The sequence below is a fragment of the Phyllopteryx taeniolatus genome, chromosome 23 (assembly GCF_024500385.1).
Source record: "Phyllopteryx taeniolatus isolate TA_2022b chromosome 23, UOR_Ptae_1.2, whole genome shotgun sequence".
Lineage (NCBI taxonomy): Eukaryota > Metazoa > Chordata > Actinopteri > Syngnathiformes > Syngnathidae > Phyllopteryx > Phyllopteryx taeniolatus.
The window spans coordinates 8,342,675-8,486,853 of record NC_084524.1 but is presented as its reverse complement, the minus strand read 5'-3'; the positions used below and the strand labels follow the sequence as shown (position 1 = coordinate 8,486,853).

The 144,179-nt window shown below is 44.1% G+C and overlaps 6 protein-coding genes across 20 annotated transcripts in view; 2 read left to right on the top strand and 4 right to left on the bottom strand.

The window, feature by feature from the left end:
• Positions 1-48,025: 48,025 nt before the first annotated feature.
• Positions 48,026-77,602, bottom strand: LOC133472546 (gastrula zinc finger protein XlCGF57.1-like). 6 transcript variants are annotated; one of them, XR_009786750.1, is made up of 4 exons: positions 58,753-59,235; positions 52,362-54,754; positions 51,041-51,153; positions 48,026-49,974 (listed from the first exon to the last, which is right to left on the bottom strand). XR_009786750.1 is itself a non-coding variant. In XM_061763539.1 (2 exons), exon 2 carries the CDS (start codon positions 54,636-54,638, stop codon positions 52,929-52,931), a length of 1,710 nt encoding a protein of 569 aa, XP_061619523.1. In that variant the 5' UTR covers positions 54,639-54,754; positions 76,625-77,602; the 3' UTR covers positions 51,170-52,928. The 6 variants fall into 6 exon arrangements, 3 of the variants coding, with proteins under 3 accessions (XP_061619523.1, XP_061619520.1, XP_061619522.1); XR_009786751.1 differs by having other exon boundaries at positions 48,026-49,696; XR_009786749.1 differs by having other exon boundaries at positions 48,026-51,153.
• LOC133472548 (gastrula zinc finger protein XlCGF57.1-like) lies at positions 73,723-98,248 on the top strand. 4 transcript variants are annotated; one of them, XM_061763545.1, is made up of 4 exons: positions 73,725-73,937; positions 74,489-74,633; positions 82,628-83,221; positions 96,628-98,248. In XM_061763545.1, exons 2-4 carry the CDS (start codon positions 74,519-74,521, stop codon positions 97,770-97,772), a joined length of 1,854 nt encoding a protein of 617 aa, XP_061619529.1. In that variant the 5' UTR covers positions 73,725-73,937; positions 74,489-74,518; the 3' UTR covers positions 97,773-98,248. The 4 variants fall into 4 exon arrangements, with proteins under 4 accessions (XP_061619531.1, XP_061619529.1, XP_061619526.1 ...); XM_061763542.1 differs by having other exon boundaries at positions 73,725-74,097; XM_061763547.1 differs by lacking the exon at positions 82,628-83,221 and having other exon boundaries at positions 73,723-74,097.
• LOC133472584 (uncharacterized) lies at positions 87,924-104,429 on the bottom strand. Of its 5 annotated transcripts, none has more exons than XR_009786761.1 (3): positions 103,915-104,429; positions 90,804-90,911; positions 87,924-90,150 (listed from the first exon to the last, which is right to left on the bottom strand). XR_009786761.1 is itself a non-coding variant. In XM_061763651.1 (2 exons), the coding sequence occupies exons 1-2, from the start codon at positions 95,452-95,454 to the stop codon at positions 90,859-90,861; spliced, it is 1,047 nt and encodes a 348-aa protein (XP_061619635.1). In that variant the 5' UTR covers positions 95,455-96,636; the 3' UTR covers positions 87,924-90,858. The 5 variants fall into 5 exon arrangements, 1 of the variants encoding a protein (XP_061619635.1); XR_009786760.1 differs by lacking the exon at positions 103,915-104,429 and adding an exon at positions 94,461-96,636; XR_009786762.1 differs by lacking the exon at positions 103,915-104,429 and adding an exon at positions 93,730-94,450.
• A 1,265-nt stretch (positions 104,430-105,694) lies between these two features.
• Positions 105,695-115,477, bottom strand: LOC133472549 (gastrula zinc finger protein XlCGF57.1-like). The gene is made up of 3 exons (XM_061763548.1): positions 115,070-115,477; positions 114,418-114,563; positions 105,695-108,073 (listed from the first exon to the last, which is right to left on the bottom strand). Exons 2-3 carry the CDS (start codon positions 114,542-114,544, stop codon positions 106,350-106,352), a joined length of 1,851 nt encoding a protein of 616 aa, XP_061619532.1. The 5' UTR covers positions 114,545-114,563; positions 115,070-115,477; the 3' UTR covers positions 105,695-106,349.
• Positions 115,478-117,018: 1,541 nt separating this feature from the next.
• On the top strand, positions 117,019-133,790 carry LOC133473015 (zinc finger and SCAN domain-containing protein 21-like). The gene is made up of 6 exons (XM_061764722.1): positions 117,019-117,099; positions 117,886-117,998; positions 120,185-120,234; positions 120,819-122,780; positions 123,858-124,014; positions 131,827-133,790. Exons 1-4 carry the CDS (start codon positions 117,019-117,021, stop codon positions 121,358-121,360), a joined length of 786 nt encoding a protein of 261 aa, XP_061620706.1. The 3' UTR covers positions 121,361-122,780; positions 123,858-124,014; positions 131,827-133,790.
• A 5,864-nt stretch (positions 133,791-139,654) lies between these two features.
• LOC133472533 (oocyte zinc finger protein XlCOF6-like) overlaps positions 139,655-144,179 on the bottom strand; it is a 19,139-nt gene continuing 14,614 nt past the window's right edge. For 2 of the 3 annotated variants that reach the window (XM_061763483.1, XM_061763482.1), the window contains exon 4: positions 139,655-144,179. This exon is cut by the window's right edge and continues 2,582 nt beyond it. The gene's annotated coding sequence lies outside the window, so the exon portion shown is untranslated. The other variant, XR_009786746.1, reaches the window with a different exon arrangement.

Sequence of the window (144,179 nt, the reverse complement as noted above, 5' to 3'; positions counted from 1 at the left end):
TTCGAAAATGGACTATCTCAAACTGAGGGTCCTAACCCTAAAATTGATCTACGCCAGTTAAATTACTGGGGGATGGCCGTGGGGATCCGGGAGGAAGGTGACCGGGCTCAAGGCCCATCGGGGTCCCTCTCATGCTCACATGCTCGGCCCATAGCCCTCTAGCCCCAACCGCTGCCCCTGAACGCTTTTTCGCTACATATTATCGCAAGCTAAGACCTAGACCTCAGTGGAAGAGTCAAAGACGGGCACTTGCAGGGAGTCGGTGCTGGTAGACCGAAGGCCATCCAAGCGGGATGTAGTTGCCGGACCAGACCGTGAAATTTAATTGGATATTAGATCAGGCGAACAGGACCAGTATGGAGGGTGTTGTTGGTTGTGGGTTGGGTCAAGGAAGAAGGGGGTAGAGGGGGTTTCCCGCTGGCTCCTTTGTGGTCCGGACACCTCACCCTTCCCAGGACCTAACCATAACCACTCGCCCCGGGAACTTATGCAGTCGTAGAATCGGTGCATCACCTCCAAAATAGGGTACCGTAGAGCCCAAAATGAGGACTAAAATAAGGGATGGACAACTTATCCAGCATGGTCAAACCAGCGTTTCCAAGAGGAGAAACGCTGGGTCGGATAAACTTAACCAATTTGAAAATGGACTATCTCAAACCGAGGGTCCTAATCCTAAAATTGATATTTGGAATACTTACCTGTTTGGATTTAAAAACAAGAGCTGACGTCATCGCAAAAGGATGGTGAAGGACCGCCTCCCCAAAAAACTAAGATCAGCCATTGGATCATTGACCCGGAAGCGTAGTCACGTGGTCTAAAAATAAAAGTAGGCGGAGACTCGGCCGCCCCCACCATTTTGCCCAGCTGCTCGACGAGAGAGAAAAACATCTCCTTAGCCGCTGAAGCCAACATAAACAGTAAGACGGTTAATTAACCACTTCACTAATAATAATTATTCGCTTATTTACTTATTTTTCATGGTGCCCAAGCCTGAGGAAGACCCTAGAAGGTCGAAACGTCGCGACGGGCACTTTATAGCGCTTCCTTTTTTTTCCTTTTTTTCTCCGTTTGGAAATGACCTCATTTGGTTACTTCTCGCCACTAGAGGGCAATACAGCCCCGTACATTACACAGGACACACATAGGCCAAGAAGGGCACTCACACAAAAAGACAACACGTCGTTCTTTCTCTCTCTCTTTTTTCTTTCTTTAATCAAAAACCAAGACTAAGAAAAGTGGACAACAGTAATAAAAATAAGAATACATCTATAGAAAAGAAAAACACAAAACAGCCTAAACAAAGGAGGTGACTCAAAAAAAGCAAAAACGTGCGGAATAAATAAATAAACAACAAACCAAAAACAGCGTAAACAAAGGAGGTGACTCAAAAAAAAGCAAAAACGTGCCGAATAAACAAATAAGTCAATAAACAACAAACCAAGCTTGGGAATGATGAAAGGACAAGTGGTTCGCTGTGGGCGAAGACACGCCCGGACTGACCCTAAAGCCAAGAGGTGCAGATTCGGGGACCAACCGCCTCGGCACCGGGAGGGACGAGAACACTGGGGGATGGACTGTGCATTACCTCCTCCCAACATAACGGGAGGAGAGATCTTATCGCTCGCCCTAACCAGCCCGTGCCTCTCCTGGTGTCCACGTTCTCGTTCTGACCGGTCCGGGGCCCGGTTTGGTCCCCCACTCCGCTCTGATTCGTCGGTAGTCCAAACTGGACGCCCTAAAAATAACAAAAACACATGGTGGAGAATTCAACCTCCTAGACAATTTATATCACCGAGTCCGAATGCGCAGAACTTATGCAGTCGTAGAATCGGTGCATCACCTCCAAAATAGGGTACCGTAGAGCCCAAAATGAGGACTAAAATAAAGGATGGACAACTTATCTAGCATGGTCAAACCAGCGTTTCCAAGAGGAGAAACGCTGGGTCGGATCATGGACAATGCCAAAGGTTGGGGAACCGGGACGGAAGCCCAGCAGACCGACAGGAGGCTGAGTCGGCGATCGCAACACCCGCATCGGAATCGACCGCGAGGGACGAGGAGAACACAAATACAGTGACCTCGCTGCCAGTCTCAAAACCAGCTTCAGCTGCACAGCAGCAGGACATCGCGACGGCTGCGCCGACATCGGAGGCCTCTCCCTCCACTGCCGCGAGGGGGGATGGGAGTCCCCGATCCGGTGCAACCCAGGACAACCCGACCACCGCCACAGTGGACTTTGACCCGCAATCGACGGGGGATGACAGCTACGGAAAAGACTGAGACAATTGGAATTGCCAGGTGAGAGCCCTCACGCAAAAAAACATTGACTCCTACCTTTTTCGTTCCTTAAAGGGATGCTACCCGAGCCAAGCCACGACAACCAATCCTCAAAAAAAGTCCAAAGACATTTGAGAAAGAAACAGTCTAACAACTAATCCTAAACCTCTTCCTAAACTTAACCAATCTCGAGTATGAGCCCTAACCATAATTTTGGTCCCAGCGCCGATTTTAGGCCTTTGTCGAAGCTTAATCAGCAAATAACAACTTACTCTAACCTCTTCCTAAACTTAACCAATTCGAAAATGGACTATCTCAAACTGAGGGTCCTAACCCTAAAATTGATCTACGCCAGTTAAATTACTGGGGGATGGCCGTGGGGATCCGGGAGGAAGGTGACCGGGCTCAAGGCCCATCGGGGTCCCTCTCATGCTCACATGCTCGGCCCATAGCCCTCTAGCCCCAACCGCTGCCCCTGAACGCTTTTTCGCTACATATTATCGCAAGCTAAGACCTAGACCTCAGTGGAAGAGTCAAAGACGGGCACTTGCAGGGAGTCGGTGCTGGTAGACCGAAGGCCATCCAAGCGGGATGTAGTTGCCGGACCAGACCGTGAAATTTAATTGGATATTAGATCAGGCGAACAGGACCAGTATGGAGGGTGTTGTTGGTTGTGGGTTGGGTCAAGGAAGAAGGGGGTAGAGGGGGTTTCCCGCTGGCTCCTTTGTGGTCCGGACACCTCACCCTTCCCAGGACCTAACCATAACCACTCGCCCCGGGAACTTATGCAGTCGTAGAATCGGTGCATCACCTCCAAAATAGGGTACCGTAGAGCCCAAAATGAGGACTAAAATAAGGGATGGACAACTTATCCAGCATGGTCAAACCAGCGTTTCCAAGAGGAGAAACGCTGGGTCGGATAAACTTAACCAATTTGAAAATGGACTATCTCAAACCGAGGGTCCTAATCCTAAAATTGATATTTGGAATACTTACCTGTTTGGATTTAAAAACAAGAGCTGACGTCATCGCAAAAGGATGGTGAAGGACCGCCTCCCCAAAAAACTAAGATCAGCCATTGGATCATTGACCCGGAAGCGTAGTCACGTGGTCTAAAAATAAAAGTAGGCGGAGACTCGGCCGCCCCCACCATTTTGCCCAGCTGCTCGACGAGAGAGAAAAACATCTCCTTAGCCGCTGAAGCCAACATAAACAGTAAGACGGTTAATTAACCACTTCACTAATAATAATTATTCGCTTATTTACTTATTTTTCATGGTGCCCAAGCCTGAGGAAGACCCTAGAAGGTCGAAACGTCGCGACGGGCACTTTATAGCGCTTCCTTTTTTTTCCTTTTTTTCTCCGTTTGGAAATGACCTCATTTGGTTACTTCTCGCCACTAGAGGGCAATACAGCCCCGTACATTACACAGGACACACATAGGCCAAGAAGGGCACTCACACAAAAAGACAACACGTCGTTCTTTCTCTCTCTCTTTTTTCTTTCTTTAATCAAAAACCAAGACTAAGAAAAGTGGACAACAGTAATAAAAATAAGAATACATCTATAGAAAAGAAAAACACAAAACAGCCTAAACAAAGGAGGTGACTCAAAAAAAGCAAAAACGTGCGGAATAAATAAATAAACAACAAACCAAAAACAGCGTAAACAAAGGAGGTGACTCAAAAAAAAGCAAAAACGTGCCGAATAAACAAATAAGTCAATAAACAACAAACCAAGCTTGGGAATGATGAAAGGACAAGTGGTTCGCTGTGGGCGAAGACACGCCCGGACTGACCCTAAAGCCAAGAGGTGCAGATTCGGGGACCAACCGCCTCGGCACCGGGAGGGACGAGAACACTGGGGGATGGACTGTGCATTACCTCCTCCCAACATAACGGGAGGAGAGATCTTATCGCTCGCCCTAACCAGCCCGTGCCTCTCCTGGTGTCCACGTTCTCGTTCTGACCGGTCCGGGGCCCGGTTTGGTCCCCCACTCCGCTCTGATTCGTCGGTAGTCCAAACTGGACGCCCTAAAAATAACAAAAACACATGGTGGAGAATTCAACCTCCTAGACAATTTATATCACCGAGTCCGAATGCGCAGAACTTATGCAGTCGTAGAATCGGTGCATCACCTCCAAAATAGGGTACCGTAGAGCCCAAAATGAGGACTAAAATAAAGGATGGACAACTTATCTAGCATGGTCAAACCAGCGTTTCCAAGAGGAGAAACGCTGGGTCGGATCATGGACAATGCCAAAGGTTGGGGAACCGGGACGGAAGCCCAGCAGACCGACAGGAGGCTGAGTCGGCGATCGCAACACCCGCATCGGAATCGACCGCGAGGGACGAGGAGAACACAAATACAGTGACCTCGCTGCCAGTCTCAAAACCAGCTTCAGCTGCACAGCAGCAGGACATCGCGACGGCTGCGCCGACATCGGAGGCCTCTCCCTCCACTGCCGCGAGGGGGGATGGGAGTCCCCGATCCGGTGCAACCCAGGACAACCCGACCACCGCCACAGTGGACTTTGACCCGCAATCGACGGGGGATGACAGCTACGGAAAAGACTGAGACAATTGGAATTGCCAGGTGAGAGCCCTCACGCAAAAAAACATTGACTCCTACCTTTTTCGTTCCTTAAAGGGATGCTACCCGAGCCAAGCCACGACAACCAATCCTCAAAAAAAGTCCAAAGACATTTGAGAAAGAAACAGTCTAACAACTAATCCTAAACCTCTTCCTAAACTTAACCAATCTCGAGTATGAGCCCTAACCATAATTTTGGTCCCAGCGCCGATTTTAGGCCTTTGTCGAAGCTTAATCAGCAAATAACAACTTACTCTAACCTCTTCCTAAACTTAACCAATTCGAAAATGGACTATCTCAAACTGAGGGTCCTAACCCTAAAATTGATCTACGGCAGTTAAATTACTGGGGGATGGCCGTGGGGATCCGGGAGGAAGGTGACCGGGCTCAAGGCCCATCGGGGTCCCTCTCATGCTCACATGCTCGGCCCATAGCCCTCTAGCCCCAACCGCTGCCCCTGAACGCTTTTTCGCTACATATTATCGCAAGCTAAGACCTAGACCTCAGTGGAAGAGTCAAAGACGGGCACTTGCAGGGAGTCGGTGCTGGTAGACCGAAGGCCATCCAAGCGGGATGTAGTTGCCGGACCAGACCGTGAAATTTAATTGGATATTAGATCAGGCGAACAGGACCAGTATGGAGGGTGTTGTTGGTTGTGGGTTGGGTCAAGGAAGAAGGGGGTAGAGGGGGTTTCCCGCTGGCTCCTTTGTGGTCCGGACACCTCACCCTTCCCAGGACCTAACCATAACCACTCGCCCCGGGAACTTATGCAGTCGTAGAATCGGTGCATCACCTCCAAAATAGGGTACCGTAGAGCCCAAAATGAGGACTAAAATAAGGGATGGACAACTTATCCAGCATGGTCAAACCAGCGTTTCCAAGAGGAGAAACGCTGGGTCGGATAAACTTAACCAATTTGAAAATGGACTATCTCAAACCGAGGGTCCTAATCCTAAAATTGATATTTGGAATACTTACCTGTTTGGATTTAAAAACAAGAGCTGACGTCATCGCAAAAGGATGGTGAAGGACCGCCTCCCCAAAAAACTAAGATCAGCCATTGGATCATTGACCCGGAAGCGTAGTCACGTGGTCTAAAAATAAAAGTAGGCGGAGACTCGGCCGCCCCCACCATTTTGCCCAGCTGCTCGACGAGAGAGAAAAACATCTCCTTAGCCGCTGAAGCCAACATAAACAGTAAGACGGTTAATTAACCACTTCACTAATAATAATTATTCGCTTATTTACTTATTTTTCATGGTGCCCAAGCCTGAGGAAGACCCTAGAAGGTCGAAACGTCGCGACGGGCACTTTATAGCGCTTCCTTTTTTTTCCTTTTTTTCTCCGTTTGGAAATGACCTCATTTGGTTACTTCTCGCCACTAGAGGGCAATACAGCCCCGTACATTACACAGGACACACATAGGCCAAGAAGGGCACTCACACAAAAAGACAACACGTCGTTCTTTCTCTCTCTCTTTTTTCTTTCTTTAATCAAAAACCAAGACTAAGAAAAGTGGACAACAGTAATAAAAATAAGAATACATCTATAGAAAAGAAAAACACAAAACAGCCTAAACAAAGGAGGTGACTCAAAAAAAGCAAAAACGTGCGGAATAAATAAATAAACAACAAACCAAAAACAGCGTAAACAAAGGAGGTGACTCAAAAAAAAAAAAAAAAAAGCAAAAACGTGCCGAATAAACAAATAAGTCAATAAACAACAAACCAAGCTTGGGAATGATGAAAGGACAAGTGGTTCGCTGTGGGCGAAGACACGCCCGGACTGACCCTAAAGCCAAGAGGTGCAGATTCGGGGACCAACCGCCTCGGCACCGGGAGGGACGAGAACACTGGGGGATGGACTGTGCATTACCTCCTCCCAACATAACGGGAGGAGAGATCTTATCGCTCGCCCTAACCAGCCCGTGCCTCTCCTGGTGTCCACGTTCTCGTTCTGACCGGTCCGGGGCCCGGTTTGGTCCCCCACTCCGCTCTGATTCGTCGGTAGTCCAAACTGGACGCCCTAAAAATAACAAAAACACATGGTGGAGAATTCAACCTCCTAGACAATTTATATCACCGAGTCCGAATGCGCAGAACTTATGCAGTCGTAGAATCGGTGCATCACCTCCAAAATAGGGTACCGTAGAGCCCAAAATGAGGACTAAAATAAAGGATGGACAACTTATCTAGCATGGTCAAACCAGCGTTTCCAAGAGGAGAAACGCTGGGTCGGATCATGGACAATGCCAAAGGTTGGGGAACCGGGACGGAAGCCCAGCAGACCGACAGGAGGCTGAGTCGGCGATCGCAACACCCGCATCGGAATCGACCGCGAGGGACGAGGAGAACACAAATACAGTGACCTCGCTGCCAGTCTCAAAACCAGCTTCAGCTGCACAGCAGCAGGACATCGCGACGGCTGCGCCGACATCGGAGGCCTCTCCCTCCACTGCCGCGAGGGGGGATGGGAGTCCCCGATCCGGTGCAACCCAGGACAACCCGACCACCGCCACAGTGGACTTTGACCCGCAATCGACGGGGGATGACAGCTACGGAAAAGACTGAGACAATTGGAATTGCCAGGTGAGAGCCCTCACGCAAAAAAACATTGACTCCTACCTTTTTCGTTCCTTAAAGGGATGCTACCCGAGCCAAGCCACGACAACCAATCCTCAAAAAAAGTCCAAAGACATTTGAGAAAGAAACAGTCTAACAACTAATCCTAAACCTCTTCCTAAACTTAACCAATCTCGAGTATGAGCCCTAACCATAATTTTGGTCCCAGCGCCGATTTTAGGCCTTTGTCGAAGCTTAATCAGCAAATAACAACTTACTCTAACCTCTTCCTAAACTTAACCAATTCGAAAATGGACTATCTCAAACTGAGGGTCCTAACCCTAAAATTGATCTACGGCAGTTAAATTACTGGGGGATGGCCGTGGGGATCCGGGAGGAAGGTGACCGGGCTCAAGGCCCATCGGGGTCCCTCTCATGCTCACATGCTCGGCCCATAGCCCTCTAGCCCCAACCGCTGCCCCTGAACGCTTTTTCGCTACATATTATCGCAAGCTAAGACCTAGACCTCAGTGGAAGAGTCAAAGACGGGCACTTGCAGGGAGTCGGTGCTGGTAGACCGAAGGCCATCCAAGCGGGATGTAGTTGCCGGACCAGACCGTGAAATTTAATTGGATATTAGATCAGGCGAACAGGACCAGTATGGAGGGTGTTGTTGGTTGTGGGTTGGGTCAAGGAAGAAGGGGGTAGAGGGGGTTTCCCGCTGGCTCCTTTGTGGTCCGGACACCTCACCCTTCCCAGGACCTAACCATAACCACTCGCCCCGGGAACTTATGCAGTCGTAGAATCGGTGCATCACCTCCAAAATAGGGTACCGTAGAGCCCAAAATGAGGACTAAAATAAGGGATGGACAACTTATCCAGCATGGTCAAACCAGCGTTTCCAAGAGGAGAAACGCTGGGTCGGATAAACTTAACCAATTTGAAAATGGACTATCTCAAACCGAGGGTCCTAATCCTAAAATTGATATTTGGAATACTTACCTGTTTGGATTTAAAAACAAGAGCTGACGTCATCGCAAAAGGATGGTGAAGGACCGCCTCCCCAAAAAACTAAGATCAGCCATTGGATCATTGACCCGGAAGCGTAGTCACGTGGTCTAAAAATAAAAGTAGGCGGAGACTCGGCCGCCCCCACCATTTTGCCCAGCTGCTCGACGAGAGAGAAAAACATCTCCTTAGCCGCTGAAGCCAACATAAACAGTAAGACGGTTAATTAACCACTTCACTAATAATAATTATTCGCTTATTTACTTATTTTTCATGGTGCCCAAGCCTGAGGAAGACCCTAGAAGGTCGAAACGTCGCGACGGGCACTTTATAGCGCTTCCTTTTTTTTCCTTTTTTTCTCCGTTTGGAAATGACCTCATTTGGTTACTTCTCGCCACTAGAGGGCAATACAGCCCCGTACATTACACAGGACACACATAGGCCAAGAAGGGCACTCACACAAAAAGACAACACGTCGTTCTTTCTCTCTCTCTTTTTTCTTTCTTTAATCAAAAACCAAGACTAAGAAAAGTGGACAACAGTAATAAAAATAAGAATACATCTATAGAAAAGAAAAACACAAAACAGCCTAAACAAAGGAGGTGACTCAAAAAAAGCAAAAACGTGCGGAATAAATAAATAAACAACAAACCAAAAACAGCGTAAACAAAGGAGGTGACTCAAAAAAAAAAAAGCAAAAACGTGCCGAATAAACAAATAAGTCAATAAACAACAAACCAAGCTTGGGAATGATGAAAGGACAAGTGGTTCGCTGTGGGCGAAGACACGCCCGGACTGACCCTAAAGCCAAGAGGTGCAGATTCGGGGACCAACCGCCTCGGCACCGGGAGGGACGAGAACACTGGGGGATGGACTGTGCATTACCTCCTCCCAACATAACGGGAGGAGAGATCTTATCGCTCGCCCTAACCAGCCCGTGCCTCTCCTGGTGTCCACGTTCTCGTTCTGACCGGTCCGGGGCCCGGTTTGGTCCCCCACTCCGCTCTGATTCGTCGGTAGTCCAAACTGGACGCCCTAAAAATAACAAAAACACATGGTGGAGAATTCAACCTCCTAGACAATTTATATCACCGAGTCCGAATGCGCAGAACTTATGCAGTCGTAGAATCGGTGCATCACCTCCAAAATAGGGTACCGTAGAGCCCAAAATGAGGACTAAAATAAAGGATGGACAACTTATCTAGCATGGTCAAACCAGCGTTTCCAAGAGGAGAAACGCTGGGTCGGATCATGGACAATGCCAAAGGTTGGGGAACCGGGACGGAAGCCCAGCAGACCGACAGGAGGCTGAGTCGGCGATCGCAACACCCGCATCGGAATCGACCGCGAGGGACGAGGAGAACACAAATACAGTGACCTCGCTGCCAGTCTCAAAACCAGCTTCAGCTGCACAGCAGCAGGACATCGCGACGGCTGCGCCGACATCGGAGGCCTCTCCCTCCACTGCCGCGAGGGGGGATGGGAGTCCCCGATCCGGTGCAACCCAGGACAACCCGACCACCGCCACAGTGGACTTTGACCCGCAATCGACGGGGGATGACAGCTACGGAAAAGACTGAGACAATTGGAATTGCCAGGTGAGAGCCCTCACGCAAAAAAACATTGACTCCTACCTTTTTCGTTCCTTAAAGGGATGCTACCCGAGCCAAGCCACGACAACCAATCCTCAAAAAAAGTCCAAAGACATTTGAGAAAGAAACAGTCTAACAACTAATCCTAAACCTCTTCCTAAACTTAACCAATCTCGAGTATGAGCCCTAACCATAATTTTGGTCCCAGCGCCGATTTTAGGCCTTTGTCGAAGCTTAATCAGCAAATAACAACTTACTCTAACCTCTTCCTAAACTTAACCAATTCGAAAATGGACTATCTCAAACTGAGGGTCCTAACCCTAAAATTGATCTACGGCAGTTAAATTACTGGGGGATGGCCGTGGGGATCCGGGAGGAAGGTGACCGGGCTCAAGGCCCATCGGGGTCCCTCTCATGCTCACATGCTCGGCCCATAGCCCTCTAGCCCCAACCGCTGCCCCTGAACGCTTTTTCGCTACATATTATCGCAAGCTAAGACCTAGACCTCAGTGGAAGAGTCAAAGACGGGCACTTGCAGGGAGTCGGTGCTGGTAGACCGAAGGCCATCCAAGCGGGATGTAGTTGCCGGACCAGACCGTGAAATTTAATTGGATATTAGATCAGGCGAACAGGACCAGTATGGAGGGTGTTGTTGGTTGTGGGTTGGGTCAAGGAAGAAGGGGGTAGAGGGGGTTTCCCGCTGGCTCCTTTGTGGTCCGGACACCTCACCCTTCCCAGGACCTAACCATAACCACTCGCCCCGGGAACTTATGCAGTCGTAGAATCGGTGCATCACCTCCAAAATAGGGTACCGTAGAGCCCAAAATGAGGACTAAAATAAGGGATGGACAACTTATCCAGCATGGTCAAACCAGCGTTTCCAAGAGGAGAAACGCTGGGTCGGATAAACTTAACCAATTTGAAAATGGACTATCTCAAACCGAGGGTCCTAATCCTAAAATTGATATTTGGAATACTTACCTGTTTGGATTTAAAAACAAGAGCTGACGTCATCGCAAAAGGATGGTGAAGGACCGCCTCCCCAAAAAACTAAGATCAGCCATTGGATCATTGACCCGGAAGCGTAGTCACGTGGTCTAAAAATAAAAGTAGGCGGAGACTCGGCCGCCCCCACCATTTTGCCCAGCTGCTCGACGAGAGAGAAAAACATCTCCTTAGCCGCTGAAGCCAACATAAACAGTAAGACGGTTAATTAACCACTTCACTAATAATAATTATTCGCTTATTTACTTATTTTTCATGGTGCCCAAGCCTGAGGAAGACCCTAGAAGGTCGAAACGTCGCGACGGGCACTTTATAGCGCTTCCTTTTTTTTCCTTTTTTTCTCCGTTTGGAAATGACCTCATTTGGTTACTTCTCGCCACTAGAGGGCAATACAGCCCCATACATTACACAGGACACACATAGGCCAAGAAGGGCACTCACACAAAAAGACAACACGTCGTTCTTTCTCTCTCTCTTTTTTCTTTCTTTAATCAAAAACCAAGACTAAGAAAAGTGGACAACAGTAATAAAAATAAGAATACATCTATAGAAAAGAAAAACACAAAACAGCCTAAACAAAGGAGGTGACTCAAAAAAAGCAAAAACGTGCGGAATAAATAAATAAACAACAAACCAAAAACAGCGTAAACAAAGGAGGTGACTCAAAAAAAAAAAAAAAAAAAAAAAAAAAAAGCAAAAACGTGCCGAATAAACAAATAAGTCAATAAACAACAAACCAAGCTTGGGAATGATGAAAGGACAAGTGGTTCGCTGTGGGCGAAGACACGCCCGGACTGACCCTAAAGCCAAGAGGTGCAGATTCGGGGACCAACCGCCTCGGCACCGGGAGGGACGAGAACACTGGGGGATGGACTGTGCATTACCTCCTCCCAACATAACGGGAGGAGAGATCTTATCGCTCGCCCTAACCAGCCCGTGCCTCTCCTGGTGTCCACGTTCTCGTTCTGACCGGTCCGGGGCCCGGTTTGGTCCCCCACTCCGCTCTGATTCGTCGGTAGTCCAAACTGGACGCCCTAAAAATAACAAAAACACATGGTGGAGAATTCAACCTCCTAGACAATTTATATCACCGAGTCCGAATGCGCAGAACTTATGCAGTCGTAGAATCGGTGCATCACCTCCAAAATAGGGTACCGTAGAGCCCAAAATGAGGACTAAAATAAAGGATGGACAACTTATCTAGCATGGTCAAACCAGCGTTTCCAAGAGGAGAAACGCTGGGTCGGATCATGGACAATGCCAAAGGTTGGGGAACCGGGACGGAAGCCCAGCAGACCGACAGGAGGCTGAGTCGGCGATCGCAACACCCGCATCGGAATCGACCGCGAGGGACGAGGAGAACACAAATACAGTGACCTCGCTGCCAGTCTCAAAACCAGCTTCAGCTGCACAGCAGCAGGACATCGCGACGGCTGCGCCGACATCGGAGGCCTCTCCCTCCACTGCCGCGAGGGGGGATGGGAGTCCCCGATCCGGTGCAACCCAGGACAACCCGACCACCGCCACAGTGGACTTTGACCCGCAATCGACGGGGGATGACAGCTACGGAAAAGACTGAGACAATTGGAATTGCCAGGTGAGAGCCCTCACGCAAAAAAACATTGACTCCTACCTTTTTCGTTCCTTAAAGGGATGCTACCCGAGCCAAGCCACGACAACCAATCCTCAAAAAAAGTCCAAAGACATTTGAGAAAGAAACAGTCTAACAACTAATCCTAAACCTCTTCCTAAACTTAACCAATCTCGAGTATGAGCCCTAACCATAATTTTGGTCCCAGCGCCGATTTTAGGCCTTTGTCGAAGCTTAATCAGCAAATAACAACTTACTCTAACCTCTTCCTAAACTTAACCAATTCGAAAATGGACTATCTCAAACTGAGGGTCCTAACCCTAAAATTGATCTACGGCAGTTAAATTACTGGGGGATGGCCGTGGGGATCCGGGAGGAAGGTGACCGGGCTCAAGGCCCATCGGGGTCCCTCTCATGCTCACATGCTCGGCCCATAGCCCTCTAGCCCCAACCGCTGCCCCTGAACGCTTTTTCGCTACATATTATCGCAAGCTAAGACCTAGACCTCAGTGGAAGAGTCAAAGACGGGCACTTGCAGGGAGTCGGTGCTGGTAGACCGAAGGCCATCCAAGCGGGATGTAGTTGCCGGACCAGACCGTGAAATTTAATTGGATATTAGATCAGGCGAACAGGACCAGTATGGAGGGTGTTGTTGGTTGTGGGTTGGGTCAAGGAAGAAGGGGGTAGAGGGGGTTTCCCGCTGGCTCCTTTGTGGTCCGGACACCTCACCCTTCCCAGGACCTAACCATAACCACTCGCCCCGGGAACTTATGCAGTCGTAGAATCGGTGCATCACCTCCAAAATAGGGTACCGTAGAGCCCAAAATGAGGACTAAAATAAGGGATGGACAACTTATCCAGCATGGTCAAACCAGCGTTTCCAAGAGGAGAAACGCTGGGTCGGATAAACTTAACCAATTTGAAAATGGACTATCTCAAACCGAGGGTCCTAATCCTAAAATTGATATTTGGAATACTTACCTGTTTGGATTTAAAAACAAGAGCTGACGTCATCGCAAAAGGATGGTGAAGGACCGCCTCCCCAAAAAACTAAGATCAGCCATTGGATCATTGACCCGGAAGCGTAGTCACGTGGTCTAAAAATAAAAGTAGGCGGAGACTCGGCCGCCCCCACCATTTTGCCCAGCTGCTCGACGAGAGAGAAAAACATCTCCTTAGCCGCTGAAGCCAACATAAACAGTAAGACGGTTAATTAACCACTTCACTAATAATAATTATTCGCTTATTTACTTATTTTTCATGGTGCCCAAGCCTGAGGAAGACCCTAGAAGGTCGAAACGTCGCGACGGGCACTTTATAGCGCTTCCTTTTTTTTCCTTTTTTTCTCCGTTTGGAAATGACCTCATTTGGTTACTTCTCGCCACTAGAGGGCAATACAGCCCCGTACATTACACAGGACACACATAGGCCAAGAAGGGCACTCACACAAAAAGACAACACGTCGTTCTTTCTCTCTCTCTTTTTTCTTTCTTTAATCAAAAACCAAGACTAAGAAAAGTGGACAACAGTAATAAAAATAAGAATACATCTATAGAAAAGAAAAACACAAAACAGCCTAAACAAAGGAGGTGACTCAAAAAAAGCAAAAACGTGCGGAATAAATAAATAAACAACAAACCAAAAACAGCGTAAACAAAGGAGGTGACTCAAAAAAAAAAGCAAAAACGTGCCGAATAAACAAATAAGTCAATAAACAACAAACCAAGCTTGGGAATGATGAAAGGACAAGTGGTTCGCTGTGGGCGAAGACACGCCCGGACTGACCCTAAAGCCAAGAGGTGCAGATTCGGGGACCAACCGCCTCGGCACCGGGAGGGACGAGAACACTGGGGGATGGACTGTGCATTACCTCCTCCCAACATAACGGGAGGAGAGATCTTATCGCTCGCCCTAACCAGCCCGTGCCTCTCCTGGTGTCCACGTTCTCGTTCTGACCGGTCCGGGGCCCGGTTTGGTCCCCCACTCCGCTCTGATTCGTCGGTAGTCCAAACTGGACGCCCTAAAAATAACAAAAACACATGGTGGAGAATTCAACCTCCTAGACAATTTATATCACCGAGTCCGAATGCGCAGAACTTATGCAGTCGTAGAATCGGTGCATCACCTCCAAAATAGGGTACCGTAGAGCCCAAAATGAGGACTAAAATAAAGGATGGACAACTTATCTAGCATGGTCAAACCAGCGTTTCCAAGAGGAGAAACGCTGGGTCGGATCATGGACAATGCCAAAGGTTGGGGAACCGGGACGGAAGCCCAGCAGACCGACAGGAGGCTGAGTCGGCGATCGCAACACCCGCATCGGAATCGACCGCGAGGGACGAGGAGAACACAAATACAGTGACCTCGCTGCCAGTCTCAAAACCAGCTTCAGCTGCACAGCAGCAGGACATCGCGACGGCTGCGCCGACATCGGAGGCCTCTCCCTCCACTGCCGCGAGGGGGGATGGGAGTCCCCGATCCGGTGCAACCCAGGACAACCCGACCACCGCCACAGTGGACTTTGACCCGCAATCGACGGGGGATGACAGCTACGGAAAAGACTGAGACAATTGGAATTGCCAGGTGAGAGCCCTCACGCAAAAAAACATTGACTCCTACCTTTTTCGTTCCTTAAAGGGATGCTACCCGAGCCAAGCCACGACAACCAATCCTCAAAAAAAGTCCAAAGACATTTGAGAAAGAAACAGTCTAACAACTAATCCTAAACCTCTTCCTAAACTTAACCAATCTCGAGTATGAGCCCTAACCATAATTTTGGTCCCAGCGCCGATTTTAGGCCTTTGTCGAAGCTTAATCAGCAAATAACAACTTACTCTAACCTCTTCCTAAACTTAACCAATTCGAAAATGGACTATCTCAAACTGAGGGTCCTAACCCTAAAATTGATCTACGCAGTTAAATTACTGGGGGATGGCCGTGGGGATCCGGGAGGAAGGTGACCGGGCTCAAGGCCCATCGGGGTCCCTCTCATGCTCACATGCTCGGCCCATAGCCCTCTAGCCCCAACCGCTGCCCCTGAACGCTTTTTCGCTACATATTATCGCAAGCTAAGACCTAGACCTCAGTGGAAGAGTCAAAGACGGGCACTTGCAGGGAGTCGGTGCTGGTAGACCGAAGGCCATCCAAGCGGGATGTAGTTGCCGGACCAGACCGTGAAATTTAATTGGATATTAGATCAGGCGAACAGGACCAGTATGGAGGGTGTTGTTGGTTGTGGGTTGGGTCAAGGAAGAAGGGGGTAGAGGGGGTTTCCCGCTGGCTCCTTTGTGGTCCGGACACCTCACCCTTCCCAGGACCTAACCATAACCACTCGCCCCGGGAACTTATGCAGTCGTAGAATCGGTGCATCACCTCCAAAATAGGGTACCGTAGAGCCCAAAATGAGGACTAAAATAAGGGATGGACAACTTATCCAGCATGGTCAAACCAGCGTTTCCAAGAGGAGAAACGCTGGGTCGGATAAACTTAACCAATTTGAAAATGGACTATCTCAAACCGAGGGTCCTAATCCTAAAATTGATATTTGGAATACTTACCTGTTTGGATTTAAAAACAAGAGCTGACGTCATCGCAAAAGGATGGTGAAGGACCGCCTCCCCAAAAAACTAAGATCAGCCATTGGATCATTGACCCGGAAGCGTAGTCACGTGGTCTAAAAATAAAAGTAGGCGGAGACTCGGCCGCCCCCACCATTTTGCCCAGCTGCTCGACGAGAGAGAAAAACATCTCCTTAGCCGCTGAAGCCAACATAAACAGTAAGACGGTTAATTAACCACTTCACTAATAATAATTATTCGCTTATTTACTTATTTTTCATGGTGCCCAAGCCTGAGGAAGACCCTAGAAGGTCGAAACGTCGCGACGGGCACTTTATAGCGCTTCCTTTTTTTTCCTTTTTTTCTCCGTTTGGAAATGACCTCATTTGGTTACTTCTCGCCACTAGAGGGCAATACAGCCCCATACATTACACAGGACACACATAGGCCAAGAAGGGCACTCACACAAAAAGACAACACGTCGTTCTTTCTCTCTCTCTTTTTTCTTTCTTTAATCAAAAACCAAGACTAAGAAAAGTGGACAACAGTAATAAAAATAAGAATACATCTATAGAAAAGAAAAACACAAAACAGCCTAAACAAAGGAGGTGACTCAAAAAAAGCAAAAACGTGCGGAATAAATAAATAAACAACAAACCAAAAACAGCGTAAACAAAGGAGGTGACTCAAAAAAAAAAAAAAAAAAAAAAAAAAAAGCAAAAACGTGCCGAATAAACAAATAAGTCAATAAACAACAAACCAAGCTTGGGAATGATGAAAGGACAAGTGGTTCGCTGTGGGCGAAGACACGCCCGGACTGACCCTAAAGCCAAGAGGTGCAGATTCGGGGACCAACCGCCTCGGCACCGGGAGGGACGAGAACACTGGGGGATGGACTGTGCATTACCTCCTCCCAACATAACGGGAGGAGAGATCTTATCGCTCGCCCTAACCAGCCCGTGCCTCTCCTGGTGTCCACGTTCTCGTTCTGACCGGTCCGGGGCCCGGTTTGGTCCCCCACTCCGCTCTGATTCGTCGGTAGTCCAAACTGGACGCCCTAAAAATAACAAAAACACATGGTGGAGAATTCAACCTCCTAGACAATTTATATCACCGAGTCCGAATGCGCAGAACTTATGCAGTCGTAGAATCGGTGCATCACCTCCAAAATAGGGTACCGTAGAGCCCAAAATGAGGACTAAAATAAAGGATGGACAACTTATCTAGCATGGTCAAACCAGCGTTTCCAAGAGGAGAAACGCTGGGTCGGATCATGGACAATGCCAAAGGTTGGGGAACCGGGACGGAAGCCCAGCAGACCGACAGGAGGCTGAGTCGGCGATCGCAACACCCGCATCGGAATCGACCGCGAGGGACGAGGAGAACACAAATACAGTGACCTCGCTGCCAGTCTCAAAACCAGCTTCAGCTGCACAGCAGCAGGACATCGCGACGGCTGCGCCGACATCGGAGGCCTCTCCCTCCACTGCCGCGAGGGGGGATGGGAGTCCCCGATCCGGTGCAACCCAGGACAACCCGACCACCGCCACAGTGGACTTTGACCCGCAATCGACGGGGGATGACAGCTACGGAAAAGACTGAGACAATTGGAATTGCCAGGTGAGAGCCCTCACGCAAAAAAACATTGACTCCTACCTTTTTCGTTCCTTAAAGGGATGCTACCCGAGCCAAGCCACGACAACCAATCCTCAAAAAAAGTCCAAAGACATTTGAGAAAGAAACAGTCTAACAACTAATCCTAAACCTCTTCCTAAACTTAACCAATCTCGAGTATGAGCCCTAACCATAATTTTGGTCCCAGCGCCGATTTTAGGCCTTTGTCGAAGCTTAATCAGCAAATAACAACTTACTCTAACCTCTTCCTAAACTTAACCAATTCGAAAATGGACTATCTCAAACTGAGGGTCCTAACCCTAAAATTGATCTACGCAGTTAAATTACTGGGGGATGGCCGTGGGGATCCGGGAGGAAGGTGACCGGGCTCAAGGCCCATCGGGGTCCCTCTCATGCTCACATGCTCGGCCCATAGCCCTCTAGCCCCAACCGCTGCCCCTGAACGCTTTTTCGCTACATATTATCGCAAGCTAAGACCTAGACCTCAGTGGAAGAGTCAAAGACGGGCACTTGCAGGGAGTCGGTGCTGGTAGACCGAAGGCCATCCAAGCGGGATGTAGTTGCCGGACCAGACCGTGAAATTTAATTGGATATTAGATCAGGCGAACAGGACCAGTATGGAGGGTGTTGTTGGTTGTGGGTTGGGTCAAGGAAGAAGGGGGTAGAGGGGGTTTCCCGCTGGCTCCTTTGTGGTCCGGACACCTCACCCTTCCCAGGACCTAACCATAACCACTCGCCCCGGGAACTTATGCAGTCGTAGAATCGGTGCATCACCTCCAAAATAGGGTACCGTAGAGCCCAAAATGAGGACTAAAATAAGGGATGGACAACTTATCCAGCATGGTCAAACCAGCGTTTCCAAGAGGAGAAACGCTGGGTCGGATAAACTTAACCAATTTGAAAATGGACTATCTCAAACCGAGGGTCCTAATCCTAAAATTGATATTTGGAATACTTACCTGTTTGGATTTAAAAACAAGAGCTGACGTCATCGCAAAAGGATGGTGAAGGACCGCCTCCCCAAAAAACTAAGATCAGCCATTGGATCATTGACCCGGAAGCGTAGTCACGTGGTCTAAAAATAAAAGTAGGCGGAGACTCGGCCGCCCCCACCATTTTGCCCAGCTGCTCGACGAGAGAGAAAAACATCTCCTTAGCCGCTGAAGCCAACATAAACAGTAAGACGGTTAATTAACCACTTCACTAATAATAATTATTCGCTTATTTACTTATTTTTCATGGTGCCCAAGCCTGAGGAAGACCCTAGAAGGTCGAAACGTCGCGACGGGCACTTTATAGCGCTTCCTTTTTTTTCCTTTTTTTCTCCGTTTGGAAATGACCTCATTTGGTTACTTCTCGCCACTAGAGGGCAATACAGCCCCGTACATTACACAGGACACACATAGGCCAAGAAGGGCACTCACACAAAAAGACAACACGTCGTTCTTTCTCTCTCTCTTTTTTCTTTCTTTAATCAAAAACCAAGACTAAGAAAAGTGGACAACAGTAATAAAAATAAGAATACATCTATAGAAAAGAAAAACACAAAACAGCCTAAACAAAGGAGGTGACTCAAAAAAAGCAAAAACGTGCGGAATAAATAAATAAACAACAAACCAAAAACAGCGTAAACAAAGGAGGTGACTCAAAAAAAAGCAAAAACGTGCCGAATAAACAAATAGTCAATAAACAACAAACCAAGCTTGGGAATGATGAAAGGACAAGTGGTTCGCTGTGGGCGAAGACACGCCCGGACTGACCCTAAAGCCAAGAGGTGCAGATTCGGGGACCAACCGCCTCGGCACCGGGAGGGACGAGAACACTGGGGGATGGACTGTGCATTACCTCCTCCCAACATAACGGGAGGAGAGATCTTATCGCTCGCCCTAACCAGCCCGTGCCTCTCCTGGTGTCCACGTTCTCGTTCTGACCGGTCCGGGGCCCGGTTTGGTCCCCCACTCCGCTCTGATTCGTCGGTAGTCCAAACTGGACGCCCTAAAAATAACAAAAACACATGGTGGAGAATTCAACCTCCTAGACAATTTATATCACCGAGTCCGAATGCGCAGAACTTATGCAGTCGTAGAATCGGTGCATCACCTCCAAAATAGGGTACCGTAGAGCCCAAAATGAGGACTAAAATAAAGGATGGACAACTTATCTAGCATGGTCAAACCAGCGTTTCCAAGAGGAGAAACGCTGGGTCGGATCATGGACAATGCCAAAGGTTGGGGAACCGGGACGGAAGCCCAGCAGACCGACAGGAGGCTGAGTCGGCGATCGCAACACCCGCATCGGAATCGACCGCGAGGGACGAGGAGAACACAAATACAGTGACCTCGCTGCCAGTCTCAAAACCAGCTTCAGCTGCACAGCAGCAGGACATCGCGACGGCTGCGCCGACATCGGAGGCCTCTCCCTCCACTGCCGCGAGGGGGGATGGGAGTCCCCGATCCGGTGCAACCCAGGACAACCCGACCACCGCCACAGTGGACTTTGACCCGCAATCGACGGGGGATGACAGCTACGGAAAAGACTGAGACAATTGGAATTGCCAGGTGAGAGCCCTCACGCAAAAAAACATTGACTCCTACCTTTTTCGTTCCTTAAAGGGATGCTACCCGAGCCAAGCCACGACAACCAATCCTCAAAAAAAGTCCAAAGACATTTGAGAAAGAAACAGTCTAACAACTAATCCTAAACCTCTTCCTAAACTTAACCAATCTCGAGTATGAGCCCTAACCATAATTTTGGTCCCAGCGCCGATTTTAGGCCTTTGTCGAAGCTTAATCAGCAAATAACAACTTACTCTAACCTCTTCCTAAACTTAACCAATTCGAAAATGGACTATCTCAAACTGAGGGTCCTAACCCTAAAATTGATCTACGCCAGTTAAATTACTGGGGGATGGCCGTGGGGATCCGGGAGGAAGGTGACCGGGCTCAAGGCCCATCGGGGTCCCTCTCATGCTCACATGCTCGGCCCATAGCCCTCTAGCCCCAACCGCTGCCCCTGAACGCTTTTTCGCTACATATTATCGCAAGCTAAGACCTAGACCTCAGTGGAAGAGTCAAAGACGGGCACTTGCAGGGAGTCGGTGCTGGTAGACCGAAGGCCATCCAAGCGGGATGTAGTTGCCGGACCAGACCGTGAAATTTAATTGGATATTAGATCAGGCGAACAGGACCAGTATGGAGGGTGTTGTTGGTTGTGGGTTGGGTCAAGGAAGAAGGGGGTAGAGGGGGTTTCCCGCTGGCTCCTTTGTGGTCCGGACACCTCACCCTTCCCAGGACCTAACCATAACCACTCGCCCCGGGAACTTATGCAGTCGTAGAATCGGTGCATCACCTCCAAAATAGGGTACCGTAGAGCCCAAAATGAGGACTAAAATAAGGGATGGACAACTTATCCAGCATGGTCAAACCAGCGTTTCCAAGAGGAGAAACGCTGGGTCGGATAAACTTAACCAATTTGAAAATGGACTATCTCAAACCGAGGGTCCTAATCCTAAAATTGATATTTGGAATACTTACCTGTTTGGATTTAAAAACAAGAGCTGACGTCATCGCAAAAGGATGGTGAAGGACCGCCTCCCCAAAAAACTAAGATCAGCCATTGGATCATTGACCCGGAAGCGTAGTCACGTGGTCTAAAAATAAAAGTAGGCGGAGACTCGGCCGCCCCCACCATTTTGCCCAGCTGCTCGACGAGAGAGAAAAACATCTCCTTAGCCGCTGAAGCCAACATAAACAGTAAGACGGTTAATTAACCACTTCACTAATAATAATTATTCGCTTATTTACTTATTTTTCATGGTGCCCAAGCCTGAGGAAGACCCTAGAAGGTCGAAACGTCGCGACGGGCACTTTATAGCGCTTCCTTTTTTTTCCTTTTTTTCTCCGTTTGGAAATGACCTCATTTGGTTACTTCTCGCCACTAGAGGGCAATACAGCCCCGTACATTACACAGGACACACATAGGCCAAGAAGGGCACTCACACAAAAAGACAACACGTCGTTCTTTCTCTCTCTCTTTTTTCTTTCTTTAATCAAAAACCAAGACTAAGAAAAGTGGACAACAGTAATAAAAATAAGAATACATCTATAGAAAAGAAAAACACAAAACAGCCTAAACAAAGGAGGTGACTCAAAAAAAGCAAAAACGTGCGGAATAAATAAATAAACAACAAACCAAAAACAGCGTAAACAAAGGAGGTGACTCAAAAAAAAAGCAAAAACGTGCCGAATAAACAAATAAGTCAATAAACAACAAACCAAGCTTGGGAATGATGAAAGGACAAGTGGTTCGCTGTGGGCGAAGACACGCCCGGACTGACCCTAAAGCCAAGAGGTGCAGATTCGGGGACCAACCGCCTCGGCACCGGGAGGGACGAGAACACTGGGGGATGGACTGTGCATTACCTCCTCCCAACATAACGGGAGGAGAGATCTTATCGCTCGCCCTAACCCTAACCCTAAACCCTAACCCTAACCTAACCCTAACCTAACCCTAACCCTAACCCTAACCCTAACCCTAACCCTAACCCTAACCCTAACCCTAACCTTAACCCTAACCTTAACCCTAACCCTAACCCTAACCCTAACCCTTAACCCTAACCCTAACCCTAACCCTAACCTAACCCTAACCCTAACTAACCCTAACCCTAACTAACCCTAACCCTAACCCTAACCCTTAACCTAACCTAACCCTAACCCTAACCCTCTAACCCTAACCCTAACCCTAACCCTAACCCTAACCCTAAACACTAACCTCTAACCCTAACCCTAACCCTAACCCTACTAACCCTAACCCTAACCCTAACCCTAAACTAACCCTAACCCTAACCCTAACCTAACCTAACCCTACTAACCTAACCCTAACTAACCCTAACCCTAACCCTAACCCTAACCCTAACCCTAACCCTAACCCTAACCCTAACTAACCCTAACCCTAACCCTAACCCTAACCCTAACCTAACCCTAACCCTAACCCTAACCCTAACTAACCCTAACCCTAACCCTAACCCTAACCACTAACCCTAACCCTAACCCTAAACCCTAACCCTAACCCTAACCCTAACCCTAACCCACACTAACCCTAACCCTAACCCTAAACCCTAACCCTAACCTAACCCTAACCCTACACTAACCCTAACCCTAACCCTAACCCTAACCCTAACCTAACCCTAACCCTAACCCTAACCCTAACTAACCCTAACCCTAACCCTAACCCTAACCCTAACCCTAACCTAACCTAACCCTAACCCTAACCCTACTAACCCTAACCCTAACCCTAACCCTAACCCTAAACCCTAACCCTAACCCTAACCCTAACCCTAACCCTAAAAAAACAAAAAAGAGTTCATAAAAATAAAAATTACGTAAATCTACAACAAAATGATGGATGAGGGATGGACAGTGGCCCGGTATGGTCGCCGAGGCCAGAATGGATATCAGACGGGAGTTGGGAATCAAGGTGGAGGGAGATTCCAGGGGTGGAAGGCCAGTGCACCTCCCTTTCGCTCCGGCGGTCGGCCGGTGGCTTTTGACCATCGGGGTGGAAGGGTTCAGCCTCAATTTCCTAAACCCTAACCCTAACCCTAACACTAACCCTAACCCTAACCCTAACCCTAACCCTAACCCTAGGACTGAATCAGAAATAGCTAACCGAACCTAGCTATAACCCTACCTTGGGGAATTCTATCACTAACCCTATTCTATTCCTAACCTTAACCAAATGGTGACGGTAGCCCTAATCACAACTCTTCTGACCCTATCTTTTTCTAACCCTAGCTGTATGTGGTAACCCTAACCCTAGTTATTTCTGCTAACCCTAGGCGTGAACTCTAAATCTAGATATAATCCTATCACTAACCCTATTCTATTCCTAATCTTAACCAAATGGTGACTGTAGCCCTAATCTTAACTCGTCTAACCCTACCTTTTCCTAACCCTAGCTGTAGGACGTAACCCTAACCCTAGCTAGAAAGAAAAAGAAAAACTACATCTAGATATAATACTATCACTAACCCTAACCCTATTCCTAATCTTAACCAAATTGGGACTGGGGCCCTAACCCTAAATTAACTCAAGCAACCTCAATCTAACCCTAGCCCTAGATGTATGTAACCCTAAGTGTGTGTAACCCTAATTGTGTGTAACTACCTCTTCTAACCCTATCTGTAACCCTAATAGTATGTAACCCTAGCTGTATGTAACCCTATCTTCAACCCTAAGCTTCTCATTCTAACCCTAGCTGTAACCCTAATCTAACCCTAGCTGTAACCCTAATCTAACCCGAGCAGTATGTAACCCTAACAGGATGGAGGATTAAAGGAAAAAACGCCATAAAACATTACAGACAACAATAAAAGCTTATTAATAAGGATTAAAAATGGTTAATAGGGTTATTAAATAGTTATTAAACAGTTATTACATAGCTATCCAAAAGTTATTGGGGGATTGTTAAACAGGATTAAAAATGGTTAAAAGGGTCATTAAATAGTTATTTAAGTTATTAAAAAGTTAAAAAGTTATTAAAAAGTTAAAAAGTTATTAAAAAGTATTAAAAAGGATTAATGAGCGTCAAAGGAGTTAAGAACAGTTAAACCATAGTTCATAGGGGTTAAAAGGCATTAAAAGCAAAAAAACTGAAAAACTACAAAAAAACTAAAAAACAAATAAAAAAATAGATAAAAACAATATAAATACTATTAAACATAATTAATAATTAAGTGTTATAATAATAAAAACAATGTTATATCAAATTGGGACATCATTGGGTGGGATATACAGGGATTTATAGGGACATTACAAAACATTTGGCTAGTATGGGGTTAATTTCTAAATTGAAACACAAAATGGTAGTGTGTTAAAAAGAAAAGCAAATACAAGGACAGCAGAGGTTATATAGGGAGGTGCACTTACTTGGGCTCAGTTCGAGTTGGTTCACCGGAGTGCGAACATCACAAACCTGCTGTGCTGTGACTGTGTGCCAGTAGACCTGAAGAAGGCTCAAGGAGCCGAAACGTTGTCTGAGAGCACACACAATTGGACCGAAAGTCGCAGCTTATTTCAGATTTGGCCATTTTTTTTGTTTTTTTGGGATTGTGTAAAAAATTGGTTTTTGGGTTTTTTTTGGCAATTATATAAAAATACATTATCAATACAGATCTAACCTAATAAATAGCATAATTGAAAACAACCATTATTATTTATATAGCAAAGGCGAATCCACCACAATAAATAAATAAATAAATAAATACATATTACTGGATAAAAGATAAATAGACACACAAATTAAAAACACAAAAATGTGGAAAGGACAGTGGACCCAAGTCCACTATGGACGACGACGCCAACAGGCGCGTCACCAGGAACGGGAACGGGAGGACGGAGGGGAGCGTTGGGGGAAGGACCGTGCACCCCCCTCCCGATCCTGGAAAGGGGACTACGTCCCTGTGTCCGGGAGAGGGAGGGCTCGGTTCCCCTCGCCTATCCAGCCAGTGCCTCCCCCACGCCGCCCCCCCCGTCAAAACAACCCCGCCCACCGCACTTACGCAGCTGTGGTACGTCAAGGTCGAACAAACCGAGTCCAACGGAAACAGTCGCCAGGGGTTTACGGACCGGAAGTGAGGCGAGAACCCGCGGACCCCCGGATGGGAGAATTGGTTCGGAAGCTGCATGCGGTTATCAAGGTGGTGCATCACTTGCACAATGTGGATCCGGGTGAAAATAGACCCGAACCCAGAACGATAGCACGGATGGTCGGGATCTTATCCAAAATGATAAAACCGGCCATCCCCAAGAGTTGCACCCAGGAGTTGATTGTGGGAAACGCCAAGAATTGGGGGTACACCACATGCCAGATTCTGGCTGAACACTACCAAATGGTGCTACCGGACCTGCTGGAGGAATTGGCGGAAATTCTCACCTCCGATTGGAAGGAGGCCTTTGAAGTGGCGGTCCGCTGGGCAAAAAGAAATACGCCGCGGATTACGCAGGATGAGATCGACCATGCCGAGGCATTGGTAGTAGAAGAATGGGACGATACGAGAGCTCAACGGACTGGGCACAAGCCGGTGCGGGAAAATCGGAGGGTCCCAACAATTCACTGGGAGAAGCAGAGGCTTCCGGCAGTGACCAGGGACCCAAGTCCGGTCGACATTGAGGCTCCTCGAGAGCAGAGGGAGCTCAGACGAGCAGAAATGAGACCAAGGGTGACCCGAGAGAGAGGGGTGACCTCGATACGCTTCCCTCAAAATGAGGAACGGGTCGAGGCCCCCACGCGCTTGAGACGCACCCATGGAATCATTCTGACTGAGGAAAATGCGGAGGAGGAATTGGAGAGGCCTCAACCCGAGGACCCCGATGCGATTGTGGCTTTGGAACCCCCAGCCCGAGCATCCTCCCACAGTGAAAACGAGGAGCTCCTCCAAGAGTCAAGGTCGGAAGAGACGGAGGGGACCAAGATCGTCCTTGGCCCAAACCAGGTCCAGATACATCGGACGTCCGAAGAAGAGGGGGAGGTCTTTCAGGACTCCAACAACCACGTCAGCGACCAGGAAGATGAGGAGGAGGAGGAGGCGGAGAGGTTCCAAGACTCCCCGGACCGATTTATAGGCCCCGCACCAAGACAATACGGGGTCACGAGACACCAAAACACACAGAGGAAATTGACAGACTGGAATTTGGAAGTCAAGAAGAAGTGGTTGATTATTGGTGATTCCAATGTTGGTAGCATTCCAGGACACTTTAACAACAACCTGCAAATTGACAGTTACCCTGGGAGCCACTTCCGCCACGGGCAATCCCTGATGGAAAGGACGGTGGCCCCGGATGACCTGGTGGTCGAAAAAATCCTCTTATCCTTCGGCATCAATAGTCGGGTAAACAAATCAAAGGAAACAACCATAAAGAATTTGCAAGGGGCCATAAGGGCTACCAAGAGGAAGTTCCCGTATGCCGAAATATGGGTCCCTCTAATCAACTTCTCAGAAAGACTCCCGGAGGAGGAAAAAGAGAACTTGACAATCATCAACGACCATATTCAGCGAAACTTGGGGTACATCCCACTGTTACCGGAAAGCCAGTTTCAGGTCGAATCAGATGATGTACATTGGACACGAGATACAGCGGCAGCAATGCTAGCCCACTGGTCTCAAAATTTAAACTGAAGCGCCCTCTGAGCCAGTATAGTGAGGGGGTCAAGAGGCCTGAATCCCTGGTGGCTCATGATGTTGTGCTTTTGGCGAAGAATTTCAGACTCACAAAACCACAACACAAACTTCTGAGCAAGGGACTATCATTTGTGCCAGCTCTACGGACAGACCAAAATCAAAAAATGCAATTCGTGTATGATGCGCAAAATTACCATCGAAAAATTAAACTGGCAGCATACTTTGGGGGTTCGGAAAGAGGGAAACGGCTTCCATTTGTCGGTCCCTCGGATTGGACACCCCCAATATGGGATGTACCGTCTGAAATTCAACAATTGATTAATGAAGATTCGGACTGGATTAAAAAACACTACATACCAATAAGGGAAAAACCAAATTTGACAAGGGAAGAAGTCACGGCGTTGCGGGATTTGATGCACGCGAAACATATCGTGATTAAGCCGGCAGACAAGGGCTCGGCAGTGGTCATAATGAGTAGAGAGCAATATAAGATGGAAGCACAAAGACAATTGGATGATATAAATTATTATAAAAAATTGGATAAATTGATAGTTGGGGAGACCAGACCAAAAGTAGTGCAAATTGTTAAAAATCTGAGGAAGAAAAAGTTCATCAATGAAAAACAGCAAAACTATTTAATTGGCGACTCGGAACCACGAGAACGCCGATTCTACATCCTTCCTAAAATCCATAAGGATCCAAAAAAGTGGACAATACCGTGGGAGATTCCCCCCGGGAGACCGATTGTGTCAGACTGTGGAAGTGATACCTATGCCACGGCGGAATTCATAGATTTTTACTTGAATCCGTTGTCGGTTGGGCATCCTTCCTACATTCGTGACACATATCATTTCATAGAGCTGGTTAAAAATTTAAAAATTACGACAAATTTCACCTTTTTTTCCATGGATGTAGAAAGTTTATACACAAATATTCCAATTGCAGCTGGGATGGAATGTGTTAAAAAAATATTTGAAAAGTATCCTGATCCTACACGTCCAGATATGGAGTTATTACAATTATTGGAAATTAATTTGACCAAAAATGATTTTGTGTTTGATGAAAACTATTATTTACAGATCAAAGGCACTGCGATGGGCAAAAAATTTGCACCTGCATATGCAAACATATACATGGCAAATTGGGAAAGCCAAGTATTACAGAAATGTCAACAAAAACCAATATGTTATTTTAGATATCTGGATGATATATTTGGGCTATGGACGGGTACGGAAATAGAATTCCAGAAATTTGTGGACACACTAAATGCACATGATTCCTCAATCCAATTAAAAGCAGAAGTAAATCAACAATCGATCGATTTCTTGGACACCACGGTGTACAAAATACCAAATGGTAAACAGGATGTCAAATTGGGAATAAAAGTACATTTTAAAATAACGGACACACATGCGCTAGTACACAAAACGAGTTTCCATCCGGCTCATACCTTTCGAGGAATCGTCAAATCGCAAATATTACGGTTCCATCGAATCTGTACCAAAAAGGATCACTTCTACCAAGCAGTGAAGACACTGTTTGGAGCCTTAAGAAAGAGAGGTTACAGCAGGTCATTTTTACGTCACTGCTTGAGGAACTTTCTCACCAAAAAAAAGGTGAAAACGGATGAGTTCATTCCACTCATCACAACATATTGTTCGGTGGGAAAAGTACTAAACAATAAACTGAAACAAAATTTTGAACGAATTTTGGGAAAAACCAATCGGATGGCGAAATACAGGATCATTTCAGCGTATAAGAGAAACAAAAATTTGGCGGATTTGTTGGTTCGGGCAAAATTGCCGTCATTGATGGTGGCCAAACCACGACTGCTAACCAAACACTTTACAAAATTAAAATTTATTAAAAAGTTTTCGGACAATTCATTAATTAAAATTCAACAAGGGTTTTCCCCTGATTCAACTAATTGTGTATACATCATTTTTTGTCAGAAATGTGGAATACAATATGTGGGACAAACCAAAAATTCTTTGATGCTGCGGATCACGCAACATCGATACAATATTACCAATCAGAAGGAGACGGAGACACCATTGGTGGAACACTTTATTAGACATGGAGTACAAGCGATGCGGATCGCGGGACTGCAGAGGAACGGTAATTGGACTGAGGAGGAAAGAAAAACAAAGGAAACACGCTGGATATATAGATTGGGTACTAAGACACCGGGAGGACTGAATCAGAAATAGCTAACCGAACCTAGCTATAACCCTACCTTGGGGAATTCTATCACTAACCCTATTCTATTCCTAACCTTAACCAAATGGTGACGGTAGCCCTAATCACAACTCTTCTGACCCTATCTTTTTCTAACCCTAGCTGTATGTGGTAACCCTAACCCTAGTTATTTCTGCTAACCCTAGGCGTGAACTCTAAATCTAGATATAATCCTATCACTAACCCTATTCTATTCCTAATCTTAACCAAATGGTGACTGTAGCCCTAATCTTAACTCGTCTAACCCTACCTTTTCCTAACCCTAGCTGTAGGACGTAACCCTAACCCTAGCTAGAAAGAAAAAGAAAAACTACATCTAGATATAATACTATCACTAACCCTAACCCTATTCCTAATCTTAACCAAATTGGGACTGGGGCCCTAACCCTAAATTAACTCAAGCAACCTCAATCTAACCCTAGCCCTAGATGTATGTAACCCTAAGTGTGTGTAACCCTAATTGTGTGTAACTACCTCTTCTAACCCTATCTGTAACCCTAATAGTATGTAACCCTAGCTGTATGTAACCCTATCTTCAACCCTAAGCTTCTCATTCTAACCCTAGCTGTAACCCTAATCTAACCCTAGCTGTAACCCTAATCTAACCCGAGCAGTATGTAACCCTAACAGGATGGAGGATTAAAGGAAAAAACGCCATAAAACATTACAGACAACAATAAAAGCTTATTAATAAGGATTAAAAATGGTTAATAGGGTTATTAAATAGTTATTAAACAGTTATTACATAGCTATCCAAAAGTTATTGGGGGATTGTTAAACAGGATTAAAAATGGTTAAAAGGGTCATTAAATAGTTATTTAAGTTATTAAAAAGTTAAAAAGTTATTAAAAAGTTAAAAAGTTATTAAAAAGTATTAAAAAGGATTAATGAGCGTCAAAGGAGTTAAGAACAGTTAAACCATAGTTCATAGGGGTTAAAAGGCATTAAAAGCAAAAAAACTGAAAAACTACAAAAAAACTAAAAAACAAATAAAAAAATAGATAAAAACAATATAAATACTATTAAACATAATTAATAATTAAGTGTTATAATAATAAAAACAATGTTATATCAAATTGGGACATCATTGGGTGGGATATACAGGGATTTATAGGGACATTACAAAACATTTGGCTAGTATGGGGTTAATTTCTAAATTGAAACACAAAATGGTAGTGTGTTAAAAAGAAAAGCAAATACAAGGACAGCAGAGGTTATATAGGGAGGTGCACTTACTTGGGCTCAGTTCGAGTTGGTTCACCGGAGTGCGAACATCACAAACCTGCTGTGCTGTGACTGTGTGCCAGTAGACCTGAAGAAGGCTCAAGGAGCCGAAACGTTGTCTGAGAGCACACACAATTGGACCGAAAGTCGCAGCTTATTTCAGATTTGGCCATTTTTTTTGTTTTTTTGGGATTGTGTAAAAAATTGGTTTTTGGGTTTTTTTTGGCAATTATATAAAAATACATTATCAATACAGATCTAACCTAATAAATAGCATAATTGAAAACAACCATTATTATTTATATAGCAAAGGCGAATCCACCACAATAAATAAATAAATAAATAAATACATATTACTGGATAAAAGATAAATAGACACACAAATTAAAAACACAAAAATGTGGAAAGGACAGTGGACCCAAGTCCACTATGGACGACGACGCCAACAGGCGCGTCACCAGGAACGGGAACGGGAGGACGGAGGGGAGCGTTGGGGGAAGGACCGTGCACCCCCCTCCCGATCCTGGAAAGGGGACTACGTCCCTGTGTCCGGGAGAGGGAGGGCTCGGTTCCCCTCGCCTAACCCTAACCCTAACCCTAACCGCGTCTCAGAGTTGTGGCCGGGCGGATGCATAGTGTGGAGCTTGGGGGATGGACAGTGCATTTTCTTCCTCTCGGGGGCGCTCTTCCCCCGAGGGGGAGGCTCGGTTTCACTCCACTAACCCTAACCCTAACCCTAAACCCTAACCCTAACCCTAACTAACCCTAACCCTAACCCTTTTTTTTTTTTTTTTTTTTTTTAAGTGTGACAGATATAGTGACTTGGTTTTTTATCCATTTCTTTATTTACTTGTTTGTACATAACTTCCTATTGTTTTTTTTTTTTTCTGACCAGCCTGGGACCAACTGGTTATGCAATAGTTAAAGTGACTAAGAATCATTGAATGCATGTAAATTTTTGCCGCTTTAGTTGACATTCATTTCAAATTGGACTAAAAAATTGCCAGGTTTAACTTTTACACAATTTGTCAATATGGACTTTAAAGGAAAGCTGTGAATCTATTCAGATCAAAACAGTGGCCAAATCGTTGATATAAAGACTAAATAAAAGGGGTCCTAATATTGATCCCTGAGGGACTCCAGAGGTAAGCCTAACAGATACAGATTGTGTTCAGGCAGATATGATTCAATCCAGATCACAGCTTTGCGAGAGAAGTTAAATTTTGAGACCTTGGTAAGAACAATGATTTACTGTATCGAAAAGCTTTCCTGAGGTCCAAGAACACCTCCCCTACAACTCCACCCTTGTCGAGACAAGATTTTATTTTCTCAATAAAGACGCATGTAGCCATTCCATGGAATGCTTAGATCTGAAACCAAACTGCATAGCCTGGAGAGAGGGGGAGCTGCTTTTTCAATAATCGACAATCTAAGTTACAGCAACATTTGGCATTTCAGCCTTTAATTTTTAAATTTAATCAAATTTGAGAAACAGGAGTCATTAACATCTTGGTTGAAACGACCTCAAAACAAAGAAGTAGCAACACTTATAACCATTGAAAAATAAGGAAGTTACGGCAACATTTTGTATTCGTCTCCTTTTTTTATTTCATTAAATTTGGAGAGCAGGAGTCATTTACAGCTTGGTTTCAACAACCTCAACACGAACAAGTAGCAACGGTGATAATCCAGGTTAATGACTCCTGTTCCCCAAATTTGATTACATTTCTAAATAAAAGGCCAAAATGCAAAATGTTGCCGTAACTGCCTTATTTGTCAACGATAACTTGCTACTTCTGCCTGTTGAGGTTGTTTAAAACAATCTGTAAGTGACTCCTGTTCCCCAAATTTCGAAATGAAAGGCCATAATGTTGCCGGAACTGCCTTATTTTATAACTGTTGCGACTTCTGCGTGTTGAAGTCGTTTAAACCAAGCTGTAAATGACTCCTGTTCCCCAAATTTTATAAAATTTGCATTAAAAAAACCTGAAATGCCAAAATGTGGCTATGACTTCCTTATTTTTCAACAGGTAACTGTTGCTACTTCTGCATGTTTAAGTCGTTTTAACCAAGCTGTGCCGTAACTGCATTTCGGCCTTTTATTTTGAAATGTAATCAAATTTGGGGAAAAGGAGTCATTAACAGCTTGGTTAAAACAACCTCAACACACAGAAGTAGCAACAGTTATCCGTGTTAATCACTCCTGTTCCCCAAATTTGATTAAATTTCAAAAGGCCGAAATGCTAAATGTTGCCATAACTGCCTCATTTGTCAACGATAACTGTTGCTACTTCTGCGTGTTGAGGTAGTTTAAACCAAGCAGTTAACTCCTGTTCCCCCAAATTTTATAAAATTTCTAAATAAAAGGCCGAAATGCAGTTACAGCACAGCTTGGTTAAAACGACCAACACGCAGAAGTAGCAACAGTTTGCATTTCGGCCATTTTTTGGTTAAATTTTATTAAATTTGGAGAACAGGAGTCATTTACACCTTGGTTTAAACGACCTCAACACGCAGAAGTACCAACAGTTATCATTAACAAATAAGGCAATTAAAGCAACATTTTGCCCTTTTTGGAAATTTGGGGAACAAGAGTCATTTACAGCTTGATTTAAATGACCAACACTCAGAAGTAGCAACAGTTATAATCGTTGACAAATAAGGCAGTTAAAGCAACTTTTTCCATTTCGGCCTTTTATTTTGAAATTTTATCAAATTTGGGTAACAGGAGTCATTAACAGCTTGGTTAAAACGACCTCAACACGCAGAAGAAGCAACAGTTATAATCGTTGAAAAATAAGGATGTTACGGCAACATTTTGCACTTCGGCTTTATTTTTTTTTTTTTTTTTTTTTTTTAAATGTAATCAAATTTGAGGAACAGGAGTCATGAACACGGATTAGAACTGTTGCTACTTCTGCGTGTTGAGGTTGTTGAAACCAAGCTGTAAATGACTCCTGCTCTCCAAATTTAATTAAAAAACAAAAAAAAAATAAAGGCCGAAATACAAAATGTTGCCGTAACTTGCTTATTTTTCAACAATTATAACTGTTGCTACTTCTGCGTGTTGAGGTCATTTAAACCAAGATGTTAATGACTCCTGTTCCCCAAATTTGATGAAATTTCTAAATAAAAGGCCAACACACAGCTACGTCACAGCTTGGTAAAAACGACCAACACGCAGAAGTAGCAACAGTTATCCATTCAAAAATAAGGAAGTTACAGCAACATTATTGCATTTAAGCCTTTTTTTATTTAAATTTTATTAAATTTGGAGAGCAGCAGTCATTTACAGCTTGGTTTAAACAACCTCAACACGCAGAAGTAGCAACAGTTATCGTTGAAAAATAAGGAAGTTACAGCAACATTTTGCATCTCGGCCTTTTATTTTGAAATTTAATCAAATTTGGGCAAAAGGAGTCATTAACAGCTTGGTTAACACGACCTCAACACGCAGAAGTAGCAACGATTATAATCCGTTAATGACTCCTGTTCCCCAAATTTGATGAAATTTCTAAATAAAAGGCCAAAACACAGCTACGTCACAGCTTGGTAAAAACGACCAACACGCAGAAGTAGCAACAGTTATCCATTCAAAAATAAGGAAGTTACAGCAACATTATTGCATTTAAGCCTTTTTTTATTTACATTTTATTAAATTTGGAGAGCAGCAGTCATTTACAGCTTGGTTTAAACAACCTCAACACGCAGAAGTAGCAACAGTTATCGTTGAAAAATAAGGAAGTTACAGCAACATTTTGCATCTCGGCCTTTTATTTTGAAATTTAATCAAATTTGGGCAAAAGGAGTCATTAACAGCTTGGTTAACACGACCTCAACACGCAGAAGTAGCAACGATTATAATCCGTTAATGACTCCTGTTCCCCAAATTTGATTAAATTTAGAAATAAAAGGCCGAAATGCTAAATGTTGCCATAACTGCCTTATTTGTCAACGATTATAACTTGCTACTTCTGAGTGTTGAGGTAGTTTTAAACCAAGCTGTTAATGACTCCTGTTCCCCAAATTTGATTACATTTCAAAATAAAAGGCCGTAATGCAAAATGTTGCCGTAACTTCCTTATTTTTCAACGATTATAACTTGCTACTTCTGAGTGTTGAGGTAGTTTTAAACCAAGCTGTTAATGACTCCTGTTCCCCAAATTTGATGAAATTTCAAAATAAAAGGCCGAAATGCAGTTACAGCACAGCTTGTTTTAAACGACTTCAACACGCAGAAGTAGCAAGTTATCGTTCACAAATAAGGCAGTTACAGCAACATTTTTGCATTTCAGCCTTTATTTTTTTTTTATTATTAAATTTGGAGAGCAGGAGTCATTTACAGCTTGGTTTCAACGACCTCAACACGCACAAGTATCAACAGTTATAATCCGTGTTAATGACTCCTGTTCCCCAAATTTGATTAAATTTAAAAATAAAAAACCAAAATGCAAAATGTTGCCGTAACTTCTTTTTCAACGGATAACTGTTGCTACTTCTGCGTGTTCATGTCGTTTAAACCAAGCTGTCAATGACTCCTGCTCTCCAAATTTAATAAAATTTTAATTAAAAAAAAAAAGCCTTACATGCAAAAATTTCGCTGTAACTTCCTTATTTTTCAACGGATAACTGTTGCTACTTCTGCGTGTCAAGGTCGTTTTAACCAAGCAGTGCCGTAACTGCATTTCATTTGGAAATTTTATCTAATTTGGGGAACAGGAGTCATTAACAGCTTGGTTTCAATGACCTCAACACACAGAAGTAGCAACAGTTATAATCGTTGAAAAATAACGAAGTTACAGCAACATTTTGAATTTCAGCCTTATTATTATTATTATTTTTTTTTTATTTCATTAAATTTGGAGAGCAGGAGTCATTTACAGCTTGGTTTAAAGGACGTCAACACGCAAAAGTAGCAACAGTTATAATCCGTGTTAATGACTCCTGTTCCCCAAATTTACTTAAATTTACAAATAAAAAGCCAAAATGCTAAATGTTGCCGTTACTTATTTTTAAACATAACTGTTGCTACTTCTGCGTGTTGACGTCGTCTAAACCAAGCTGTTAATGACTCCTGCTCTCCAAATTTTATAAAATTTAAATTAAAAAAAAAACCCTTAAATGCTAAAATTTCACTGTAACTTCCTTATTTTTCAACAGATAACTGTTGCTACTTCTGCGTGTCGAGGTATTTTTAACCAAGCAGTGCCGTAACTGCATTTCATTTTGAAATTTAATCCAATTTGGGGAACAGGAGTCATTTACAGCTTGGTTTAAACGACCTCAACACGCACAAGTAGCAACAGTTAGAATCCGTGTTAATGACTCCTGTTCCCCAAATTTGATTAAATTTAAAAATAAAAAGCCGAAATGCAAAATGTTGCCGTTACTTATTTTTCAACGGATAACTGTTGCTACTTCTGCGTGTTGAGGTCGTTTAAACCAAGCTGTTAATGACTCCAGCTCTCCAAATTTAATAACATTTAAATAAATTAAAAAAACCCTTAAATGCTAAAATGTCGCTGTAACTTCCTTATTTTTCAACAGATAACTGTTGCTACTTCTGCGTGTCAAGGTCGTTTTAACCAAGCAGTGCCGTAACTGCATTTCATTTTGAAATTTTATCAAATTTGGGGAACAGGAGTCATTAACAGCTTGGTTTAAACAACCTCAACACGCAGAAGTAGCAACAGTTATAATCGTTGAAAAATAAGGAAGTTACGGCAACATTTTGCATTTGCACCTTTTTTTTTTTTTTTAGAAAATTTCAAGCACAGGAGTCATTTACAGCTTGGTTTAAACGACCTCAACACACAGAAGTAGCAACACTTATAATCCGTGTTAATGACTCCTGTTCCCCAAATTTGATTAAATTGCTAAAAAGGCCGAAATGACAAATATTGCCGTAACTTCCTTATTTTTCAACAGATAACTGTTGCTACTTCTGCGTGTTGAGGTCGTTTAAACCAAGCTGTTAATGACTCCTGCTCTCCAAACTTAAATTAAAAAAAAATACCTTAAATGCAAAAATGTCGCTGTAACTTCCTTATTTTTTCTACGGATAACTGTTGCTACTTCTGCGTGTCGAGGTCGTTTTAATCAAGCAGTGCCTTAACTGCATTTCATTTTGAAATGTAATCAAATTTGGGGAACAGGAGTCATTAACAGCTTTGTTTCAACAACCTCAACACACAAAATAGCAACAGTTATAATCGTTGAAAAATAAGGAAGTTACGGCAACATTTTGCATTTGCGCTTTTTTTTTTTTTTTTATAAAATTTCGAGCGCAGGAGTCATTTACAGCTTGGTTTAAACGACCTCAACACGCACAAGTAGCAAGAGTTATAATCCGTGTTAATGACTCCTGTTCCCCTAATTTGATTACATTTCTAAATAAAAGGCCGAAATGTTGCCGTAACTGCCTCATTTGTCAACAGATTACTGTTGCTACTTCTGCGTGTTATTCATTTTAACCAAGCTGTACCGTAACTGCATTTCGGCCTTTTATTTTGAAATATCTAATTTGGGGAACAGGAGTCATTAACAGCTTGGTTTAAACAACCTCAACACGCAGAAGTAGCAACAGTTATAATCATTGAAAAATAAGGAAGTTACAGCAACATTGTGCATTTCAGCCTTTTTTTTTTTATTTTACTAAATTTGGTGAACAGGAGTCATTAACAGCTTGTTTCAAAGACCCCAACACGCAGAAGTAGCAACAGTTATAATCCATTGAAAAATAAGGAAATTACGGCAACATTGTGCATTTCAGCCTTTTTTTTTTTATTTTACTAAATTTGGTGAACAGGAGTCATTAACAGCTTGGTTTAAACAACAACACGCAGAAGGAGAAACACTTATAATCCGTGTTAATGACTCCTCTTCCCCAAATTTGATTAAATTTCTAAATAAAAAGGGCCGTAATGCAAAATGTTGCCGTAACTTCCTTATTTTTCAACTGATAACTGTTGCTACTTCTGCATGTTTAAGTCGTTTTAACCAAGCTGTGCCGTAACTGCATTTCGGCCTTTTATTTTGAAATTTAAATCAAATTTGGGGAACAGGAGTCATTAACAGCTTGGTTAAACCAACCTCAACACACAGAAGTAGCAACAGTTAATCGGTTGAAAAATGAAGTTACGGCAACATTTTGCATTTCAACCTTTTATTTGTAAATTTCATCAAATTTGGGGAACAGGAGTCATTAACAGCTTGGTTTAAACAACCTCAACACGCAGAAGGAGCAACAGTTATAATCCGTGTTAATGACTCCTGTTCCCCAAATTTCATTACATTTCTAAATAAAGGGCCATTATGCAAAATGTTGCCATAACTTCCTTATTTTTCAACTGATAACTGTTGCTACTTCTGCGTGTTTAAATCGTTTTAACCAAGCTGTGCCGTAACTGCATTTCGGCCTTTTATTTTGAAATTTAATCACATTTGGGAAACAGGAGTCATTAACAGCTTGGTTTAAACGACCTCAACACGCAGAAGTAGCAACAGTTCATCGGTTGAAAAATGAAGTTACGGCAACATTTTGCATTTCAACCTTTTATTTGTAAATTTCATCAAATTTGGGGAACAGGAGTCATTAACAGCTTGGTTTAAACAACCTCAACACGCAGAAGGAGCAACAGTTATAATCCGTGTTAATGACTCCTGTTCCCCAAATTTCATTACATTTCTAAATAAAGGGCCATTATGCAAAATGTTGCCATAACTTCCTTATTTTTCAACTGATAACTGTTGCTACTTCTGCGTGTTTAAATCGTTTTAACCAAGCTGTGCCGTAACTGCATTTCGGCCTTTTATTTTGAAATTTAATCACATTTGGGAAACAGGAGTCATTAACAGCTTGGTTAAAACGACCTCAACACGCAGAAGTAGCAACAGTTAATCGGTTGAAAAATGAAGTTACGGCAACATTTTGCATTTCAACCTTTTATTTGTAAATTTCATCAAATTTGGGGAACAGGAGTCATTAACAGCTTGGTTTAAACAACCTCAACACGCAGAAGGAGCAACAGTTATAATCCGTGTTAATGACTCCTGTTCCCCAAATTTCATTACATTTCTAAATAAAGGGCCATTATGCAAAATGTTGCCATAACTTCCTTATTTTTCAACTGATAACTGTTGCTACTTCTGCGTGTTTAAATCGTTTTAACCAAGCTGTGCCGTAACTGCATTTCGGCCTTTTATTTTGAAATTTAATCACATTTGGGAAACAGGAGTCATTAACAGCTTGGTTAAAACGACCTCAACACGCAGAAGTAGCAACAGTTAATCGGTTGAAAAATGAAGTTACGGCAACATTTTGCATTTCAACCTTTTATTTGTAAATTTCATCAAATTTGGGGAACAGGAGTCATTAACAGCTTGGTTTAAACAACCTCAACACGCAGAAGGAGCAACAGTTATAATCCGTGTTAATGACTCCTGTTCCCCAAATTTCATTACATTTCTAAATAAAGGGCCGTAATGCTAAATGTTGCCATAACTTCCTTATTTTTCAACTGATAGCTGTTGCTACTTCTGCATGTTTAAGTCGTTTTAACCAAGCTGTGCCGTAACTGCATTTCGGCATTTTATTTTGAAATTTAATCAAATTTGGGGAACAGGAGTCATTAACAGCTTGGTTAAAACCACCACAACACACAGAAGTAGCAACATTTATAATCTGTTGAAAAATAAGGAAGTTACAGCGACATTTTGCATTCTGACCTTTTATTTTGAAATTTTATAAAATTTGGGGAACAGGAGTCATTAACAGCTTGGTTTAAACGACCTCAACACGCACAAGTAGCAACAGTTATAATCCGTTAAGTGTGGTTTTTTTTTTTTAATTTATTTTTATTTTTTTTTTTAATCAGGGTTAGGGTTAGTTTATTCAGTTTATTTGAAAGGGGACAATGCAATTTCATAAAGCACATGGTTAAAAATAAAACAGAAGGCTCGTTTTCATCTGTACTCCCCTGGCCATGGTGGAAAAAAAGCAGTAAAATACATCAACACAATATAATCCAGGATACATAAAAGACTTATACTATTGAGAATAAAACTACAAATCATTTGATCAGAAAAAAATATAAATAAACAAATTAAAACACACTTTTCTTTTACTGTTGGCAGCTATAGGTGTTAACTAGCCACATTTTCAGTTTTTTTGTGAAGGCCTTGTATGTTGTAAGCTGTTTAACCTCCTCAGGTACAGAGTTCCACTCACCAGCGCTCCTCACTGACCAGGGTGACTTACTGAAAGTGCTCCTGCTGCGGAATAAGACAGTCACCTCTGACAGACCCTCGAGTGACACGGTCAGAGCTGTTTCTTTGGCTGATGAACTCAGCCAGAGCAACTGACGCCAAATCCTGCAGTACTTTATAAATCGAACTTAAATCTGCAAATATGTGAAGACGTTCCCAGTTTAAAATACTGTATTTTTTTTTTTTTTTTAATTGCACAGTGATAGTGCCTTGGTTTTTATCCATCACTTTAATTACTTGTTTGTACAAAACTTCCAATGGTTTTTTTTCCATTCTCACCAGCCTGGGACCAACTGGTTATGCAATAGTTAAAGTGACTAAGAATCATTGAATGCAACTACATTTTTGCCGCTTCAGTTCACATTTCATTTCGAATTGCATGAAATTTTGCCAGGTTTTATTTGATATTTTTACACAATTTGTCAATATGGGCTTTAAAGGAAAGCTGTGACTGTATTATTAACCTAAGGTATTTGTATTGGCTGACAATTTGCATTTTTTTCTCCATTAACAAGTATGTTGGGGTCAGGTGATACTCTTTTTTTTTTTTTTTTTTTTTTAAATACATGCCTACAGTTTTAGAAACGTTTAGCTGTAGACAGCACTCCTGCAACCAAGTTGTGACACAGGACATTGTATTAGTGACTTTAGCAGCAACAGTATCTTTGGACCGACCATGAACAAAGAAAACTGTCGTCTGCATACATTACACACACAGTTTCAGAACAAACAGTGGGAAAATCGTTGATATAAAGACTAAATAAAAGGGGGCCTAATATAGATCCCTTAGGGACTCCAGAGGTTAGCCAAAGAGACTCTGATCTGCAGTTAACTGATACAGATTGTGTTCGGCCATGCAGATATGATTCAATCCAGCTCACAGCTTTGCGAGAGAAGTTACATTTTGAGAGCTTGGTAAGAAGAACAGTTTTTTACTGTATCGAAAGCTTTCCTGAGGTCCAAGAACACCGCCCCTACATCTCCACCCTTGTCGAGAGAAGATTTTATTTTCTCAATGAAGAGGCATGTAGCCATTTCAGTGGAATGCTTGGATCTGAAACCAAACTGCATGGCTTGGAGAGAGGGGGAGCTGCTGTTTAAATAATGGACAATCTAAGTCAACATTTTGCATTCCGGCCTTATATTTTCAAATTTAAATCAAATTTGGGGAAAAGGAGTCTTTAACAGCTTGGTTTAAACAACCTCAACACGCAGAAGTAGCAACACTTATAATCGTTGACAAATAAGGCAGTTAAAGCAACATTCTGCCCTTTTTTTAAATTTGGGGAACAGGAGTCATTTACAGCTTGATTTAAACGACCTCAACACTCAGAAGTAGCAACAGTTATAATCGTTGACAAATAAGGCAGTTACGGCAACATTTTGCATTTTGCCCATTTATTTTTCAATTTAATCAAATTTGGGGAACAGGAGTCATTAACACGGATTATAACTGTTGCTACTTCTGCGTGTTGAGGTCGTTTAAACCAAGCTGTAAATGATTCCTGTTCCCCAAATTTGATTAAATAAAAAAAAAATAAAACGCCGAAATGCAAAATGTTGCCGTAACTTCCTTATTTTTCAACGGATAACTGTTGCTACTTCTGCGTGTTGTCGTTTAAACCAAGCTGTTAATGACTCCTGTTCCCCAAATTTTATTCAATTTCTAAATAAAAGGGCCGAAATGCACAATGTTGCCGTAACTTCCTTATTTTTCAACGGATAACTGTTGCTACTTCTGCGTGTTGAGGTCCTTTAAACAAAGCTATTAATGACTCCTGTTCCCCAAATTGGATTAAATTTCAAAATAAAGGGCCGAAATGCTAAATGTTGCCATAACTTCCTTATTTGTCAACGGATAACTGTTGCTACTTCTGCGTGTTGAGGTTGTTTTAAACAAGCTGTTAATGACTCCTTTTCCCCAAATTTTATAACATTTCAAAATAAAAGGCCCAAATGCAGTTATGGCACAGCTTGGTTAAAACTACCTCAACATGCAGAAGTAGCAACAGTTATAATCGTTGACAAATAAGGCAGTTAAATCAACATTTTGCCCTTTTTGGAAATTTGGGGAACAGGAGTCATTTACAGCTTGATTTAAACGACCTCAACACTCAGAAGTAGCAACAGTTATAATCGTTGACAAATAAGGCAGTTACAGCAACATTTTGCGTTGCGGCCTTTTTTTTTCACATTTTATCAAATTTGGGAAACAGGAGTCATTAACAGCTTGGTTAGAACGACCTCAACACGCAGAAGGAGCAACAGTTATAATCGTTGACAAATAAGGCAGTTACAGCAACATTTTGCATTTCGGCCATTTATTTTTAAATTTATCAAATTTGGGGAACAGGAGTCATTAACACGGATTATAACTGTTGCTACTTCTGCGTGTTAACGTCGTTTAAACCAAGCTGTAAATGACTCCTGTTCCCCAAATTTTATTCGATTTCTAAATAAAAGGGCCGAAATGCAAAATGTTGCCGTAACTTCCTTATTTTTCAACGGATAACTGTTGCTACTTCTGCGTGTTGAGGTCCTTTAAACCAAGCTGTAAATGACTCCTGCTCTCCAAATTTTATGAAATTAAAAAAAAAATAATAAACTAAAAATTTAAGGCTGAAATCCGAAAATGTTGCTGTGACTTCCTTATTTTTTCTACGGATAACTGTTGCTACTTCTGCGTGTTGAGGTCGTTTAAACCAAGCTGTTGACTCCTGTTCCCCAAATTTGATTAAATTTCTAAATGGCCGAACTGCAGTTACGGCACAGCTTGGTTAAAACGACCTCAACAGCAGAAGTAGCAACAGTTATAATGCGTTGAAAAATAAGGAAGTTACGGCAACGTTTTGCATTTCGGCCTTTTATTTTGAAAGTTAATCAAATTTGGGGAACAGGAGTCATTAACAGCTTGGTTAAAACAACCTCAACACACAGAAGTAGCAACAGTTATAATCGTTGACAAATAAGGCAGTTAAAGCAACATTTTGCCCTTTTTGGAAATTTGGGGAACAAGAGTCATTTACAGCTTGATTTAAATGACCAACACTCAGAAGTCGCAACAGTTATAATCGTTGACAAATAAGGCAGTTAAAGCAACATTTTGCCCTTTTTGGAAATTTGGGGAACAAGAGTCATTTACAGCTTGATTTAAATGACCAACACTCAGAAGTAGCAACAGTTATAATCGTTGACAAATAAGGCAGTTAAAGCAACTTTTTCCATTTCGGCCTTTTATTTTGAAATTTAATCAAATTTGGGGAACAGGAGTCATTAACAGCTTGGTTAAAACGACCTCAACACGCAGAAGGAGCAACAGTTATAATCCATTGAAAAATAAGGAAGTGACTGCAACATGTTGCATTTCGGCCTTTTATTTTCTAATTTAATCAAATTTGGGGAACAGGAGTCATTAACACGGATAACTGTTACTACTTCTGCGTGTTGAGGTTTTTAACCAAGCTGTTAATGACTCCTGTTGCCCAAATTTGATTAAATTTCTAAAAAGGCCGAAATGAAAAATATTGCCGTAACTTCCTTATTTTTCAATGGATAACTGTTGCTACTTCTGCGTGTTCAGGTCGTTTTAACCAAGCTGTTAATGACTCCTGTTCCCCAAATTTTCTTACATTTCTAAATAAAAGGCCGTAATGCAAAATGTTGCTATAACTTCCTTATTTTTCAACGATTAGAACTGTTGCTACTTCTGCGTGTTGAGGTCGTTTAAACCAAGCTGTTAATGACTCCTGTTCCCCAAATTTGATTACATTTCAAAATAAAAGGCCCAAATGCAAAATGTTGCCATAACATCCTTATTTTTCAACGATTATAACTGTTGCTACTTCTGCGTGTTGAGGTCGTTTTAACCAAGCTGTTAATGACTCCTGTTCCGCAAATTTGATTACATTTCAAAATAAAAGGCCCAAATGCAAAATGTTGCCGTAACTTCCTTATTTTTTTTTCAACGGATAACTTTTGCTACTTCTGCGTGTTGAGGTCGTTTAAACCAAGCTGTTAATGACTCCTGTTCCCCAAATTTGATTAAATTTCTAAATAAAAAGGGCCGAAATGCAAAATGTTGCCGTAACTTGCTTATTTTTCAACGGATAACTGTTGCTACTTCTGCATGTTGAGGTCCTTTAAACCAAGCTGTAAATGACTCCTGCTCTCCAAATTTAATGAAATAAAAAAAAAAAACTAAAAATTAAAGGCTGAAATACAAAAATGTTGCTGTAACTTCCTTATTTTTTTTCAACGGATAACTGTTGCTACTTCTGCGTGTTGAGGTCGTTTAAACCAAGCTGTTAATGACTCCGTTCCCCAAATTTGATTACATTTCAAAATAAAAGGCCGAAATGCAGTTACGGCACAGCTTGGTTAAAACAACCTCAAGAGCAGAAGTAGCAACAGTTATAATGCTTTGAAAAATAAGGAAGTTACGGCAACGTTTTGCATTTGCCTTTTATTTTTAAATTTAATAAAATTTGGGGAACAGAAGTCATTAACAGCTTGGTTAAAACAACCTCAACACACAGAAGTAGCAACAGTTATAATCGTTGACAAATAAGGCAGTTAAAGCAACATTTTGCCCTTTTTGGAAATTTGGGGAACAAGAGTCATTTACAGCTTGATTTAAATGACCAACACTCAGAAGTAGCAACAGTTATAATCGTTGACAAATAAGGCAGTTAAAGCAACTTTTTCCATTTCGGCCTTTTATTTTGAAATTTTATCAAATTTGAGGAACAGGAGTCATTAACAGCTTGGTTAAAACGACCTCAACACGCAGAAGGAGCAACAGTTATAATCCGTTGAAAAATAAGGAAGTGACGGCAACATGTTGCATTTCGGCCTTTTATTTTCAAATTTTATCAAATTTGGGGAACAGGAGTCATTAACACGGATAACTGTTACTACTTCTGCGTGTTGAGGTTTTTTTAACCAAGCTGCTAATGACTCCTGTTGCCCAAATTTGATTAAATTGCTAAAAAAGGCCGAAATGAAAAATATTGCCGTAACTTCCTTATTTTTCAACGGATAAATGTTGCTACTTCTGCGTGTTGAGGTCGTTTTAACCAAGCTGTTAATGACTCCTGTTCCCCAAATTTGATTACATTTCTAAATAAAAGGCCGTAATGCAAAATGTTGCTGTAACTTCCTTATTTTTTAACGATTATAACTGTTGCTACTTCTGCGTGTTGAGGTCGTTTAAACCGAGCTGTTATTGACTCCTGTTCCGCAAATTTGATTAAATTTCAAAATAAAAGGCAGAAATGCAAAATGTTGCCGTAACTTCCTTATTTTTTTTCAACAGATAACTGTTGCTACTTCTGCGTGTTGAGGTCGTTTAAACCAAGCCGTTAATGACTCCTGTTCCACAAATTTCATTAAATTTCTAAATAAAAGGCCGAAATGCAGTTACGGCACAGCTTGGTTAAAATGACCTCAACACGCAGAAGTAGCAACAGTTATAATCCGTTGAAAAATAAGGAAGTTACGGCAACGTTTTGCATTTCGGCCTTTTATTTTGAAATTTCATCAAATTTGGGGAACAGGAGTCATTAACAGCTTGGTTTAAACGACCTCAACACGCCGAAGTAGCAAGTTAGAATCAGTTCAAAAATAAGGAAATTACAGCAAAATTTGGAATTTTACGCTTTTATTTTGAAATTTCATTAAATTTGGGGAGCGGACCTTGTTCACAGCTTGGTTTGAGTGAGCTCAACACGTCGTAGTTTGAACAGTGCAAATAGACATTCTTTAAAAATACATTTAAATAGGCCAAGAGAACAGCGGGTATAAAAAGGAAGAACTTTTCAATGACTCAATTTGGTTTGGGAGTTTGGACAGTAAACATCGCCTATTTATACTTTAATTAGGTGTGCCTAGACCCAAGGAAGGCTCTGTAGAGCCCACACTTTGTCAATTCACACAGTTAGCTCAACAACCGGGGGTCAGGCGGAGGCCTATCACCTTCAGGGAGGAAGGGTTCAGCCCTCCTTTCCTCTTTTTTTTTTTTTTTTTTTACATCATGGCCAGGGGACTACAGATGAAAACTAGCCTTCTGGCTAATTCTGGCTTTTTTAACCATGTATACTTCATGTGTTTTAGGAAATTGCATTGTCCCCTTTCAAAAATAAACTGAAACTGAACCGACGATGGAACTAATTGGGACTGGACTGAGGATGGAAAACTAATTTCAAATTAATGAAAATGGTAGTCATTTCACTTAATGGACAGGGAAATTAACTACATAAATACTTTCAAAATGACCATAGTCAAAGTAAAATCAGTAGAAAGACATTTACAGGAAACAAAGTGTTCAAGTCAAAAGAAAAGCAAAACCAAGCGATGACATGATATTCAAGACACTCCCGCTACGACGACGGAAATTGTACATAACACCTCTAAAACACTCAAATGCTTCACACCACACGCACAAAGTGTAAAACCACAAGCCAGCGACGCCACCGCGTCAAGTATTCATTTGGGCGTCGAGTAAAGCTCAAACTTTGCCCAACAAAACAGCCACGCGGAGCAGCAGCGTCATATTCGAGCGACACTCCCGCCACGACGACGACGGAAATTAGGCATTACAACACCGCTAAAACACTCAAATGCTGCACACCGCATGCAAAGTGTAAAACGCAAAGCCGACGACGCGACCGGGTCCATTATTCATTTGGGCGTCGAGTAAAGATCGAACTTCGCTCAAAATGGCGACCGCTGAGAAGAAGCGGTGACGTCACATTCAAGCGACACTTCCGCCATGAGGACGGAGACAATTGTGCATAACAACACCGCTAAAACTCGAAAATGCTTCACATCACACGCGCAAAATTTAAAACGACAAACCAGCGACGCCGCCGAGTCTACTCTTTTGGGCGTCGAGTAAAGTTCAAACTTTGCTCAACAAAACAGCCACGCGCGGCAGCGGCGTCATATTCAAGCGACACTCCCGCCACGAGGACGACGGAAATTGACCATTAAAACAGCTAAAACACTCTAAATGCTTCACACCGCACGCGAACGGTGTAAAACCACAAGCCAGCGACGCCACCGAGTCAATTATTCATTTGGGCGTCGAGTAAAGTTCAAACTTAGCTCAAAATGGCAACGTCATATTCGAGAGACACTCCCGCCGTGAGTACGAAGACAATTGTGCATTACAACACCGCTAAAACGTTGGAAACGCCTTCGCACCACTCACGCGAAGTGTAAGACACCAAGCCAGCGACGCCAATTATACATTTGGGGGTCGAATAAAGCTCAAAGATTACTAAACAATTGCGACCGCGGAGCAGCAACGCTGCCGCAGACGTCACATTTAAGCGACAGCCCCGCCGCGTGGACGACGGCAATTGTGCGTTACAACACCGATAAAACACTCGAAACGCATTCGCACCACTCGGCCAATGTGTAAAATGCCACGCCAGGAAGCCTATTGTGCATTTGGTCGTTAAGTAAAGTTCAAACTTTGCGCTACAAAATGGCGACCCCGCAAATACACTGAGCTGTATAAGCGCAAACTAACCCTAACCACTCACAAGACACTATCAGACTCCGAGTGGGTGCCCGAGTCAAACATGTCAAGAACGCGCTCAAATAAGTCAAGATACAGCAAAAACAACATTAATTGCTAGAGAGCGTAAAGCAGCACCCTCACCTTGACTGGAACAAAGGAAAGAGGAAGTCACGCCACTCGCCTCAGGCGTTTAAGCGATCCAAATGGAAATTGGTTTACTGCATTAACCAATCGGCTTAGTTTGCGTACCTTTTGGCGCCAAATGCGACCAATCAGATGACTAATTCCTAATTATTTCCGAGAACGGTCCAGTTCTCGTGCTTGATTGAAGTCATTCACGTGATGCCCAAGTCTGCTCGGAGGAAAGCTTGTCAAATGTGTTTCACTTGCATCACAGTTATTATTTTTGAAATCACTGAATGGTTCAGGGTCACTACACACAATAGTACAACTGTCTGTTGTACTAGAGCGGCTCCAACTACCGGAGACAAATTCCTTGTGTGTTTTGGACATACTTGGCAAATAAAGATGATTCTGATTCTGAAAGTCTTTCATTCGAATGTTATATTTTCAAAGAAATTTAGAAAACAAATATTCCCCAAAAAGTTTGGATTCTGCAGCTTTTGCCATAAATGTAGTACCATTTTTACAAAGTTGTTTCATTACTTTGCATTGATACTCATGAGGCCACTATTTGGGCAGAAGTACATTACTTTTCTATTTACAAGTGGGGGTATTTTTCACTTTATTTGCCCAATGCACTGCAACAATCGCTTACTTTTCCAATACGGTTTATTCCTTACTGGATGGATTCACAAACAACATACAGAACACACTGAGGCATTTGACACGCACGCCTGTCATGCGATAGTCCAGCTGAAAGCAGAGTTGTCTTGGGAAAAGAGGCAAAGTCAGTTTATGACAGAACACCTTTATAGCTCCTCACTCTAAACATTTCATGAATCGACAATTAAGAGAAACGACAACTTCATATTGTGTCAGCTTTCTTGGTCACGATGTATGTAGGGAGAAGCTGCGGCAAGCATTTTCATACAAACCCAACAAACTTACATGCGGGTATTAATAAACCTTACTTTTAAGTCAGACACGTTGGAAGCAGCGGCAGACGCACATTTATCACACCATCAAGTCATTTTAATTTCCAAAGCTTATCTTTGATACATGACGGAACAACTGGCAACGCGCACACACTCGTGCAAACACCCGGCATTGCGGAATCATTGTTAACCCCATTAAATTACATTCAAACGATCATTGATAAAATTCAATATACATGAGCTTTGTTTTTAAAACCAATATACACGTTGCGATCATATGTTCAGAACAAGTTGATGATACGATTTCAAAAAGTGACACATTGTACACAAACATTTTATCTTCATCAATAAGTGATTCACGAGTCGACTTAAGCTTTGGCTTTAAGCTTCAAATGGATAACGTGGTTACCATGGTAACACGTTGGCCCGGCGCGTCAGTGGACACGGGAGCAGGAACGCCACAGCCATGGATCACATCGATGGGCGTGCATTTTTACATTACATATTTAATAGTTCATCACAAATAACAATTTATATTCTTCACCTACTTTCCCGTAAACGCGTGTACACGCACATTTCCCCCATCAAGGAGTTTGTAAAGTGCGAGCACAGACACGGTAAACTTGAAATGAGCGCCACATTGCACACACGACTGTAGTGTGTCGCTCTGCTTGGCACAACACCACAAAAGCCTTGAAGGCAAAAAGGCATCGGCGCACACCGGATGCAGAAACAGCACCCGACGACAGTGGAGCTTGGCGATGCTCGACCGTGAGCGGAAACGAGCATGTTCCTGCACGCGCTATCGTTTAGTATGCCCCTCGCAGCAAGCGTCGGCTTAGACTAAACATGCTTACGCAAACGACCGATTTGCCCATTTGGCCGACTTGATTTCTTCATTGATCCTATCGTGTTTATGAACGCACGGGGGGATGGTTTGGTGGACCTGGGGGTGGTGGGGGATTGGACAGCAAACCCACGAGAGCAAGACGATAAGAACAATTGCAAACTACTGGCAAAGCAAACATTCACATTGGGGCATTACATCTACAGTCAGCTGATCATGAACCACCAACCATGACCTCTTTAGTTGAGGTCACGACAAGCCAAACAAAGTCAAAACCGCTTGAGCACCTTGCATCTGCACATCATTATCGGTATTATTATCAGTATTATTATTAACATCTCAACACACAAATACAGTCAATGTTTTCCTTTTCTGTTCAACGTCCAAGATTTCTGCACATCGGCGTCTGGTGTCATTGAAGGTTGCGTGATGTAGAAACAAGGTGTCTCCAAAAAGTCTCATTTCAGTCTGAAGGCGGTTTCCGTCGTGTCGTTTCTAAGAGATGGCTGCACTCTGCTGCATGCAAGCAACGTGTAGACACTGTTTATGACAAAATGACAGAATTGTAGGCTCTTTCATTGGCACAGCAGGCCAGTGGAGGAGCAATGCGAGTGACACCGCTTCGAAAAAAAAAATGCACAGTAAGGAAACGCAATACAGCTAATCCTTGCCGCCTAAGCCGCAGTCAGGACAGCGGGTGCCGGCAGATAAGAGGACGGCATCTCCTCACTCGCGGAGGTCACGGTTAGGGGCCGGAAAAGCTCATCAGTTGCCTGGTGATTCTGCTTCAGGAGTCGTACACTTCACATCCCGTGTTCCTAAAGTGGCACGACCGCAAGCGATTACAAACTCCAAATGCGCGCTCGTACAAAAAACGTGCTGTATCCTATAGGTTGGATATCATTGGCGTTGGGTGGAATACTTGCATGTCCAAAACCATTACTTTTCAGGAAAACTAAATAACGACGTCTCTATGAACACTGCGTCATCAAAGAGCAAGCGATTTACAACGCTCAGTCGTTTGGAAGAATCACAGTCCCACGTGTGGACTGAACAACGGTATCAATTGATGAAAAAATATTCAATTGAACAGATTTGGGCAAGTCACTGATGGTGTCGTGGTACACTCGCCTGACTTTGGTGCGGGCAGCGTGGGTTCAGTTCCCACTCAGTGACGCTGTGAATGTGAGTCCGAATGGTTGTCCCTGTCTATATGTGCCCTGCGACTGACTGGCGACCGGTTCGGGGCGTAGTCCGCCTTTCGCCCAAAGTCAGCTGTGATAGGCTCCGGCGCAGCGCCCCGCGACCTTTACCGGAATAAGCGGTGTTGAAAATGGATGGATAGACGGACCAAATTTGGACATGGAAGGATTTTGGCCCGATGCCCGCAATATGTACTCTATATACACGTGCGTACAAAAATGATTTACAAAAGTTCTTCTGAAAACAGTACATCTTTAACAACTGGCCACAATTTTAGGAGCGATTATCATGTATAAAATACTTTTTGGATTGAAAATGCCAGAGAGGTATTCATTTTTTTAGAAATCACTACGCATGCTACTTTGTGTTGAAAACAATCGGAGCTGGCACGCTGACATCTAATTATGTTAATGTCGCAACCTACATCGGCAGTGTGCAAGCACGCATGTTCTCGGGGCAAAGGCTATTTCGGTGGGTGAGGCTCTCAAAAAGGAAAGGAGAATACGTTTGTGGACAATATGGAATGCTGTGTGAAAGCAGCTTCGAGTAGCTGGCCATGCGGCTGCAAATTCTACCTCACCGGGCCACGAGAGGGAAGCAAAGTAACCTGCTCAAAACAACAGTCCAAATTCCGATTTGTCTGCTAGATGACTTCGGGTGTGTTTTATCGGCTGTTCCAACCTGAGAGCGAGCGAGCTGTTTGACTTCTGCTTGTGGAGCTTTTCCTTCTCCCTCTTCACCTTGGGCATGATCTTAAGCTTTATGCTGCTTTTACTACTGGGACGCGCCAACCCCTGGATGCACACACAATCACACGTGGCACAACGCACACAAGCACTTTGCACATATTATTCTTTGAAAAGATCTTTTTAAACATAGGACAAAAAACAGTGGGTATAAAAGGGAAGAACGTTTTTACTGACTCAGTTTGGTTTCGATGTTTGGTCAGTAAACATCGCCTAATTGTGCATTGTATTTTTTGAATTTGGTGTGCCAGGACCTGAGGAAGGCTCCTTGGAGCCGAAACGTTGTCGAGGCACACCGTTTGGGCGACAAAAAAAGTTTTGGGGGGGATTTTGTGTTTTTTTGTGGGTTTTTGTTGTTATAATTAGAAATATATTACAAATTCATAACTATTCATAAATAGCACATCTAAAAGAAAAAATGTTACATAAATAACAAAGGAGACTCTATACAATTCATTTGGAAATACAAAAAAGAAAATGAAAACAAAGATGACTGGTGGAGAGTGGAAAGTGGTCCACTATGACCGGCGGGGCCAGCAGGCACGCCGCCAGGAATGGGGAAATGGAGACGGGAGATGGCGTAGGGGGATGGACCGTGCATCTCCCCCCCGATCCCGGAAGGGGAATTATTTCCCCTATACTGGGAGAGGGAGGGTTCGGTTCCCCTCACCTAACCCTACACACAAATTAAAAACACAAAGATGTGGAATGGACAGCGGACCCAAGTCCACTATGGACGACGCCGCCAACAGGCGCGTCACCAGGAACGGGAACGGGCGGACGGTAAAAGGTCGAAACGTCGCGACGGGCACTCTATAGCTCTCTCTCTGAGTCTCATTTCTTTTAGGCTCTTTTTCTTTTTTTCATTTTTGAATTAGCTCATTTATTTACTCATCTGACCACTAGAGGGCAATACAGCCCCACACATAATACATGACACACATAAGCCAATAGAGGCACACACATAAATACAACATACCGTTCTTGTTTTTGAATAAAAAGCAAGACAAGAAAATTGGATAAAAGTAATAAAAATAAGAATACATTCAGATAAATGACAACAACACAACAACCAAAAAAGTAAAAAACAAAAATTGGAACAAAGTTACAAATAATTAAATACTAACAAATTGGTTTTCTTTTTTCAATAAAAAAAAGGAAAAAAAAATAGATAAACAAATGTAACAAAAGCCTTAACAAAGGAGGTGACACAAAAAAGAAAACGTGCTGAATTAATAAATAAAGAAATAACAAACCATGCTTGGGAATGATGAATGGACAGTGGTCGGCTATGGGCGAAGACACGCCCGGACTGACCCCAAAGCCAGGAGATACGGAGTCGGGGACCAACCACCTCGGTACCGGGAGGGACGAGAACACTGGAGGAAGGACCGTGCATTCACCTCCTCCCAATATAACGGGAGGGGGGCTCTTCTCACTCATCCTTACCCTAACTTTATTCAAGACTTTGTGCTAACAGCAACTTCTCGGCAGGAAAAGGAAATACACAGGTCGCGATTTAACACTTGCCCTCGCAAAACCTCCCCTTTCCCACCAATTGGCTGCAATTACTGCATACTGGACTAAAATAGCTAAGATTGTTCATCTAACTGAAAAATATACACAGACAATAAGAGACATAGAACATGAACTGTTACGGCGTCCTAGTCTTCCAGCTTGCCTCGTCCATGCAGCCAGTGGGCGCACTGGCTGTCCTTGCAAATTAATTCGCAGACACACCCTCCGGTCTTTGCAAACGTCTTCTTAGGTTGCCTCCCCCTTCAGCTGCAGCTGCGGGCTCTCTCCGACGAGAGGCGAAACTTTCATTGATCACTGCTATTCTCACCAACACACTTATGATTCTTAGCCAGATACTTATGAGAAAACCTTTTTACACAAACTGAGCAGGAAAAGGGCTTCTCTCCAGTGTGCGTTATTTTGTGACTTGTCAAATGTCCCTTTCGAGAGAATCTTTGACCACACAATGAGCAGGAAAACGGTTTCTCATTAGTGTGGGTTCTTGTGTGACTTTTCAAGGTTCCCTTCTCAGAGAAAGTTTGACCACAAACTGAGCAGGCAAAAGGCTTCTCTCCAGTGTGGGTTCTGGTGTGTACTTTTAAGCTTTCCTTTAAGGAGAACCTTTGACCACAAACTGAGCATGCAAAAGGTTTCTCACCAGTGTGGGTTCTTGTGTGACTTGTCAAATGTCCTTTTCGAGAGAATCTTTGATCACAGACTGAGCAGGCAAAAGGTTTCTCACCAGTGTGGGTTCTTGAGTGACTTTTCAAGGTTCCCTTCTCAGAGAAAGTTTGACCACAAACTGAGCAGGCAAAAGGCTTCTCTCCAGTGTGGGTTCTGGTGTGTACTTTTAAGCTTTCCTTTAAGGAGAATCTTTGACCACAAACTGAGCATGCAAAAGGTTTCTCACCAGTGTGGGTTCTTGTGTGACTTTTTAAGTTCATCTTTAGGGAGAATCTTTGACCACAAACTGAGCAGACAAAAGGTTTCTCACCTGTGTGTGTTCTCGTGTGTATTTTTAAGTTTTTCTTGACGGAGAATCTTTGCCCACAAACCGAGCATGCAAAAGGCTTCTCTCCAGTGTGGGTTCTTGCGTGACTTGTCAAATATCCTTTTCGAGAAAATCGTTGACCACAAACTGAGCAGGCAAAAGGTTTCTCACCTGTGTGGGTTCTTGTGTGTATTTTTAAGCTTTCCTTGACGGAGAATCTTTGACCGCAAACTGAGCAGGCAAAAGGCTTCTCTCCAGTGTGGGTTCTTGTGTGCCTTGTCAAATGTCCTTTTCGAGAGAATATTTGACCACAAACTGAGCAGGCAAAAGGTCTCTCACCAGTGTGGGTTCTTGTGTGACTTTTTAAGTTCATCTTTAGGGAGAATTTTTGCCCACAAAGGGAGCAGGCAAAAGGCTTCTCTCCAGTGTGCGTTCTTGTGTGACTTGTCAAATGTCCCTTTCGAGAGAATCTTCGACCACAAACTGAGCAGGCAAACGGTTTCTCACCAGTGTGCGTTCTTGTGTGAATTTTTAAGGTTCCCATCTCAGAGAAAGTTTGCCCACAAACTGAGCAGGAAAATGGTTTCTCACCAGTGTGGGTTCTTGTGTGTATTTTTAACTTTCCCTTCACAGAGAATCTTTGACCACAAACTGAGCAGCAAAAACGTTTTTCTCCAGTGTGTGTTCGCGCACGTTTTTTCAAAATGCTCTTATTAGCAACCTTTTTCCCAGACTGAGAAGATTTCCATCGTTTGTTGTCAGTGTGACATGTCATATCACCTTCAGACGGTTCACCACCATCATTTCCATCAGTGTGAGTAGAGTGCAACGTCATGTCACTATCTGATTGTGGAGCTAAGAGGCCATCTGCTTGTGATCCTCCACAGTGGTCTCCATCACTTGAGCTGTTGCTGTTTGGTGGCTCCGCCCCTCGTCTCTCCTCACGTCGACCTTCATCTTCACTCTTCAAAGGGACACCAGTCGATGGAACCTTGATGATTTCCTCCTGCTCTTCCTCTTTCATGTGAAGGAACTCTTCCTCCTCCTCTTTGATGTGTTGAACCTCTTCATCCTCCTCTTCCTCTTTGATGTGAGGGGACACTGACTGCTGCCGCTCTGGAGGAAGATTTTCACTGACATCTGCAAGACAAAAGAAGACAAAATGTACAAGATTAGTGCCTAATAATTTGGGGAAATTTACTAGCATCACACAAAATCCCAATTTTGCTCTCTCGCTCTGACTCAACGCATTAAATGCTCACATTCACATTTTTATTACCCCAGCAGCTCACGATGTCCTATTTCCCTTTTTATTCACCATTTTTTTCTTCTTTCATCACTATTAAGTGTTATTTTCGTCTTGTAGTTAGCCTCTTTGTGCTTACCTATAAATCCCTCGTAGATTTCATTATATTTTCTATAAAATTCCACTCTTGTGTTTTGTGTGTGTTTTGAGTTTAAGTAAGCTTCGGTCATCTAGAACTCATATTTCAAAAAATGTAGCAACCTTTAGATTATGAGACTTATAAAAGGGTTTGTCCTCACCTTCTCCTAAATTGTATACATATAAAAAGTGACGTGGAGCCCTTTACGAGACAAAATACCTTGATTTATAACACTAGGCGTCAAATCACGCTAAACCAGCAGCAACGCAGACGCTGCGGCTTCGAGAAATTTATTTCCTAAATAAATTCCGTTTTATCCCAAAAACAATATACGCTACACAGGATAATGATCCAAAACATACTGCGAAAGAAACTCTCAATTGGTTTCAAAGAAAAAAAATTAAAGCTGCTTGAATGGCCCAGCCAATCACCTGACCTGAATCCAACCAAAAATCTATGGAAAGAACTAAAACTCAAGGTCCAAGCCCAAGAACCTTCAAGATTTGAAGTCTGCTTGTGTGGAAGAATGGGCTAAAATCACACCAGAGCAATACATGCGACTAGTTTCTCCATACAGGAGGCATCTTCAAGCTGTCATTGCAAACAAAGGCTTTTGTAGAATGTATTAAATAAATACCAGTTGGCGTGTTCAATACTTTTTCCCTGTGTCATTTCACAGTACTACAAACAACTTAATTTCTTATCTTATTTGTTCTTTCTTCTCATGTATGGATTACTTGGGTTGTTCCCAACAACTGGAGAAATATTCAGGTCGATATCACCTTCGGAAATATATTTCATGGGAAAAATGGTGATGTGTATATATCATACACGCAAATGTTATTATTGTATTTTGTATGCGCTGATCGCCACCACAAGTAAATTCTCAACCTGTGGCAAACAGTACGAATTTAAACAAATAATAATAATAATAATAAAGACGTATTGATAAATCACAGATTTGTGCATCACAATTTATACACAAATCTGTGTGTATGCATGATTAGTGAATGAGACCCAATGAGAGCAAATGTGAATATTTACTCTGCAAGTCGAATTAATACATTTCCTCCTGGCGCCCCTCAAAATGATCAGTTAGGGGCCACTAGTGTTGAGCACATCTACACACAGTTCTCAGGTTGGCTGTCCGCATCCGAGCTCTGGCCTTCCTGAGTAGAGTTTCTGGAGTATTCTCCCTCTGGTCACTTGGCTTTTCTCTGGCCACATTAAAAACATGCAGTTAGAGTAGGGTAACAAAAAAAAACAAAAAAAAGTGGTTGCCTCCTTCCTGATTACTTATTTTTTGGCGTGTGCTTATGTTTGTTTCCCATCATCAAACAAATTTCATTTCATCAAACACGACACAATTAAACACAAAATGCGTTTTTTAAATGAAGGTTTTTATTAAGGGCGAAAAAGAATCCAAACCTATATGGTCCTGTGTGAAAAAATTGCCACGCCCCTGTTAAAACATAACTGTGGCTGATCATACCCAAGTTAAATTTCTCCAGCCACACCCAAGACCGGATACTGCCACACCTCTTCTAAATCAAGAAATTACTTAAATAGGACCTGCCTGACAAAATGAATTTGACCCAAAGATCCTGAAAAGCTAGACATCATGCAGAGATCTAAATAAATTCAGGAATAAATGAGAAATAAATTCATTGAGATTGATCAGTGTGGAAAAGGTTATAAAGCCATTTGTAAAGTTTTGGGACTCTAGCACACCACAGTGAGAGCCATTATCCACAAATGGCGACAACACAGAACAGCGGTGAACCTTCGCAGAAGTGGGCGGTCGACCAAAATTAGACCAAGACCGCAGCGACGACTCATCCGAGAGGTCACAAAAGACCCCACAACAACATCCAAAAAACTGCAGGCCTCACTTAAGATCAGTGTTCATGACTCCACCACAAGAAAGAGACTGGGCACAAATGGCCTGCATGACAAAAACCACTGCTGAGCAAAAAGGACATCAAGGCTCATCTCAATTTTGCCAGAAGCCATCTTGATTACCCCCAAGACTTTGGGGGAAATACTCCGTGGTCTGACGAGACAATAGTTGAACTTTTTGGAAGGTGTGTCCCCCATTACATCTGGCGTAAAAGTAATACCGAATTTCAGAAAAAGAAGCTCATTCCAAAAGTATTCAATGTTGCTTTTCGGCTTGTCGCTTACATGCACCGATTTCTCCAGATTCTCTGAACCTTTGGATGATGTTATGCACCGTAGATGGCGAAATACCTCAATTCCTTGCAAATGTACATTGCGGACCATTGTCCTTAAACTGTTGGACTATTTTGTCACGCACTTGTTCACAAAGAGGTGAACCTCGCCCCTTCTTTGCTTGTGAATGGCTGAGCAATTCAGGGAAGCTCCTTTTCTACCCAATCACGGCACCCACCTGTTCCCAATGAGCCCGCTCACCTGCGGGATGTTCCAAACACGTGTTTGCTGAGCATTCCTCAACTTTCTCCGTCTTTTTTGGAACGTGTTGCAGCCATAAAATTCAAAGTTAAATGATTATTTGCTAAAAACAATCAAGTTGATCAGTTTGAACATGAAATATCTTGTCTTTGTCGTGTATTCAATGAAATATAGGTTGAGCATGATTTGCTAATCATTGTATTCTGTTTTTATTTGTTTCACACAACGTCCCAACTTCATTGGAATTGGGCTTGTAGATGGTTTGTAATGAATGTTTTCAATCAGTGGTAGTGACAGTGAAATATACCAATTTCAGGGACTTTTATTTTGAAATGCCACATCAGATTTTGGTGGGACCACTTTTGTTGGGAGACATGTGGTGGTGTAGTCTCCACCTGTACTGGAACGGTGTTGCAATAGCTTATAGGTTTTATTTTTTTTTTAACAGATTTTTTTCAGTCAGGGGTAATGACAGAAATATATGCAGTTTTCAGAGACTTTTATTTTGAAATACAATATCAGATCTTCATCAAACCTCTTTTCGTGGAGTCCTTGGTGGTCTGTCACACAGATCTGGACTTGTTTTGCGATTCCAATGGGATTATTTTTGGGTGGCTTTGGCTCAGTAGGTAGAACAGATTCGAATCCTTGCTACGACTGTCCGCGTGTCGAAGTGTCCTTGGGCAAGACACTGAACCCTAATTGGCTCCCAGTGGGCCTGGCAGAGCCTTGCATGGCAGCAGTCGCCCATTGGTTGATGAATGTGCGTGTATGTGAGGCTCTGTAAAGCGCTCTGGGCACTGTGATGGTGTAGATAAAGCGCGATATAAGTGCAGTCCATTTACCATTTATTTTACATAAGATATCAAATAAACTACATTTGTAATGCATCTCAAGATTCAAATTAACCTTGCTGGTTGCATTCCTTAACCGAAGAGCATTGACGTCCGTATTATTGGGGAGGCTTTTATTTTGAAGGTGGCTTTCGCCGCGAGTCGGCGATTTATTACCGTAATGCCTAGAATGATCAAAATTAGGGGCGGCTGGCTTGACTTCTACTTTGCGAGTGGAGGCTGGCTTGACCGCAGTGACTTGGAGGTGGACTGCAGTACATTTTCAAAAAGGCGCGCTCGAGTATAAAGGCAAACTACGCGTGGACAGCCGCCGTGACGTCAGCGCGAGTATCAAGAAATGAGGTTCCATTTGGCCGTCACTATGACATATAGTCATGAAGATTCCATTCAAACATAAAAGGAGGAATATTTTTCACAACAGAACGCAGTTAGTAACTAAACAAGTGAGAGTCGGAGGAGTCCAAACCTGCTCTGTGTAACACAACACGAGGCTGCATGCGAACAGAGTCCACAAGTTGACGTTGTGGCTCGTCCTCCTCTTTCGTTCCAGAAAGTTCCTTCTCGTACTTTGCTGTCGTCCTTGCACACATATTTCACACGATAATCACAACACCTTCACAGGGGATCTCTAATTTGCGATATGTTGCTGACAAACGCGTCTTTGTTAGCGAGCTAAGCTAACTAGGCCGAGAAGCTTCAACTTGCACCACCGGGACGAGTTTATCCGGACGCGAAGATTTAAATGAAGCTTTACTTATTTAAAGCAGTGAAGGACGAACTGTGTCGCGGTTTCTGTCCGTCTACAACTAATTGGGAAGAATTAATTCGTGGAACGAATTCGGTTACTCAAAACAAAACTGCACGAAAGTCGATCTGTAGCGGAAGTTACTCCGCAAAGAGGGAAGCGCATGCGCGGACGCAGGAGGTTGGATTTGATCATTTGTTTCGATCATTTCAAACTAAGTTCGTGGTAAAATGTGCTGGATAAAAACTAGATAAATAACATTCAGGTGGAATGTCGGCCAATTCCAGTTGGTGGGGATGCGAAGATTGTTAGCGTTTGCATGACGACACTCACAGATATCTATATAGGTAGATACGACACGTCCATTTTGAGTTCTGTACCCACGGTGGCACTAAACTCGCGGGGGGGGGGGGGGGCTAAACTAACTTAACTTCTTTTGTCTTTTTTTCAAATGTTGTGTATTGAAAGCATATGCTTTAGCGTTGACAAGAAAGTCGCCTCAATGAATATCGGTTAAGAAATGAGCATGTTACGACTTCATTTCAGTGTCGTGCATTGCCTTCGATGGGAACGACGACCTTCCCAACATGGCCGCAAGTAGGCACGTTAGTTAGCCAGGCTGCTACTGCGCCCCCGTGAATCTAGTCGTCATATCTATGTACGACACTCGTCTCAACCGTAATCGCACGCGCTGCCACTTGCTGCATGAAAAAAGTCCTGAATTTGTACCAAACGTGTTGAATCCTCGTCACAGTAAGTCAATCACTACTTTACTGGACTAAAACTTCATTAGTTCAGTCTTCGTGTGTAGTTGAAATCGTCTGGTTGCACGTTGAAGCTTTTCGGCCTAGTTTAGCTTAGCATGCTAACAAAGAAACGGGTTTTTGGTGATCAACACTTCACGAAGCAGAGATCAAGTGTGAGGGGAAAGGGTTCTTTTTCCACCACCTACAACCGCGTGGACCAGAATATCTCATCATATTAACTCTTAAATGTAAAGACAACCGCTAAATATTCTCAAGCAGTTTTGTTTGTCTGAGGTACTGAAATAATATCCCGGAACACTTAATTTCTTGAATGGTTTTGTTGCATGTCTATAATGATGAAACACTCATTTTCTGTCCTGAGGTCACAAATGAGCTGTCTTCTTTCGGTCTCATATCTCTCACGATGCATAATTACACGTTCTACTGTTTCCTCTTGTTGTTGCTCTTGCTGCTTTGCCATTTTAACCAAGGCAACGTTTAACCCAGTGGTTCCCAACCATTTTTGTCTTGTGTACCCCCTGGACATTTTGTCATAGCATTAGTACCCCCACCCATACGTTTGATGATTCTCCAAAAGTACCAAACTCACCGCAACTGCGTATTTAATGAAAATCATTTTGTTTAAGCTCCTTCCTTTGTACATTTGAATCTCAGACCTGTTTAAAAATGTATTTTGTGTGATCCAAGTACCATAATATTAAAGTAATGTAACTTGATGACTTTTAATGACTCCAATACCAAATGTACTAAAAACTGACAAAAGAAATTAAATATCAGTACAATAGATCTCTCGCTGGTCTTTTGGGGCTTATGAATGTTGAATATGGATGGGTTTGTAATGTGGGAGGAAGCCGGAGCACGCAGAAGACAAATCCAAAACCTTAGACCCGTGAGGCAGACATGAATGGATGGATGGATGGATTTAAAGACCTTTGAAACAATTGCTTCGTTTCACGAGGAACGCTGTTTTCAAACAGTCTCAGAAGGCAAAACCTTACTTTGATGGACAAAGGGTTATATTATTCATGGATCGTTTGCTCATTATGGCTTGCATTGAATTGATCATGGTTAGAAAGTGGACTTTGACCACTTGTATAAATGTTTGCGCAGAGGAATTTCTCATTTTGCCCCATTTGTGCAAATATGCTGCTGCTTGCGCAAACTTGGACGACGGGGAGGCAAGTGAGGCTCAACAGCCATTAGATGAAGCTGCTCCTCCCATGATAGTATACATTGTGAAGGCTGCGAGGGGTGGGGCGCCATTCCCTCCCCTTCTACACCACGGGCGTGAGGTTCGGTATCAGGGAAAAGGAAAAAGCCCAGAATTTGGATACAATTGTACTCTTTGCTGAAGTCCTGACATAAAACAGATCAAATTGCAACCTGTGTGAGTTTTTAACTGGTTACCGTTCCTCAGAGGAAAAAACAAACAAACACATATTTGGTGAGTTGAGCAATTGTTCATAAATATGTAATTTGGGCCTTTTGGCCTTCGGTGATAGGACATTGCACTCACTCTCCAACAAGAGGAATAGATAGAAAGACAGAAACTTCACCCCGTGAGGGAAGTTACATTTACTAGCTTCATAACAATTTGTTTCAAACCTTTGCACATGAGCCGAACACTCTGTTTGTTATTGCGAGAGAGATGGCAGCACGGTGGACGACTGGTTAGAGCGTCTGCCTCACAGTTCTGAGGACCGGGGTTCAATCCCTGGCCCCGCCTGTGTGGAGTTTGCATGTTCTCCCCGTGCCTGCGTGGCTTTTCTCCGGGCACTCCGCTTTCCTCCCACATCTCAAAAACATGCATGCTAGGTGAATTGACAACTCTAAATTGCCCGTAAGTGTGAATGGTTGTTTGTTTGTATGTGCCCTGCGATTGGCTGGCAACCAGTTCAGGGCGTACCCCGCCTCCTGCCCGATGATAGCTGGGATAGGCTCCGGCACGCCCGCGACCCAAGTGAGGCGAAGCGGCTCAGAAAATGGATGGAAATAAGAGGACAAAATAAGGTGTACACACACGCGCAAGCACACACGCGCGACGATACGTGACGTCACCGTGGAAAAACCTCCCGGTGACAGGTTTAGCCGTGGTAATACGGAGTTTAAAAAGTAAAGCAGTGAGTGATTTGTGACGGGATAGTGAAATGTTTACTTCCAATTTAGCTGCGTGCTCGCTAACTCTCACAATCGCCGAAGTCAGCAGCAGTCCGAATGACTGACAGCTCAGTTTTCTTTGTATCCAAAATGAATCAATCCTCCAGTGAATACAATCCAGAGTCACTGTCTAGCCCTTCGCTTTTAAACAAGCCGCTTTTGGGACAGCAACACAGCCATGCAACCGGTGGCCGTTTCCCCACTTCCCACTCTGCTCAACTCCTGACAAGGTTGCGAGTGCGAAAGCCAGTGCTCAAACCGCTCTCTCCCCGTATTCAAAATGTAACCCTGCAAAGTAATCAAACTTTTTAATAAATGTACCTGTAATCTGGTTACATGTCTTTTTTCAGTAACAGGACTGGATTACAGTTCCATCCATCCATCCATCCATCCATCCATTTTCTGAGCCGCTTCTCCTCACGCGGGTCGCGGGCGTGCCGGAGCCTATCCCAGCTGTCATCGGGCAGGAGGCGGGGTACGCCCTGAACTGGTTGCCAGCCAATCGCAGGGCACATCGAAACAAACAACCATTCGCACTCACAGTCATGCCTACGGGCAATTTAGAGTCTCCAATGAATGCATGTTTTTGGGATGCGGGAGGAAACCGGAGTGCCCGGAGAAAAGCCACGCAGGCACGGGCAGAACATGCAAACTCCACACAGGCGGGGCCGGGGATTGAACCCGGGGCGTCAGAACTGTGAGGCTGACGCTCTAACCAGTCGTCCACCGTGCCGCGGATTACAGTTCATTCAACAAAAATCCTGAATACATAACGCCGGTTCATGTTTTCTGTGACAGCTGTCCAAGCCTGTTTCCCGCAATGTGCTCGTGTCCCCCTGGTTGGGAAACAGTGGTTTAACCCACAATGTCCGATTCTTAACCATTGTTTCACATGTCCGATTTGCACTTGCTTTTCTCATCCCTCCAACGTAGAGCGGAAAGTGTTGCGATCGTCGTGTGAAAATGTGTGCAAGGAGGACAGCGGAGTACGAGGAGGAACTTTGGGGCCCAAAAGAGGAGAAGCAGCCACAACGTCAACTACTGGACGCTGCGTTCAATCTGCAGCCGCCAACTGTACAATGCCGAGCAGGTCGGTTCACTTCTCCCTCACTTGTTAAGGAAATGCATTCTCATTTTAATAATATTCCTGTGTTTATTTAAGGTTAAGGGCACTGTGTGATGTTACATATAATTAGAGCTGCAATGATTAATCCATCAAATTGATAATTACGTGTTGGCAACGAGTTTCATTATTCATTCAATGTGTGCGTGATTATTATTCTAGCATCCCGCCACGTCACGCAATCAATGGTGCAGTAGCAACACAGAAGAAGAAAACCTGGGAAAGGGTGTATTATTTCTATAGGGCATTGAATACACACGGTAACGCAATGTGGTAGGTCTACAACGTTCATCTTGTCTTCTTTTCAAGGGTTATTTGGTTTCTTTTGTTCAAACCGTTTAGTTTTCCTGGTTAAGAGGAATTTCTTATTTTGCTGACAGTTTTGGCTGTCAACTCCAGCCTTCGGCAGAGCTGTCACTGCTCCCTGGTGTGACGTGTCTTTCAAAACCGCTGATCGGGTCGGGAAACCTTCAAAATAAAGTTCCCCGACCCGATCGAGTCCGCGCTTCAATGGGAGATCCACAATTCGCAACATGAGCAGTTTTTTCATGGAGGACTTGGAAACCAAAGCCATCCAGACTGCACCCCAACAATGCAAACCAATACTCTGGAAACGATACGTAGACGACGTACGAAATAACAAAAAACTGGACACACGCAAGAGTTTACAGACCAGTTTACCGGCAACATAAAAGTCACACATGAAGAGCAAACGAAGTGGACCATATCATTCCTGGACTTAAACATACACCGCAATGAAGACGGCGGCATCAAAATAACAATTTACAGGAAACCCACACACACTCACCAGTATCTCCTCTGGACATCAGAACATCCTACACCACAAAAATACAAAAAACCTTCCCTTCGCAAATAAATATTTGCAATAGACAATAAGTTTTCTTTCATGTAAACACATTTGCAAATACCGAAATACTTCACACTGCTGTATTTATAAACTGACTAAGAGCCGTCCATGAAGTCATTTATATTTCTTTCTTTTATAGAACCATATCCAGGTACGATATTTACAATGCCGACCTGGCTGCAGACGGGAAGGTAAAACAACGCAAAATAGGAGCTGAGACCTATACAAACTGTACAATGTGATATCGTAACAAGTTAAATGTTCCGTTACATACAGCTTGAAATAAATACAATTTTCAGATCCAGTAGGTGTCAGTAATGAGCGACATCAGCCTCATTTGCTTCAGCTACCTTCAACTAATTATTACTATGGGCCACAGGACCCTCGAGTTCCTGGGCTGGTTAGTGGGAAAGCCCCCAATAAGGACAGACAGGAGGAGGAAAACCAGCAAGCCAGACAACATGAAGAGAAGAAAAAGGAAAGAAAAGAGAAAGACAAACAGAAAATGGACACCAAAAACAAGGAGGTAGTAACACTACCCAGCATACATCAGAACCGATACGACGCAGAATGAGAAACGATCAAATAGATGCAGGAGTGAAACCAAAATCAAAACAGTCATAACAGATCACTGCAGGAGGAACAAGCACATCATGGACTGGGAAAATGGGAAGAAAGACAAACAACGGATAAAAGAGCCAATCCAAATACGGAAGTGTAGAAATGACACCGTCAACGGGGATGCATGCTCCCTCACATCTGGGACGCCATTCTCCAATGGCAAATAAAGAGTCATTTGGAACTTTGACCTAAAAACATTGACGCTTGGGGCTGAGTTGACTTCTGTTGGCAAGTTAGAATTGCGATGCAGTGCCAAAACATAGTCTTGAATAAATTGAAATGAAAAAAAAGTTCTTTTCACTCGAAATTAGTGAACGTGGTGAGTTTTAAAAAATGATTACTGCACTCTAAAAACAGTTGGGCTATTGTTAACCCAATTGCTGGGTCAAAATGGACTCGCCTCTATATGGGTCAATTTGACCGGAAAATTGGGCTATTCATCTGACCCAGCTTTTGGGTCAAAGGTTTACATGCAGTGAAATAATCTAAATGACAAAAAGTTGAGTCCTATTCATTACAATGTACAGGGTTACTGCACAAGAAATAAGTGAAATTGAAGACATGAATTCGGAAAGATTTGACCATTGACTACCTCCAAAAAAAAGAGGCCATTACCATAATTGAATATATTTTAATGACCTCAACTTTGATTCAAACATGATTAAGTAAATTTAAACGCAACTATTAAATACAAAATAAAGAAATCATTGGTTCAAGTATTTTGGCTCTGCTTTGTGAAAGTGGGTTTCTTTGCATACGTAGTTAAAAAAAACCTTGGATTCAATGAAATAAAATAGAATTGCTGACTTAAAATTGTTACCACATGACTTAAAAGCTATTGAATGTTTTCTCACTTTGTTCTCAGATTTTTTGGTGTCAAATTTACTTATCATGAAGTCTTGTTGCAAGAATTTCCTGGAAGTAAAAAAAAACCAACAACATATACCACATGCAGACAGTTAAAAAGATACAAAATGCCTCTGTGTGTAGCCTTCATTGACGATGAAAAAGTGTTTGACTCAGTCATCACAACTTCGACACTGTAGGCGCTGCTAAATCAAGGGATAGAGACGACCTTTATCAACATTCTACAATCAACATACAACGATTCTTCTGGTTCAGGTCTCCGTGATCAAAGAGTGCAAATATGTCTACGGAAAGGCGTCAGGCAAGTCGACACAGTCTCCGAAGCTGTTGACAGCTTGGTTGCCTTGAAGAAATATTTAAAAAGCTCAATTGGGAAAAGGAAGGGGTAAAAATAACTGCGCTTATTTGAGGGATCTTCGTTTTGCAGACGACATCATTTTATTCTCCTACCATGCTGAACAACTACATCGTCGTATTCAGGAATTAGACTTAGAAAGCCGTCGCTCAGGTCTCAAAATTAACAAAAACAAAAGGTCATGCTCAATCGTTACTGTCCACAAAAGATGTCAAAATGGAGGACTACCGTAATTTCTCGTGTATCATGCGCAATCCCCCCCAAATTTGTCAAAAGTCAATAGTGCGCATTATACATAGGTGTATAGGGGCAAATGGGGGGAAAACATTTTATAAATGTATCCCGCCATCTCGTGGTTATGAAAAAGCTGTACACCTTCATTACAAAATGCCACCGCCACCGAGAGGTTATGAGAAAGGTGTAGCCTACACTTTCATTCCAGTATGACAAGGGTGCATATGACTGCATATATGTAGAGTTGTGCTTAAAAGTAGCGACACCCCAACTTGGACGAGAACTGCAGTACATTTTCATCCATTTGCGAACCATGGATTCGTTGATCTTGAATTCTCGTGCGGCTGCTTGATTCCCATGTTCCTCTGCGTAACTGATAGCTTGCAGTTTAAACTTTGCTTCGTAAGCGTGTCTCTTCGTAGGTACCATTTTCGGGTGTCCTTAGCCAATATATACGGTACATATGTTTGATTTTGAAGAGCCCTTTTTATGCATACTATATTGCGTAACGTGAGCTCTATCGAGTACTTTGAACTGGATTAGTTGTAAATTACTTTTTTTCTCATTCATCAGTGTCAGTAGGCACTGAGAGATGTTTTTTTCCCCCCGATTTTACAACTGGTAATTGTATTCAATGACTACTTGAGATTTGTATACTTTTGAAATGAGTTCTTTGTTTTTGTGGTAGTAGTTCAACTATTTTCTGACTAAAAACGCGTAGTTTTAAAGTATTCGTGTGTGTTGTCTTTTTAGGATTGTTGTAACTTTATAGTATTGAAGGATGTTACCATCTCTAATGTGAAATTCTTGGAATAAGCTTTCACGTGACATGAATACAATATTTTTGCAGAAGTGATGTAGGCGGTCAATTCCACTTAGTCCCCATGTGCTGCAGTACAGGGGTATTATGTTCATCACAAAATCAGAATTGTGCCAGATTGGGGAGGAATAATACGGTGCTGACTGAGATTGCAGGATTTCCAGACTTTTCCACCGAGCCGATAAAGTGGCACCAATAATCGGATTCTGAAAACTTTGGTGGCGTTTGAGACTTCTGAAAGTTTGGTGCAATTACAGTCAATCTGTTCTAGTTCCAACCAAGATTGTTGGTCAAGATTAGGATGCAACCATTTAATGAGGTACTGTATTTGACTAGCTAATTAATGAATACTGTTTGAAATTTGCTGCGTGAAGTCCCCCTTCTGCTTGACCTTTCTGTAGGGTAGCTAGGCTGATTCTATTTTTCTTATTTTTAGAGTAAAATTTTAAAATGGCAGATTGGAGCATTTAGAACCATTTTAATCTCGGTTTGAATGGGATCGTTGAAAATAAATAGGTAATTTGTGGTAACCTTTTCATTTTTACTGTAGCTATATGCCCTAAAAGTGAGACAGGAAGGCCAATGTTTTAAATCATCACAATTTTCTTTCCCAATACAGGTATGTGATTTATATTATTTAACTGTATGTTTTGCTGAGATATTAATGCCTAGCTAGGCATTTGATATTCCCGGTCGGAAAAGGAAAGTGTGAGTTAGTCGTTATAGGGAGTATTATTGATTTTGACCAATTGATAGAATATTCTGATTGTTGCGAAAATGTCTTAATGAGGTTAAAAACTGTTTGAAGTGATGTCTTGAATTAAAGCAAAAAATTAGCAAGCGGACTTGGCGAGAAAGATGGCGCCTACCAGTGTGGTCGCCTCGGTAACGCGCTCTCTAGTATTGTTTTTGTGTTTTGGACATACTTGGCAAATAAAGATGATTCTGATTCTGAAATACTGGTGAGTCAAAAGTAACTTTTGTTCTTTTGAAGAAGTAACTGCAGTCTGACTACTTACCCGGGAAAAGTAACACGTTACTTTGGTCGTCACTTTAAATGGCGACATTTTGGAGTCACGAGTTACATTGTTACAAAGTAACACGTTACCGGCATCACTGGTGAACAGAGGCACACTTTTTCCTCTGCATTTTACCCATCACAGTAGTGGACACAGCAAACACACACTTGTTCGTGGCACAACTTCAGCGCCTTGGGATCAGTTCGGCGTATTGGTGTCTTGCTCAAGGACACCACAGCCCTGGGTCCGGGGAATGTTGGGGGTGGGTGGTTCTTGGTACTTCTTGCCCATGGCTGCCGAAATTGTTTACAAGAGGCCACTGTCACAACAACAATACAAAAAAAATTTGTAAATGCCAAACCGGGAGTATGCAGGAGTCCACTGTATTATCTTAATTGATACTAGTGATTTTATGAAGTTTATTAATTTACACTTTCACATTTTATTGTTGTTTTTGACCCATCTAGTTGTATTTCAAATACATTAAACAGATCGAGCTTTCATATCCACTTTAAATATAAATATAAACCATAATACACAACATGAGAAAATATTTACAAACCATGTGTGTTTGTCTTCTTGTGTCTTGCAGACATCACTGAACATCTTCGTACTGAGCGGCAGGAGCCAGAGCCCCCTCGCATTAAAGAGGAAGTGGAGGACGAAGAGGTCGACCACATCAAAGAGGAAGAGGAGCCCATTTCGATTAAAAAAGAGGAGGAAGAAGCGTGCCCCCACATCAAGGAGGAAGAAGAGGATATCACCAAGTTTCCATCGACTGGTGTCCCTTCGAAGAGTGAAGATGAAGGTCAAAGTGAGGAGAGCAGAGGGGCGGAGCCTCCAAGCAGCAGCTCAAGTCAACACGTGACAACAGAAGGTGATGGAGACCACTGTGGAGGATCACAAGCAGACGGCCTCTTGGCTCCACTGTCAGATAGTGACGACATGATGTCACACTCTCCTCACACTGATGAAAATCATGATGATAAACAGTCTGAAGGTGATATGACATGTCACACTGACCACAAACGATGGAAATGTTCTCAGTATGGGAAAACTTTTAAGAGCAGTTTGAAACAACCCATAACACATACTGGAGAGAAAGCTTTTTCCTGCTCTATTTGTGGTAAAAGATTCTCTCGCAAGGGAGACTTGACAAGCCACACAAGAACCCACACTGGAGAAAAACCTTTTTCCTGCTCAGTTTGTGGTCAAAGATTCACTCAGAAGGAAACTTTAAAAATACACACTAGAACGCACACTGGTGAGAAACCTTTTTCCTGCTCAGTTTGTGGTCAAAGATTCACTCAGAAGAGAGTCTTAAAAATACACACGAGAACCCACACTGGCGAGAAACCTTTTTCCTGCTCAGTTTGTGGTCAAAGATTCACTCAGAGGGAACACTTAAAAATCCACACAAGAACCCACACTGGCGAGAAACCTTTTGGATGCTCAGTTTGTGGTCAAAGATTCACTCAGAAGGGACATTTAAAAAAACACACAAGAACCCACACTGGCGAGAAACCTTTTGCCTGCACAGTTTGTGGTCAAAGATTCACTCAGAATGGAGCCTTAAAAATCCACACAAGAACCCACACTGGTGAGAAACCTTTTTCCTGCTCAGTTTGTGGTCAAAGATTCTCTCACAAGGGAAACTTGACAAGCCACACAAGAACCCACACTGGCGAGAAACCTTTTTCCTGCTCAGTTTGTGGTAAAAGATTCTCTCACAAGGGAGATTTCAAAGTACACACAAGAACCCACACTGGTGAAAAACCTTTTTCCTGCACATTTTGTGGTCAAAGATTCTCTGAAAAGGCAACTTTAATAAAACACACAAGAACCCACACTGGTGAGAAACCTTTTTCCTGCTCAGTTTGTGGTCAGCGATTCTCTCATAAGGATCGGGCGAAGACACACAAGTGTGCCGGTGAGAATAGCAGTGCTCAAGAAGCTTTTCATGAAAATGTCAATGTTTAAGATCAAAAAGTAATTCCTATGTTACTGACTTCTACATTCTTGTATTCTGTATAGCAGCTGTTCTTGTATCTACCTTCTTGTTGTCCATATATTTTCTAAAAGGCCTGCGAGTGTTGAGAATTCACACCGGTGCCAAAATACTTTCAAGGGACGAGTTAAAGATGAGAACGTGGGCACTTTTTCCATAGTTTGGGATTTATAACTGATGTCTGCAGAAAAAAATAAAATAAACTTAGTCGTCATTTTAGAATCATTTACTGATGAAATATCTGAATTTCAGCCAGATTTTGGCCCACGCACATTTTGGACATGTCGGCCTGTCACAGCTCGACACATCAGGAGGAAGAGCCAATTACATTTCCTCATTGAACTTCTGTTTTCCATGGTGTAGGTTTTGTCCATATTGAAAGTCTGGGTGTATTTTTTAGACAAAAATGAGTGAACATCGTGATAGAGAAATATGTTCGAAGGCTTGTTTAAAAAAAACAAAACAAGACCGTTCAAACACCTCGAGAAAAGAAGACAGCCACATCATCCCACAAGACGAAATTCTTGCAAATTTATTTCCTCATACATCAGCTCAATTTTGAATCCATTGCACCACAAACATATAGGACTGTATATATGTGTGTGTGTGTGGACCACAAAGGGGTTTCCAAAGCTGGCATTGTGTGACAGATGTGGACATTGGCTGGCTGTCATAATGTCGGATGACCCATAACGAGGGTCTCCTGTCCTGAAACTGCGGCTGACCTGATTTGATGCATAAAATCTAAAAGATTAGGCTGATCGTTGAAATATTTTCAGAGGTTGAAGCTGCCGTGATGAGAGATTTTCTCGTAAAATTTGATGATGATTTGTTGACAGTTTTTGGATATTAAGCAGCTTTTATTGGGTTCATGCATGAGGCTTTCAAGGATGTGGCTCTCGCCCACCGTGCTTGTGTCCTTTTAATGATGACACCCTGATAAATTAGCAATTTTTCAGCACATTACATTATTGATTGAACATAATTTTGGGGTACGAGCTGTTTTTCATGTGATGCAATGCTATACAGTTTGACCGCAACAAAAGATAGAATGCCAACTTGAACAAAGCGCTGTTTGGAAACTGAAGCAAGCTGTATTTTTTATTTTATTTCCACTGCATAGTAAAGTACATTAATTTTCCCACCGGCTATGCCAGTGCTTTTCAGTTGTCGATTTTGGTGATGAAAAAGTGGTGTTCGAAAGGGAGTTAGTTATTTACCGATTGCTCCAACACGTATTGATGTTATTGGAAATGGCTGCCAGTTTAATTTTCTTGAGCAAAAAATACAAAAAAAAAAAGGACCTTTTTTTTTTTTTTTGTGAGTGGGTTACAAATGCAGCTTTGGCGGTCACTGAAGCAAAAACTCGGGCATGGGAGGAGTTCGGTAAGGCCATGGAGAAAGGCTTCTGGACGGCTTTGAGGAAATTCTGGTCCACCATCCGGCGTCTCAGGAGGGGGAAGCGGTGCACCACCAACACTGTGTAAAGTGGGGATGGAGCGCTGCTGACCTCGACTCGGGACGTTGTGAGCCGGTGGGGAGAATACTTCGAAGACCACCTCAATTCCACCGACACGCCTTCCCATGAGGGAGCGGAGTCTGGGTTCTCTGAGGCGGGCTCACCTATCTCTGGGGTTGAGGTCACCGAGGTAGTTAAAAAGCTCCTCGGTGGCAAGGCTGGATGATATTCGCCCGGAGTTCCTCAAGGCTCTGGATGTTGTAGGGCTGTCCTGGTTGACACGCCTCTGCAACATTGGCCTCTGGATTGGCAGACTGGGGTGGTGGTCCTCCTTTTTAAGAAGGGGGACCAGAGGGTGTGTTCCAACTACAGGCGGATTACACTCCTTAGCCTCCCTGGTAAGGTCTATTCAGGGGTGCTGGAGAGGAGGGTCCGTCGGGAAGTCGACTCTCGGATTCAGGAGGAGCAGTGTGGTTTTCGTTCTGGCCGTGGAACAGTGGACCAGCTCTACACCCTCGGCAGGGTCCTCGAGGGTGTGTGGGAGTTCGCCCAATCAGTCTACATGTGTTTTGTGGACTTGGAAAAGGCGTTCGACCGTGTCCCTCGGGGGTTCCTGTGTGGGGTGCTTCGGGAGTATGGGGTACCCAACCCCCTGATACGGGCTGTTCGGTCCCTGTACGACCGGAGTCAGAGTTTGGTCCGCATATCCGGCAGTAAGTCTGACTCATTTCCGGTGACGGTTGGACTCCGCCAAGGCTGCCCTTTATCACCGATTCTGTTCATAACTTTTATGGACAGAATTTCTAGGCGCAGCCGAGGCGTAGGGGGCGTCCGGTTTGGTGGCCTCAGTATTGCAGCTCTGCTTTTTGCAGATGACGTGGTTCTGTTGGCTTCATCAAGCCGTGACCTCCAACTCTCACTGGAGCAGTTCCCAGCCGAGTGTGAAGCGGCTGGGATGAGAATCGGCACCTCCAAATCTGAGACCGTGGTCCTCACTCGGAAAAGGGTGGTGTGCCCTCTCCGGGTCGGGGATGAGATCCTGCCCCGAGTGGAGGAGTTCAAGTATCTCGGGGTCTTGTTCACGAGTGAGGAAAGAATGGAACGGGAGATCGACAGGCGGATCGGTGCAGCGTCTGCAGTGATGCGGACTTTGTATCGATCCGTTGTGTTAAAGAAGGAGCTAAGCCGAAAGGCGAAGCTCTCGATTTACCGGTCGATCTACGATCCTACCCTCACTTTATGGTCACGAGTGGTGGGTCGTGACCGAAAGAACGAGATCCCAGATACGAGCGGCCGAAATGAGTTTCCTCCGCAGGGTGTCCGGGCTCTCCCTTAGAGAGAGGCTGAGAAGCTCGGTCATCCGGGAGGATCTCAGAGTAGAGCCGCTGCTCCTCCGCATCGAGAGGAGCCAGATGAGGTGGCTGGGGCATCTGATTCGGATGCCTACCGGACACCTCCCTGGTGAGATGTTCCGGGCACGTCCCACCGGGAGGAGACCCCGGGGACGACCCAGGACACGCTGGAGAGACTACGTCTCTCGGCTGGCCTGGGAACGCCTCGGGATCCCCCCGGAAGAGCTGGATGAAGTGGCTGGGGAGAGGGAAGTCTGGGCGTCCCTGCTAAAGCTACTGCCCCCGCGACCCGACCTTGGATAAGCAGTAGAAAATGGATGGATGGATGGATGGAACTTTTTTTATTAAATATGGACCATGAAGACCCAAACTTCCATTAAGCAATGCCAATGTTTTATTGATGTGTAAGTGAATGATTGATTGAAATAAGACTGGAAAGAAACTTTGACTTTTGGTGGTAAACTGTAAAATGTGTTTGTGATCCTTAATAAAATACACCTCTTCAAACAGTGAGAGTGACTCAATTTGCTTGTCTATCAAATCCATTTCCCCCCATTAAAAATAATTGAAACGTCTTTAATCCATTGGAAACCCTCCAAAAACAAAATGCTGTCAACTTCAAGCAAAGAAATGGCCCAAGTGACAAGGCCTAAGTGAAAGAACTGCTAAGCGGGGACACTGTGGAGGATCACAAGCAGACGGCCTCTTAGCGCCACTATCAGATAGTGACGACATGACGTCACACGCTCCTCACTGATGAAGATGATGATGATAAAAAGTCCAACGACGATATGACATGTCACACTGACAACAAACGATGGAAACATTCAAATAAACAACCATTCGCACTCACGTTCACACCTACGGGCATTTTTTTTAGAGTTGTCAATTAACCCACCATGCATGTTTTTGGGATGTGGGAGGAAACCGGAGTGCTATTTGTAGGCTTCTATTTTGAATGCGGCTTTCGCCGCTAGTTGGCGTCTTATTACCGTTTTGCCTCGTATGAACAAAATTAGGCGCGGCTGCCTTGACTTCAGTTGGCTCGAGTCGGTGGCCTGTCGCTTTAAATATTCCTGCCGAAAAGCATCATGGGTAATGCGTCTCCTTTCGCTTCTCGCTCTGCTGCAGGAGGGACGATCGCGCTTCAGCAAATCGAGCTGAATTTGGACCGAATGTTGTGAATCCTCGACGCGGGACGCCCTCGATCGCGACTTCCGTGGACTAAAACGTCATTCGTGCAATCTTCGTGCCCGGTTGGAGGCGTCTCGTGCACCTTGAAGCTTCTCGGCCTAGCTTAGCATAGCATAGCCTAGCCTAGCTTAGCTTGCTAAGAAAGAGACGCGTTTGTGAACAACACTTCGCTAAGCAGAGATCAAGCGTGAGGGAAAGTGTTCTTCTTTGCGCCACCTACGAGTAAGGAGTGGGGACCACATGATCTCATACTAACACTGAAATGGGGTTTTAAAAAAACACACACACCAACAAGAAAATGTTGTCAGCTTTGTCTGAGATACTAAAATAATGTCCTTGAACGATTCTGTTCTGACTCGTTATTATTTATCTTCATCCGGATTCTCAATCCTTTTGTCGAATGTCTAGAATGTTTCATCCCAAGTCCAAAATGAGCTGTCTTCTTGATCTCTCGCACTGCATAATTGCATCTTTGACTGTTTCCTTTTGTTGACTTTGGTGCTTTGCCATTCTAACTAACGTACTGTTTAACCCGCAATGTCCAAATCTGAATCTCGATGTCATTGTTTCACATGTCCGATTATAACTTGCTTTTCTCATCCCTCCAATTTAGAGCGGAAAGTGTTGCGATCTTCGTGTGAAAATGTGTGCAACGAGGACGCCGGAGTACGACGAGGAGGAGGAACTTTGTGGCCCAGAAGAGGAGAAGGAGCCACGTCTTCAACTTCTGCAGCCTTGCACTGTGCTACGCGGAGCAGGTTGGTTCCCATGTCGCACGCGTTCTAATTGGAATGATTTTCCTGTGTTTATTTACCGGCCCCGTTTGATGATGCATTTAACATTAACATGATTCACATCCTGTAACGTGTACTATGTGGGTGTGCAGCAAGGGCGGAGCTACGTGGTGGCCGCTGCCACCCGAGACGGGGCTGGCCACCCCGACGGCCAACCTCCGAATCAAACAACAGTTAACGATTCTGTTAGATCTGGCCAAGGTTACAAAAAACATTTCTGCTGCACTTTACGTTCCTAAGAGCACAGTGGCCTCCATAATCCTTCAATGAAAGACATTTGGACGACCAGAACCTTTCCTAGAGCTGGCCGTCCGGCCAAACTGAGCAATTGGGGGAGAAAGAGCCTTGGCGAGAGAGGTAAAGAAGAACCCAAAATCACTCCAGAGATGGAGTCGGGAGATGGGTGAAAGTTCTATAAAGTCAACCATCACTGCAGCCCTCAACCAGTCAGGACTTTATGGCAGAGTGGCGCGACGGAAGCCTCTCCTCACTGCAAGACACGTGAAAGCCTGCATGGAGTTTGCTAAAAAAAAACACCTGAAGGACTCCAAGATTGTGAGAAATAAGATTATCTGGTGTCATGAGACCAAGATGGAAATTGTTGGCCTTTATTCTAAGTGGCATGTTTGGAGAAAACCTGGCACTGCTCATCACCTGTCCAATACAGTCCCAACAGTGAAGCATGATAGTGGCAGCATCATGCTGTGGGGGTGTTTTTCAGTTGCAGGGACAGGATGACTGGTTGCAATCGAAGAAAAGATTAATGCGGCCAAGTACAAGGATATCCTGGACGAAAACCTTTTCCAGAGGTTCACCTTCAAAAAAGACAATGACCCTAAGCACACAGCTAAAATAACAAAGGAGTGACTTCAGAACAACTCCGAGACTGTTTTTGAATGGCCCAGCCAGAGCCCGGGCTTCAACCCAATTGAGCATCTCTGGAAAGACCTGAAAATGGCTGCCCACCAATGTTCACCATCCTACCTGACAGAACTGGAGAGGATCTGCAAGGAGCAATGGCAAATGGTGTGAAAAACTTGTTGCATCATTTCCAAAAAGACTCATGGCTGTATTAGCTCAAAAGGGCGCTTCTACTAAATACTTATGGCTGTGTGATATTTCAGTTCTTTTTAAAAAAAGAAATCTGCAAACATTTCAACAATTTCGCTTTTTTTCTGTCAATATGGGGTGCTGTGTGTGTACATTAAGGAGGAGAAATAATGAACCTCAATGATTTTAGCAAATGGCTGCAATATAACTGAAAAAATGAAGGGGGTCTGAACTGTCAGTTATTTGTACTGACTACAACTATTTTGTCATAACGGGATCCTTTAACATTCATGATGACAAGAACATGGGGGGAAAAATCAAAAAAACCATCTGCTATACTAGACACATTTGACCTCTCTCAACATATTAAGAGTCCAACCCACACTCAAGGTCACATCTTAGACCTGGTCATCTCTAAGGATGTTGAAATTCTATCAATTGACATTAAGGATATGGATATTTCTGACCATTTTTGTGTATTCTTTCAATTACAGATTCTTCCAAAAGTTCGGACAACCTCTTTGTCTCTTAAGAAAAGGTACATAAATGAGAGTAGCGCCACTAAGTTTATGGAGACCGTTGCTGTGCCACAAACTGTGAATGCTGAGACGGTTGAGGAACGTTTGGATAATTTCACCTGGAAAATCTCAAATGTCAGGAATGCTGTCGCTCCTGTTAAAACTAAGACAATCTTGCGTCGACCTCGAACACCGTGGAGCAGCACAATGATGGTAAAGACCTCTAAATCAAAGTGGAGGAAAACTGAACGTAAGTGGGGAAAAACTAAACTCCAAATTGACGATGACCTCTACAGACAAAGTCTTTGTAATTTTAACCAAGAGTTAGCCAGGACTGGACTGCGACACTTTTCTGAAATTATCAGTAAGAACTTCAATAATACTCACACTCTGTTTGCTGTGGTTGACAAGCTCACAACCCCCTCAAATCAGATGGCTCCAGAACTCCTAACAGCAGATAAATGCAATAAATGTTCTTATTTTAGTGAAAAAAATACAATCCATCAGGTTAAATATCAGCACAAATCAGCAAAATCATAGATACTACAGCTGAAGCCACGCAAGAAAAACTCTATTACCATATCAGAATTTGATACAGTTGACCAAAAAACATCAGCGAGCTGTCTTGACTCAATACCATCGGACTTTTTCAAAGCTATTGCGATCTGTGCTAGCTGATTTTCAGGAAATAATCAATTGCTCACTTCAGTCAGGCGAGTTTCCTAAAGCTGTTAAAGTAGCTGGCATTAAGCCTCTGCTAAAAAAAAAATAGAACGCTGGACGGTTCCATGTTCGCAAGCTATAGACCAATCTCAACTCTCCCTTTCATAACCAAGATTGTTGAGTTATTTTTCATCAACTCAGCAATTTCTTGAACTTGAATGGACTTTTTGACAGAAGCTGCTCTTATCAAAGTGCTCAATGATATAAGGTTGAATACTGACTCGGGAAAGGTGTCAATTCTGGTCTTGTTGGACCTCAGCACAGCTTTTGATACGGTAGATCATCATATACTGCTGAACATGTTGGAAACATGGGTAAGACTAAGTGGAGCAGACCTTAAATGGTTCAGGTTCTACCTGGAGAACAGGAGTTATTTTGTAACCAATGGAAGTGTTCAATCTCATCGAATGGCAATGACCTATGGGGTCCCTCAAGGGTCAGTTCTTGGACCCCTCCTCTTGAGCCTGTATATGCTACCCTTGGGTCAAATTTCTTCAGAACTTTAATTTTGACTATTATAGTTATGCAGATGATGCACAGTTATATCTAGCGGTGTCTCCACATGATTACGGTTCAATTGAGGTGTTGTGTCACTGTCTAAAACAGATACATAACTGGATGAGCCAAAATGTTCTTCAATTAAACCACAACAAAACTGAGATAATTGTTTTTGGCAATAAAGAAAAGAGGATTGCTGTTCGTAAATACCTGGAGTCACTCTCTTTAAAAACCAAAGACCAAGTTCGAAACCTTGGTGTTCTGATAGATTCCGACCTGACTTTCAACAGAACCACATCATCTGCAAAAAGCAGAGATGCAATACTGAGGCCACCAAACCGGACCCCCTCTACGCCTCGGCTGTGCCTAGAAATTCTGTCCTTGAACAGAATCAGTGATAAAGGGCAGCCTTGGCGGAGTCCGACCCTCCCCGGAAATGAGTCCGACTTACTGCCAGATATGCGGACCAAACTCTGACTCCGGTCGTACAGGGACCGAACAGTCCGTATCAGGGGGTTCGGTACCCCATACTCCCGAAGCAACCCCCCAGCACCCCACGAGGTACATGGTCGAACGCCTTCTCCAAGTCCACAAAACACATGTAGACTGGTTGGGCGAACTCCCATGCGCCCTCGAGGACCCTGCCAAGGGTGTAGAGCTGGTCCACTGTTCCACGGCCAGAACGAAAACCAGACTGCTCCTCCTGAATCTGAGATTTGACTTCCCGACGGACCCTCCTCTCCAGCACCTCTGAATACACCTTACCAGGGAGGCTGAGGAGTGTGATCCCCCTGTAGTTGGAACACACCCTCCGGTCCCCCTTCTTAAAAAGGGGGACCACCACCCCAGTCTGCCAATCCGACTATATCTAGTCGGAAATTCTCGACCTCACACACCAGCTTGGGCTCCTTCCCTGCCAGAGAGGTGACATTCCACGTCCCTAGAGCCAGCTTCTGTCGCCGGGATCAGATCGCCAAGGTCCCCCCGCCTTCGGCTCCCGCCCAGCTCGCACTGCACCCGACCCCTATGGCCCCTCCCACAGGTGGTGAGCCTGTGGGAAGACTACTACTACAGTAAATCGATCGAACAATGTTACTGCTCTGTGCACATTTTTTTGCACGTCAGGTTAACAATCTTCCATCATCGGCCAGAATAGGGCTGAATCTCTAGACTTATTATACAAATGTTTTTTGCTGTCGAGGCTGCTGCAACAACCCACTCCACGTAAAATTATCCAGAATTAATCTATGCGACGGCACGGTGAGCGGCTGGTTAGCACATATGCCTCACAGTTCTGAGGACCGGAGTTCAAATCCCGTGCCTGCGTGGGTTTTCTCCGGGTACTCCGGTTTCCTCCCACATTCCCAAAACGTGCAGGTTAGGGTGATTGAAGACTCTAAATTGCCCGTAGGTGTGAATGTGAGTGCGAATGGTTGTTTGTTATATGTGCCCTGCGATTGGCTGGTGACCAGTTCAGGATGTATCCCGCCTCTCGTCCAGAGATAGCTCCAGCATGCCCGCGACCCTAGTGAGGATAAGCAGAACAGAAGATGAATGAATAATCTATGTGAGAAACCACATTAATTTCATTGATGTGGAAAACGACTCACGTACAGTGGGTACGGAAAGTATTTAGACCCCCTTAAATATTTCACTCTGTTATATTGCAGCCATTTGCTAAAATCATTTAAGTTCATATTTTTGCTCATTCATGTACACACAGCACCCCATATTGACAGAAAAAAACGGAATTGTTGAATTTTTTTGCAGATTTATTCAAAAAGAAAAACTGAAATATCACAGATCTCTAAGTATTCAGATCCTTTGCTCAGTATTTAGTAGAAGCACCCTTTTGAGCTGATACAGCCATGAGTCTTTTTTTGAAATGGTGCAACAAGTTTTTCACACCTGGATTTGGGGATCCTCTGCCATTCCTCCTTCCAGATCCTCTCCAGTTCTGTCAGGTTGGATGGTGAACGTTGGTGGACAGCCATTTACAGGTCTCTCCAGAGATGCTCAATTGGGTTTAAGTCAGGGCTATGGCTGGGCCATTCAAGAATAGTCACACAGTTGTTCTGAAGCCACTCCTTGGTTATTTTAGCTGTGTGCTTAGGGTCATTGTCTTGTTGGAAGGTCAACCTTCGGCCCAGTCTGAGGTCCCGAGCACTCTGGAGAAGGTTTTTGTCCAGGATATCCCTGTACTTGGCTGCATTCATCTTTCCTTTGCTTGCAACAAGGCTGTCCTGTCCCTGCAGCTGAAAAACACCCCCAAAGCATGATGCTGCCACAACCATGCTTCACTGTTGGGACTATATTGGACAGGTGATGAGCTTCTTAAACAGCTAACCTACAAGTCCATTGCAACATGCTGCCAATTTTTTTTGTCTGAGTTTGTTGTCACATTTCTGTCGGGCCAATTATATACTACTCGTGCACTCACTGGAGTAGTCTCGCCACGCTGCACTATTTGCATATCTGTTGTTGACCAATACTGGCCACTCATGCCAGAGTAGCATCTGCCCCATTTGCACACTGACTGAGGAGTATCTGCAACATTTTCACAACCAAATTATCGCACTACTCGTCACTTTAAACTGCATACTCTCCTTGAAGTCTCGGCGCCCTTTGCACAGTGGTCATTGCACCGTACTATTGCGAGATTAGTCATTCGAACTGCTCTAAGTGCTAGAGGACTCTGCATCTTTTTGCAGAATTGTCAAAAAAAAAAAATGTACCGGCATTACCAGATAACTAGCAACCCTTTGTTGCTCAGTGACTGTTTCTCAATGTCTTTATGTCTCCAAAGTGTTCTCTGTCAATTGACTGTTTGTTGTCGTACAAGAGCGGCTTCAAACGACCGGAGACAAATTCCTTGTGTGTTTTTTTTACATACTTGGCAAATAAAGATGATTCTGATGAGCAGTGCCTGGTTTTCTCCACACATACCGCTTAGAATTCAGGCCAAAAAGTTCTATCTTGGTCTCATCAGTCCAGAGAATCTTATGAGGCCACCTCATCCACACGCAGCATCAGCACTGGGGCGCCCCAAGGTTGTGTCCTCTCTCCGCTGCTCTTCTCTCTCGACACGAACGACTGCACCTCAGCGCACCCGACTGTCAAACTCCTGAAGTTTGCAGATGACACCAGTGTCATCGGCCTCATCAAGGACGGTGACGAGTCTGCATATCGACAGGAAGCGGAGCGGCTGGAGCTGCGGTGCGGCCGACACAACCTGGAGCTGAACACGCTCGAGACTGTAGAGATGATCGTGGACTTCAGGAGGCATCCTTCGCCACAGCTGCCCCTCACATTGTCCAGCTGCCTTGTGTCAACCGTCGAGACCTTCAAGTTCCTGGGAATTACAGTCTCTCAGGACCTGAAGGGGGCGACCAACATCAACTCTGTCCTCAAAAAGGACCAGCAGAAGATATACTTGCTGCGGCTTCTGAGAAAGCACGGCCTTCCACCGGAGCTGCTGAGACAGTTCTACACAGCGGTCATCGAATCAGTCCTGTGTTCTTCCATCACAGTCTGGTTTGGTGCTGCTACAAAAAAGGACAAACTCCGACTGCAACGGACAATCAAAACTGCTGAAAGGATTGTCGGTACCCCCCCTACCCACCATTGAGGACTTGCACGCTGCCAGAACTAAGACAAAGGCGTGCAAAATCCTCTCTGACCCTCCGCACCACGGTCACCAGCTGCTTCCCTCTGGTAGGTGCTACCGATCAATGCAAACTAGAACTAGTAGACATTCCAACAGCTTCTTCCCTCTTTCCATCAACTTCTTAAACACCTAACCTACAATTCCATTTCAACATGCTGGCAATTTTTTGACTTGAGTTCGTCGTCACATTTCTGTGGGGCCAATTATGTATTACTCGTGCACTCACTGTAGTTGTCTCGCCACGCCGCACTATTTGCATATCTGTTGTTGACCAATACTGGCCACTCATGCCAGAGTAGCATCTGCTCCATTTGCACACTGATTGAGGAGTATCTGTAACATTTGCACAACCAACATTGTCCCAGATTATCGCACTACTCGTCACTTTAAACCGCATACACTCCTTGACGTCTCGGCGCCCTTTGCACAAATGGTCATTGCGCCGGACTATTGCAATTTTTTGTCAATGTCTTTCTGTCTCCAAAGTGTTCTGTAAATTGACCGTCTGTTGTCGTACTAGAGCGGCTCCAACTCCCGGAGACAAATTCCTTGTGTTTTTGGACATACTTGGCAAATAAAGATGATTCAGATTCAGATTCTGATTCTCACCATCTCGGAGTCCTTCAGGTGGTTTTTTTTGTTTATTTTTTTTAGCAAACTCCATGTGGAATTTAAATCTGCAAAAACTTCCACAATTCAATTTTTTTCTGTGTCTACATTGAGGAAAAAAAGAACTTAAATGATTTTAGCAAATGGCTGCAATATAACAGAGTGAAAAATTAAACAATTTCTGTACCCACTGTAACTTGCTCAAAATATCACTAAACCTGATATTTCTTCTGTCTGATTCTGTCAATAAAACTGTGACTACATTATTGTTTGTGAGAATCGAGAGTATAGTGCCAAGACATTGTATTGAATAAATTAAACATCAAAACTGAAATAAAATGTAACAAGTTGTCAATATTATGTCACTTGAAATTATTCAGACAGGCTGATTGAAAGCAAATAAAAACAAAGCAAACTTTACAATGTGATATAATTACATATTTACAAATAACATTCGATAAAAGCATGTTGAATAAAAGGTTCATAGAAACGGAAAAACCGGTGCAGCAATCATGTACAGTATCCTTCACAAACTTTGTAAATGGCGATGTTGGGATGAATGCGGTGAGGCTATGTAAACTTATTTTGAATGATATATTTACTTCACTGCTGCTGAAATTGTTTTTACAAGAGGCCATTGTTACATAATAAACCTTTACAGAAATACTTGCAAATTCCAAACTGGGGTCCACTGTATTACCTTTATTGATATGATTTTATGAACGTTATTATTTTACACTTTTTCAGATTTTATTGTTTTTGACCTGCCCAATTTTATTTCCAATATATCAAACTCATCTGCCTTTCACACTAACCTTAAATATAAATCTAAAACATAAAACACATTTGAAAATATTTACCAACCCATGTGTGTTTTTCTTCTTGTCTTGCAGACATCACTGAAGATCATCTTACTGAGCAGCAGGAGCCAGAACCCCCTCACATTAAAGAGGAAACGGCGGATGAAGAGGTCCGCCACATCAAGGAGGAAGAGGAGCCCATTTTGATTAAAAAAGAGGAGGAAGAAGCATACCCCCACATCAAACAGGAAGAGGAGGAGGAGGATATCACCAAGGTTCCATCGACTGGTGTCCCTTTGAAGAGTGAAGATGAAGGTCAAAGTGAGGAGAGCAGAGGGGCGGAGCCTCCAAGCAGCAGCGCAAGTCAACACATGACAACAGAAGGTGGTGGAGACCACTGTGGAGGATCACAAGCAGATGGCCTCTTACCTCCACTGTCAGACAGTGACAGCATGATATCACATTCTCCTCACACTGATGATGATAAACAGTCTGAAGGTGAAATGACATGTCACGCTGACAACAAACAATGGAAATGTTCTCCGTGTGGGAAAACATTTGCTAATAAGAGCATTTTGAAACAACACGTGAGAACACACACTGGAGGGAAACCTTTTTCCTGCTCAGTTTGTGGTCAAAGATTCACTTGGAAGGGAAACTTGAAAAGACACACAAGAACCCACACCGGTGAGAAACCTTTTTCCTGCTCAGTTTGTGGTCAAAGATTCTCTGTGAAGGAAAGCTTAAAATTACACGCAAGAACCCACACTGGTGAGAAACCTTTTTCCTGCACAGTTTGTGGTCAAAGATTCTCTGGTCAGAAAAACTTAACAATACACACAAGAACCCACACTGGTGAGAAACCTTTTTTCTGCTCAGATTGTGGCAAAAGATTCTCTATGAAGGGACACTTAACAATACACACAAGAACCCACACTGGTGAGAAACCTTTTTTCTGCTCAGATTGTGGCCAAAGATTCTCTATGAAGGAACACTTAAAACGACACACACGAACACACACTGGAGAGAAACCTTTTTCCTGCTCAGTTTGTGGTCAAAGATTCTCTGAAAAGGGAAAGTTAAAAATACACACAAGAACCCACACTGGTGAGAAACCTTTTTCCTGCACATTTTGTGGTAAAACATTCATTCAGAATACAGATTTAAAAAGACACACAAGAACACACACCGGTGAGAAACCTTTTTCCTGCTCATTTTGTGGCCAACGATTCTCTGGTAAGAAAAACTTAACAATGCACACAAGAACCCACACTGGTGAGAAACCTTTTTCCTGCACAGTTTGTGGTAAAACATTCATTCAGCAGACAAATTTAAAAACACACACAAGAACGCACACTGGTGAGAAACCTTTTTCCTGCTCATTTTGTGGACAACGATTCTCTGGTAAAAATAGCTTAACAATACACACAAGAACCCACACTGGTGAGAAACCTTTTTCCTGCACAGTTTGTGGTAAAACATTCACTCAGAAGAGATACTTAAAAACACACACAAGAATGCACACTGGTGACAAAACCTTTTCCTGCTCGCGTTGTGGTCAGAGATTCTCTCGTAAGGATCGGGTGAAGACACACAAGTGTGCTGGTGAGAATAGCAGTGATCAAGAAGATTTGAATGCAAATGCAAATGTTTAAAAAAATTAATTCCAATGTTACTGACTTACAAAAATCTACATTCTTGTATTGTGTGTCCCAGCTTTTATTGTCTTGTTGTTGTCCATATATTTTCTAAAAGTCTCCCGTGTGCAAGTGTTGAGAATTAGTGCTGTTCCCAAAATACTTGAAAGGGACTAGTTATTGGTGTGACCATAGGCACTTATTCCCTAGTTCTAGAAAGTTTGGGAAGCTTGTTGTTGAAAAAAATCGACAGTGAACTGCCTCATTGAGGAAAGAAGACAGCCAATGTCGTCCCACATGAAGGAATTCTTGCAGATTTATTTGCTCAAACGTCCGCTCAATTTTGTCGATTGCACCACAAATGCCACTCAGATGTCCCAGTAGGCGTTTCTGTCGGCGGCATTTTGAGACAGACGTACTTTGTCATAACGTCGGCTGACCCGTGTCGATGGTCTCGCGGCCAAACGCGTTACGTCGCTTAATGTCCCGGAACTGCAGCTGGTCTGATTCGATCTTATCTGATCCATAAAATCTAAAAAAAATGGACTGATCGTATTATATTATACTAATATTTTCAGAGGTTGCAGCTGCCGTGAGTAGAGATGTCCGCATAAATTTTGGTGATGATTGTTTACAGTTTTTGGATGTTAAGCCCCTTTTCTTGGGTTCATTCATGAGGCTTGCAAGGATTTGGGACTCGCCCGCTGTGTTTGTATCACTTTAATGATTACATCCAAATAAATTTGCAATTTTTCAGTACATTAAATTAGTGATTGAACATAATTTTTGGGTACTAACTGTTGTTCCTGTGATGCAATGATACAGTATATGACAGCAATATAAGATATAATACCAACTTGAACGAACCAGTGTTTGGATACTCAAGCAAGCTGTATTTTTTTTTCTTTTTACTTAATTCATTAATTAATTAATTTTTTAACTTCCTGATAAGTTGTAATTTTGAAGGTGAGGGTATTCCACCTGACAGCTACGATATATAAAATATGACTAATTCCTGCCACTTCATGGTATCGTGCGTTGTTTTTCCCACACCAGCGATGCAAGTGCTTTTTAATTTTCGATTTTGGCGATGAAAAAGGGGCGTTAGTTTTTTACCAATTCCTCCCAAACTTTTTGATATTACAGGAAATGACTGCTGGTTTAATTTTTTTGAGCAAAAAATACGTAAAATGAACTTGTTTCTGAACTATGGACCATGAAGACCCATACTTCCTTCAAGCAATGCATGCATTTTACCCAATGTTTGAGTGATGTCAATATCAAATAAGTGAATGATTGATTGAAATAAGACTGGAAAGAAACTTTTGACTTTTGGTAGTAAATTGTAAAGTGTATTTGTCTTTTTCTTTTGCTTTGGGCTTGTCCCGTTAGGGGTCGCCACAACGTGTCATCCTTTTCCATGTAAGCCTATCTCCTGCATCCTCCTCTCGAACACCAACTGCCCTCAGGTCTTCCCTCACGACATCCATCAACCTTCTCTTTGGTCTTCCTCTCGCTCTCTTGCCTGCCAGCTCCATCCTCATCACCCTCCAACCACTCCAACCTCAACATCAGTGCCACTGTCTCAAATCCGTACATCATGGCTGGCGTCGCCACTGTCTTATATACTTTGCCCTTCATCCTAGCAGACTCTTCTGTCACATAACACACCTAACACCTTCCTCCCCCCGTTCCAACCTGCCTGGACCCGTTTCTTCCCCCTTCCTTACCACAGTCAACATTGCTCTGGACTGTTGACCCCAAGTATTTGAAGTCCTCCACCCTCACTAGCTCTTCTCCTTGTAGCCTCACTCTTCCTCCTCCACCGGTCTCATTCATGCATTCATGTCTTACTTCAGCTAATCTTCATTCCTCTCCTTTCCAGTGCATGCCTCCATCTTTCTAACTGTTCCTCCAGCTGCTCCCTACTTTCACTGCAGATCACAATGTCATCTGCGTACATCATGGTCCATGGGGATTCCAGTCTAACCTCATCTGTCAGCCTATCCATCACCACTGCAAACAGGAAGGGGCTCAGGGCTGATCCCTGATGCAGTCCCACCTCCACCTTAAACTCCAATGTCAAACCTACAACACACGTCACCCCTGTTCTGCTGCCGTCATACATGTCCTGTATTATTCTAACATACTTCTCTGCCACTCCAGACTTCCGCATGCAGTACCACAGTTCCTCTCTGGGTACTGTGTCATAGGCTTTCTCTAGATCCACAAAGACACAATGTAGCTCCTTCTGACCTTCTCTGTACTTTTCCATCAACACCCTCAAGGCAAATAATGCATCTGTGGTACTCTTTCTAGGCATGAAACCATACTTCTGTCCTGAGTCTAGCATCCACAACTCTTTCCCATAACTTCATTGTGTGGCTCATCAACTTTATTCCTCTATAGTTCCCACAGCTCTGCACATCACCCTTGTTCTTAAAAATGGGCACCAGCACACTTTTCCTCCATTCCTCAGGCATCTTCTCACCCGCTAGAATTCTGTTGAACAAGCTGTTCAAAAACTCCACAGCCACCTCTCCTCGATGCTTCCATATACCCCCACAGGAATGTCATCAGGACCAACAGCCTTTCCATTTTTCATCCTCTTTAAAGCCATTCTAACTTCCCCCTTACTAATCATTGCCACTTCCTGGTCCACCACACTTGCCTTCTCTCTCATGTTCCTCATTAACTCCTCAAACTATTCTTTCCATCTGTCCAGCACACTACTGTCAACACATTTCCATCTCTATCCTTAATCACCCTAACCTGCTGCACATCCTTCCCATCTCTATCCCTCTTTCTGGCCAACCTGTATAGATCCCTTTCTCCTTCTTTAGTGTCCAACCTGGCATACATGTCATTATATGCCTCTTGTTTGGCTTTTGCCACCTCTACCTTTGCCCTACGTCACATCTCAGTGTCCCACTTCTTCTTATCTAACCTCTTGTATGATTTCCTGTACTGTGAGGTTGCACCACCAAGTCTCCTTCTCTCCTTCTCTCCTTTCCTGCCAGAAGATACACTAAGTACTATTCTGCCTGTCTCTCTGATCACCTTGGCTGTAGTGGTCCAGTCTTCTGGAAGCTCCTCCTGTCCACCGAGAGCCTGTCTCACCTCTTCCCGAAAAGCCGCACAACACTCTTCCTGTCTCAGCTTCCACCACATGGTTCTCTGCTCTGCCTTTGTCTTCTTAATCTTCCTCCCCACCACCAGAGTCATCCAACACGCCACCATCCTATGCTGTCTAGCCACACTGTCCCCTACCACTACCTTACAGTCGGGACCCTCCTTCAGATTGCATCGTCTGCACAAGATGTAATCCACCTGCGTGCTTCTACCTCCGCTCTTGTAGGTCACCCTATGTTCCTGCCTCTTCTAGAAAAAAGTGTTCACTACGGCCATTTCCATCCTTTTTACAAAGTCTACCACCATCAGTTCCTTTCCTGGATGCCCTACTTACCCATCACTTCTTCATCACCCCCTGTTTCCTTCACCAACATGTCCATTACAATCTGCACCAATCACGACTCTCTCTCTGTCTGGGATGCTCAGAACTACTTCGTTCTAGCGCCTTCCAGAATTTCTCTTTCAGATCTAGGTCACATCCTACCTGTGGGTCATAGCCGCAATTCACATTATACATAACACCCTCAATTTCAAGTTTCAGCCTCATCACTCGATCTGATGCTCTTTTCCACTCCAAGACATTCTAAGCTAACTCTTCCCTGAAAATAACCCCTACTCCATTTTTCTTCCCATCTACACCATGGTAAAATAATTTTAACTCTGCCCCTAAACGTCTCGCCTGACTGCCTTTCCACTTGGTCCCCTGGACACACAATATATCAAACTTTTCCTAATCATCATGTTAACCAACTCCCGAGGTTTTTCTGTCATAGTCCCAACATTCAAAGTCCCCACATTCAAGTCTAGGCTCTGTGCTTTCCTCTTCTCGTTCTGCCTTAAGAACCCGCTTTCCACCCCTCCTTTGTCTTCGACCCACCCACAGTAGCTGAATTTGCACCAGCGCCCTGCAGGTTAACAGTGCCGGGGGCGGACGTTGTTAACCCGGGCCACGACCGATCCGGTATGGAATGCTTTAGATGAATGCTCATATTTGTTTGGCAAAGTTTTATGCCGGATGCCCTTCCTGATGCAACCCCCTGCATTTATCCGGGCTTGGGACCGGCCTATAGTTTGCACTGGTTTGTGCCCCCCATAGAGTTGCATTGTAAAGTGTATTTGTGATTCTTAATAAAATACACCTCTTAAAACATTGAGGGTGACTCAATTTGCTTGTCTATGAAATCCATTTCCCCCATTAAAAAGAATGGAAATATCTAATCCATTGCAAGCCCTTGTTAATTAAATCAGGAAACAATCTTATCTCTTGTAGTTTTAATAATACCTTTGCAAAGAGAGAGAGGAGTCCAGAGAGGTTACAGTTGCTTGGATCTCTGCCCGTCTCTAAGACACATATGCGAAAGCAATTCCAAATTAAACTGAAAAAATGGGAGGGGAATGAGGAAAGAAAGAAAGAAAGACCTATTCATACAGTTATTTTGTCCTTGAGAGAAAAGGGAGGTTGGTACAACCACCAAAACAGTATGACGGAAAGGACCCAGAAACCATTTAGCTAAAAAGTCACACAAGAACAAAGAACTATTGAAGTAAACTATGGGACAATACAATAAAAGAGTATATAGACTGTTTTGTTATTTTGCCACAACGCACTCCCCCTTTTGATAATCAATTAATCAATCAAACAAAATGAAAAATTAGTAAACAATAATATGAAAGGGATAACATGTAATAAACAAACAACGCCCCCCCCCCCAAAAAAAAAACACTATAATGTAGGTTTAAGAAAATCCTTCATAAACAGGTTGTAATAAAATCAAACAAAAAAACTAGACCGAAGAATCCGAGTCCGGGTCAGTCATATCAGTCAAACACTCAGCACAAGGAAGCAGGTCAGGAAAGCATCGGTCACAAGTAGGAGAGGAGAGAGAGGGTCAGTGGAGCCACACGGGTATACTGGACAAACACTGAGCCTACCATGCATAAGAAGAGAGAAACAGAAAACAAGAGCTATACGGTATGCCAATCAAGTCCAGTGAACCAGCTAGAAACAAGAACCTCAAGGATGGTTTGGTTAAGGTACTGTGGACAGATAAAAGAAGTTAAGGTGCGAGGAAAGAGTGATGACGGATTTGGATGTGGGGAAGGCACTACAGGTGGGTTTGCAGCTGCATGAAAAAAATAAACAGCAGTTTGAGGGATTTTGAGAGCGTGCCACTTGAAGGGCGTAAAGAAACTAAACCGTCAGACTGTAGGAGGTGAAATGAGCAGAGGTAGTGGCAATCGCATGCAACCAAAGAAGCTCGTCATAGTTGGCACGTCACATATTGAACACAATAATGATGGCAAGTAATGCTAAACCAAAGAGAAGGAGTTTGAAACCCCCTGGAGAAGTCATCTTCTTCTGTGTGTTCGCGTCAGTTCAGACAACAGGTGATTGGTTGTTGCTTGGCTTTTATAACCTATCTTCTGCTCCTCTATGACATATAGACATGCCATCAGTTAGCAGTATTGAATGTAGCTAAAAAAAAGTATGCTAACAGTCATAATCATGAGAGACTATTCAGCCATGTCGGACTTACGCAGCAAGCAGCTCTTTTCCGGACGCGGTCAGTATTCAGCTTTATCAGGCGGGCTTTCCAACCACCCGTTGCAGAAGGTGAAGGAGGAGAGGAGGTGGGACCACAGGAGGCGCTTGAAACGTCCTGCAGTGTGACATGTGAACCCACGTAGCTCTCTCAGCAACATCAGCGGCAGTGTGGGTCACAAGGAGGACTTGAAAAGGCCCCAGCCAGCGCTGATGTCTCCACATTTTCAGCCGGAAGCTCTTAATCAGCACAAAGTCGCCAGGTTGGATGTTTTTGTGGGGTCCGTCAGCTGCTCTGGGCAGTGCTGAGAAGAATTGTGGAGCAAATTAGTCAAAGACGTGCGATCCCTGATTCATGTTGTCTACGCAAAGATGTGTGCCCATCGGAGGATTCGATCCGACATTTGGAGGCCCTGCAAAAAGGATCTCAAAGGGAGACAAATTGTCTAGGACGCACATGCATCCTCATATACAAGACAATTGGTAGGTAGGCACTTAATCCAATTTAATTTGGTGTCTTCACAACATTTACTCAATTTGGCTTTCAAATTCCCTTTTTCCTTCTCTACTGCACCACCACAAAAGACGCACCACACTGACGCCACAAAATGCGTTCAGTGGGAGTAGACCGAGTGAAGGTCAGTGAGAAGAAGAGGGGCATGCGAGGGTGGGGATGAGCGAGGAGAGGAGAGATGGAAAGATGGAGGAGGTAGGAGTGATGCAGCCTTGGCTGCGGCATCTGCATGTGCATTCCCTTGAGAGACGGGGTCAAACATGGTGTGTGCTGTACATTTGCAGACAGCGATAACAGAAGGGAGAAGGATGGCGTCGAAGAGTGACAACATCGTCATGGTGGAGAATAGGTTTACCATCAAAATTCAAAAAGACGCGAGGGCGCCGAAGTCATGAACCACTCCAAAGGCATAAGGAGAGTCCGTATAGATTGTGACAGATTTACCTTCTGCTAGGCACCGGACCTCAGTGAGTGCTATCAAACAAGCCGCTCGCGCCGACTAATGAGAAGGGAGTGATGAGGAAGTCAAAACAGGTGAGAAGAGCGTTGCCCCTGTAAGATAGAAGTCACACAGTGAGGAATGCACAAAGTTAGCAGATAACCCACCAGGCGAATGAGGTCGCTATGACGCTCTTCCACAAACTGAACAAAGGGCTTGGTTGAATCAGAAAGGCCAAGAGTGAAGAGGACTGCAGGGCACACGTCAGACGGACACTTATCGCGCTGAAGTTTGCGCCGCCAAAGAAATGTGCACATAAAAACACACAGCTTCGCATAAACACACAGACAACACAACGTAAAAAAAAACACAGCTGCGCAAAGTGATGACTGGAGGAAAAAAGGGGAAAAAAACAATTGCCAATGTTCAATGTCTTCTAAAAAGAAAAATTAAAAAAATCTCTGAATGCCATAAGGAAATGCAGGGTGCAGCATTAACAATCCTTTTAAGGGTTAAATATGTTTGTTGAAATTGTTAAAATTCTACTATATTTAACTTTGAATGTACACTGATAATTATCGCAATCGAATAACGCAATCCAATCAATATTATTATTTTGTGTAAATCTTGAGTTGCACTATTCTAAGAGTTTGAGCAGCCTCCTTATCTCACCCCCCCCCCCCCCCCCCCCCCCCCAATGGAATCTGTCTTCTTATCAGTAGGCTACTCCCTTTCAGGTCTCTAAGACTTATTCTCACTACTTCATAAAAACAAAACAAAACTAAAATATAACTCACACCCCCCTCCTTGAGCTGTCATCGTGTGTCCCAATGATCCTAGGAGCTAAGTTGTCTGGGGCTTTATGCCCCTGGCAGGGTCACCCATGACAAACAGGTCCTAGGTGAGGGACTAGACAAAGCACGGCTCAAAGACCCCTTATGATGACGACAAACAATGGACTCGGTTTTCCCTTGCACCAACGGTGAGGGATGCCGTCAAGCTGAAGAAGGAGTACTATCGGGGCTTTTTGGCCTGTAGGACTACTGAGGCAGCTGATGGGTACCGGCTGGGCAAGCGGAATGCAGCTTTGGTGGTCGCTGAAGCAAAAACCTGGGTATGGGAGGAGTTCGGTGAGGCCATGGAGAAAGACCTCCAGACGGCTTCGAGGAAATTCTGGTCCACCATCCGGCGTCTCAGGAGGGGGAAGCAGTCCACCACCAACACTGTCTATATTGGGTATGGGGCGCTGCTCACCTTGACTCGGGACGTTGTGAGTCGGTGGGGAGAATACTTCAAAGACCTCAATTCCACCGACACACCTTCCCATGAGGAAGCAGAGCCTGGGTTCTCTGAGGCGGGCTCTCCTATCTCTGGGGTTGAGGTCACCGAGGTGGTTAAAAAGCTCTTCGGTGGCAGTGCCCCGTGGGTCGTTGAGATTCGCCCGGAGTTCCTAAAGGCTCTGGATGTTGTGGGGTTTGTCCTGGTTGACACGTCTCTGCAACATCGCGTAGAAATCGGGTACAGTGCCTCTGGATTGGCAGACTTGGGTGGTGGTCCCCCTTTTTAAGAAGGGCGACCGGAGGGTGTGTTCCAACTACAGGGGGATCACACTCCTCTGCCTCCCTGGTAAGGTCTATTCAGGGGTGCTGGAGAGGAGGGTCCATCGGGAAGTCAAATCTCAGATCCAGGAGGAGCAGTGTGGTGTTCGTCCTGGCCATGGAACAGTGGACCAGCTCTACACCCTCGGTAGGGTCCTCGAGGGTGCATGGGAGTTCGCACAACCAGTCTACATGTGTGTTATGGACTTGGAGAAGGCGTTCGACCGTGTCCCTCAGGGAGTCTTGTGGGGGTCCGGTTTGGTGGCCTCAGTATCGCATCTCTGCTTTTTGCAGATGATGTGGTTCTGTTAGCTTCATCAAGCCATGATCTCCAACTCTCACTGGAGCAGTTCGCAGCCGAGTGTGAAGCGGCTGGGATGAGAATTGGCACCTCCAAATCTGAAACCATGGTCCTCAGTCGGAAAAGGGTGATGTGCCCTCTCCAGGTCGGGGATGAGCTCCTGCCACAAGTGGAGGAGTTCAAGTATCTTGGGGTCTTGTTCACGAGTGAGGGAAGAACGGAACGGGAGATCGATCGGTGCAGCGTCTGCAGTGATGCGGACTTTGTATCGGTCCATTGTGGTAAAGAAGGAGCTAAGCCGAAAGGCGAAGCTCTCGATTTACTGGTCGATCTACGGTCCCACCCTAACCTATGGTCACGAGCTGTGCGTCGTGACCGAAAGAACAAGATCCTGGATACAAGCGGCCGAAATGAGTTTTCTCCGCAGGCTCTCCCTTAGAGCTCGGGTGAGAAGCTCGGTCATCCGGGAGCATCTCAGAGTAGAGCCGCTGCTCCTCCACATCGAGAGGAGCCAGATGAGGTGGCTGGGGCATCTGATTCATATGCCTACCGGACGCCTCCCTGGTGAGGTGTTCCGGGCACGTCCCACTGGGAGGAGACCCCGGGGACGACCCAGGACACGCTGGAGAGACTACGTCTTTCGGCTGGCCTGGGAACGCCTCGGGATCCCCCCGGAAGAGTTGGATGAAGTGGCTGGGGAGAGAAAAGTCTGGGCGTCCCTGCTAAAGCTACTGCCCCCGCAACCCGACCTCGGATAAGCGAGCAAAATGGATTGATGGATTACTCACACTAGTTCATCACCAATCTTCAAAAAAAAAAAATTTTCCCCTCCAGCAACAGCTCCCAACACATTACATTATAACACTCACACAGATACATACAGTATCCACAACAAACAACAGATCTTCCTGTAATCAGTCAAACAATGCACTTTCACACATGGCCAAGATTCCAGCAGTCTCTCAAACACCACACACATACCTGTACATACACACACCAACACACCAGTCAGCAGACCGCACAATCACTCACACCGAGTCGCAGAAGTGCTGCGTGAGGAGGGCCGTGGGTCGCAGGAGGCGCTTGCGTTGTCGGTCTTCTTCCAGATTGCACTCTCCTTGAGCTTTGTCATAAGGTGTTTGATTTGTGGAGGCCACTGTGGAACCCATCTCGTGACCACAACCTGACATCCACTCCTTTGCCAACTCGTCCATAAAGACATTGACAAAAAACACTCACTGAGCGAAAAAAGGGTTAATAGTTATCTGGTAATGCCGGTACATTTATTTATTTTTTGACAATTGTGCAAAAGATTCAGAGTCCTCTAGCACTGAGAGCAGTTCGAATGACTAAGATTGCAATAGTCCGGTGCAATGACCATTGTGCAAAGGGCGCCGAGACTTCAAGGAGTGGCTGCAGTTTAAAGTGACGAGTAGTGCGATAATCTGGGAGAATGTTGATTGTGCAAATGTTGCAGATACTCCTCAATCAGTGTGCAAACGGAACAGATGCTACTCTGGCATGAGTGGCCAGTATTGGTCAACAACAGATATGCAAATAGTGCAGCATGGCGAGACAACTACAGTGAGTGCACGAGTAATGTATAATTGGCCCCACAGAAATGGGACAACGAACTCAAGTCAAAAAATTCCCAGCGTGTAGTAATGGAATTGTAGGTTAGGTGTTTAAGAAGTTGATGGCAAGAGGGAAGAAGCTATTGGAATGTCTCCTAGTTCTAGTTTGCATTGATCGGTAGCGCCTACCTGAGGGAAGGAGCCGGAATAGCCGGTGACCGGGATGTGGAGGGTCCCAGAGGATTTTGCACGCTCTTGCCTTAGTTCTGGCAGCGTGCAAGTCCTCAAGGGTGGGTAGGGGGGTACCGACAATCCTTTCAGCAGTTTTGATTGTCCGTTGCAGTCGGAGTTTGTCCTTTTTTGTAGCAGCACCAAACCAGACTGTGAAGGAAGAACACAGGACTGATTCGATGACCGCTGTGTAGAACTGCCTCAGCAGCTCCCGTGGCAGGCCGTGCTTTCTCAGAAGCCGCATGAAGTACATCGTCTGCTGGGCCTTTTTGAGGACGGAGTTGAAGTTGGTCGCCCACTTCAGGTCCTGAGAGACTGTAATTCCCAGGAACTTGAAGGTCTCCACAGTTGACACAAGGCAGCTGGACAGCGTGGGGGGCAGCTGTGGCGAAGGATGCCTCCTGAAGTCCACGATCATCTCTACAATCTTGAGCGTGTTCAGCTCCAGGTTGTGTTGGCCGCACCACAGCTCCACCCGCTCCACTTCCAGTCGATATGCAGACCCGTCACCATCCTTGATGAGGCCGATGACACTGGTGTAATTTGCAAACTTCTGGAGTTTGACAGCCGGGTGTGTTGAGGTGCAGTCGTTCGTGGAGAGAGAGAAGAGCAGTCCCATGTTGACTGCATCATCCACAGACCTGTTTGCTCGGTAGGCAAACTGCAGGGGGTCCAGCAGGGGACCTGTGATGCTCTTGAGGTGGTCCAGCACGAGACGTTCAACGCACTTCATGACTACAGATGTCAAGGCGTCAGGCCTGTAGTCATTTAGACCCAGTATTGTTGGTTTCTTGGGGACTGGAATGATGGTGGAGGGTTTGAAACAGGATGGTTCTTCGCACAGTTCCAGAGATATATTGAACATCTGTGTGAAGACTGGAGCGAGCTGCTCCGCGCAGACTTTGAGGCAGGATGGGGACACAAGGTCTGCGCCTGGCGCTTTGTTAATCATTTGTTGTTTGAAGATGCGTCTCACATCCTGTTCATGGATGGTTAACGCAGAAGTCAGAGCTGTGATTGTGGTCGGTGGTGCGGCTGGGTGGGTGTGGGGTGTGAAAGTGTCCTTTACAAATCTGCAGTAGAAGGTATTGAAGTCGTCGGCTAGTCTACTATTGTTCTCAGCTTGGGGGATAGTCGCTTGTAATTGGTCAGCGATCGGAATGCATGCCAGACTGATTTAGAGTCGTGAGCGCTAAACTGTTTTTCCAACTTTGCTGCATAGTTCCTCTTTGCAATGTTAATTTCTTTAGTCAGCTGGTTTCTAGCTCGATTATACAGGGCCCTGTCCCTGCTCTGATAATGCGTCCTCCTTAGCTTGGTGAAGCTGCTTAAGTTTAGCAGTGAACCACGGCTTGTTGTTATTGAAAGTGTGAAATGACTTTGTTGGTACACACACATCTTCACAGAAACTGATATAAGATGTGACAGTGTCCGTTTTTTCATCCAGGCTGCCAGCTGAATTTTCAAAGACACTCCAGTCTGTGCAGTCTAAACAGCTTTGAAGTTCCGTCTTTGCTTCATTGGTCCACTTTTTCACTGTTTTCACTGTAGGCTTCGCGCATTTAAGTTCTTACCTCTATGTTGGTATTACGTGAATTAATATGACCCCAGGGCTGCACGAGGTATTCCGAACGGAATTTGGCCCAATAGGTATCGACTTCAATACTAGAGAACTATCGTCAACAGCAGCTGTGCGAAGTGGATGCTGGCAGTGTTGGTGGATGAGCAGTTTAGGTTCAATTGAATTGGTGGATAGTTCCTGATTAACCCTATATTTGCTGGTAGCCCAAAGGGTGGGATTTGACTTGGGACTTGGGAAATGTCCAGGAAGCGGAAAAGAATATTGTGCATGAAGTTCAATTCGTAAGAAGGACGCAATGCAAAGCATGTATGCGTGTTGTGAAAAATTCTCTGTTCTTTGACAGAGTTTATCAAAAAAGTTCTCCAATTAGCCGTGCGGCGACAGATAAGCAAAAGGCATACATTCTTGTAATCGCGCTGAAGGTTGCTTTGTCAGAGAAATGTGCACATAAAACACACAGCTGCGCATAAACACACAAACAACACAAAGGCACATGAGAATTGACTTGACCAAACCATGTGCATGTCTTCTTGTGTCTTGCAGATATCAGTGAAGATGTTCGTCCTGAGCGGCAGGAGCCAGAGCCCCCTCACATTAAAGAGGAGGATGAAAAGGTCCACCACATCAAAGAGGAAGAGGAGGATATCACCAAGTTTCCATCAACTGGTGACCCTTTGAAGAGTGAAAATGAAGGTCAAAGTGAGGAGAGCAGAGGGGCGGAGCCACCAAACAGCAGCTCAAGTCAACACAGAACAACAGAAGGTGATGAAGACCACCGTGGAGGATCACAAGCAGACGGACTCTTAGCTCCACTGTCAGATAGTGGCGACATGACATCACACCCTCCTCACACTGATTATGAGGATGATGATGATAATGAAGAGTCTGAAGGTGATATCACATGTCTCACTGACAACAAACGATTGAAATGTTCTATGTGTCTGAAATCCTTTGCTTGTAAGAAGTATTTGAAACAACACATGAGAATACACACTGGAGCGAAAGCTTTTGCCTGTTCAAATTGTGGTAAAAGGTTCTCTTTGAAAGCAGACTTGAAAAGACACACAAGAACCCACACTGGTGAGAAACCTTTTGCCTGCTCAGTTTGTGGTCAAAGATTCTCTGTAAAGGGAAGCTTAAAAATACACACCAGAACACACACTGGTGAGAAACCTTTTACCTGCTCAGTTTGTGGTCAAAGATTCATTAAGAGGGGAGATTTAAAAATACACACAAGAACTCACACTGGTGAGAAACCTTTTGCATGCTCAATTTGTGGTCAAAGATTCTCTGTGAAGGGAAGCTTAAAAATACACACAAGAACACACACTGGTGAGAAACCTTTTGCATGCTCAGTTTGTGGTCAAAAATTCACTCAGAGGGGAGATTTAAAAATACACACAAGAACACACACTGGTGAGAAACCTTTTGCATGCTCAGTTTGTGGTCAAAGATTCTCTGTAAAGGGAAACTTAAAGCGACACACAAGAACGCACACTGTTGAGAAACCTTTTGCATGCTCATTTTGTAGTCAAAGATTCTCTGTAAAGGGAAACTTAAAAAGACACATACGAACCCACACAGGTGATAAACCTTTTGCCTGCTCATTTTGTAGTCAAAGATTCTCTGTAAAGGGAAACTTAAAAAGACACATAAGAACCCACACAGGTGATAAACCTTTTGCTTAATCTGTTTGTGGTCAAAGATTCTCTGCAAAGAGTAACTTAAGAGGTCACACAAGAATCCACACTGGTGAGAAACCTTTTTCCTACTCGGTTTGTGGTCAAAGATTCTCTCTTAAGTATCGGGCTAAGAAACACAAGTGCGCTGGTGAGAACAGCAGTGATCAAGAAGCTTTCAATGAAAAAGTAAATGTTTAATTTCAAAGGAAATTACAATCAGTGATTACTGATTTACAAAAATCGACATTCTTGTATTCTGTCTACCATCTTTTATTTGATCAATCTTTTAGTTTTCTTTGTGTCTTCTAAAAGCCTCTTGTGGACAAATTTTGAGAATTAGCACTGGTGCCAAAATAATTTGTCCAATGTTTAAAAAATGAGCAAATGATTGATAGAAATAGATTGTGAAGAGACTTTTGACGTTTGGTGAAAAGGTTGAAAAGTGTAAATGGGATCCTTAATAAAATACAATTGTTCAAACAGTGAGAGTCACTCAGGTGTCTTGTATATCAAAGCCATTGTCCCCGTTGAACAGAATTGTAATGTCTTTAATCCTTTCAAAACCCTCCAAAACAAAATGCTCGCAACTTAAAGCAAAAACTGGCCGAAGCGACGAGGCCTTGGATGAAAAATCATCCAAAAAAAACCATCAAGGCATTGCTGTACTTGGCTGACTTTAACCACAATGAAAAAATTCTACATATCAAATAATGGAGTGAGACTTTAGAGCAGATTGAGTGTGGAACTGAAATAATGTCCAAGCATAAACCAAATCTAAAACAAATACAAACAAATGACCTTCACAAAATATGAGGAGGAAATGTAATCTCAATATAAATATATATCAAAACATTTTTGAAACAGACAAAATAGCAAACAACATTTAAAAACGACTACCATACCCACATATACAAGTGTATAAACAAAGATAAACACAAAATACACCCACACGACAACACACCCCCACACATACACAAGCACACAGTGATTAATACTGGTTGTTAAGCGATATGGCCAGGCAGGAAGAAATCCTTATTATTATTATTATTAGGGTTAGGGGTGTAACAATTTAGTCTTTATATCGACGTGTCAATTGATATTCCCACAATCCCATTGGATTGATCTGTCCTCTGCTACTTAGCCTTCTGGACAAAAACAAATTGATTTAAATCATTTTAATCGATAACCAATTGATTGTAGGGTTAGGGTTAAGGAAATAACGCATTTGGATTTACGTACAGTAGACTTGATATTGGATGCGTAAGTTTTTTTGTTTTTTGATGAAGCTGGTGTGAGCTACAGTAGCTCTTGAGTCGGCCAGTCTCAGGCAAACCGCATCTCCCATGATGCACTGGGCATGCGCAGTGCAGGAAATATGACGGTGGCTCAGCCACTGAGCACAACACAAAACCTCACAAGTGCAATCTGGTGAGGTTAAATCAAGGTACCTGGACTGTTCTTGTTGTTGAAGACGTTTGAGAACGTCTAGCAAAGTTGATATCAGAAGTATGGGTTTGGTTTTGCAGTAATGAAAACACAATCGAGGATAAAACATGACGGGCATTTCATAACTTTGCTGACCGCCGCCGTCGACAAATCGAGGCCAAACATCAATTCGTGAGACATTTCAACCAGGTTTTCTTCATGACAGCACGATCGAGAGCTAAAAGGTTGGGAAACACATTTGAGCCACGGTACAAAATTCCCTCACGGACATGCTGTACTTAAGCAAAACGCTAACACTAATTTTACTAAGAGACAAAGACCAAATTAGTCAAAGAGAGCATTGCGCAGGCTGACTGGAAAGTGTCTCACCCCGGACAGATGGTAACTTGGACATCACAAGCTAATCACAGCTAAATAACCACTATGTCACACATTGTGACAAGTGAGTCTTCTTTTCCTTTGGGCTTGTCCCGGTAGGGGTCGCCACAGCGTGTCATCCTTTTCCATGCAGGCCTATCTCCTGCATCGTCCTCTCTAACACCAACTGCCCTCACGTCTTCCCTCACGACATCCATCAACCTTCCCTTTGGTTTTCCCCTAGCTGTCTTGCCTGCCAGCTCCATCCTCATCACCCTTCTATCAATATACCCACTCTCCCTCCTCTGGATGTGTCCAAACCATCGAAGTCTGCTCTCTATAACTTTGTCTCCAAAACATCTAACCTTGGCTGTCCCTCTGATGAGCGCAAATTCAAATTTTATCCAACCTGGTCACTCCGAGAGCGAACCTCAACATCTTCATTTCCGCCACCTCCAGCTCTGCTTCCTGTTGTCTCTTCAGTGCCACTGTCTCAAATCCGTACATCATGGCTGGCCTCACCACTGTCTTATAAACTTTGCCCTTCATCCTAGCAGAGACTCTTCTGTCACATAACACACCTGACACCTTCCTCCACCCATTCTAACCCTGCTTGGACCGGTTTCTTCACTTCCTTACCACACTCACCGTTGCTCTGGACTGTTGACCCCAAGTATTTAAAGTCCTCCACCCTCGCTATCTCTTCTCCCTGTTGCCTCACTCTTCCCCCTCCACCCCTCTCATTCATGCACATATATTCTGTCACAATGTCATCTGCAAACATCATGGTCCACGTGAATTCCAGTCTAACCTCATCTGTCAGCCTATCCATCACCACTGCAAACATGAAGGGCTCAGGGCTGATCCCTGATGCAGTCCCACCTCCATCTTCAATTCCTCTGTCACACCTACAGCACACCTCACCGCTGTTCTGCTGCCCTCGTACATGTCCTGTATTGTTCTAACATACTTCTCTGCCACTCCAGACCTCCGCGTGCAGTACCACAGTTCCTCTCTGGGTACTCTGTCATACGCTTTCTCTCGATCCACAAAGACACAATGTAACTCTTCCTGACCTTCTCTGTACTTTTCCATCAACATCCTCAAGGAAAATAATGCATCTGTGGTTCTCTTTCTAGGCATGAAACCATATTGTTGAGTCTCGCCTCCACTACTCTTTCCCATAACTTCATTGTGTGGCTCATCAACTTTATTCCTCTATAGTTGCCACAGCTCTGCACATCACCTTTGTTCTTAAAAATGGGCACCAGTACACTTTTCCTCCATTCCTCAGGCATCTTCTCACGCGCTAGAATTCTATTGAACAAGCTGGTCAAAAACTCCACAGCCACCTCTCCGAGATGCTTCCATACCTCCACAGGAATGTCATCAGGACCAACTGCCTTTCCATTTTTCCTTCTCTTTAATGCCTTTCTAACTTCCCCCTTACTAATCGTTGCCACATCCTGATCCACCACACTTGCCTCTTCTACTCTTCCTTGTCTCTCATTTTCCTCATTCATCAACTCCTCAAAGTATTCTTTCCATCTGTCCAGCACACTGCTGGCACCAGTCGACACATTTCCATCTCTATCCTTAATCACCCTAACCTGCTGCACATCCTTCCCATCTCTATCCCTCTTTCTGGCCAACCTGTATAGATCCTTTTCTCCTTCTTTAGTGTCCAACCTGGCATACATGTCATTATATGCCTCTTGTTTGGCTTTTGCCACCTCTACCTTTGCCCTATGTCGCATCTCAATGTATTCCTTTCGCCTCTCCTCGGTCCTTTCAGTGTCCCACTTCTTAGCTAACCTCTTGTATAATTTCCTGTACTGTGAGGTTCCACCACCAAGTCTCCTTCTCTCCTTTCATGCCAGAAGATATACTCAGTACTCTCCTGCCTGTCTCTCTGATCACCTTGGCTGTAGTGATCCAGTCTTGCCTGCCTGCCTGTCTCACCTCTTCCCAAAAAGCTGCACAACACTCTTCCTGTCTCAGCTTCCACCACATGGTTCTCTGCTCTGCCTTTATCTTCCTAATTTTCCTCCCCACCACCAGAGTCATCTTACACACCACCATCCTATGCTGTCTAGCCACACTCTCCCCTACCACTACCTTACAGTCGGTAACCTGCTTCAGATGACATCGTCTGCGCAAGATCTAATCCACCTGCGTGCTTCTACCTCCCCTTTTGTAGGTCACCCTATTTTTTGGTAGACAGCAGAATTAATTTTTCCATTTATCTCAGCAAGTCTTTCACGTCCTGAAGTAGCAAAACAGCCCCAGACCATCACACTGCCACTACCATATTTTACCTTTGGTATGAGGTTCTTTTTCTGAAATGCAGTATTGCTTTTACGCCAGATGTAATGGGACACACACCTTAAAAAAATTTCAACTATTGTCTCGTCAGACCATAGAGTATTTTCCCAAAAGTCTTGGGGATAATTATTATGGCTTCTGGAAAAATTGAGGTGAGCCTTGATGTCTTTTTTGCTCAGCAGTGTTTGAAAATCTGCCATATTGAAATACATATAGGAATATGACATTATATCCATCCATCCATCCATTTTCTGAGCCGCTTCTCCTCACGCGGGTCGCGGGCGTGCTGGAGCCTATCCCAGCTATCATCGGGCAGGAGGCGGGGTACACCCTCAACTGGTTGCCAGCCAATCGCAGGGCACATACAAACAAACAACCATTTGAACTCACAGTCACACCTACGGGCAATTTAGAGTCTCCAATTAATGCATGTTTTTTTTGGGATGTGGGAGGAAACCGGAGTGCCCGGAGAAAACCCACGCAGGCACGGGGAGAACATGCAAACTCCACACAGGCGGGGCCTGGATTTGAACCCCGGTCCTCAGAACTCTGAGGCAGATGTGCTAATCCAGTCTGTCAGCAATGCTATCAGAATCAGAATCATCTTTATTTAACACACAAGGAATTTGTCTCCGGTAGTTGGAGCCGCTCTCGTACGACAACAGACAGACAATTGACAGAGAACACTTTGGAGACATAAAGACATTGACAAAAAAAACGTCACTGAGCAGTAAAGGGTTGCTAGTTATCTGGTAATGCCGCTACATTATTTTTTTTTTTTGACAATTGTGCAAAAAAAGATGCAGACTCCTCTAGCACTTAGAGCAGTTCGCATGACTAATATTGCAATAGTCCGGTGCAATGAGCATTGTGCAAAGGGCGCCGAGACTTCAAGGAGTGTATGCGGTTTAAAGTGACGAGTAGTGCGATCATCTGGGACAATGTCGATTGTGCAAATGTTGCAGATACTCCTCAATCAGTGTGCAAATGGAGCAGATGCTACTCTGGCATGAGTGGCCAGTATATGCAAATAGTGCAGCACGGCGAGACAACTACAGTGAGTGCACGAGTAATACATCATTGGCCCCACAGAAATGTGACAACGAACTCAAGTCCAAAAATTGCCAGCATGTTATAATGGAATTGCAGGTTAGGTGTTTAAGAAGTTGATCACAGGAGGGAAGAAGCTGTTATTTATTTGTATGCACAATAGAGTGCTGTTTTTTTTTTTTTTTTTGTATTTCTTGTTCAGTATAATACCTGGTACCACTAAAGGCATTTTACCTGCAGAATACAAAAGGTTTGTCACAATTAGTAATCGTATGATATTGGACCTGGCCCAAAAGCAGGCGGAGGAAGTGGATGATTATTTGGGGGTAGCTCAGGGGTAGTATATCCGAGGCGTGATGGTGGTCCATCAGAGCAAGGAATGTGCAGGAAGCGGGAGCGTGGGCAGGTGGAAGAGCTTGACGGCGTGGCTGGAGAGGGCAGCGAAGCGGGTGACACGGAAGGAACAGTGGGGGTGAAGGAGAACACAAGAGAGTCAGTACAAAAGCGGGTAGCCAAGTAATCAATCGAACACAAGAGAACGAATCACAAGAGTCGGCCTGTGTACCACGGATGATAGTAATGGTGCTGGATTCGTATACTATATACGCAGGCAGTGATGAGCGCTGATTGAGAGCAGGGCAAGGAGGTGATGCTGGAGAGGGAGGGAGGGAGAGGGCAAAGCGAGGCACAAAGCCCCACCCGAGTTCCAAAAAGGAACTGCAGGGCAGAAATCATGACAGTACCCCCCCCCCAAGGGATGCGCGACACCGTGAAAGCAGGACAGTTGTCGATGAATGATGCGGGGGGACACCAGCCCGGAGGGCAAAGGGTACTGGTGGAGACAGGCTTGACCAGAGACACATGAAATGTGTTTAGTGATCGTAAAAGGACCAATGATGCGTGGCGTGAGCTTACGTGATTCGGTCTGGAGAGGAAAGTCACGGGAGGAGAGCCAAACCATCTGACCCACCTTGTATACAGGCGTAGGGGAGTGATGAAGATCCGCCAACCGCATGTTTCTTTCCGCTGAACGAGCTAGAGCAGCCATGGCGTTCTTCCAAATGGATTGTACTCGTCGTACATGCTTCCCTCACCGCCACAGTGTGCTCCTGTTCCTTAAACAGAGGTGGTTGGAAACCATAACATGCCACATACCTGTGGCGGAGCTGGTGAGGGAGTTGTGGGCATATTCCACCCACGGGAGAAAGGAGGTTCCAGGAGGTGAGATTGCGTGCAGCCACACAGCGCAGAGCAGACTCCAGATTTTGATTCGCCCGCTTCGTCTGGCCGTTGGATTGTGGATGGTATCCAGAGGACAGAACTCCTTTCATAGCTGGGAGGAGACCTACGGACCTCGGTCCGAGACGATATCAATGGGGATGCCGTGGCGTCTGAGCACGTGAAGAACTAGGTTAGCGGTTTTCGAAAGCAGAGGGTAAGCAGAAGGGGTACGTAATGGACACACTTGGAGAAACGATCAATAACAGGAAGAACGATAGTGTTACCTTCAGAGGGGGGGGGGTAGGCCGGTAACGTAGTCCAAGGCAATGTGGGACCAAGGGCGGCTCTGGATGGGTAAGGGGTGCAGCATACCAGCTGGGAGCAGATGTGAAGTTTTTCCTCTGGCACAGACGGAGCAGGCTAGGATGAACTCTCAGGTGTCTTTTACCAGGCTGGGCTACCAGAAGTGTTGTTGGATGAATTGGATGGTTCGGGTGATTCCGGGATGGCAGGTTTGGAGTTGTGGGCCCACTGAAGTACTTCAGAGCGTGCAAAATTGGGGCACAAAAAGGCGGTCTGGAGGTCCAGTCTTGGGATACGGTTGGGTTCTCTGAGCCCTTTTGGCCACTTGTTCTACCTCCCGCGTGGCAGTCCCAACAAAGCAGGAGGAAGGAAGAAACTTGAGGTTGTCTGCACAAATACTGTGGTTACACATTTAACAGCTCAATGAGGTGCAGGCGAGTACATTTTCCATTTGTAGCTGCGTCACAGCTTCCTCACTGTCGTCGTTTTGACCATCACGTCTTGAAGCAAGGACCTGACAGCCGGCCCTTTCACACAGCCTTCCCGGTGGTAAGCAGCCAAGTACGCTTATTGCCCAACCAACGTTGACACTCTGTATCAGGGCATGGACAGGGAGAGGACCTGGTTCCAACTTCAGGCATCCCCCTTCTATGACACAGCAGCAGCGATGGATGGATTGTCATAAATTTGTTTATGCACATAGTGTGTGTGTAATACTGTAAATTCGGCATGGGTGTAATTTTACTGTATGTTCATTGTAGTATCTTTTGTCACGTTGATTCTTGTTAAAGTGGCACTAAGCAGATATCCGTGTTTTCCCCCCTAAATACATCAATTATGTTTGAAGAGAATACATACGCAAAGACAATATAACAATATAGTGCTGAATTGTTGAGCTATAGCTTATGCATCTTTTTCACCGTTTGAATTTTCCCGAGTGTCTCGTCATCATTGTAAGTCGAGTGTGACGTCACGTGGTCACTATCTGAGGGAATCTTGAACCACAATCTAAACGGGCACAAAAAATTCGCTCCAGTGTGTCTTCTCATGTGTCGTTTTCCAACACTGAGAACATTTCCATCGTTTGTTGTCAGTGTGACATGTCATATCGTCGTCGGACTTTTTGGGAAGCATTTTGTTTTTGGAAGGTTTCCAATGGATTAAAGACATTTCAATTATTTTTAATGTTGAAAATGGATTTGATAGACAAGCAAATGGAGTCACCCTCACTGTTTGAAGAGGAGTATTTTATTAAGGATCACACATCCACTTTACAGTTTGCCACCAAAGGTAGAAGTTTCTTCAATCATTCACTTATTTGATATTAACTTCACTAAAACATAGTATATTAAGTATATGTCTTAATGGTCAATTTTTCACTAACGAGTTCATTTGATGTATTTTTTGCACAAGAAAATTAAATGCTGTAATTTCCAATAATAATACGTTTTGGAGCAATTGGTAAATAACTAATTCCCTTTCAAACGCCCCCTTTTCATCGGCAAAGTCGAAAATTGCAAAAGCACTAGCATAGCTGCTGTGGGAAAAAGTAATGTACTATATTATAACGTGGCAGTAATTAGTCATATCTTATATATCGCAGCTGTCTTGTAGAATCCCCTCACCTTCAAAATGACAACCTTTCAGGAAATAATCATTTAAAAAAAATAAAATACAGCTCGCTGTAATGTGCTGAAAAATGACGAATTTAATAGGATGTCATTAAAATTATAAAACTAAGCTAAACAGTGCTAACTCTCAACAGTTGCTTGCAGGAGGCTTTCAGAAAATATATGGACAACGAGAAGATACAATACAAGCTGGAACACAGAATACAAGAAGGTAGATTTTAGTAAGTCGGGAACATAGTAATTGCTTTTTTTAAACATTTACATTTGCATTCAAAGCTTCTTGATCACTGCTACTCTCACCAGCACACTTGTGTGTCTTAGCCTGATACTTATAAGAGAATCTTTGACCACAAACTGAGCACGAAAAAGGTTTCTCACCAGTGTGCGTTGTTGTGTGTAATTTTAAGTGTCCCTTCTGAGTGAATCTTTGACCGCAAACTGAGCAGGAAAAAGGTTTCTCACCAGTGTGAGTTCTTGTGTGTGCTTCTAAGCTTCCCTTTACAGAGAATCTTTGACCACAAACTGAGCAGGCAAAAGGTTTCTCACCAGTGTGGGTTCTCGTGTGTCTTATTAAGTGTTCCTTCTTAGAGAATCGTTGACCACACACTGAGCAGGAAAAAGGTTTCTCGCCAGTGTGGATTCTTGTGTGTCCTTTTAAATCTGTCTTCCGAGTAAATGTTTTACCACAAACTGTGCAGGCGAAAGGTTTCTCGCCAGTGTGGGTTCTTGTGTGTATTTTTAAGCTTCCCTTCACAGAGAATCTTTGACCACAAACGGAGCACGAAAAAGGTTTCTCACCAGTGTGGGTTCTTGTGTGTAATTTTAAGCTTTCCTTCACAGAGAATTTTTGACCACAAACTGAACAGGAAAAGGGTTTCTCACCAGTGTGGGTTCTTGTGTGTTTTTTTAAGTGTCGCTTCATTGAGAATCTTTGACCACAAACTGAGCAGGAAAAAGGTTTCTCACCAGTGTGGGTTCTTGTGTGTATTGTTAAATCTGTCTTCCGAGTAAATGTTTTACCACAAACTGTGCAGGAAAAAGGTTTTTCGCCAGTGTGTGTTCGAGTGTGTATTTTTAAGCTTCCCTTCACAGAGAATCTTTGACCACAAACTGAGCAGGCAAAAGGTTTCTCGCCAGTGTGTGTTCGTGTGTGCATTTTTAAGCTTCCCTTCACAGAGAATCTTTGACCACAAACGGAGCAGGAAAAAGGTTTCTCTCCAGTGTGGGTTCTTGTGTGTATTTTTAAGCTTCCCTTCACAGAGAATCTTTGACCACAAACTGTGCAGGAAAAGGGTTTCTCACCAGTGTGGGTTCTTGTGTGTATTTTGAACTTTCCCTTTTCAGAAAATCTTTGACCACAAACTGAGCAGGAAAAAGGTTTCTGACCAGTGTGGGTTCTTGTGTGTTTAGTTAATTTTCCCTTCTGAATGAATCTTTGACCACAAACTGAGCAGGCAAAGGGTTTCTCACCAGTGTGGGCTCTCACATGTTCTTTTAAAATGCTCTTATAAGCAAATGTTTTCCCACACTGAAAGCATTTCCATCGTTTGCTGTCAATGTGATATGTCATATCATCTTCCGGCTGTTCATCATCATCATCTTCATCAGTGTGAGCAGAGTGTAACGTCATGTCGTCACTATCTGATTGTTGAGCTAAGAGGCCGCCTGCTTGTGATCCTCCACGGTGGTTTCGGTCACCTTCTGCTGTCATGTGTTGACTTGAGCTGCTGCTTGGAGGCTCCGCCCCTCTGCTCTCCTCACTTGGACCTTCATCTTCACTCTTCAAAGGGACACCAGTTGATGGAAACTTGGTGATTTCCTCTTCGGTGTGGGGGCTCACTTCCTCCTCCTCTTTTTTTATCAAAATGGGCTCCTCTTCCATTTTCATGTGGTGGAGCTCTTCGTCCTCCACTTCCTCTTTAATGTGAGGGGGCTCTGGCTCCTGCCGCTCAGTACGAAGATCTTCAGTGATGTCTGCAAGACACAAGGCAAACATACATGGTTTGGTAAATGTTTTCTCATGTTGTGACTTTAATGATGTGTGTTATGGTTTAAATTTATACTTAAGGTTAATGTGAAAGCCATATGAGTTTGATATATTGTAAATAATAAAATTGGGCAGGTCAACAACAACAACAATAATAAAATGTGAAAAAGTATCAAATAATACAGTTCAGGAAAACAAGTTTCAATAAAAGGTAATACAGTGGACCCCTGCATACTCCCGGTTTGTCATTTGCTAATTTTTCTGGATATATATATTTTTAAATATAAGAGTGGCCTCTTGTAAACATAATTTCAGCAGCAGTGAAGTCAATCCAAAAACATGCAGTTCAAAATAATTTGACAAAGTCTCACCGCATTCATCCCAACATCGCCATTTACAAAGTTTGTGAGGGGTGCTGTACATGATTGCTGCACCTGTTTTTAGCTAATGAATCCTTTATTCAAGATGCGCTTTTATGGAATGTGACATTTTGTAAAGATGTAATTAAATCACATTGCACAGTTTGCTTTGTTTGCATTTTGTTTTCAATCAGCCCCTCTGAATAATTTCAAGTGACCTAACATTGACAACTTGTTACTTTTTATTTCAGTTTTGATGTTTAATGTATTCAATAACCTGCCTTGACACTATAATTGCTAATCTCACATAATGCAGTGACAGTTTTATTTACAGAATCACACATTAACAGAAATATCAGGTTTAGTGATATTTTAAGCGAGTTACGAGTAGTTTTCCAAGTCAACGAAAACATGATACTTCAATGAAATTAACGTGGTTTCACGCATAGATGAATTCTGAATCATTTTACTTGGAGTGGGTTGCTGCAGCAGCCTCGACAGCAAAAAACATTTGTATAATAAGTCTAGGGGTGTATCCCTATTCTGGCCGATGATGGAGGATTGTTAATCTGACGTGCAAAAAAATGTGCGCGGTGCAGTAACATTGCTCGATCGATTTAGTGGTGGTAGTCGTCGTAGGAGCAGTGGTATTAGTAGTAGTCATGATAGCAATTGAAGTAGTAGTAGTTGTAATCGTCGTGATAGAAGTCATTGTGATATTGGTGGTGTTGTGATTGTGAAACATGTTGGAAGGGTTGTTTCAAAAAAATGATCTATCGTCGAAATGCTTCCTTGAGTATAGCCACTTCCTGCCACAAATAACATGCATTACGTCAGTTTATGTCCAGAAATCTTCACCAACATCTGTGAGTACATTCCTATTTATGTCCACATACACTTCTGAGAATATTTGGGCTGGAAGTTCCCAAATAGTTTAGTATTCGAGTATCCTATTGAAATTGTGATTAAATAATTGGGTATTCAGATACATTCTTTCTTAGTTCAAAGAGCAATTATGAATACACAAGAAAATAAGCCATTTCACTTAAAAATCAACCACCATTTATTTGTATTTCTTAAATTCACATGGGGGAGAAAACTTTCTTTTCTGCAAATATTTTCAGTGAGGCAATTTCAAAATATATGAAACGAACTTCAGTTTAAATTTTGCATTTTTTCTCCTGAGCATTTGTTTTAATTACAAAAAGAAAAACATAAGGCATTTGTAGCGGACACGCCATGAAAAGATGACACCGAGCACCGCGGTCTCCGGCGAGATAGACGACCACGGAGTTGCGAGAGGTAACTTCGCATACAGACGCTAAATGAATCGACGGCCATCATCAAAAGAAGCAAGACACAGACAGACATTTGCTTTGCCATGCCGACGCTAAGTGAATTACGGGCACCCGGAGCTTCAAAGCGAAGACCAAAGATACAGAGTTCGCCCTAGGACGCTGAGTTAATTAACTTTCATCCGGCCCGGAGGATTTCGCCAGCATAGGCGCCTCCGCCCTGTTGAGTACCGCGCCCCTTGGGAGTTTGAACAGACAACAGCGACACGCACAGGCGACGGAACGACGCTACAGACACGGGTTCATGAAGCACAGTCTGTACCGGACTTGGTCGGGAGCTAATATTTTAAGACCCTTACATGAACGCCACTAGCGACTGTATTGCTGCAAACTTCCACGTCTGATGTCGATTCTGTTGTCGACTGAACCGGATGAAATGTTTCACTCCACACCACACAAATGCCACATTGAAAATAGTAGTGTGACTGCAGAGCATCCCGCAAGCGCTCCATTTTTATTTAACCCATATACGCGACACATTTGTGGCTGTCCATTGATGAGCTTAGTGTCACGAATTGGATGAAGATTGGACCCAAGAGCAGACGGAGGCTGAGAGGTTGTGATGAAGAGTTTATTGAAAAGGGAAAGGTGGACGGTCCTTGAGATGCGCTGGCGGGTTGTTGAGGCAGAGAATGCGTGGCAGGCAGTGACGAGGACAGGTGGCTGGATTGACGGCGAGGTGACAGAGATCCACTTGACGAGGGACACCGAGGATACACCGAGGACAAGGAAGACACGAAGGTCTCAACGACGACAAGGAATTGAGTAGGCTTACTTGCTTACTTACTGCTCGGAAGGTTCAATACTCTGGCAAGGTTTTCTGGGATCAGGGAGGCTTAAATGCTTAAATGGTAACGAGGGCTGATTGGTGACAGGGGCGCGGCCGAGGAAGGTGCTGGAAAGAGAGCGAGGAGGGGGGGGAGAGAGGGTGCAAAGCGCCACCCAGGCTCCAACAGAAGAACTGCAGGATGGCGCACGACACTAGAACATCAGAACTAAAATGATGAAAATGAAGACTGCTCGATAGGAAACACACTGTATTACCATGTGACATTTTTGGGACAAACTTTGCCACTTGCAATCATTTTTTTTCACCAACAGCAATTGACTCAAAATGGAGCCACTTGCAGATACGATGCGAGTACACTTGACCATTTGCCTCACATTGCTTCAATCAAAACTGTCCCTATGACAAGCACCCAGAATGAAGTCACATTGTAGTCGCACATCAGAATAAACTGGACACAAATTTGACGGGACTCCTGATTCCTGGAAACCTGAGCCCTTCGCATTCACGTTAAACTGACTGATTTGCGCGACGTTCATCTTGGCTCTTCCGCCGCATTCCGTGCGTCTTGCTTGACAGACGTGTCACGTCGCCGGCGTTTACCTTCCTTATCGGTCTGAAATGATCCCAAACTTTTTTCCCATTTGTCTTCTCCGACGTCGTCTCCATCTTCTTCTTCTTCTTTTTCTGTTTAACGGCGTCTTGCAAACCACTGCGTCATCTGCATTTGTTTGGCGCTCCTTAAATCCAATATGTACGCTCCACTGCTGCCTTCTCTCCTCGCACCGATGACGTAACCGCGTTGTGCTCGTCCGTCCGCTCCGTTGAGCTTCACAATTTCACTCTTTCCTGCCGTTGACAGGCAGCTCCCGTATATACACACAAGGGTGCAACGTAAGATTTTTTGTCTGGACATCCTTACCCGGAGCCAACCCTCAAGAAACCATTCTAAATCTACTCCCTCCGCTTCAGTCAAAAGTGATGCGATCAGTATTGTGACCGAATACTCTGGCCCTTAATGGACCCAGCAACCCCACAAGCGTTGAGACAAGCGTTTATTACAATCGATTACAGTAGCGTATTATTCATAGACGTAGCCTATAGCAAGGTCTTGGAAAGGGTTCTTTAGATTTATCCCGATGTGTAACTTCATTTAGCCCTAACCTAATGAAATAGATGAACAAAACAAACATGGAAAAGGTTTATGGTCAGAAGATCCATCCATCCATTCTTCTGAACCGCTTATATCCTCACTGGCGTCACGGATGTGTTGGCGCTTATCTCAGCTGACTTTGGGGTGAGAGGCAGGGGACACCCTGAACTGGTCGCCAGGCAATCGCAGGGCACACGTATAGACAAACGACCATTCACACCTTTGGACAATTTAGAGTCTTCGATCAACCTCGCATGCCTGTTTTTGGAATGTGGGAGGAAACCGGTAGGAACGCCATTGCACAAAATGGAAAGTACAATAATTGCGACTTTCAAAAGCTTCTCAAGACACTCCAATTGATTCACAATCAAGGGATTTATTTGCCATTTATGTTACCAAAGGCAAAGTTTTATGTACAGAAATAGAATGCAGGCCATTTTAATTTGTATGTTACCTTTGCAATAAAAAGGGAACTGGCCTGTCTAAATGTGACACACTGTCGGACTATTATTGGTAATTTTTTCTCATATCTACAGAAATGTACAATTTGCATGATTTAAATTAGAATGAGTCTCCCGTTTCCACACTGAGTGGCAAATTGTGTGACAATTTTTTATATATCAAGAGATAAGATTTTGTATTGCTAAACTTAAAAAAAAAAAAAAAAAAAAAAAAAAACGATATCGTTACAGGCGGAGCAAAACGATTGCCGATTCGATTTTGTTTGAAGCTGATGTGTTTTGGGTCATAAGCATATCCTTTTTTTCCCTCCATACTTTGGCCTTTCCATCACTTTGGTCGAGGTTAATCTTGGTCCCAACAGTCCATAAAACTTTGTTCCAAAACCTTCGTGGCTCCAATGTTTAAGCAATCAGTCTAAACGGCAACACCTGAGCAACTAGAAACACCTGATCAGTCACGTGTTCCAATAGTTTTGGTCACTTGAAAAGTGGGCGGCTTCCAACAAAAGGTGCTCTGTCCTGAGTTATTTCAATGTAAATACCATGAAATAAAAGCTGGAATTCTAAACTTTTGTCTCATGTTCATCTTTGTATCTGAAGGGTTTCAGATCTGCGCGGCAATGTCTTCTTCAGTATTCACCAGAAACAAAGGAATCGACCTTGCTGTTCCAATACTTTTGGAGGGGACTGTAATTCTTGCCATTTTATAATTCCACGAGAAAATTGTCCAGTTATTTATTTGTCATTCATGCAAAAAAAGGAGGACTGTGGTTGTGCCAGCCTATACTATGCCATTAGCAATGATGACGAGGAAGATGATGGGGGGCAATCGAGCGCCATTCAAGCGAGCACCACCCCTAACTTGCAATATGGGACCCCGTGGTCAGCTGATTTTGCACACTTTTCGAGGACTGTGACGCCAAATCTTTTTTTGCGCCAGGGTCTGGTTTAATGTAAAGGACCAACCATTTTAGAGGATTTTGACCAATCTTTCAAGGCACACAGAATATTTTGTTCTATGGCTATATAAACATGGCCCCCACCCAAAACAAAATGAGTTCCATCTTTCAAACAAAAGTTTGTTTCTACCTTTTTCCATTCTTTAGTAATGAGGGGTAGAACATGGGTAAGTAACACCAAAATTCTAAATTGTATGATGCACTACTGCTATCTAGTGGCCGTTTTTATGGGGATTAAAATTGCTCTCAGGCCTCATCCTTCTGGTGAGGAGTGACGTCAGCCCCCTTCTGAAGCCAAGGGTGCACAAAAACGTAAAAGACGTAAAACTACGTCTTTGGGATTCGGTGATCAAGTTCTAAAAGGCATCAAACTACGTTTTTGGTATTAACTAATGTCATAATTCGGTCTGTGAGGCAGACGCTCTAACCAGTTGTCACCGTGCCGCCACATTATTTCACCTTCCATGATTCTTGCTCAAATATGTTCCCAATTTTTTTACAATATTCATATGTAGTAAATAGTCATGAACGATTGTAATCATGTTTGTCCTCCAAACCCCTTTTGAACAAAGCATTAATTTTGACTTCGGATTTCAAAACTAGTTATGCATCAATTTATTGTCTATGTGTAATAATATGATGAGGCGATTCAACATTGCTATCTATGGTTTTACAATCATGATGGCCGTCTGAGGAAAAGCGTATTCACAATGTGGCCCGCGACAAAAATGAGTTTGACAGCCCTGATCTAAGGCGTCATTCCTGTCGGTCGGAGGAATATTTTTCTTCCCTTGCCTTTTTTTTCTTTTCATTTTGTCTTCTCTCTTTTCCGCCATGACGCTTGCTTTCTCTCATTGTCGCTTGCACCCCGCCTCCTCCTCCTCCTCCTCCTTCCTCTGAGGGAGGGACGTTCACCTCAAGGCATCGTTGCCCTCGATAGGGTGCCATTCCTCATTGGAGTTATCCAGAGGCTTGACGAGCACACATAAAGTGCACGAGACCCCCCCCCCCCCCCCCACCCATCCCTGTTAAAAAAACACCATTGAAATTCTTGAGTTAACTGTTTTTGTTTTTTATTCGGGGGTTGGCCAGCCCCCTGTGGCCTCAGCCACCACATAGCTCCGCCCCTGCCGCAGACCCACATGGTTCACATTATAGGATGTTAATTATGTTATATTAAATGCATCCTCAAACGCCGCCAGTAAATAAACACAGGAATATCATTTCCATGAGAACGCATGCAACAAGTGAACCAACCTGCTCTGTGCAGCGCAGTTGGAGGCTGCAGAGTCAACACAGCGTCCAGGAGTTGACATTGTGGCTCCTTCTCCTCTTGTGGTCCAAAAACTTCTTCCTTGTACTCTGCTGTCCTTCTTGCACACATTTTCACAACACTTTCCGCTCTATGTTGGAGGGATGAGAAAAGCGAGTGCAAATCGGATGTGAAACAATACTATTGAGAGTTGGACATTGTGGCTTAAAAAGTACATTACTTTAAATGGCAATGCATCAAGGGCAACAGGAGGAAACAATAGAACATGCAATTATGCATTATAAGAAACATGAGACAGAAAGACAGCTAATTTATGTATTCAAATTTGTGTTGAAACTTTATTGACATTATTCTACAAAAGAATTCAGATGGGGATAATAATAATGATTCAGAAAATAATTGTTTCAGGACATCATTTCAGTATCTCAGACAAACAAAGCTGATAGAATGTAGTTGTTGATGTGTGTGTGTGTGGTTTCTTTTTTCTTTTTTTTAATATATTGTGGTCCCAACTCCTTACAAGATAGAATGTAGTTGTTCGTGTGTGTTTTTTTTCCTCACTACATTTAAATGCTAGCATTAGATATTGTGGTCCCCACTGCTAACTAGTAGGTGGCGGGAAGAAGAACACTTTACCTCACGCTTGATCTCTGCTTAGCGAAGTGTTGATCACAAACGCGTCTCTTTGTTAGCGAGCTAAGCTAAGCTAGGCTATGCTATGCTATGCTAGGTCGAGAAGCTTCAAGGTGCACGAGACGCCTCCAACAGGACACGAAGATTGAACGAATGGTGTTTTAGTCCACCAAAGTCGTGATCAGGGACGTCCCGCGTCGAGGATTCACAACATTCGATCCAAATTCCGGAAGATTTACTGAAGCGCGATCGTCCCTCCTCCCGCAGAGCGAGAAGCGAAAGGAGATGTATTACCCATGATCCTTTTCGGCAGGAATATTTAAAGCGACAGGCCACCGACTCGAGCCTATTGGACATAACAAACTGGCAACAAAGCCGCCACGGAGGCGATGATTCGTGACTTAAGGCCTCGTTATACGCCCGCATTGCATCACGTGACCGACCCATTGGCTCACATGGTCCCTCTGCGTCACATGACGCGCGCACGGCAAAAATTGTTGCTGCGTTCGAATGCCGCGGAGATCATATCTCGTGATTAGTCGGTTTTAGTCACATGCTGATTGAGGAGTATCTGCAACATTTGCACAATTAACATTGTCCCAGATTATCGCACTACTTGCTTGAAGTTTCGGCGCCCTTTGCACGACGGTCATTGCACCGGACTATTGCAATATTAGTCATTTGAACTGCTGTAAGTGCGAGAGGAGTCTGCATTTTTTGCACAATTGTCAAAAAAAAAATAATAATGTACCGGCATTATCAGATAACTATTAACCCTTTATTGCTCAGTGACTGTTTTTTGTCAATGTGTTTATGTCTCCAAAGTGTTCTGTGTGAATTGATCGTCTGTTGTCGTACTCGAGCGGCTCCAACTACCGGAGACAAATTCCTTGTGTGTTTTTTGGACATACTTGACAAATAAAGATGATTCTGATTTTGATTCTGAAATTGATTTGACTGTGTGTGATAGCTATCACTGCAAGTCAATTCAATTTGTGAAAACAATTTAGGAATTTAGGACAGCTAATTCACATAAGTTTTATTAAACTTTGGTCAACGTCAAATGTACTTGCTTGTGAATTAATTAATTGCTTGTATGGCTAGCAATGGTGTGGGCTTTAGGCAGAGGAAAAAAGAAAAAAGAAAAACGATTCAGAGAGAAAAGAAAAATAAATAATAAAATAAAATAAAAAAATAAAATTCAAAAAAAAGGTTTTCTTTCTTAAAAATTAAAACCAAATCAGGTTTTTCCTTTTTTTTTTTTTTTTTTTAAATTAAAAGTGATTAAAAATTAAAAAAGCAATTAATACCTCCCCTTCAGAAACAAAACTGTTCAGTAATTGTTTCCTATTAACGTGAGGCAGTGTTTAAATCAAGTTATGCTGTGTAAAGAACATCTGCGAACGGAAGGTGGCAGTATTGCTTCTAGCAATGTAGCGCCTTTCATTGGCACAGCTTGTTTGTTGTCATCGTTGCGTTGTAAATCGCAACACTGGTTAAAAATACGAGGCATCACGCTTTAAAACACAATCGTGGCGTCGGCGTTTTGAAAAACGAGAGATCTTATTTATCGCCACATCTCTTTATCGCGATCGTGGGTTGAGGCGGCGACTTAGCCAAGCTCTCGGGTGTGGTCGGTTGCTAGGCGACGTGTGACGCCAGGACCAGCGTACACCGGAAGCTTACCAGCAGAAAAAGCACACGGCGGTGCGCTTATAAAAGCCTGCGTTTATTATTTTCAAAGCAATGACCAAAGATGAATGCGATGCCTTCGCACGTATTCGGTAATAGCTTACTCGCGGCGTAGCAACGGCTCGTTAGCAAACAGCTTCCAGCCACCCAACCGGAAGTTGCGTGTGGAATTATGTCCACGAGGGGGCACTCGAGGACAACCCGGAGCTGATGCAACGGTTCAAGGCCATGAAGGAGGGAACCAAAGTGGCGACGTCACAATGACGTCACGTCTCCCCCAGAAGACGACGGCAAATTCCGAAGCCTTCGGTCTAAAGGACCAAATGGCGTTCCACGCACAGGTTTGTGGCTTCAACACAAAGCAATAATGGCGAGCATCATGGGTGCCACATGTTTTTTTACAAACACGAAGAGCTAACACTTTAGCTCAGAGTTTGACTGACACACAACAAGGATTCTTGGTGTAACAACGCCTCTAGTGGCGGCCAGTGACTTCCCAAATCTCCTATTTACGCAGCGAAACTCAGAATAATAATAATCTTAGTTTGTCAACTTCACACAAGTGCTCGGAATTTGGTCGCTATGGTAACGGAATGCGCTCACACATAGATAACATGGAAGAACATAGCTCAACATAGATAGCATGGAACGTGCCAAAACATGACCCTGCCAAGATGGCGGCTGCTGTCTCGGTTTATTGCAAAATATCGTCAACATTTGCAAAAGAGACTGACTTGTGATGCGAGGTTGGGTGTGACCATGGGATGACAACGCATATAACTAGGGGTTCCTGTTCTCGTTAGTTTAAACCCAAATATGCACCAATCTGTACTTGTGTTGTGTGGGTGAAAACATTTCATCTGGTTCAGTTGGCAAACAGATTTGACATCAGACATTCAAATTTGTAGAAATACAATCACTAGTGGCGCTATTCTGATGGTAACGCTGGTGGTGTTCATGTCAAGTTCTTGAAATATATATATATATATATATATATATAAAACATTCAAGTCCAGTGAAGATTGTGATTAGTTAATCCGGGGTTGCAGTAGTTTCCACTACCTGTGGGTGTCGCTAGTGCTCCATCCATTGTCCCAGCCAGGAGGAGCCAATGTCACTGAAAACAGGGGGAAAAAGAGAAGTCTTTGTCGGTGAGACTCTTCAGGCTGGCTCCTACCGTCGCCGCTGTCGTCCGGTGCCGTGTTCGGTCGGCTGTGACATTTTGTCACCGACAACAAGGGTAATTTGACCTTTGTGCGTGCTTCTTTTTATGATTATAGTCCACAATAAGCATTCATTTTGTTGAGCCTCCTAACGTAATTTGACATCGTATAAGCTATCATCCCCCTCGGTACGTACGTTCGATTCCTTTTGGCGCATCCATTCGACGCGCTCACAGCGTCTCAGAGCTGAGAGGTGGCCCTTACAATTCAAGTTTTGGAACCTGATTTTAGGTACTTAGCCATTGGTTTTCTTCATTCAGATCTGGCAGGCTGGTTCACTTCTCTTCTCTGTGGTGTGTCAAATTGACATGCCATTTTTGGGGCCTGCTTCGTGCCACTTTAAAGGCATTTCAATTCTTTTCAATGGGGAAAATGGATTTGATTGACCACAGTCTAGTTCAGTCAATCATTCATTTATTTGATATGGACATCACTACATTTTTAGGAAAACAAGGCATGCATTACTTTGTGTATTTTGGCACCGGTGCTAATTTGGAACATTTGTCCAAAGACAACATGAAGATAAAATACATGAATGAAGATTTTTGTAAATCTGTACCATGGTCATTATTATTGACATTTTCAATGAAAGCTTCTTGATCACTTCTTGTTTCTTAGCTTACCTTCTGCGAGCATATTTGACCGCAAACTGAACAGGCAAAAGCTTTCTCTGCAGTTTATCTTGCAAACGTTTCCCCACACGGAGAACATTTCCATCGTTTGTTGTCAGTGTGACATGTCAGATCACCTTCAGACGGTTTATCATCATCATCATCATCAGTGTGACGTCATATCGTCACTATCTGATCGTGGAGCTAAGAGGCCATCTACTTGTGATTCTCCACTTTTTCACTTCGGACATTTTTTGACAGCACTTTGTTTTTGGAGGGTTTCCAAAGGAATCAAGACATTTCAATTCTTTTGAGTGGAAAATGGATTTGAAATACAAGCAAAGTGAGTCACCCTCACTGTTTTAAGAGGTGTATTTTTGATTAAGGATCACAAATAGTCAATGTTTCTTTTCAGTCTTATTTCAATCAATCATTCACTTATTTGATATTGGCATCATTAAAACATTGGACAAAAAGCATGCATTGCTGAGAGGAAGTCTGGGTCTTAATGGTCCATATTTCACAAACAAGTTCATTTGATGTATTTTTTTGCTCAAGAAAATTCGACTGGCAGTCATTTCCAATAATATCAAAACGTTTTGGAGCAATTGGTAAATAACTCCCATTCCCTTTCGAACGGCCCTTTTTCATCGGCAAACTCGAAAAGAGAAAAACTCGAGCATTGCTGGGATGGGAAAAGGAATTAGTCATGTCGGGTGGAATCCCCTAACCTTCAAAATGACAACTTTTCAGGAAATAAAAAAGTCAAATTAAAAAGAAAACAAATAATACAGCTTGAGTTTCCAAACACCGCTTTGTTCAAGCTGGTATTATATCTTACATTGCTGTCACATACGGTTGGTACGAAAGTATTCAGACCCCCTTAACATTTTCACTCTTTGTTATATTGCAGCCATTTAAGTCATTCCCCCCCCCCCCCCCCCCCCCTCATTAATGTACGCACAGGACCCCATATTACTTATGGCTGTGTGACATTTCACTTTTTACTTTTTAATAAATCTGCAAAAAATTCAACAATTCCGTTTTTTTTCTGTCAATATGGGGTGCTGAAATGACAGCAATATAACAGAGTGAACATTTTAAGGGGGTCTGAATACTTTCCATAACTGAATGTGCTGAAAAATTGCAAATTTATGAGGATGTCATCATGAAAGTAATCCAAACACAGCGGGCGAGTGAACCCAAGAAACGTGGCTTCATGTTCCAAAACTTTTCAACAATCATCACCAAGATTTAGGCTACTACTCATGGCAGCTTCAACCTCTGAAAATATTTCAACCCAATATTTTAGATTTTATGGATCAGATAACATCCAATCAGATCAGCCACAGTTTTTGGGACACGAAGCGACATAACACGTTCGGCCGGTAGACCCTCATCCTGGGTCAGCCAGCCAAAGTCCAATAACGCCTACATTAAACACCTTTGTGATCGATACATACATTTGATTTATACATACACACATACACACACACACATATACTACCCATTTCAAAATTGAGATGACGTATGAGGAAATATTTCTGCAAAAATGATTTCATGTGGATTGACGCGGTTGTTTTGCCCCGCAGGTTGACGGCGCCGGGGGCGGACGTTGTTAACCCGGGCCACGACCGATCCGGTATGGAATTCTTAGAAAAATTTCACATCGTGATATGTAACAAATGTTGCAAGCATTTCTTTGGTTTCCAAACGCCTTTTTACAGTAACTTGAACAAACTATTATCCTTCACTTCTGATTTGAAAACTAGTTATATATACATTTTGTTGTGTGTGTGTGTATATATAATATTATGCTCAGAAGATGAAACATTTAGAAGGTTTCGCGGTCATAACGGCCCTCTGAGGAAACCGTACTACCAAAATGTGACCCGTGACAAAAATGAGTTTGACAGCCCTGGTTTAAAGGGTTAAAGCCTCCCGTCAGTCTCGCGTATGACACAAAGAATATTACTTTTAAACAACAAGGGCTTGCATAAGTCAGCGCCGAGAGAGAATTCACCGAGGTTCTAACGGTCTATTATGGAAAGCCAGCCCCACGAAAGTCAGCGAGCTGAGCAGTCCTTTGTTGTTCTCGTCGTCTCCTCGATGGGATCTCCGGTTGAAGGCGCTAACGTGTAAACAGGATCGAGGATCGAGGAGGTTGGAAATATTGGAAACAAATGAGATCGGACTCATGTGCGTTTGTCTTCTTTTGTCTTGCAGACGTCAGTGAAAATCTTCATCCGGAGCGGCAGCAGTCAGTGTCCCCTCACAACAAAGAGGGGGACGAAGAGTTCCTACACGTTACAGATGAAGAGCAGGAGGAAATCATCAAGGTGCCATCGACTGGTGTGCCTTTGAAGAGCGAAGATGAAGGTCAAAGTGAGGAGAGACGATGGGCGGAGCCTCCAAGCAGCAGCTCAAGTCAACACATGACAACAGAAGGTGATGGAGACCTCTGTGGAGGATCACAAGCAGACGGCCTCTTGGCTCCGCTGTCAGATAGTGACGACATGACGTCGCACTCTCCTCACACTAAAGATGACGATGTTGATGAACAGTCGGAAGGTGATATGACAGGTCACACGGCCAACAAACGCTGGAAATGTTCGTTTGCTTCCATGAGCAATTTCAAGCAACACAAGAAAATACACACAGGAGAAAAAGATTTTGTCTGCTCAGTTTGTGGTCAAAGATTCTCTGTGAAGGGAAGCCCGGTGAGAAACCTTTTGCTTGCTCAGCTTGTGGAAAAAGGTTCTCCGTAAAGGAAAACCTAAAAAAAACATACAAGAACCCACACCGGTGAGAAACCTTTTTCCTGCTCAGCTTGTGGAAAAAGGTTCTCTCATCAGTATCTGGCTAAGAATCACAAGTGTGTTGGGGAGAAGAGCAGTGAGCAATGAAAGTTTCGCCTCTCATCCGAGCAGGCTTCATCAGTTCATGGCGCAAAGCTGTATTCCATGTACCTTCTTAAAGATGCCCTGTGGACAAGTGTTGAGAACTAGCACTCATGCACTTGTCACAATGCATCTTTTTGGGCCTGTTTTGCGACACTTTGAGTTTCACCTGCGGCTCATTATGAGAGCCTGCAGCTGCAGGCTAAGGGGGAGGCAAGCGAATAAGAGGTTTGCCAAAACCGTGGAGAAGGTCTTTCTGGGGAGCAAAGTGCTAGGACGGCCAGCGGGGCGACTGGCTGCATGGACGATGCAAGCCGGAAGAAGAGGACGCCGTAACATAGTTCGTGTTCTATGTCTGTAATGGCCTGTGTGTATTTTTCACTTCCATGAACTATCTTAGCTATTTTAGTACAGTTTGCAGTAATTGCAGCCAATTGGTGGGAAAGGGGAGGTTTTGCGAGGGCAAGTGTTAAATTTCCTTTTCCTGCCGAGAAGTTGCTGTTAGCACAAAGTGTTTAATAAAGTTGACCTTGTCTACATGGTGGCTCCGTGCGGTGGGTTCTCAGTCTCTGACTCCGGAACAGACACCGGTCAAAGGTGGCGGCAGCTTGACAACTAACCAACAGTAGGTACTATTGAACCTCACGAATGAGTCGTTCGTAAATCGAGTAAATTCTTGAGTAAAATATATATATATAAATTAATGAACGCCAAGTCAGAATTTTTGCATTCGAATGAAATGAGTCAATGTACGTTTTTTTATTCAGACGTGCTGGAATGCCGTTGCTTACTTCCGCCACCACTTTGACTTACTGCACGTCGCTTCTGCGCATTTACACATTGTGGATTCACCAAGAGAATTATGGGAGCTACTTCCGGTTTGAACCACTTGGCGGGATGTTTACATTGTAAGTGCCCGCGGTAATCCACTTTGTGTGAGCGTTTTAGACGTAAACCATGATCGTCAGAAAACATACAATCCCACTTTCTACAAATGGAGCGGGGTGGGAGGATGAAAAAGTGGCCAGAGATCACATAAAACCTACATAGCATTTGTAGCTAGCTACTTTCTTAGCCGTCACTTCAGACGGCTAGGAGGCATAATCACTACCTCCTACACATTTGCGCAATGTAGTTTGTCCGAGTGGAGCTGCTGCGCTGTGACGTCATCATCAGGCGCGCAGGCCACCGAAGGACCCCGAGCCGATCTCGCAGCCACCGCCTGATTGGGTCCAGAATCACGGGACTGTGGGAGAGCACCTCTTATTCGTTCACACCCGGTCGACTTGTAAGTAACTTGAAGTTGTACAACACAATTTAATTAATATCATGCAAGACATGAGCATTAGGGGTGAATGCATCACTTTCAGAGTGCGATACACCTTATGGCATTGCTGATCCGTTTTTTTCCCCCACCCAACTTTATTAACAATAACTGCACTAATTTTTCCTCAGTTTGTACCGAACGTGCCGAATCCTCGTCACTGTAAGTCCATCACTCATTTACTCAACTAAAACGTTATTCGTTAAATCTTCGTGTCCGGTTGAAGTCGTCTCGATGCACGTTGAAGCTTCTCGGCCTAGCTTAGCTTAGTTTAGCTTAGCTTAGTTGAGCTTTCTAACAAAGAGACGCGTTTGGGATCAACGTTGAGCGGAGATCAAGCGTGAGCGTAAAATGTTATTTTCATCGCATCATGTGTCCCAGAATATACCAAAAAAATACTAACAGGGAAATGCATGGGGTGGGGGGACACCAGCAACTAGATCCTATCGTCTGAGATACTAATAACCCATGACACGTATTTTCTGAATCCTTTTGTACACACGTGTCAAACTTTCCATACCGCTTCTCCTCACTAGGGTCGCTGGCGTGCAGGAGCCCATCCCAGCTATTTTTGGGCGAGAGGCAGGGTACACCCTGAACCAGTCGCCAACCAATCGCAGGGCGCATAGAAACAAACAAACAACCATTCGCACTCACAATCACACCTATGGGCAATTTAGAGTCTCCCATCAACCTACCACGCATGTTTTTGGGAGGTGGGAGGAAACCGGAGTGCCCGGAGAACATGCAAACTCCACACAGGCGGGGCCGGGATTTGAACCCCGGATCCCAGAACTGTGAGGCGGATGTGATAACCAGTCGGGCCGGCTGTAGAATGTCGATAATGTTGAAACACATTTTCTCTCCTGAGGTCACAAATTAGCTGTCTTCTATCTGTGTCGTATCTCTGACAATGCATAAGTACATGCTCGACTGTTTCCTCTTGTTGACTTTGGCGCTTTTGCAAATGAACTAACATACTGTTTAACCCACAATGTCCAAATGTGAATCTCGATGTCTTTTCTCATCCCTCCAACCCAGAGCGGAAAGTGTTGTGATCGGCGTGTGAAAATGTGCTCAAGAACAACAGCAGAGGACGAGGGGGAACAGCCTGGCCCAAAAGAGGAGGAGCCACAACGACAACTGCTGGACGCCGCTGCGTTCAAGCTGCAGCCTCGAATTGTGCTACGCAGAGCAGGTGGGTTCATTTCTCGCTCACTTGTTTAGGAAATACATTTTCATTTCAAGAATATTCCTGTGTTTATTTACAGTCACTCCGTGACATTACATACAAAATACTATTGCTAGGGCTGGAGCGATGGAATATTTTAGTATTCGCGCATCCTACAAACATTTTTAACCAGTATTTAAATAAATTAGATTTTAAAATGTTTAATTCAAATAAATGTTATTTTTGAAATTGTTTTCGAATGCACAGGAAAAAAAAGAAGCCATTTCACGTCGTCATTGGCAACCAATTGTTTTGTTTTTGAGCAGCAAACTGTATTTTCTTGTCCCTAAATAGTTTCAGTGAGGCAAATTCAAACACAACGTAAAATAAACACAAATAAAAATACGTTTCAGTTGAAACTCAGCATTTCTTGTCGATACAAACTATAAGCCACGAATTCAAAAAGGCATAAACAGCCTTTATGTTGTTCCACTTCACTTGATTATTTTGATCAATACTGTAATCACGACTGCCCTCAGGTCTTCCCTCCCGACCTCCATCAACCTTCTCTTTGCTCTTCCTCTCGCTCTCTTGCCTGGCAGCTCCATCCTCATCATCCTTCTACCAATATACTCACTCTCTCTCCTCTGGACGTGTCCAAACCATCTCTCACTTCGGCTAATCTTCATTCCTCTCCTTTCCAGTCCATGCCTCCAGCTTTCTAACTGTTCCTCCAGCTGCTCCCTGCTTTCACTGCAGATCACAATGTCATCTGCAAACATCATGGTCCACGGGGATTCCAGTCTAACCTCATCTGTCAGCCTATCCATCACCACTGCAAAAATGTAGGGGCTTAGGGCTGATCCCTGATGCAGTCCCACCTCCACCTTAAATTCCTCTGTCGCAACTACAGCACACCTCACCGCTGTTCTGCTGCCCTCGTACATGTCCTGTATTGTTCTAACATACTTCTCTGCCACTCCAGACCTCCGCGTGCAGTACCACAGTTCCTCTCTGGGTACTCTGTCATACGCTTTCTCTCGATCCACAAAGACACAATGTAACTCCTCCTGACCTTCTCTGTACTTTTCCATCAACATCCTCAAGGAAAATAATGCATCTGTGGTTCTCTTTCTAGGCATGAAACCATATTGTTGAGTCTCGCCTCCACTACTCTTTCCCATAACTTCATTGTGTGGCTCATCAACTTTATTCCTCTATAGTTCCCGCAGCTCTGCACATCACCCTTGTTCTTAAAAATGGGCACCAGCACACTTTTCCTCCATTCCTCAGGCATCTTCTCACGCACTAGAATTCTTTTGAACAAGCTGGTCAAAAACTCCACAGCCACCTCTCCTAGATGCTTCCATACCTCCACAGGAATGTCATCAGGACCAATTGCCTTTCCATTTTTCATCCTCTTGAATGCCTTTCTAACTTCCCCCTTACTAATCATTGCCACTTCCTGGTCCACCACACTTGCCTCTTCTACTCTCCCTTCTCTCTCATTTTCCTCATTCATCAACTCCTCGAAGTATTCTTTCCATCTAGCTAGCACACTGCTGGCACCACTCAACATATTTCCATCTCTATCCTTAATCACCCTAACCTGCTGCACATCCTTCCCATCTCTATCCCTCCCTCTGTCTGGCTCAACCTGTAGAGATCCTTTTCTCCTTCTTTCGTGTCCAAGCTGGCATACATGTCATCATATGCCTCTTGTTTGGCCTTTGCCACCTCTACCTTTGCCCTACGTCGCATCTCAATGTATTCCTTTCGCCTCTCCTCGTTCCTCTCAGTGTCCCACTTCTTCTTAGCTAACCTCTTTCCTTGTATGATTTCCTGTACTGTGAGGTTCCACCACCAAGTCTCCTTCTCTCCTTTCCTGCCAGAAGATACACCAAGTACTCTCCTGCCTGCCTCTCTGATCACCTTGGCTGCAGCGGTCCAGTCTTCTGGAAGCTCCTCCCGTCCACCGAGAGCCCGTCTCACCTCTTCCCGAAAAGCTGCACAACACTCGTCCTGTCTCAGCTTCCACCACATGGTTCTCTTCTCTGCCTTTGTCTTCCTAATCTCTTCCTCCCCACCACCAGAGTCATCTTACACACCCCCATCCTATGCTGTCTAGCCACACTGTCCCCTACCTCTACCTTACTGTCGGTAACCTCCTTCAGATGACATCGTCTGCACAAGATGTAATCCACCTGCGTGCTTCTACCTCCGCTCTTGTAGGTCACCCTATGTTCGTGCCTCTTCTGGAAAAAAGTGTTCACTCCAGCCATTTGCATCCTTTTTGCAAAGTCTACCACTATCTGTCCCTCGAGGTTCATTACCTGGATGCTGAACTTACCCATCGCTTCTCTCTCTGTCTGGGATGCTCAGAACTACTTCGTCTAGCTTCTTCCAGAATTTCTCTTTCACCTCTAGGTCACATCCTACCTGTGGGGCATAGCCACTAATCACATGACACATAACACCCTCAAGTTCAAGTTTCAGCCTCATCACTCGATCTGATCCTCTTTTCACCTCCAAGACATTCTTCGCCAACTCTTCCCTTAAAATAAGCCCTTCTCCATTTCTCTTCCCAGCTCCACCATGGTCAAATCATTTCAACCCTGCCCCTAAACTTCTCGCCTGACTGCCTTTCCACCTGCTCTCCTGGACACACAATATAGCAACCTTTCTCCTGATCATCATGTCAACCAACATTGTTAACCCGGGCCACGACCGATCCGGTATGGAATTCTTTGGATGAACGCTCATATTTGTGTGGCAAAGTTTTAAGCCGGATGCCCTTCCTGACGCAACCCTCTGCATTTATCTGGGCTTGGGACCGGCCTTCAGTTTCCACTGGCTTGTGCCCTCCCCCCCCGCATGTAATCACGATTATTATCCATCCATCCATTTTATGAGCCGCTTATCCTCACTAGGGTCGCGGGCACACACACAAAGGGGACAGGAGAAGAAGCATGCAGGACAAGGGTCGTGAACCCGGCTGTACAACTGAAGTGCGGTGGGATTAATTATGTAAATTATAAAAGTCTACAGGACGAGAGTATAAATGAGGGGATACACACTCTTAGAAGAATCCGTTATTCTTATCCGTAATTGTGTTTCCTATAATGTGTTGCAGAGTGAAACCAGATTATGCGGTGGAGCGCATATTTGCGGACGGAAGGTGGCATTATTGCTTAGCGATGGTGCGCATTTCGTTGGTCAACCTTGTTGCAATCGTACGTTGTAAATCTCAAAACTGGTGAAAAATAAAAAGGCACAAAGGTTCAATCGTACAATTGTCGCGGTGGTGTTTAAACAAAACGAGCGAAAACTGAAACGTTTAAATTTAAACAGTCTGGTTTGGTGCTGCCGCAAAAAAGGAAAAACAACGACTGCAACGGACAATCAAAACTGGCGAAAAGATTGTCGGTACCCCCCCATACCCACCCTTGAGAACTAAGACAAGAGCACGCAAAATCCCATTGGACCCTCACATCCTGGTCACCACATCTTCCAGCTCCTTCCCTCAGGTAGGCGCTATCGAACAATGCAAACCAAAACAAGCAGACATTCCAAACAGCTTCTTCCCTCTTGCCATGAACTTCTGAAACAGTTAATTTCCAATTCCTTGGTAACATGCTGCCAATGTTGTCTTGAGATTGTAGTCACATTTCTGTGGGGCCAATTACACATGACTCGTGCACTCACTGTAGTCGTCTCGCCACCCTGCACGACTTGCATATCTGTTGTTGACCAATAGTGGCCACTCATGTATTTGAGAAGTATCTGCACCATTTGGACGATGGACATTGTCCCAGATTCTTGCACTACAAGTCACTTTAAACTGCATACATTTCGTGAAGTCTCTGCGCCATTTGCACAATGGTCACTGCACCAGACTATTCTCATATTCACTCATATTCATTTCAAACTCAGCATCACTTTGTCCAATTGTAAAAAAAAAAAGAAAGAAAGAAATAATAATTGTACCGGTAGGTTGATTGAAGACTCTAAATCGTCCTAAGGTGCGAATGTGAGTGCGAACGGTTGTTTGTCTATGCAATTGGCTGGCGACCAGTTTAGGGTTTACACCGCCTCTCGCCCGAAGTCAGCAGAGATAGGCGCCAGCACACCCGGGACGCTAGAGAGGATAAGCGGTTCAGAAAATGGATGTATGGAACCTTTTCCATGTTTATTTTATTATAAATGAATTGTCACCTCTGGTGTGCCATTGAGCACCAGAGCAAACTTTGTATGTGCACCCACTGTATAGAAATTGTGAAGCTCAATGGAGCAGATTGACGAGCACAGCGTGATTACGTCATCAACATGAGGGAAGACGGCGGAAGCGGAGCGTACATATTTGATTTAAGCGGCGCAAAATAAATGGGGACGACGCGGCGCTTTGCAAGCTGCCGTGAAACACAAAAAAGAAGAAGATGCTGATGACAAATGCGCAAAAGAAGACAAAATGCTGCAAGTTTGGGAGCATTTCAGACTGATGAGAAACGCGAACAACGGTGACGCGACACATCTCAAGCAAGACAGAAGAGCCAAGATGAACGGCGCGCAAATCAGTGAGTTTAACGTTAATGCAATTTACTAACATAACGTTAGCTAAGGCTAAGGTTTCTATTAATTATGAGCACCGTTGGATTTGTGGCCAGTTTATCACGATATCCATCCATTTTCTACCGCTTATCCGAGGTCGGGTCGCGGGGGCAGTAGCTTTAGCAGGGACGCCCAGACTTACCTCTCCCCAGCCACCTCATCCAGCTCTTCCGGGGGGATCCCGAGGCGTTCCCAGGCCAGCCGAAGGACGTAGTCTCTCCAGCGTGTCCTGGGACGTGCCCGGAACACCTCATCAGGGAGGCGTCCGAGAGGCATCCGAATCAGATGCCCCGGCCACCTCATCCAGCTCCTCTTGATGTGAAGGAGCAGCGGCTCTACTCTTGAGATCCTCCCGGATGACCGAGCTTCTCACCCGATCTCTAAGGGAGAGCCCAGACACCCTGCGGACACCTCATTTCGGATCTTGTTCTTTCGGTCACGACCCGCAGCTCGTGACCATAGGTGAGGGTAGGAACGTAGATCGACCGGTAAATCGAGAGCTTCGCCTTTCGGCTTAGCTCCTTCTTTACCACAACGGACCGATACAAAGTCCGCATCACTGCAGACGCCGCACCGATCCGCCTGTCGATCTCCCGTTCCGTTCTTCCCTCACTCGTGAACAAGACGCCAAGATACTTGAACTCCTCCACTCGGGGCAGGATCTCATCCCCGACCCGGAGAGGGCACGCCGCCCTTTTCCGACTGAGGACCACGGTCTCAGATTTGGAGGTGCCGATTCTCATCCCAGCCGCTTCACACTCAGCTGCGAACTGCTCCAGTGAGAGTTGGAGGTCACGGCTTGATGAAGCCAACAGAACCACATCATCTGCAAAAAGAAGAGATGCAATACTGAGGCCACCAAAGTGGACCCCCTCTACGCCTCGGCTGCGGCTAGAAATTCTGTCCATAAAAGTTATGAACAGAATTGGTGACAAAGGGCAGCCTTGGCGGAGTCCAACCCTCACCGGAAACGAGTCCGACTTACTGCTGGATATGCGGACCAAACTCTGACTCCGGTCGTACAGGGACCGAACAGTCCGTATCAGGGGGTTCGGTACCCCATACTCCCGAAGCACTCTCCACAGGACCCCCCGAGGGACACGGTCGAACGCCTTCTCCAAGTCCACAAAACACATGTAGACTGATTGGGCGAACTCCCATGCAACCTCGAGGACCCTGCCGAGGGTGTAGAGCTGGTCCACTGTTCCACGGCCAGGACAAAAACCACACTGCTCTTCCTGAATCTGAGATTCAACTTCCCGACGGACCCTCCTCTCCAGCACTCCTGAATAGACCTTACCAGGGAGGCTGAGGAGTGTGATCCCCCTGTAGTTGGAACACACCCTCCGGTCCCCCTTCTTCAAAAGGGGGACCACCACCCCAGTCTGCCAATCCAGAGGCACTGTCCCCGATGTCCATGCGATGTTGCAGAGGCGTGTCAACCAGGACAGCCCTAGAACATCCAGAGCCTTGAGGAACTCCGGGCAAATCTCATCCACCCCCGGGGCTTTGCCACCGAGGAGTTTTTTAACCACCTCGGTGACCTCAACCTCAACCCCAGAGATAGGAGAGCCCGCCTCAGAGAACCCAGACTCCGCTCCCTCATGGGAAGGCGTGTCGGTGGAATTGAGGTGGTCTTCGAAGTATTCTCCCCACCGGCTCACAACGTCCCGAGTCGAGGTCAGCAGCGCCCCATCCCCACTATACACAGTGTTGATGGTGCACTGCTTTCCCCTCCTGAGACGCCGGATGGTAGACCAGAATTTCCTCGAAGCCGTCCGGAAGTCTTTCTCCATGGCCTCACCGAACTCCTCCCGTGCCCGAGTTTTTGCTTCAGAGACCACCAAAGCTGCATTCCACTTGGCCAGCCGGTAGCCGTCGGCTGCCTCAGGAGTCCCACAGGCCAAAAAGGCCCGATAGGACTCCTTCAGCTGGACGGCATCCCTCACCGTTGGTGTCCACCAATGGGTTCGGGCATTGCCGCCGCGATCGGCACCGACCACCTTACGGACCTTATGCCTTATGTTTTCCATCAATCCATTTTCTGAGCCAGTTCTCCTCACGAGGGTCGGGGGCGTGCTGCACCCTATCCCAGCTATCATGGGGCAGGAGGCGGGGTACACCCTGAACTGGTCACCAGCCAATCGCAGGGCACATACAAAAAACAACCATTGGCACTCACATTCACACCTACGGGCAATTTAGAGTTGTCAATTAACCTACCATGCATGTTTTTGGGATGTGGGAGGAAACCGGAGTGCCACGGAGTGGCATGGGGAGAACATGCAAACTCCACACAGGCGGGGCCGGGGATTGAACCCAGGTCCTCAGAACTGTGAGGCAGACGCTCTAACCAGTCGTCCACCGAAACTTTCCTAGATGTTTTCTGCCCAATGTGAATTTAAGAAATAAAAGTAGATTTTCTGAAAAAAGGAAAAACAAATGGTTGTTCATTTTTTTCTTGTGAACTCATAATTGCTCTTCTAATTAAGCCAAGATTTCTCGGAATACCCGACTATTTCATAATTTTAGTAGGATACTCGAATACTAAACAAGTTGATATCTCCAGCCCTAATATGATATTTTCAGAGGTGTATGTGGCCATAAATAGGAATGTGCGTGTACATTTTGGTGATCGGCCGTCATTGTTGGACATCAGGCGACGTAACGCATGTTATATGTGCCGGGAAGTGGCTATATCTTCTTGCCTCAAGGAAGCAGTTCAAACTGTACAATGTGATATATATTGACAAAATGTATGACATTCCCTAAAAGCACGTTGAATAAAGGGTTCATCCCAAGCTAAAAACAGGTGCAGCAATCATGTACAGTATTCCTCACAAACTTTGTTGGGATGAATGCGGTGAGGCTTTGTAAATTTATTTTGAACTGTATATTTTTGGATTGACTTCACTGCTGCTGAAATTATTTTGACAAGAGGCCACTGTTACATACAGCAAAATGTGCAAATGCCAAACCGGGAGTATCCAGGGGGCTGCTGTATTTCCTTTCATGATAGTCGTTTATATGAACGTTATTATTTTACACTTTTTCACATTTTATTGTTGTTGTTGACCTGCCCAATTTTATTATTTACAAGATATCAAACTCACCTGGCTCTCACATTAACCTTAAATATGAATCTGAACCATAATACACAACATTAAAGTCACAACACGAGAAAAGATTTCCCAAACATTTTGTTTGTGTTTGTCTTCTTGTGTCTTGCAGACATCACTGAAGAGCGGGAGGAGCCAGAGCCCCCTCACATTAAAGAGGAAGTGGAGGACGAAGAGGTCCACTACATCAAAGAGGAAGAGGAGGAGGAGGATATCAAGTTTCCATCGACTGGTGGCCCTTTGAAGAGTGAAGATGAAGGTCAAATTGAGGCGAGCAGAGAGGCGGAGCCTCCAAGCCGAAGCGCAAGTCAACACATGACAACAGAAGGTGATGGAGACCACCGTGGAGGATCACAAGCAGATGGCCTCTTACCTCCACTGTCAGACAGTGACAGCATATCACATTCTCCTCACACTGATGATGATAAACAGTCTGAAGGTGATATGACATGTCACGCTGACAACAAACAATGGAAATGTTCTCAGTGTGACAAACAATTTGCGTATAAGAGCATTTTGAAAGAACATTTGAGAACTCACACTGGAGAAAAACCTTTTTCCTGCTCAGTTGCTGGTCAAAGAGTCCCCGAAAAGAGAAAGTTAAAAATACACAGAAGAGCACACACTGGTGAGAAACCTTTTTCCTGCACAGTTTGTGCTCAAAGATTCTCTGTGAAGGGAAACTTAAAAATACACACAAGAACCCACACTGGAGAGAAACCTTTTTCCTGCTCCGTTTGTGGTCAAAGATTCACTCAGAAGGGAAACTTAAAATTACACACAAGAACCCACACTGGTGAGAAACCTTTTTGCTGCTCATTTTGTGGTCAACAATTCTCTGGTAAGAGCAACTTAACAATACACACGAGAACCCACACTGGTGAGAAACTTTTTTCCTGCTCAGCTTGTGGTCAAAGATTCTCTGCGAAGGGAAACTTAAAAATACACAGAAGAATACATACTGGTGAGAAACCCTTTTCCTGCACACTTTGTGCTCAAAGATTCACTCGGAAGGGAGATTTAACACAACACACGAGAACCCACACTGGTGAGAAACCTTTTTCCTGCTCGGTTTGTGGTCAAAGATTCACTCAGAAGGGACACTTAAAATTACACACAACAACACACACCGGTGACAAACCCTTTTCCTGCACAGTTTGTGCTCAAAGATTCACTCGGAAGGAAAACCTAACACAACACACGAGAACCCACACCGGTGAGAAACTTTTTTCTTGCTCAGATTGTGGTCAACGATTCTCTTATAAGTATCAGGCTAAGACACACACGTGCAGTGATCAAGAAGATTTTCATGCAAATGGAAATGTTGAAAGACGTAATTGCGATGTTACTGACTGACAAGTGGAACATTTACATCCTTGCATTCTGTGTACCGGCTTTTATTGTATCCAAATATTTGATAAAAGCCTCCGCCAGGCAAGTGTTGGAAGTTCGCACTGTTTAGCTTCGTTTGTATGACTTTAATGATGACATCCTATTAAATTCGCAATTTTTCAGCACATTACAGCAAGCTGTATTTTTTCATTTTTTTTTATTTCCGGAGAAGTTGTCATTTTGAAGGTGAGGGGATTTCACCTGACAGCTACGATATATAAAATATGACTATAATCCATTAGTTTTCCCACACAAGCTATACCAGTGCGATGGAAAAGAGGCGTTTCAAAACCTATTATTTGAAATGACTGCCAGTTTAATTTTCTTGAAATGAACTTGTTTGTGAAATATGGCCCATCAAGACCCATACTCCCTTGAAGCAATGCGTGCATTTTGTCCAATGTTTTAGTGATGTCAATATCCTTCCATCCATTTTCTGTACCGCTTTTCCTCACTGGGTTGCGGGCTCGCTGGAGCCGATCCCAGCTATCTTCGGGCGAGAGGACGGGTACACCCTGAACTGGTCGCCAGCCAATTGCAGGATGTCAATATCAAATAAGTCAATGATTGACTTTTGGGGGAAACTATAAAGTGTATTTGTGATCCTCAATAAAACCCACGGAGGGTGACTCAATTTGCTTGTCTATCAAATCCCTTTTCTCCATTAAAAAGAACTGAAATGTCTTTAATGTCTCCATTGAAAACAAAATGCTTTCAACTTAAAGCCCAAGCGACGAGGCCAAAGTGAAAAAACTGCAAATTAGGACACTTTGGAGTATCACAAGCAGACGGCCTCTTAGCTCCACTTTCCGAGAGTGACAACATGACGTCACGCTCTCCTCACACTGATGAAGATGATGATGATCAAAAGTCCGAAGGTGATATGTCACACTAACAACAAACAATGGAAATTTTCTGTGTGGGAGCACGTTTGCTTGTACGAGCAAATGAGACATGAGAAGACACTAGAGAGAAAGCTTTTGCAGTGGAGAGCGACTGCAAATCCGTGGGAACTAATCACAATCTTCGGACCAAAGTTGATGCCAGTATCACGGAGCGACATCTGGTGGCGGTGCGGAGATGATAGACTGTTTGATAGATTACCTAAAGATATATCTGGATTGTGCGCTATTATCACTTTGATATTGCATGTGTCAGTATACCCTATGCCTGTTCAAGATTTAATGGAAAGGGCACCAATGTTTTTGTCCAATCTAGAACATAGACAAAAAAGAGATTTGTCCTGGCAGAGGCAAAATGATCCAACATAAAACATAGATCGACGCCGTAGTTGTTGTCGTAGTTGTCGTGGGGTGCCTAATCAATACAAATGAGCTGACCAAGTTGCAGGAGGATTTGAATACTTCATATGCTGGTGGTGTACGATGAATAAAAATGTTGATGGGATAAACTACATCCACTTCAATGTACAGAGATGAGGAAATTGGACTCAGAGTGGGTTGGAAGCTGTGCACGAGCAGCTCGAGGACGTTCCAAGACCGCATAGCTGTCGACATGCTCCTCGCAAGAGAGGGAGGTGTTTGCGGTATGTTTGGAGAACAAGCAATACCGCTTCAGATGGCAGCTTGACCGGAGCCGTCGATGGTCTACGGACCCTCAATCAAGCCTCCTTGTGGGACAGCTGGATGGATGTTTTTGGTAAATACATAACCTTAATTTCACCAATATTGATATCAATTGCTGTTTTTGCAGCCATTCTGACACGGTGTGGAGGTTGTTGTATCCCATGCATTCGGGCTTTAATCAGCAGATTAATCACCACAGCAATTACCCCCCATGGAGGAACCGTATGGAGCAGATGTATCCTTTATTGGAGGTTGATAATGATGACGATGATGATGATGATGTTGTTTTACCTGATTTGTTTCCTGATCCAGGTGATTACGATGTTTAAACTACAACATTCATGTATGACAAGTTTACTCTGAGTGTAAATGTATTTGTTTCATAAAAATGATTCTACAGTTAAAAAAAAAATCGAAATGAAGTGACTGTAAAATGATATGGGAATTTGTGCAAATACGTGATAAACAGGAGGGAAATGTTAAATATATTCTAGAAGCTATCATTGATTTGCTTAGCTTGCATGAGTATTATGGACCATTTTGAGAAAGGGACATGTCTCGCCTTCAAGAAGATGACTCAGCAGGAATCATCAGAGAGAAGGGCGCCTTGACCAAGGACGTGGCAGGTGTTGGTCCCATGTCTTCACCTTGAAACCCTCCCCTTAGCGTGCTGTGTCTTGTAAAACCTCCCTATTTCAAATCGGTACAGGAGCGACGGGAGAGATGGTTTCGAGCGTGTCGAGAGGCTGGCATCTGAACAATCTCCCATGCGCCCTCCTCATGAGAAAAAGAAACCAGCGTCTTCATTCCTTTTGTGCATTTTTATAATGTTGGGTAAGATGAATCCAACATATAGGAATACGCCAGTTCAAATATCGCCCTGCCGTATCACTAACTAAAACAATAATAAAAGGCATCTCTTGACGAAAACCTCAATCAAGGCTAAACGCAAACGAGCAAACTACGAGCGCACCTTGTTCTTACTCAATTCAACCCTTTCCAAGCATATTTCTATTTTTTTCCAACAGAGAGACTGCCCGCCATCAACTATCCTATAATATATTCTCGTTGAGCACATTCAGTTCCCTCCTCACTCTCGTGGCATTGAGTAGCAAAAGAGAACAATCGGTTTTTGCCGCGGTCATAGATGCATTCATTTTTAGAATTGCTTTATTGTTGGGTTTGTAGTTTGCATTGAATCATACTGACGATGGAGAAATTGGTTGCTTCGGTGGCTCGCTTCTAATATTCCATACGTCAGGTTTGATGGCCTGAGTTATACACTTTATCATCATTATTATTATGACTCCACTCGTATTCATATTTTAAAAAAAAATAAAAAAATCAAGCTTCTGTACAACAAATAACCACGATGTATCACAAACATAAAAACACATACGCAACCTTACCTTACATTACATTGTTCGAATTCTACTGAACAAACATAGAAACCCAACACTTTGGTGTTTGTGAGCTGGCCTCCAAAAATCTGTCTCAATCGGTGTTAGTGAGCATTTCCCCTTTGTCGAGATCAGGTGGGATGGACATAGCAAGATGCTGATGAGACAGCATGATTATTGCCACAGGCTGCAATTGGCATGCTGACTGCAGGAATGTCCACCAGAGCTCTGACCCGTCAATTGAATGTTCCGTTCTCTACCATGAGGCGTTTCAGACAATTTGGCAGCACATCCAACCGGCCTCACAACCGCAGACCACGTCCAACCACACCTGCCTTTTATCTTGCTTGGTATTGTAATATTTTATGGCTTCATGGTAAAGAGGAAAAAAAAGTACAAAAGTTGATTTTAGTTAGGGATCAATTATGTGAAACGAATGTGTCGTTAGGTTTTCTGTGATGAGATCAAACGCTTCTTTATAAGCAGAGAAATAGAATACACTTTGTAATCGGCCTTTTTATTCCTGCTGATGTGGACCCAAAAGTGAACAGGGGACGTTCGGTTAGAGTGGATGATTTGTTTACTATATCAGGGGAGATTACATGGACGGAGTTCCGGAGCGTCACAGGGCGAGCAGCAATCGGGTGGGTTGCTGGGGAGACGCAGGAAAGCTGATTCCAAGGTCCGAGGGGGTTCTTGGGTCGGTTCAGGAGAAGAGAGACTTGAGCCTGTTCTAAAAATCGTTCCCCAGCTTCTTTCTATTTTCTATTAGTCATTCAAAACTACTCTAAATTGCTAGATGACTCGGCATCATCTGCACAATTGTCAAAACTCTCCATCATAAAGATGGGTCTCTCGCCTGCTCTCGAAGACATGAACGTTCTCTTTAGCAGGCTGATCTGCAGACAGGCTCTGTAAAACTGGAACAATGCCTCACCATCAGTGCGTGTCCTGATATTAGGAATGACTAAAAGGCCAGAGCTGGAGGACCTGAGAGCCTGCAAGGGTTCATAGTGTAAAAGCAAATCTGAAATGTAACAAAGTCCGAGACCCTTAAGACACTTAAAAAACAGTAACAAAACCTCAACATGGATCCTGAAACACAAGGCAGTGGTTTTAAAATGAGTGTAATGTGCTCCTGCCTTCTGGTCTTCGTCAGGACTTGTGCTTCTGAAGTCTGTCATAATAACGTAAGCCTAAAATACTCTTTTTGGATGACCAGAAAGCAGGGAATTGTAATAATCAACCCGGCTAGTGATAAAAGCATGCATGTCTTTTGCTGTTTTCCCCATTCTGAGCCGTCAACTGATCACCACCTGGTGGTGAGTATGCTCCGATGGTGGGGGAAGATCCCGGTCCGACCTGGCAGGCCCAAACGTATTGTGATGGTCTGCTGGGAACGTCTTTCAGAATTCTCTGTCAGAAGGAGTTTCAACTCCCATGCTCAAAGATCTAGGTTCAACTCTTGCTCCTCCTATTGCCTCAATCATTCATCTTTCAATTTCATCTGGTCACTTTCCAAAGGCCTGGGAATCTGCTATTGTTACCCCTGTCTTTAAATCCGGTGACTCAACTTCTCTGAATAACTACCGACCTATAAGCATTCTTCCGGCCATTTGCAAAGTTGCAGAAAAATGGGTGTCAGAGCAGATTGTCCATTATTTAAACAGCAGCTCCCCCTCTCTCCACGCCATGCAGTTTGGTTTCAGATCCAAGCATTCCACTGAAATGGCGACATGCCTCTTCATTGAGAAAATAAAATCTTCTCTCGACAAGGGTGGAGTTGTAGGGGCGGTGTTCTTGGACCTCAGGAAAGCTTTCGATGCAGTAAATCACTCTGTTCTTCTTACCAAGCTCTCAAAATTGAACTTCTCTCGCAAAGCTGTGAGCTGGATTGAATCATATCTGCATGACCGAACACAATCTGTATCAGTTAACAACTGCAGATCAGAGTCTCTTAGGCTAACCTCTGGAGTCCCTCAGGGATCAATATGAGGCCCCCTTTTATTTAGTCTTGATATCAACGATTTGCCCACTGTTTGCTCTGAAGCAGAGTGCGTAATGTATGCAGACGACACAGTTTTCTTTGTTCATGGTCGCTCCAAAGATACTGTTGCTACTAAACTCACTCATACGATGTCCTGCGTCACAACTTGGTTGCAGGAGTGCTGTCTACAGCTAAACGTTTCGAAAACCGTAGGCATGTATTTCACTCAAACAAATAGAGTATCACCTGACCCCGACAGACTTGCAAATTGTCAGCCAATACAAATATCTTGGGTTAATAATAGATTCACAGCTTTCCTTTAAAGCCCATATTGACAAATTGTGTAAAAATATCAAATTAAACCTCGCAAATTTTCGTGCAATTGGAAATGAAATGTCAACTGAAGCGGCAAAAATGTACTTGCATTCAATGATTCTGAGTCACTTTAACTATTGCATAACCAGTTGGTCCCAGGCTGGTCAGAATGCAAAAACTTGTACAAACAAGTCATTAAAGTGATGGATAAAAAAAACCAAGGCACTACCATCACTGTGCAATTTAAAAACAAATACAGTCTTTTAAACTGGGACAGTCTTCACATATTTGCAGTTTCCAATTTGATTGCATGATTTGGCTCCAGCTCCTCATCACCAAAGAATCGGCTCCGAGCGTGTCACTCGAGGCTCTGTCAGAGGCGACCGTCTCATTCCACTTTCACTAAGTCGGCCCCGGTCAGCGAGGAGCGCCGGTGAGTGGAACGAGGTTCAACTGCGTACAACGTACAAGACAAGGCCTTCACAAAAAAAGGGAAAATGTGGCGAGGTAACACCTGTAGCTGCCAACACTAAAAGACAAGTATGTTATGTTGTTTTTTGTTATGATCAAAAAATGTGTGGTTTTATTCTCTCTTAATAGTAAGTCTTTGATGATGTATCCTATATGATATTGTCTTGTCGATGTATTTGACTGCTTTTTGACTACAGATGAAAACGAGCCTTCTGGCTAATTCGGGCTTTTTTAACCGTGTGTACTTCACGTGTTTTATGAAATTGCATGGTCCCCTTTCAAATAAACGGATTAATCATAATAATAATAACACCAACGGTGAGGCATGCCGTCAAGCTGAAGAAGGAGTCCTACCGGGAATTTTTGGCCTGTGGGACTCCTGAGGCAGCTGATGGGGACCGGCCGGCCAATCGGAACGCAGCTTCGGCGGTCGCTGAAGCAAAAACTCGGGCGCGTGAGGAGTTCGGTGAGGCCGAGGAGAAAGACTTCCGGACGACTCCGAGGAAACTCTGGTCCGCCGTCCGGCGTCTCAGGAGGGGGAAGCAGCGCACCATCAACACCGTGTATACTGGGGAAGGGGCGCTGCCTGCCCGCGGCCGCAGTGAGGAGAAGCGGTACAGAAAATGGATGGATGGATTTTTCAAGGCATTTCACCTCTTTTCAATGGGCGAAATCGATTTGAGATCAAGTAAATTGAGTTACTCACTGTCTGAAGAAGCAATATTTATGATGGATCACATGTACGGCACACTTTACTGTTTGCCAGGAAAAGTCAATGCTTCTTTTCAGTCGAGCTCAATCAATCATTTATTTTTAATGTGGACATCACTAACTTGTTGGAAAACAAGGCATGCGTGACTTCTTAACATTTGTACACAGGAGGCTTTAAGAAAAGACAAAGACAACATGAAGATAAACATGGTAGGTCAAATACACAAATCTAGATTTTTGTAATGACTTTTGATATTAAACATTGACATTTTCAACAAAAGCTTCTTGATCAATCCTCACCAGCACACTTGTGTTTCTCAGTGGGCGGCACGGTGGACGACTGGTTAGAGCGTCTGCCTCGCAGTTCTGAGGTGCGGGGTTCGATCCCCGGCCCCGCCTGCGTGGAGTTTGCATGTTCTCCCCGTGCCTGCGTGGCTTTTCTCCGGGCACTCCGGTTTCCTCCCACATCCCAAAAACATGCATGTTAGGGTTCACTGAGGACTCTAAATTGCCCATAGGTGTGAATGTTTGTTTCTATGGCATCCAGTTCAGGGTGTACCCCGTCTCCTGCCCAAAAATAGCTGGGAAAGGCTCCAGCACTCCCGCGACCCGCGTGAGGAGAAGCGGCTCAGGAAATGGATGGATGGATGGATAGACATTTCAGTTCTTTTTAATGGGGAACATTTATTTGATATACAACCAAATTCACTGTTTTAAGAGACAAAAGTCCAAGTTCCTTTACAGTCTTATTTCAATCAATCATTATTATTTATACTAATCGTCATTATTATTTCTACTATATTATACTTATTTGATATGGACACTACTAAAACATTGGACAAAATGCACACATTGCTTAAAGGAAGTATGAGTCTTAATGGTCCATATTTCATGAACAACTCATGGAATACGGACCATTATGGACCGTTTACACTGAACAAAAATATAAACGCAACACTTTTGTTTTTGCTGCTATTTTTTCTGAGCTGGAGTCCAAGATCTAAAACTTTTTCTCCATACACAACAGACCATTACCCTCAAATTGTGTTCACAAATCTGTCTAAATCTGTGTTAGTGACAAATTTCTCATTTGTCGAGATCATCCATCCCCCCGCGCAGGTGTGGCATATCAAGATGCTGATTAGACAGCATGATTATTGCGCAGGTGTTGTCACGTCAGAATGGAGACTGGCCCCAAGAGAAGGCGGAGACTGAGAGGTTGTGATGAACAGTTTCTTGAAAAGGGCAAATGTAGATGGTCCTTGAGGTGCGCTGGCGGCTAGTGGAGGCAGGGAACGCGTGGCAGGCGGTGACGAGGGCAGGCAGCTGGCTTGACGGTGTGGCGGTAGGAATTTGCTTGGCGATGAACACAGAGGAAACACTGAGGATAAGGAGGGAGACTGGGGAGCCGTTGTACTGCTAGAGAAGCTGTAATACTCTGGCAAGACTTTCCTGGATCTGGCAGGCTTTTATGCAGGTGGTAACGAGGGATGATTGGTGACAGGTGTGCGGCCGAGGAAGGTGCTGGAAAGAGAGAGCGGGAAGGCGGGAGAGAGAGAGAGAGGGTAAGATGGCGCAAGGTGCTACCCAGGCTCCAACCATGGTACTGCAGGGTGGCTCATGACACTATCCGCCTCTCAATGGACGCTTCGCCAGGCTTTCCCAGGTGAGCAACATAAAAGTCTGAAATAAGGGAGTCGTGGAGGATAAGCTTACGTGAAATCAAGGAACGCTCCTCCGGAGCCATTTATTTTTTGACGCAGATGGAACCAAAGCCGCCCTGATGCCCTTCCAGACGGACCGGACCCTTTTCAAGTGATCCCTCACCGCGGGAACCGCCACCACATGTTCTTGTTCCTTAAATAACGGCAGTTGGGAACCATAACAGGCCATGAATGGATACCGGTGGCTGAGGTGGTGAGGGGGTTGTGGGCGTACTCAATCCAAGGAAGGAATGAACTCCAGGAGCTGGGGTTGCATGCGGCAACGCAGCCAAGGGCTGATTCCAGGTATGAATTTGCCCGCTCCGTCTGGCCGTTGGTCTTTGGATGGTACCCGTGGAGTTTGAAGACATGGAGAACAAGGAGGTGAGCAGTTTCAAATGCAGAGGGTAACTTGGGAAGGGGTACGTAATGGACGTACTTAGAAAATCGATCGACAATAGTGAAAATAATTGTTACCTTCCGAAGAAGGCAGGCCGGTAATGAAGTCCAAAGTGATGTGGGACCAAGGGCGGCTCGGGATGGGTAAGGGGCGCAGCGCAGTACACCAGCTTGAGGCAGGTATAAAACCTTCCCTCGATCGCAGACGGAGCAGGCTTGGACGAATTCCCAGGTGTCCTTGACTAGGCTGGGCCACCAGAAATGTTGCTGGCTGAAGTGAATAGTGCGGGTGATGCCAGGATGACACAATAGCTTGGAGTTGTGGGCCCACTGAAGGACGTCAGGGCGTGCGGAATCAGGTACGAATAGACGGTTTGGAGGTCCGGTCTTGGGGACAGGGTGAGTCATTTCAGAATCCGAATCAGAATCATCTTTATTTGCCAAGTATGACCAAAAAACACAAGGAATTTGTCTCCGGTAGTTGGAGCCGCTCTAGTACGACAACAGACGGTCAATTTACAGAACACTTTGGAGACAGAAAGACATTGACAAAAAAACAAAAAAAAACAGTCACTGAGCAGTAAAGGGTTGCTAGTTATCTGGTAATGCCGGTACATTTTTTTTTTTTTTTTTTTTTTGACAATTGTGCAAAAAGATGCAGAGTCCTCTAGCACTTAGAGCAGTTCAAATGACTAATATTGCAATAGTCCGGTGCAATGACCGTTGTGCAAAGGGGCGCCGAGACTTCAAGGAGTGTATGCGGTTTAAAGTGACGAGTAGTGCGATCATCTGGGACAATGTTGGTTGTGCAAATGTTACAGACACTCCTCAATCAGTGAGTGCGTTCAATCTTCCATGTGGCAGCACCAACGAAGCAGGAAGGAGAAGGCATAGGGTTGTGTTTGGCAGGGCTGGAGGGGGCGTCGGGTTTGCTGTTGCGGGAAGGAGAGGCTGAAATTAAATCGGCTCAGAAAGAGGGCCCAGAAAGCTTGTCGGGGGTTAAGGCGTTGGGCAGAACGGAGGTAGGCAAGGTTCTTGTGATCAGTCCAGATGATAAAGGGTACTTAAGTCCCCTTCGGCCAGTGCCTCTATTCCTCCAAAGCCCAAATAATGGCCAGCAGCTCTTGGTTGCCAACGTCGTAATTCCTCTCGGCAGGGGACAGGCGACAGGGGAAAAAAAAGGCACAGGGATGAAGCTTCTGGGACATGGGGTCCTGCTGCCAGGACGGCCCCAGCCCCAGAGTCCCAGGTGTCGACCTCCACCAAGAACTGGAGTGAGGGTCGGGGTGGCGTAGGATGGGAGCACCGGTGAAAAGCGTCTTGAGCTGGCTGAAACCTTGGGATGCTGCCAGGGTCCACTGAAAGGAGGAGCTGGTGGATGTAACGCTAGTGAGGGGAATAGCGACCTTGCTGTAATTGCGGCGAATCCGAGGAAGCGTTGTAGGTCTTTCCAGGTGGTAGGAATGGGCCAGTCAACGATAGGTTGGATTTTGGCAGGGTCTGGTTGCAATTGACCTTTGGCAATGACGTAGCATTGTAGAAAATGTACGGAGGAGAGGTGGAATTCGCATTTTTCTGGTTTGACGTACAGACTGTTTTCAAGGAGGCGTTGGAGGACTTGGCGTACACGAGTACGGTATTCTTCGGGGTAGCGGGAGAAAACGAGAAAGTCGTCCAGGTACACAAAACAAACTGGTTTGTCACGGAGAACGTCATTGATGAATGCTTGGTAGACTGAGGGGGCGTTGGTTAATCCGAATGTCATGACTAAATATTCAAAGTGTCCGAGAGGGGTATTGAAAGCGGTCTTCCATTCATCCCCCTCTTGGATACGGATGAGGTGGTAGGCGTTTCGTAGGTCCAATTTCGTGAATATTTGGGCATCACAGAGGTTCAAATGACGGGTCAATGAGGGGTAGTGCTGATTTGTTTTTAATGGTAATGTCATTGAGTTCACAGTAGTCGTTACCGGGGCAGAGAGTGGTGTTTTTCTTCTCGACAAAAAAGAAACCGGCCCCTACTGGAGACGAGGAAGGACGAATGAGTCGGGAAGCCAGAGAGTCATGGAAATAGTCCTCCATTGCCTTTTTCTCAGGTCGGGAAAGGTTGACGAGATGGCTGGAGGGAAGAGGGGCCCCCGGCAGCAGATTATTGGTGCAGTCATATGGGGGTGGAGGGTTGAGAAATGGCCAGGTCTTTAATGAAAACAGGGGACAGATCATGATATTCTTCTGGGACACGGGAGAGGTCGACTGGCATGGAAGATGGTGGTGGTTTACCAGAGGGCGGTATAGCAGAGAGCAGGCAGGGCTCCATCCGGTGATAGCTAAGTGCGTCCAGTATATGGTGGGGTTATGTTCTCTGAGCCAGCGAATACCGAGGACTAATGGGGTGTCAGGGGAAGGGATAACAAAAAGAGAGATGTTCTCACGGTGATTACTGGAAACCAGCAAGTTGAATGGCACTGTTTGGTGGGTGACAGGGGAGATGACTCGGCCATC

Excerpts from the sequence above, each read along its gene's own strand:
- LOC133472548 (XM_061763545.1), top strand. The coding sequence starts at position 74,519 with ATGTGTGCAACGAGGACGCCGGAGTACGACGAGGAGGAGGAACTTTGT. Across the intron at positions 74,634-82,627 it reads CACTGTGCTACGCGGAGCAG|ACATCACTGAAGATCATCTT; the intron begins GTTGGTTCCCAT and ends CTTGTCTTGCAG. Across the intron at positions 83,222-96,627 it reads ACACACAAGAACCCACACCG|ATATCAGTGAAGATGTTCGT; the intron begins GTGAGAAACCTT and ends TGTGTCTTGCAG.
- LOC133472584 (XM_061763651.1), bottom strand. The coding sequence starts at position 95,454 with ATGATTAACAAAGCGCCAGGCGCAGACCTTGTGTCCCCATCCTGCCTC. Across the intron at positions 90,912-94,460 it reads ATTCCGGCTCCTTCCCTCAG|GGGCAACGCTCTTCTCACCT; the intron begins GTAGGCGCTACC and ends TCTATCTTACAG.
- LOC133472549 (XM_061763548.1), bottom strand. The coding sequence starts at position 114,544 with ATGTGTGCAAGAAGGACAGCAGAGTACAAGGAAGAAGTTTTTGGACCA. Across the intron at positions 108,074-114,417 it reads AACTGCGCTGCACAGAGCAG|ACATCACTGAAGATCTTCGT; the intron begins GTTGGTTCACTT and ends TGTGTCTTGCAG.
- LOC133473015 (XM_061764722.1), top strand. The coding sequence starts at position 117,019 with ATGACGTCACGTCTCCCCCAGAAGACGACGGCAAATTCCGAAGCCTTC. Across the intron at positions 117,100-117,885 it reads AAATGGCGTTCCACGCACAG|GGGGAAAAAGAGAAGTCTTT; the intron begins GTTTGTGGCTTC and ends CACTGAAAACAG. Across the intron at positions 120,235-120,818 it reads CCCGGGCCACGACCGATCCG|ACGTCAGTGAAAATCTTCAT; the intron begins GTATGGAATTCT and ends TTTGTCTTGCAG.
- LOC133472546 (XM_061763536.1), bottom strand. The coding sequence starts at position 58,876 with ATGTGTGCAAGGACGACAGCAAAGTACGAGAAGGAACTTTCTGGAACG. Across the intron at positions 54,755-58,752 it reads TGTTGTGTTACACAGAGCAG|ATGTCAGTGAAAATCTTCCT; the intron begins GTTTGGACTCCT and ends TTTGTCTTGCAG.